Source organism: Nannobrachium achirus, assembly GCF_963921795.1.
Source record: "Nannobrachium achirus genome assembly, chromosome: 8".
NCBI lineage: Eukaryota > Metazoa > Chordata > Actinopteri > Myctophiformes > Myctophidae > Nannobrachium > Nannobrachium achirus.
The window spans coordinates 28,722,163-28,866,341 of NC_137817.1; the positions used below are offsets into that span (position 1 = coordinate 28,722,163).

Below are 144,179 nucleotides of genomic sequence, written 5' to 3' on the forward strand. Positions count from 1 at the left end.
TAGGTCACGCCTGAGGCCTGACACTGTAGTTCCCCTGACACATCACTGTGACATCACAGGTGATATCACAGGTGACATCACCTATGTACAAGTCCATATATGGGTATTCCCCAGAATCCCTTTTTATGCCCATGTATGAAGATCCCTGATGTCAACACTGGCCAGATGGCCAAGACATGGCCCATATCTGTGTGGCTGGTTCAGATAGGGATCTCCATGTATGGGCATAAAAGGTATTGTATGTTCTGATGTCATGGGAACCACTCTAACCGAATCCCTTTTATGCCCATATATGGAGATCCCTGATGTAAGCCCATATCTAACAGGACTTCTTAAGGGAATGCCCATATATGGAGGAAGACAGCCCATATCTGTGTGTGGTTCAGACAGGGATCTCCATGTATGGGCATAAAAGGGATGTACCATACAGTAAGTACATTGATCTCCATATATGGGCACCAGGGGTCTCCATATATGGGTAACTGGTCAGATATACATCACTGGCCAGATGGCCAAGAATTGGTGCGACCTGGTTGCATGTCGCCCTGAGGTGTCTTACTAGTAGTTAGATAGATTAGATGTAAGGGTACAGAGAACTATCATATGTTCTTACAGTAGGCCTCTGATCCCTTGTTACGTGTTTATGGATCTTATGAATCATGCTTGTTCATGAATGCATTCCTGTGTGTGTGTGTGTGTGTGTGTGTGTGTGTGTGTGTGTGTGTGTGTGTGTGTGTGTGTGTGTGTGTGCGTGCGTGCGTGCGTGCGTGCGTGCGTGCGTGCGTGCGTGCGTGCGTGCGTGCGTGCGTGCGTGCGTGCGTGCGTGCGTGCGTGCACGTGCGTGCCTGTGTTTGGCAATTGGTCGAGTCAGGATGTAGTACAGCCCCTTTATGTGTACATGCGCACACACGTGTACTAACATGTCCAAGAACTCGTGCGTGCTGTAATTAAGAATAATCCTCTGAACAGTCCAGTTCATTTCCAGTGCTTTTCAGGAACTGTCTTTCTTAATCCTTGTCACGTTTCTTTCATTATCCCTCCATAGTCTGGGAAGACAATGAGAACAAGCTTTAGCTTTCATGTACAGATGATAACACGTGTGTGTGCGTGTGTGTGCGCATGCATGTGCGTGCATGTTTGCGCGTCCATGTGTGTGCTCATGCTCAATACTAGTTCAGTATTGAATGCACAAATTCAAGATCGTAGCAAAACTATAGCATACGTAAAACGACATAAATAAGCTGTGCAAGTGTGTGTGCCCAGAGGGGAAAAGGCAGGTGTGTGTGACTTAGTTGATGATGTTGTGTCCTTAACAGTGAGAATGACCTATTTAAATCACCTCCTTATATAATTGGCCCGTTTGCACTCATCCATCATCCTCTCAGTAATCTGAGGGGGAAAAAAGGAGAAATTCTCCTCTGAATGTGTGTAGGTGTGCATACCGTAGCTACGGATTTCTGCACACATTGACTGTACTACAGTATCATGTTTTACTACCTAAGCAGCTCAAAGATGGCTTGGTCCTGCACATTGTCTCTCTATGTGTAGTACTACAGTAGTATCCCTCTCAACCTTATTATTGGCCAGTTGTATTGTTTCAATGCTTATGCATTTCTTACAGGATTGGCACTGTACTTCTCCCTTTTAGTTTACATACAGTTTATGTCTAAACCCATGCTCCCACACACAATACACCCATTATAAAACTCAACAGCATCACACAAAAACCTTAAACACACCATAAACCAGGACTGCATTATATAGTCCCCACTCTGGGGTACATTATATAGTCCCCACTTTGGGGTATTTTTGTCGCAGTACATTTGCACATAATGGAATTTGTCCTCTGCATTTAACCTGTCCTATAGGAACAGGGCCACTATACAGCAGTACGAGTGTGTTTGTGATTGGAAAAAAGTAAGCTGCATTCATGCTTTCACCAGTGGTTGGCAGCAGCTTATCTCTCGCAAAACACACGCACACGTGCACACACCCACACACCCACACACCCACAAACAGGAGGCCAATGATACAGTCACTTTTGGCTGGGAAACGAATACATGGTCAAGAATCATGCGATCATTCAATTTATTGTCAGAATAGATTACAAATAACACGTCCCTTCTCATTTGCAAAGGGGACAAAAAATGAAATACACATCCTATTTACAAGTACTGTATGTTAAGGAGGGGTATGGTGCTCAGGCAAGGGTTTATGATGAGTCAACAGCTATACAGTATTTGGTGATCAACTGTAATTCGGTTATAGAAGTCAATGGATTCTTTCTGTATTCAATATAGAAGAGATGTGGAGAAAAAAAGAATGGGATGGGATCCGGGGGAGCAACTTGAAATGGTTATTACTTTGAGGTCCAATTGTTTCCTATCAACTGTGACCCATTTCAGTCCCAAAGCATTGATAATATACTGTATATTTGATCACAAACACACAGAAGAAAATGTCGCTCTAAAATGATGTCGCTCTAAATTTTCTTTTTTTTTTCTCTGTGGTCTCTGCTAGTCATTTCATGTTCAGAGCAGTCACGCTGTAAGAGAGGGAGGGGAAGAAAGATACCAGTAGATATGAGAGACAGCAAGAGAGACAGAGTCTAGGGGGGGGAAAGAGCAGTACAGAGTGAAAGGTCAAGTGTATTAAGTATTGACGGTTCAAGTGGTATAATATATGAAAACACAAATTGATTGTGCTGTCAAATGATGAAACTATATGGAATCTATGAAAGGGTTGTGGGGATCCCTGCTTCATCTCTCTCTCAACTGAGGGGTCCTTGGCCTGAAAACGTTGAAGACCCCTGGGCTATACTGTAGGAGATCTACGTTTTGTAAACAGAAGACCCGTGGCAGACAGCATGTCCACGGTGTGCACATTCCAACGTGTTATTACTGTTTGGCAACATTCACAAGCTTTCTTTATTATATGACTGTTGAAATGAAAAGAAGCCCCATATTTGGCCATGCTTTTCGGAGGTGCTTTTTGAAATGAAACCAGATATAAGAATTTGTTTTGGTCATAAAATACCCTTACCAAAACATATTTGTATCTGTGCATCTGCATTCCTTTTAAGTTTCTATGTTCTACATTATCATAGAGTGCACATTAAGCCAGATTCTTCCTTATATTAATATAAAATGTATATTTAAATTAATTGAATAAAGCTTATGATTATTTTGTGTAATATGCTGGAAATAATCTGGCATGCTTTTGCTTTGCAAACCAATTATTAGACACTAATTTAATGTGAGAAACATGACTTGAACAATCAAGCCCAGTTAGGTTTCAAATCAGTTGATGCAATTGATGAATGTGTCAACTTTAGCCTAATTATATTGCCTTGGAGCAATGTCAGAAGCTGTCAGAAGTAATTTTCTTCTTCAATAAGATTGATATATTCCAAAAACTCCATTTGCGATCGGGAAAAGAAAAATGAAAACCTCATGGTCTCATTGGTATACATGACAAGAAATGGATTTAATGAAGAATAGGGGAAAACCCCAAGGGAAGAATAACAAAAAGAATTTAGCACATAAAACAAGAGAGTTGCACTGTCAGGAATGACCATTGAACGCTTTTTCCTTCTGTTTTACAAGTTCTCCTTGAGCCATCTGACATAGTTGTCCGTCATGCGGCGCGCAATCAGGAAATCAGTGGGCCACACCGTGAACATCAGTGCTCCGTGGAAACCTCTGTCGTAATGTTCGTGTGTCACGTCCACGCCAGCGGCACGGAGACGCGTGACGTACATGATGCCGTCGTCCCGGAGAACGTCATACTCACACGTCAGCACATAGGCCTTGGGCAGAGAGCGTAAAGTGTCATCTGGCACCAGCAGCGGCGAGGCCCGAGGATCGGCAATGGATTGAGATGGCACAATTACACTGGCCGCCTCCCCTCCCGCTTCCTGCGATACAGTAGGAGCACTGTAGTTGTATTTCCCGTGGAAGGCTTCGGGCAGGAAAGCACTCCAGTTGACAAACTTGAGCAGGCGCGCCGACTCTGGGCTGTTGTGGGTGTTGGCCATCATGGCCTTAAAGAGGGCCTTGTCACTGGTGAAGTATTCACTCCAGAAGCGCACCATGAGGGTGCGTGGCAGGAGGGGCATGTCTTGGTTCTGCATGTACGATGGGGTGTAGAGGTCCAATGCCTGGAGTACAGGGTACAGCAGCGCTTGGACTTTCAAGTGAACCTGCTGCCCGGGCTCCTGCTGTAACTGTGGGGACAGAGGAGAAAAGAGAGTTTGGCAGAGAGTATTTAGGATGAGTATGCTAGTATGAACCCAGCTGAAAAATGCATCTGTGGTGCAACGCTCCACCAAGCGTATCTATCAGCATATCATATCTATTCTAAACCTTAGCCCTATACAAACCTACACAAGAGAAAACAGCTTCAGAGCAATTACAGGGGGTATAATTGCGACCGTCAGTTACTATGAAAACCTCCACTGGCTGTCTGTCTGTCTGTCTGTCTGTCTGTCTGTCTGTCTGTCTGTCTGTCTGTCTGTCGGTCTGTTTGTCTGTCTGTCTGTCTGTCTGTCTGTCTGTCTGTCTGTCTGTCTGTCTGTCCGACATGTCACGTCACGTCACGTCACGTCACGTCACACTTTTGGCCCTACTCTTATCTCCGCCACCGTTGCCCCTATCCATGCCAAACTTTTCACACACACTCCTTGGCTGGCAAACCACAACCTCTGCCCCTGATTTCTCACATGCCCCTCTTCTAGCGCTACCATGAGGTTATGCCACTGATAATCTGGTAATTGTTGCTGAAATAACAGGAGCTCTTTAGCTCACAGAAATTCATTTTCAGGTCAAGATACCAATTTCATCATGCCTTTCGGCCTGGCGGAGACAATACATAAATAATTGCTGTTAAAATGAAGAATATACAAGAGTTTGAGTACCTGCTGAGCCACTGCAGCTGCCAGATTCCCCCCAGCGCTGTCCCCAGAAACAGCGATACGTCCTGGGTCTACAGAGTACTGAGCTAGCACACCCTTCTGGAGAAAATGTTTGACCACGCGGTAAACGTCCTCATATGGCACAGGGAAGTGGTGTGCTGGGGCCAGACGGTACCTGACAGAAACGAAAAAGGAGCAATTCACAGGTAAATGTAGGAAATACTACATGAGCATTAAAAACCATTAAACACACAGTTTAATCTAAGCCCATGGAAATGTGCCCTTTGACAGTGATGATGATTGACAGCTTCAGTGCAATGATAAATAATTAATGTATTATAAAGAAACTAATGATCAAATTATTATTATATAGGCATTGTGATCATCACGTGACATGTGACCTGCTCTGGCCTCCACTCTTCACTAACCATCGTAAGGAGTAAAGGTTTGGGCAGAAGCAGGGGTTTGGACCGGCCAATGTCTAAATGCTCAGTGAAAGGAGGTCCCTGCACTTAGGGGCTTGGTGGGGGTGTGAGTGACTGTTAGATTATTTTATAGATTATGTTATCTTAATTTACACAATTTACAACCCATTTAGTTTCTGAGAACATAAACTGACCTCTTTATGAACTCGAGATAAGTGAAAGTATGCACACTGGGAGACCAGACCATCAAGCATGAATATGTCTGGCGCAGGACTATGTGTTAAAACATGTTTTATATTTTTTCTTAAATATTGTATATAGAAACTAGTCTGTGGTCAAGTGGATGTTCATAAAAAGGGTATAGAGGAATAGACACACGAAGAATAAAGAAGTAGTTCAATGTTAGTGTGGTTAGACTGCGAAACAACATTGACATAAAATACAATAAACAATACTGGGTTTCAAAGAAACATCACATGCCCCAAATTATAATGGGATTGGGAAGTAACCCTAACTGCCTGCGGTGGTGTGAGAACCATGGATAAAAGTTCAGGAGTGGGCTGCGCACATCCAGTTTGTTGTAGGTGCTGGACATAGAATAACAACAGTTCAAAAACAATTAAAGTTTGCACAACAGACAACACAATTGATTGTAATGATGTACTTTATTGACTATACACACATACCATACATGAACAACAACATACCGGTGTGCCCAGCTTTGCAGAGTCTGCTGATTGCAATGCATTTAGATGAAAGTCCTTTATAACTTTGCACCATTAAGCCCATAGACAAATACATAGACGCCTCATTGGCCACTGGGGCCATCCCCCCCCCCCCCCCCCCAACCCCTTCACCCCATTTGCTTCACCACTGGAATTAAGAGACTCAAAACCTACTTCTGGTCGCCTAAAGGGATGGTCGGTTACGGGCACCTACACCACACAGAGATAGCCACTCTAGCTTTCCTATCATTTGTCTTTTACCCATGCCGGGCAGCCGATGGCCTCGCACCTTGACAAGTTCACTATCCGAGTTGGAAAGCTGTAATATGGACCGAATAGTTGTGCAACTGTTTTGAAAGTGCACATGCACATAGTGCACGACAATGATGTGCACGCAAGGTTTGCAGGCTACTGTATCTACATAATGAGAATACTGACCTGGGGAATATAGGACCCTGGAAACATAGGTACTGTACGGTCCTGGATGTGTTGCAACAATGTGGTATTGCTGTTGAAATAACATCCAAATATTTAAGCTTTGAGATACGTTTTGTCAACAATGTCACAACAACTGCTCTTCCTTTGCCTTGGCCTCTGACCTGCTGTCGACACGACAAGGATTCAATCTACTTTTGTGGTTCTAGAGAACTAATAGTTCTTTAAACTATTACTCATGCTTGGGTTTCAGAACCTAGGAATATCTGATCAACAGAAACCACAAGCACAATTAATCATTCTTTAACACTCTCCCCTGTTCACTGGAATAGAATGTGTTAACAGTGCATCAACCATTATATAAAGGTCCTTCAGGCGTATTTGCCCTCTCACCTTTTCTTGTTAACGGCAAAAACTAAAGCATTCAGAGAAGGCAAAAGTGGGTTACAGTGTATTGGGAATGAGGGAGTCCAGTGTTGCTTTTACAGGGAAGGCCTGGCTGGCGCGACCCGGCCTAATATAAACCTGTTCATACAGTGAATAATGACGATGGACAGGCGCATGGGGCAACCACAACAACAGAATTATATGCTTTGAGTATGTGTACTTGTGTGTTGGTGGAAAGAGGAAATTTGAGAGAGATCAGTGTACAATCCAACAGGGAAATAGTGTTAATCATCCTTATGCCATGGCCACAGACGATACTCAATTCTGATTAACCAGAGGGTGTGCATTATTTTCAGATAACCGTACGCCTGTGGTCTTAGTTAATATGCAAAGAAAATACATTTGTGCTGAGTTAGATCTGCCTCTGCCTCTAACTTGTTTAGGCTATAACCATAATCAGAGGTGACTGATTCTACACAGTCCTTCCTCTCACAGCCAGTTGTTAAATGTCATGCAAATAAAATAACCACTGGGCCCCAGCAGAACTGAGCAGGTCAATGGAAAAAGAGTGACATACTCACTCTACAGAGAGGACCACCGCGTCGAGTTCCGTCACCATTTTTCTGGCCAGGAGATCATATGGACTCATTCCTGCATGGACACATAATACACAGCAAAATCCGTGCTAGTGTTAATTTAACTGTGAGAGTGTAAAAAGGCCCATATTTACATCCAGAGTCAACACTCTGGATTTGACTGTGTAGCAGCCACACATGTCAAAGTAACTCTTACACACCATTTTGCTGCTGTATTGTGGAAGGAAGGTAGTTTCTGCATTTCAGCCTCTGATAACCATGAGAGTTCAGTGCTTCCAGAATAGGACTGTGGCATAAAGCTGGGAAATACTATTTTTCATTAGAACCTCCTTCTACCCATCTATCCCCAGCCCCACTTCCCAAACTAGACACGTCACTGTAAACTACTAGGCCTATAGAATCATAGACAGAGATTCCTTTTAAAAGCCAAGAAAAGAGTGTGTGTGTGTGTGTGTGTGTGTGTGTGTGTGTGTGTGTGTGTGTGTTATTACCAACAAAAATATAATGTCACAACTATCTGTCCCTGGTTCTATACTGGAGGTGTTAGTTGCGGCCGTAGGTCGCAGTTTAGTATGTGAACGGTCACAGCTTGTCTGCATCTCTGTCCATAACGCCTGACACTGTGGTTCCCCTGACACATCACTGTGACATCACTGTGATGTCAGGGGAACCACTCGAACAGAATGGGTTTGCTGCTCTGACATCACACTCTGACTTCACTGTGATGTCAGGGGAACCAGACTAACGGAATCCCTTTTATGCCCATACATGGAGATCCCTGATGTCATCAATATTAAGCCCATATCTAACAGGACTTCATATGGGAATGCCCATATGAAGGCCACATCGGCCACATACCACACTAACAGAATCCATAGTATATAGCCAAGACCGATGGCCAAGACAGCCCATATCTGTGTGGCTGGTTCTACAGACAGGGATCTCCATGTATGGGCATAAAAGGGATTGTATGTATGATGTCAAATGTCATAGACGGCATAGGACTTTCACATAACGAATAACTGAGTAAGCATGTTTGGGCTCTCACGGAATATCTCCATATACAGTACATGGATCTCCATATATGGGTACCAGGGGTCTCCATATATGGGGACCTTGCCCTTCAGGGCAAGGTCGCATGTCGCCCTGAGGCATCTTACTAGTATTGTTGCTAGCAAACGGCTGATGTAACCCTAAGACATCTCATCTTCTAACCACCATCCATGGTGATGAAACGTATACGCTCTAGTTGTACTAACTGCGCAAAAATAATTGTCCCCTATGAACGTGCCGGTTCATTTAAGGGTCAAGGTTAGTTGGTTTGAGAATGTGCTCACTCTATTCTATTAGTTTTCCTATAAGACCTATAATAAGCATTTTCCACAAATGGTTCAACCATCACAGGTGGATAATATCTTAAAATTTACAAATTATTGATGTAACAGTTTTTTCTTAAAAAGTTAAAACTCTGTCTTCTGATAATAATCATTGCTAGCCTATAGAGTGTTTGTTGTTCTCCCTGTCTCTCCAACTCTTTAATAAAAGAGAAATAGCATTTTCAGGTTTGTTGCCAATTTCAGCCAATCAGAAGAGAGTACCAATTTATCAGCTTAAATTTTATAGTGTTCCAATTTGGTCAACTCGCTTCTTTGTCATCACTTCCAATATCACTTGTTCATTCTATGTCTTGTATGAGTTCTCTCCCTTACTGAACACACACACTCTATAATGATTGTTATCAGAATATATAGAGCTATTCAACAATTAATTTACCAAAACAACGTAACTTTATTCCACATTTAATTTAAACATTTAAGCATTTTCAGGACAAAATGTTTCAGCAATTGTCTCCAGTATCTCAGGTGCTACTTTTACTATGCAGTTTGTACTAGTAATAGTAAATTCAGGTTCTCAGATAAATCACTGCTTATCAATTAATCAATGATCAATTGAGTGAGCCAACTATCGATTAAGATTTTAATCACAAATGTGCATCTCTAGTAGGCATTGTTGAGAATATAATTATAATGCATAGAAAACTTTTGCATGTGTCTATGGAGTTAACATTACTCTAGATAGACCCCCAGGTGTGGTTATCATATGCAAATATATCTTCCTTGTGTATTTCTTCCTGAAAGCTGAAAGCCTCTGAGTCAAAAGGCTTAATTGAAATACACTGATTTAATGACACCATAATATAAGGCTGGCCACCCTCTTGAGGTGCCATCATAGCAGACGGTGCCATATTTCCTCAGGTTACTGAGGCTGTGTGTGTGCGCTCTCTCTCTCTCTCTCTCTGCGTGTGTGTGTGTGTGTGTGTGTGTGTGTGTGTGTGTGTGTGTGTGTGTGTGTGTGTGTGTGTGTGTGTGTGTGTGTGCGTGCTTGCGTCAAGATTTTTCTTTTTTATCAAGGACATCATGACATGAGAGATACTACTGTACTACCGCGTATCAATAGTTCAGTCAGGACCACTAATGGTTTCATGGTTCTGTTCATCCCCCTCCTTATCCTGTAGCACACAGGATAAAGCAGGGGCCTGCAATAAATCCCCACAGGCATAGAGACTGAACTGATACTCAGATACTGTACTTGCCCAGCTGAGACATCAGCTGACTATCTCTTTGAAAGCCACAGGAGCTTGATTATATGCCTGAAGTAACATGATGCTCCTCCTTGCATTTGCCTGCTGGAGGATCACATTAATGCCGGGACACGAGCAACCAGAACACGCTGGTCAGAGAAGCTAGCTCCCTCATAGTGGCTATACCCTTGACGGGGTGCGCATAGCGAGGAAGCAACTTCACATGGAGATCGTGGGACAATTGAGTAGAAAGGGAATGGGAAAGACAATAGGCTAAGACTGCCTTCTGTGCCGGTAGCTATGAAGATTTATAATGAGGCACATGATGGTTGCTCTGATCGTTCTAATTAGCTCTGAAGTTCATTACAGTTCATTACAGTAAGGACAATATCTGACATGGTTACTGAACAATTACTATTTATTTCTATGACTCATTGTTGAGGGTGTACTGTATATAGACCGAAGACGATATTATATTATCATGATTGATTATGTGTGACGTTAGTAACAGTAGATATCATATTATCATGACTGATTATGTCGTGTGACGTTGGCAACAGTAGATTATCAAGCGGCACCTACAGTATGTGTGTGTGCGCTGTGCGGCTGTGCACCGACACCGCAGTTACACATCAGCGTTCACCAAAGGTCTGTACTGTTGCATACCGGTATATTTTTTTATTGGTGGTCTTTAACTGCTGTATCTATTTCTCTTGTATATTATATATGTATATATACTCCAATTCCTTATTGGAAAATATATTTATATCGATTGTGGTTATTAAAGGTTTTTCTTCTTAAATGTATTCAGTCAGTGGCAAAGAAGATGAACCATCCACTCACGGGAGCTGCCCAGACACCATCCTCCTCCGTGCAGATATATGACAGCTCTCCTGAGCTCAGTGGGAGCACCCAGCAGCTTGGGCTGGTACAGCACCACCTCCACCCCGTCAATCTGTTCTTCTGTTACTTGCACATACTCATCAGACACAGGTACCACCCCCTCAGCCAGGGTGATGAAGTACATCACTCCCATGTAGTCCTTCAGTCCAAGTAACTCGCTCAAGTCTGCCTGGAGAGAATGTGAGTGAACGAAAAGAGAGGCAGATAAAGGTCCATAGTCCATTGTATTGTTCAACAAATTCAATACATCTGGTAAACATTAAGAACACAAAGGCATAAGGACACCAGTGGCAGACAGTTCTGATGGCTGACAGTTCAGAGTTCATCTTGAGTTGAGGCAGCTAATTGCACCGGGAAGAACACATAAGCCAGCTTCTTGATGGCCACCATGACTAAGCCCATTCAAAAATCAAAAGAAGCCTTTTAGCTTCAATAAAGGGCTTATGTGTTCAATTGTGTGACTATAATATAACACATCTCTTGGTGAATACAGCATTGTAAAAACATAAACCATATGACTAAAAGCCAACAGAAGTGTATCCCCATTAGAACAAACTCATTCAAAGATCATAAGTGCATGACTGGTCATGTGAAGCAGGCGGTTAGAGGTTGATATACTGTAGTGCACAACGCAGATCAGCTGAACACATAATCCCAGCAAGTTCAGCAGTCATCTGGAAAATCCACTGTCAGGATTCCATATATTATCCTGTAAGTGAGACTAAACTCACTCAATGGGCACAACACCAGAGGAAGCTTCAATGACCTTTCCCCCCTAGATTCGTAATTGGACTTAGATAATTTTATATCCTACCAACTTGCCCCCAGAGAGTCAAACAACACAGTCCCTCAGCAAGCTCCATGTAAGGAGCCCCATTTGCCCTCAACCGATTTTATTATGTAAATACAGGGATTGACACTAACGGGTGCCCGACTGCCCGTGGCAAGTAAAAAAAACATACGGGCAAGTGGAGTTTGCTTTCTGATTGCCCGATGGGCAAGTGCGTTTAAATGGGTAAGCAACTGTCTTCATGAAATATTATTGGTTATTCATGAAAGAACAAATAATGCTACTGTTTTACAAGTAGTAGTTGCGCTCATTCAGATTTTCAAAGTGACTGTCACCATTTTGGTTTACTTTTCAGGCAAGTGGGCATGACCTTTGGGCAAGTAGAACTTGACCTGTACTTGCCCAACGGGCAAGTGGCTCAGAGACTTTTATGTCAAGCCCTGAAATATACCTATTATTGCTTTTAGTGTTGTTGCTGATACGTAATGCATGCATGTATTGATGACTTGATGATGAATTGTACAATGGAAACAATCCACAATCCAATAATAAAGTATTCAATCAAACAAACTTATTTAGTTGAAACCATCTTTAAAGTTCAGCTTCTCCTTTATTTATTTGTTTGGCTTTTATGGTACATTGGTTGAAACACTGAAACATGAGTTACTTTTGTGGTTTGTGCAAGCGTGTGCGTGCGTGCATGGATGTGCTGTTGTGACGCATGAAAGTATGAGCGAGTGAGACAGGCACAGAAAGAGGCCAGAAAAAAACTGTTTATGAATTGAATACATGAATAATATATACAGTAGATGAGAAATAGTGTACATTTTGAATGTTTATAGAGTACATTGAATAACATAATTAGGTTCCCTGAAATGTGGACTCACAATCCATTAAGTGAATTCTACTGTAGGCCTACATCAAACATACTGCTCATAAAAGACTTTATATCCTACCAACTTGCCCCCAGAAAGATTGTTTCACATACTGTACTTGAGTACATTTCATGATGCTTTATATTTGTCCTTTTAATTATGTGCTAAAATTGACATTTTACTTTTGTTCCCCACCATAACATGTCATATCTTTACTCATACTGTTCTCAAGTACAATTGTGATGTAGTAAATACCTTTACTTTAATATCTCCATTTTTATCATTTCGAGGTTCTATTCCACTAGAGTAGATGTCAGAGGCAAATCATTTACTTTTTCAACTACAATTATATGACAGCTGTAGTTGGTTACTTTGCAAATTCATATTATAAATACAAAAAATACATTAACTGATAAATGATGTTGTATTATTTGGCTATAGGCTGTTGAGTGTTGAGCAGTATAGGCCCCATTTCCAGCTAAATTGATAAACACTGCATAATGAGCACATTTACTTTGCTTATAGTGTACATTTTATTTTTAAACCAATACTTTTGCACTTTTACTCAAGTAAAATGCAGGACTATTTCTAATCTTGTGGTATTGTTAACTTTAGGTTACTTAAGTTAATAAATACAATAAAATAGCCTAGTCTACTTCCACCTGCAGTGCTTGCAGATAAGCATGTGACAACACAGTCTAATCTCAGCCATAAACATTTCCTTAATATGCTCTATAATTAGAACAGGTGAGCAGGACTATATAGGCTACAATAGGCTACATGGATTAGTATCTGACATAATCTGGCAGCCTATCTAAATCTACACAGCAACCTCAGCAAAACACGCGTTCAACCTGACTTGACAATGCATTGGACAAGGATAACAAAACTGCCAAGGTGAGCTGAATTATGTCAAGAAAATGTAGACTATAGCTTTACAATAATGTTTCAACTCTATGAATAAGGAAGGCAAAAAAAGGACAAAAAGGTAACACTCGTAGCTATAGCCTTACTTACCAGATGGCTGAGACTTCTGAAGAAAGAGTTGGTCAGCATAAGTTTCCATCTCTCCTCTATCTCCTCGGGAATGGGATCATAAATGTAATAAGCGGTGAAGGAACCCATAAACAGGATTAAAAACACACCCTTCAACCTCATTTTAGCCGCTTACAAGGTGCTGGTGGGATAAATATAGGATGTTATGCTACGCTTGTTAACAAATTCCCTCACACTGTGCGGGCAAAGCTGCAATTGATTGATTCTTTTGGAAACAGGCCACTTGTGAACAGATCATTTATCGGCGAGGAGGAGGAGGAGGATGGCCGGGGCTCTTCATCGTGGTGATCGGTGTCGTCCCGTTATGCATGTCGGTGCCCCCGTGCAGTGCCGTCCTCCTCCGCTCGCACCGATGGCAATGCGGGGTTCATTAATGTACCGGCTGCTGATGATAAGGCAGGCAAGGCGCGCGCCCGCGCACCCCCGGCGGCTCACGAGGCAAGCCGTGTCCGTCCCTCCTTCAGGCTCCTTGGCCCGCGACGCAAATTCCTCAGGTGCCTCTCGGCCGGTCCAGTCAGTACGGGCAGGGCAATCTGGCTCTGACACCACTGCTTCCCAAACAGCGGGTCGGGACCCGTTTCTGGGTCACGGACCAATCTTTATGGGTCACGACGACTTGAGTAAAATCTAAATGTATTTTCCTACATTAAAAATACATTTCAAAAGATAAAATAATTTAAAAAATATAGGCTATATTATATTGGCAACATTTTAAAACAACAAACAAAAAATCGAAGAAATTCCATACATTGAAAAATAATACAAATTAAGAAGAAGTGAAAATAGATGTGAGCTTGTAGATCTGCTCTTTTCACAAGTTTTGGGTCCCGGGCAAACGTCTAGTCTCTCTTTGGGGTCTCGAGCTGAAAAAAGTTTGGGAACCACTGCTGCTTTAAAGACCCCCGCGTGGAGCGAGCAAATATTGTCCTGGCTGAGAGTGAGACTATTCAGTCCTCTGCTCTGCACGAAACTGCTACTGCACTGCACGACGAGCACTGAAAAACATAGCTCTTCCACGCATCTTTATTATTCCCTGTAGTGCAGTCTTTCATTTGAGTTTACTTTAGAATCAGTCCAAATATATCCGCCTGACTGTCCCCAGCAAACAGATACAGGGTGTAGAGAGAGAGAGAGCCATCAGCAATGTTATGCACCTCTATCTGCTGCACGCAGTCGAGTAATAACTAGTCCGTCTCCGTGACGCTTCCATTTCCCTTGGCTATAAATATCCAAGTCACTTTAGGAATACGAGAACCAGAGAACCCCTGCGAATGGCGATGCATAATCGTGTTTCTCTATTAGAGGGAAGTAGCGGAGCGGTTAAGTGCTACGATCTTTCAATTTATGATAAAAGCGTGAAAATTGGCATGAGCAGTCTCCATGGGTCACTTGACAAGAAAATTGGCCGAGGCAATTGAAATTTCAATATGGCGGCCGTTTTTCAAGATGGCCGACACCTTAGTGCAGCATTTAAGTAATATAATGGTTTATTTGGTGATACAAGCATGAAAATTGGCATGAGCAGTCTCTGTGGGTCACTTGACAATAAGCCACCCACAGCTACTTGACATTTCAAGATGGCGGCCATTTTTCAAGATGGCCACCACCTTAGAGGAGCAGTTAAGTGATATACTGGTTTATTTGGTGATACAAGCATGAAAATTGCTATGAGCTATCTGAAAGGCTCATTTGACAAAAAAACGCCACAGCCACTCAAGATGGCGGCCATTTTTCAAGATTGCCACCACCTAAATGGAGCAGTTAAGCAATATAATTGTTTAGTTAAGTGACACAAGCATGCACATTGATATGAGCAGTCTTTATGACAAGAAATCACTTCCAGCCACTTGAAATTTCTATTTTCAAGATGGCCCCCTGGATCCTCAAAAGATACATTTTCTCATAGAATTGTATGTATTTTTCATTAAGGACGATTTGATGTCATTTTAGATTATGTTAAATAACAACTTTTAACACATCAAAATACAACTGTGTTGATCATAGATAGATTAGAAAAGTGTGAATATCTGCACTACCAGGGCACACTGGTGATATATCACTGCTGTTAAACTCAGAATGGGGTTCAATGTCAGCGAATTGAAAGTTAGTATTAGCCTGACACTCAGCCTGAATTGACATTTCGTTTCACTCCATTATTCAGTCTGAACTCGCTTCCACCGAAGGCGATTGCAGGGATGGGCGTTGCCAAAAAAGAGGCAGTCTTCAGAGATTGGTTCACCGTCTGACAACACATGAGTTGTGTTGTTATGTGTGGCTGGCTAGTGGCTAGCCTGTTGCTTGCTAGTGCTACTTGCTAACCAAAGAAACAGGCAGAATAGGAGCACTACAAACTAGTAATCAAACACAACATAACATGCCTGCCACTGGTGTTTCATAGCGAGATCGATACGATCGCATTTTACCACAATTTACCGCATTTTACCGCGATGCGCGGTACGGTACGGCGGAGGCGCTGGTTTACTTGGAAACGCACATGAGTTCTGGGAAACCCCCACCCACGCTGATCACAAGACGCTGATTCACAACGCTGATTCGCCGTACGGATTTTCGAACGAGGAAGGCCTCTTCAATGAGAGCACTTCTAGACCCCTGAATCGCCAAAACAACATTTTTAAGGGGTGTGGCTAGCGATTCAGGGTCTGGAACTAGGCTAAGTTAGTATCCCAAATGCTGTCTAATTTACCCCAAAACAGTTAGATAGCTGCACCTGAACTGACAGGTTGTGCCAGTGCGGGAGAGACAAGCCAAGGTTAATGGGGTTTTAGTTAACCGGATGGTGTACAGATCACACAGGATTTAAATGGCATTGGAAGACCGACTGGACTAAGTGTAGGGTTAAGGCATGAACTTTTGTTGTATCCCATACATCAAAGTGCTTGGTAAAAGGTGGTAAAAGTATAAACCCTAAGCCTCTGCTAAGACATGGCAGAAGCCATCGTAACAGTTGATAAAACTAACTGGGACAGATGTTTCATTTGTCAGCAGGTCACCAAGGAAAAACTAATTCAGCCAAGTTTATTCAGCAGAGAGCACGATTGTACTGGTTATGATCTCATTGCAAGAAATGTTCCATTATTTCATAACAAAATAACATCGCATGGATGCACCTGGGACGTATCCTCAGTGATGTAGCCCCAAGCTCATCAGTGTTTCAGGTCTAGCAATATCATGCCCCTCACTTGTGTGACCCAGCCGGGGTTGATCAAGTCCCAGTAGCTACCCTAATTCACTCCACCGCTCCGGAACTACTCTGCAGAGACTGGGAGAGGCAATCTGGCGCATGGAGGGACTAGGCTGAATGGATTGACTCCTGTCCGAGCCCCTCCTATGTCTCACCAGGTCCAGGACCTGTGCGTTGCACCAGACTCCAGCCCCAGACATTTCACTCAGGAGTGGTAGATTCTTGAGCTGCAGTGGTACTGCAGGCTCCACCTGGCCCAACGGTGGTGCTGCATGCAGGCTCCACTTGCGGCTTGAATGGCCCTCCTAAAGGCCTAACCGTGGGTTTGTTGGCTGGGGCGCTAACCCTACCTGCTCCCAGATGCCGTCTACATTCTGGCTGTCACCCGTCTCTCCGGTGGTCACCAGACTATTCCTGGTTGTCACATAGTCTATTCTATGAGTCACTATAAATAAGATCAATGCTCTGCCTATCTTACTTATCTTAGTCCAACACGACTAGACGAAGGAGATGCCATAGAAAGCACATTGACAAGACACAGGGCAAAATATCATTCAAGCTGTAAACTTAAGTTCAACGACACAGAGCTGGAAAGGGCCCAAAAGAGAGCATCTACTGCTGCTGAGGACACCAAAGATACCAAAGATATCCATGTCAAGAGGCCAAGAAGATCCCAGCCCTCAAAAGCTTTGTGCTTTATCTGTGAAGATGAGAGTGCAAAGTCCCCCTTACAGGACGCAATGACAATGAAACTTAATTAAAGTTAAAATGAATGTGCCAGGAATCTAAGCGACAAGAAGCTCCTTGCAAAGCTTGTCATTGCGTCCTGTAAGGGGGACGTTGCACTCTCATCTTCACAGATGAAGCACAAAGCTTTTGAGGACTGGGATCTTCTTGGCCTCTTGACAAGGATATCTTTGGTATCTTCGGTGTCTTCAGCAGCAGTAGTTTATCCTTTTACCAACTTTTACCAAGCACTTTGATGTATGGGATACAACTAAGTTCATGCCTTAACCCTACACTTGGTCCGATCATTCATCCAATGCCATTTAAATCCTGTCTGATCTGTACACCATCCGGTTTGTGCCCTGGTAGTGCAGATATTCACTCTTTTCTAATCTCTCTATGATCAACACAGTTGTACTTTTGTGTTAAAAGTTGTTCTTTAGCATTTTGATCTTTTGAGGATCCAGGGGGCAGCCATCTTGAAAATAGAAATGTCAAGTGGCTGAAAGTGATTTCTTGTCATAGAGACTGATCATAACAATTTGCATGCTTGTGTCACTAACTAAACAATTGTATTGCTTAATGCTACATTTAGGTGGTGGCAATCTTGAAAAAAATTCCACCATCTTGAAAGTGGTTGTGGGCATTTTCTTGTCAAATGAGCCTTTGAGACAGCTCATGGCAATTTTCATGCTTGTATCACCAAATAAACCATTATATCGCTCCACTAAGGTGGTGGCCATCTTGAAAAATGGCCGCCATCTTGAAATTTCAAGTAGCTGTGGGTGGCTTATTGTCAAGTGACCCACAGAGACTGCTCATGCCAATTTCCATGCTTGTATCATCAAATAAACCCTTATATCACTTAATTGCTTCACTACGGTGTTGGCCATCTTGAAAAATGGCCGCCATCTTGAAATTTCAATTGCCTCGGCCAATTTTCTTGTCAAGTGATCCATGGAGACTGCTCATGCCAATTTTCACACTTTTATCACAAACTGAAAGATTCTGATGAAAAAAAGCAGTTAGCCGCTCCACTAAAGGGGGTTGTGAGGCAACCTACGCTAATTATATGGTGACAGGCAGGCAGATAACTATAGGGGGATGCTGCGAAATGCACCACTTTCCAGTTGGCTACAAATGACACCTGTGCTCTCATACTGTATGTAACATGTTTGAGAAGCAAAGTTAATCTGAAAGCTGTGATAAGAGCTTTTTTTTTACTATCTCATAATTAGACATTAGCAGTCTAATTAGCTGTCTAATTATAAGACATGATGCAACAGAGCAATAATTGCAACCTCACATTGCACCTGTCTTTCTTTACACATGACATCAGTGTTCCTTTCAGTGTTTGTCATATAGGAACACCAAAAACCAAATTCTTTGCTCAAAATTACAACTGACCAAAAATAACAGATCAAACATCATGAGGACATGAGGAATCCCCTGGGAAATGAATTCCATCTTACCATTATTGTGATGTCAAGTGAACTATATGACCAATCCTGTCTGATTGGACATTATATTGTCCAAGATATCTGACCTTATACAACCCAGATAACTTCAGAAAGGTTAAAGAAATAACAGGTTCACTTCAGCTGACAAAAGTTTTCTGACCTAAAACAATAGTGTTTTGCCTATAGCAACGACACAGTCCACACTAACAATTAAGTTCATATTCATTTTTAAACAGCGCCGTTTCAACTTGAGAAATCTTACAAAAATCTAGTTTTGCATATAAAGAAAATCAATTTAAAAAGAGAAACCAACAGGAATACACCAGATTTTCCTTTGATGTTACACATATCGCCTGACTGCCCACTAGCTCACCAGAACCCGATCCAGCTATCACATCACACTAGTCCTATGTGACCTCCACTGGTTCCCAGTCAAGCATGATATCAAAATACTGTGATCACCACCTACAAGGCCCTTAACAACCAGGCTCCCAGCTACCTCTCTGAACTCCTCCAACGCCACACTACCTCCAGCTCCCTCAGGTCAGGTGATGCCAACCTCCTGGACAAAGAAACAAACCTGGCGGGACAGGACCTTCTCGTGGCTGCACCCTCCCTCTGGAACTCACTCCCAGTCCACATCAAAGATGCCCCCACCCTCGCCATGTTTAAAACCACTCTCAAAACCCACCTTTTCAGTCTTGCATTCCCTACCTATTCCTAATCCCCCTTTAATTTTTTTTCTTTTTACCTTTACTCCTTGTAAAGCGACTTTGAGTACCGCAAGGTCATGGGTTCGATTCCGGGCACCGCCAACTCAGCGTATGAGTAGCACGGCTTGACAAGTTGTGCGGCAAGTACTGGGAGCTGATGGTAGGTGTGGCGCTCCACCTCAGCAGTCCATCTCCCAGGGGTCTAGCGCATTGTAACGGGGACAGACTCCCGCGTGTTACCGGCTGATACCGACAATAAGCCACTCCCGACCTACTTGAGTACCTAGAAAAGCGCTGTATAAATTGTATGACTCGATGGCCAAAATGCAAAACCTCCTATCTACACATTTCTTGATTTTAAAGGACATGTTGAACACACATTTTCTTTTTCATTTTCCCAACAAAGTGAATTTCTCAAATAGGAGGTTTTGCGTTTTGGCCATCGATGTATTATTATTATCTGAGCAGTCTTTTGCTTTTGGCTATTCCCTTCAGGGGTCAACACAGCGAATCATCCGCCTCCATCACACCCTGACCTCTGCCTCCTTTTCTCTCACACCAACTAACTTCATGTCCTCTTTCACTACATTCATAATCTCCTCTTTGGTCCATCCTTTTCTCTAGGCCTCCTGCCTGGTAGTTCCAACCACAGCATCCTTCTATCAATTTACTCGCTATCCCTCCTCTGTACACATCCAAACCATCTCAGTCTGGCCTCTCTGGCTTCAACTCCAAAACTTCTAACATGGGCTCTTTCCTGTTCCATCCATGTTACTCCCAGGGAGAACCTCAACATTTTAATCTCTGCCACCTCCAACTCTGCTTCCTGTTTTTTCCTCAGTGCTGATCAGAGCAGTCAGTTATCTTATGCAAATATAGGAGTCTGAGTGTTAAACTAGCAGAAAGTCTGTCTTTGACACTAATCCATGTGAGACGCTCTTGCACTTGTCCTATAGGAACCACCCAGAACTAGTCTGGCAACTGGCAACCAAGCACACACACACACACACACACACACACACACACACACACACACACACACACACACACACACACACACACACACACACACACACACACATACACACACACACACACACACACACACACACACACACACACACACACAAACACACTGTCTGGCTTAAAGTTGTTTGCCTTACACCCCAGGCACTTTCATGATTTGGCACTGAATGTGCCTTTCACAGCGCATGCTTTAACTTGTAAAGCGCCTATGAAAGTTGTATCCATCACACAGATGGACTACATAATTCTCCAGGATCACAATATTTTTCCTGTCGGAGGCAATAACAGGACAGGCCAGGCAGATATTTTACTGTTACCCTTGAAACTTAACTGAGGCATGGTATGGGGTTTGATGTGCTGGGGTAGGGGCCTTGGGAGTATATGTTTCAATAAGACTCAGCTTCTGTGCAGATGAGGGATACCTCCTTAAGTGGTTGTTAAACCTTTACGAGGCTCTCTTCACTCCCTGGGGAAGGCTGTTATCTTTATCTTGCAGCGAATCATGCCGTGCCAAGCCATGCCCTATATCCTACAGTGTGCAGTGTTGGTTTAGGCAGATACAGTATATAAATGTCAGAAGATCTTTTTCATTGAAACGCCCGCTGTGTGTGTGTGTGTGTGTGTGTGTGTGTGTGTGTGTGTGTGTGTGTGTGTGTGTGTGTGTGTGTGTGTGTGTGTGTGTGTGTGCGTGCGCGTGTATACAGGTATGTCTATGTGTGTATGCGTACTGTAGGTTGAAGTGTGTGCATGTACCAGACATCAGATCATCCCGATCAGGGAATTCAAACTTCTACTTTCTGTCTGTAATGATTTGGAGCAGCAAAGTTTGCAAAGTTTTAAATAACGGGGCCCATACTGGATGCTGGATGGGCTGCTGCATGACAGTACACATCTGAGCTGAGAGTAAGCTGTGAGAGGTAATGTCCCATTCATTATCTCCAGATGGATGACACCTTTCAAACCCACAATAATAACAGAATGTTTGGAAACCTCAAACTCTACTAAAGCTACAATAGAGCTGCAATCCGTGGGTTTTATGGTCTATCCCAGGTGTCTTCAACGTTTTTAGGCCAAGGACCCCTTAGTTGAGAGAGAGATGAAGCAGGGACCCCCACAATCATAGATTCCATATGGTTTCATTGTTTGACAGCACGATCATCAGTGTATTTTGGATTCATGTCAATTTGTGTTTTCACAGCATCAATACTTAATAAACCTGACCTTTCACTCTGTACTTGGTCTTTTCCCCCATCTACAAAACCTCTTTGCCGAAAATAGCTGATCTACAAGCTCACGAGCGAGTTATGAGCGAGTTATACTGGAGTAGGAGTAAAAGTATAGAAAATACCCCCCCCCCCCCCCCAAAAAAAAAAAAAAAACATGATAATCAGGTATTGTGATCTTTTCAAAAAAGTGTACAGAACGTGTTAAAATGTGGCCACACCCACCTGTTCATTAGCCTATAACTTGCTAAGGTTTTCAACTTAGCACCACCCACCTGAAGTTAGCCACGCGCACAGCTGTTGTCGGAACACTAAGGGAAGGGGATGATTTTATTGTGTCACTAAAGCAGTGAATTTCGATTGGGCCATTTGTGTTTTAATTCAGAGGCTTCCAGTTTTCAGGAAGAAACCAAAAATACACAGGGAAGACATATTTGCATATTATAACCACACCCGGTCCCGGGGGTCTAGAGTAATGTTAACTCTGTAGACACAAAACAGAAAAAGTACAAAACTATGGCACCACCTCTTTAAAGTGGAATACCACTCATTTTCAACATTGAAGTATGTCATTAATGGCCTATATCTATTGTAGAGTACGGGGGCAAGAGACCAGTCAAAGTTCACAGTTTGAGCCGTTCCAGACGGCGTTTATTTAGAAAAACAAGGGAGAACAGCAGAAATCAAACTTAAATGTTCATTCACAACATAGGATCGAGTGGGCAACAGTCTTTGGGCCGGGGCGGTGCCAGGAGGCACAGGTAGGGGTGTGACGGGGTGTGACTACTCGGATACCTAGGTGAGTCTTTGGTTACTTCAGGCAGGTCACCCGGCCTCCAGGCGGGGCGGTAGGAGCTGCACCAGGTAGGTAATCGGACACTTCGGGAAAGGGGAGTACAGCAGGTAGGTATTGGTACTTTAGCAGGTGGGGCCAGGTGAGTATCCAATCAGGTGAGTAATCGAGTACTTTAGCAGGTAGGGCTAGGTAAGTATCCAATCAGGTGAGTAATCAAGTACTTTAGCAGGTAGGGCCAGGTAAGTATCCAATCAGGTGAGTAATCAAGTACTTTAGCAGGTAGGGCCAGGTAAGTATACAATCAGGTGAGTAATCAAGTACTTTTACTCAGTTCAAGGTTTCTGGAGCCCAGGCAGGCCGTTGCCTTCTCAGCTCATTTAAGGTAAGGGGAGTATTTATACTCAACACAAGTTCTTCCCTTCTTCAGGGGTATTTAAGAGTCCATTCTCATGCCATCATCATCATCATCATTATCTCAAGTAAGCATGCCAGGCCAGGCTCGAGGGTTGGCGCGGGACAGCCCTGCGGCCTGGGAATCAAAGAAACTGACATTACTATTCACGCTTTTCAACAATTAACCATGACTGGAAGGAATAGTGGGGCGAAAGGCTCTTACCGCAAAGCTGTGTTCCCGCAGCACAGGAGGAGGAGAGGAGAGGAGAACTGAAGCCCAGCAGCCCAGGGAGCCTACTTATATGTTTGGGGTAGGGCACTCACAGGTGCCCACTGATCACACTGACGAGCCCAGTTCATTGGCAGGCACCGCCCTACAGTGACACGGCTCCAGTGTGAGTGTGGCTCCTTCTGGGCGCCTCTGTCTCCTCTCCACTTCTCCCCTGTGTAACACAACTTAATACAAGAGCGGTTAGAGACCGAGACGCCACACATCCGCCCCCCAAGCTTGCCGGCACCACCGGAAGCTTCATTTTCATCTCTTTCATATAACCTGGACAATGCATCTGCGTGGGGGATCTTGCGTCCCGGACGGTGTTCCACAGTAAAGTGGTAATCTTGCAACTCTAGGAACCAGCGGGTTACTCTGTCATTAGTGTCCTTGTTTCGGGACATCCACTTTAGGGGGGCATGATCTGTAATGAGAGTGAACGTGCGCCCCCACAAGTAGTAGCGTAGATGGTGTATCGCCCACTTCACCGCTAGACATTCCTTCTCTACGGCTGCATAGTTGCGTTCATGTGCTAATAATTTCCTGCTCACATACAGTATGGGGTGTTCATCTCCGTCGATAACCTGGGCGAGCACGGCTCCCAGCCCGGTTCCAGAGGCGTCTGTTTGGAGGAGAAATGGTTTGTTAAAGTCAGGGGAAATTAAGACAGGCTCCTCACACAGCGCGCTTTTCAAGCGCTCGAAGGCGGCATTTGTTTTGTCCGTCCAGGTCAGCCGCCGGGGGTGCATCTGGCGCGTCATTTCATACAGGGGACCTGCAACAGTAGCAAAGTTTTGTATAAACTTTTGATAGTAAGCGATGAGGCCGAGGTATGACTTAAGCTGTTTTTGTGTGACTGGTCGGGGCCAATTCTTGATTTTTTCCACCTTGCCTTGCTGGGGCTTAACGCAGCCGCGGCCAATTGTGTAGCCTAGGTAGTCTGTTTCGCTCAGACCTACCCGACATTTTTTTGCGTTTGCTGTCAGCCCGGCTCGTCTCAGGGCGCCCAAGACAGCTTCGAGGTGGCACAAGTGGAGCTCCCAGGTGGAGCTGTGAATTACGATATCGTCTAAGTAGGCTGCGGCATACTCACGGTGGGGCCGTAGCACTCTGTCCATCAGCCTTTGGAACGTGGCGGGTGCGCCGTGGACGCCGAAGGGGAGAACGGTGTATTGATACAACCCGTCGGGGGTGGAAAAGGCCGTTTTGGGTTTGGCTCTCTCTGTTAAGGGTACCTGCCAGTAGCCTTTGGTCAGGTCCAGGGTGCTTACAAAGCGTGCGGGGCCGAGTCGTTCTATCAACTCGTCGACCCGGGGCATGGGATACGCATCGAAAGCTGAGATTTCATTTAATTTTCTGAAATCATTACAGAATCTCAGGGAGCCGTCAGGTTTTGGGACTATTACGATGGGACTTGACCAGGGGCTGTGAGACTCTTCAATTACACCAAGTGTTAACATTTCAGTGACTTCCTCTTTGATTGCCACCCTTCGGGCCTCGGGGATACGATACGGCCGCAGTCTGACTATTTTCCCCGGGGTGGTGTGGATATCGTGCGTAATGGCACGGGTGCGTCCGGGCAGCTCGGAGAAAATATCAGTGGATCGGGATAGCAGTTCTTTTAGATCCTGCACTTGGGCAGGGGACAGGTCCTCTCCGGTTGGAACAGGCGGGGACCCTGTGGAAAGTCACATGTTAGTAAGGCGAGGGGAGGTAGTGTCTCAGCGTCACGCTCATGCCAGCGTTTCAGAATGTTCACATGATAGATTTCTTTTCCCTTGCGCCTTCCAGGCTGTTTCACTCGGTAGTTTACCGGTCCTACTTTTTCTTCGACCTCGTAGGGGCCATGCCATTTAGCAAGAAACTTGCACTCACTTGTGGGGAGGAGAACCAACACTTTGTCTCCCACTTTAAACTCCCGGACACGGGCCCCACGGTTATACATGCGCTCCTGCGCTCTCTGCGCTTGTTCCATGTGCTCCCGGACTAGTGGCCACACTTTCCGAGCACGTTCCTGTAACCTTTCAACATAATCGATTACTGATCGATAGGGGGAGGGCTGGCTTTCCCAAGCCTCTTTAGCCACATCCAGCAGACCTCTCGGCCTGCGCCCATACAACAATTCGAATGGTGAGAAGCCCGTGGAGGCTTGGGGCACTTCGCGTATGGCGAACAGCACATACGGCAACAATTGATCCCAATCTTTTCCATCAACATCAATTAATTTCTTCACCATGTGCTTTAAACTTTTATTAAAACGTTCCACGAGGCCGTCCGTCTGGGCATGATAGACAGAAGTATGGATACGTTTTACTTTTAGCCATCGATATAGGTGGTTTAATACGCTGGACATAAAACAGGTGCCCTGGTCCGTTAAGATTTCCTTGGCGATGCCCACTCGGCTAAATAGCATTAGTAACTCGTGCGCTATGGCTTTAGCCGTCGCAGCACGCAGAGGGATCGCTTCTGGGTAGCGAGTGGCATAGTCCAATATCACTAAAATATAGCGATGTCCCCGTGAGGACTTGGGGAGGGGGCCCACTATATCCATGGCTATGCGTGCGAACGGCACGTCAATTATGGGCAGGGGAATGAGTGGGTTTCGTTGGAACGACTTCGGCTGCTGAGCCAACTTTGCGTAATTCGAAACAGGCCCGCCAATTGTTGGCGGGGCAGCTGGCCTGGCATGTACATCCAATTGTGGAATCGTTGGGCACGGGCGGGCATACTGTAGCCCTGGGTGGCGAGAATGGCGGTCTTTAACTTGTTGTAATCTCGAGCGTCTATGGCTGATAGCTCTCTGCACACCTGTTGGGCCTCGCCGGAGAGGAACGGGGCGATGATGGAGCCCCACTCTCCGCCAGGCCAACGTTCACGGACTGCGGTGCGCTCGAATAATTCTAGATATGACTCTAAGTCATCTTCGGGGGTTAGCTTGGCCAAAATTTCAGCAGGGGGCCTACCCTGTGCTGTCTCCCTGTTCATTTTTGTAATTAGTTCCCGAACTGCAGTTTGGAGTTCGGTTTGGCTTTTAAGCAACGCAGTTAAGGCTTGTGCGTGCTCCATGGTGAGGTTTTGACGTGAATCGAGCCTTTACCCGTATTCTCCACCACTTGTAGAGTACGGGGGCAAGAGACCAGTCAAAGTTCACAGTTTGAGCCGTTCCAGACGGCGTTTATTTAGAAAAACAAGGGAGAACAGCAGAAATCAAACTTAAATGTTCATTCACAACATAGGATCGAGTGGGCAACAGTCTTTGGGCCGGGGCGGTGCCAGGAGGCACAGGTAGGGGTGTGACGGGGTGTGACTACTCGGATACCTAGGTGAGTCTTTGGTTACTTCAGGCAGGTCACCCGGCCTCCAGGCGGGGCGGTAGGAGCTGCACCAGGTAGGTAATCGGACACTTCGGGAAAGGGGAGTACAGCAGGTAGGTATTGGTACTTTAGCAGGTGGGGCCAGGTGAGTATCCAATCAGGTGAGTAATCGAGTACTTTAGCAGGTAGGGCTAGGTAAGTATCCAATCAGGTGAGTAATCAAGTACTTTAGCAGGTAGGGCCAGGTAAGTATCCAATCAGGTGAGTAATCAAGTACTTTAGCAGGTAGGGCCAGGTAAGTATACAATCAGGTGAGTAATCAAGTACTTTTACTCAGTTCAAGGTTTCTGGAGCCCAGGCAGGCCGTTGCCTTCTCAGCTCATTTAAGGTAAGGGGAGTATTTATACTCAACACAAGTTCTTCCCTTCTTCAGGGGTATTTAAGAGTCCATTCTCATGCCATCATCATCATCATCATTATCTCAAGTAAGCATGCCAGGCCAGGCTCGAGGGTTGGCGCGGGACAGCCCTGCGGCCTGGGAATCAAAGAAACTGACATTACTATTCACGCTTTTCAACAATTAACCATGACTGGAAGGAATAGTGGGGCGAAAGGCTCTTACCGCAAAGCTGTGTTCCCGCAGCACAGGAGGAGGAGAGGAGAGGAGAACTGAAGCCCAGCAGCCCAGGGAGCCTACTTATATGTTTGGGGTAGGGCACTCACAGGTGCCCACTGATCACACTGACGAGCCCAGTTCATTGGCAGGCACCGCCCTACAGTGACACGGCTCCAGTGTGAGTGTGGCTCCTTCTGGGCGCCTCTGTCTCCTCTCCACTTCTCCCCTGTGTAACACAACTTAATACAAGAGCGGTTAGAGACCGAGACGCCACACTATCTAATGACATAGTTCAATGTTGAAAATGAGTGGTGTTCCCCCTTGTACTTAGTAAATGTACTTACACCACTGCTTGCTTCTACAGGGATGATATTGGAGTGTCAGACAGTTACTTGTCAACGATAATGTTACCTATACCCCGGGTCTACATTTCTCATTGGGCTAGTTATTATTAGTTAGTTAATATTATATTCATTAAAAAAAAGAAAAATTTGTTCAGAATTGCAGTTTGTCAAAGAATTGATTTAAAATGCAACTGTTTATAAAGCATTAAATAGTTAAGGCCAGAATACATCTCAGAACCCAAACCATCCAGGCTTCTCAGGTTGTCTGGGACAGGTCTTACATTTACAAGTAAATGTAAATGTGGAGAAGCAGCATTCAATTTTTATGCACCAAATATCTGGGAGAGAAAATCCCAGAAAAATGCAAGGTCTGCGACTCTAAGTTATTTTAAATCAATACCATTTCTGTTTGCTGCTGACTTTTATTGAGGCTTTTGCAAATTAAGTTATTGTACTGTACTGCACTGCAACTTTATTATTGTATTGGTATCTGTTTTATTTGAGCTTATTCTTATTTTCTCTTATCTCAGCACAATTTCTATTGTATTCAAATGTCATTTCATAATGTGTTTCTTTTGCACTTTGTCTTGATGCTAGTAATGTTTTGTATAAAGCACTTTGAATTGGCTTTTTGTAGAAATGTGCTATACAAATAAACTTGCATTGCCTTGCCTTTTAGGCTGTTGTTTCTGGAGTTTCAATCGCATGATCGAGTTTTATATTTTTAGATGACCTCCATTAAGTGTTCCGGCTAGCTCAACTTTGCAATATCCAAACTATTTTTCCACAAGAAGTTACCTTTATATTGCATAACAAAAAAATAGTCTCTCTCTCTCTCTCTCTCTCTCTCTCTCTCTCTCTCTCTCTCTCTCTCTCTCTTCTCCTTCTCTAACTCACTCACTCGCCCACACACACACGCACACGCGCACACACACACACACACACACACACACACACACACACACACACACACACACACACACACACACACACACACACACACACACACACACACACACACACACGTGTTAACTTTGGCATTCCAGAATCCCTCTGGTTTCCCCAAGAAGCCTTATGCAAGCTGCTAGCCCTGGCCTCATGCCTTTCTGGTGTGTGTGTGTGTGTGTGTGTGTGTGTGTGTGTGTGTGTGTGTGTGTGTGTGTGTGTGTGTGTGTGTGTGTGTGTGTGTGTGTGTGCGCGCGTGCACGCGTACGCGTGTGTGTGCGCGTGCACGCGTGCTCATGTGGTCTACGTGATGGCATATCCATAACAAGCACACAGACACACAATGTTTTCGTCTTTGACTCATTACATCATGGTTAACTGGGAGCAATTGCACAATCAATTTAAATTGACAAGTATTCTTATAAGTCATGGTGTTACACAATAAAGGCAGTAAACACCTCAGGTCTTTTTCAATTGGCTAGTCCTCAAAAGCCTAAAGGCAGGGGTTGACACTAAGGTCTCAGAGGCACTGGCCCATCGGGCAAGTATAGGTCATGTTCTACTTGCCCAAAGGTCATGCCCACTTGCCCGAAAAGTAAAAAAGTAAACCATTATAAAATGATAGGTAAGATTTTAATTACCGTTCAATTTACTTTTACCGCACATTATAGGTAAACGGTGCTTTTATTTTACATTCCACAGACCAGAAGACAGAGCGCTCTGGCCACGTTGAGGTGTTTAGACAGATATCTTGTGTTGTGTTAGACGGTTGCGTCCCCTCTCAAATGAGCACTTAACTGATTGGGCAACCTGAAAGGCAACTGCACCTTCCTGAACGTTTTATTTACCTGCCAGGGGCAGGTGGGCAAGCCTTAGTGTCAATGCCTGCTAAAGGGAAGTGCATGATTGCATATTTGGACTCCAGTTCCTTGTGTGGAGTAGACTTCAACATACCTGACCAATTTTGCCCCATTATCTGCATCAAGAATCAATCAAGACTGAAGAGGGGATTCGGTAACCCTTTACTTTACTTTACAATGTATTTTACATAGTAATTACCTGGTGTTTCCTGGTAATTCCCAGATGTCACTCATTCATCGCTACAATAAGCATCATCCATCGTTGAACACTTGAATTATGTAAGGCCAAGAGTGTGCCATTAATTCTGTCCTGCAATGCTGATGAAGAGCAAAACAGCCTATATATAGATGTTCTCAAAGCTATAGCTTTGAGAACATCCGCAATTCCGCACCCAGGCTTCCTGCGGTGTCACTTGCTTTCAGGTTGCCAAGGACGCAGCCTCAACCTGCCAGGGAGTAATTATGAGCCTGGTAGGGCAGCTTTCCTATTGGGCTCTCCTCCTGCCCGCATCCTTTAACCTTGAAGAAATACTAGTCTGACTGACTTATGCCTGTTATTTTGTCAAAAAGCACACAACGTTTTCTAGTCAATTTGAAAAACGTATTATGAATAAAATAACAGATAATGTTTCGATAGATAAAAATAAACTTTATTTTATTTAATCACAAAAATAATGTTAAACAAAGGTTGATCTACAAGCTCACACCTGGTTGCATTGCAAGCGTGTAGATCAGTTATGTTTGAACTGTTCTCATCTATGATGATATACCCAAAATAGGGATGCCAGGTTGAAAGTGTTTAAAAATTGCAACACAATGCCTGCATAAATGTCGATACCGATGTAATCGAAAAAGTCAAGGCCGATATATTGTCCAGACCAATATATCGGTCAGGTTCTAAAACATGCATTCAGACATACATTTGCTGGTCTCTCATTCTGTCTGTCTGTCTGTCTGTCAAGCTGTGAAGGATCTTGTAGGTGGAGTGTTCTGTAATACACAAGACGTTTGCACACTTTTGATAAATGACACTAATCTTACCACAGGATTATTGCCAAGTGCTGTCTTTTGTCCCTGTAACCCACATGAGCTTGGTGCCAGTTAAATGAGGGTTTTGTGAGAGTGTGTGTGTCCGTGAACACTTTCTCATCCTGTTCTCAACAGGATCCTGTTACATATGGTCTATGCTGTAAGCACCCACTGGGAGTCCACATTCATTATCCACATGACAGATGGGGTGCGCAATGTCTTCTCCGAACTAGTATTCCAATAAAGATTAGCCTTTGATGAGAGTCTTTCTCTCACTTGCTTAAGTGGGATTGAACTCAATAAGTGATAAAGGAGCACAGCAAGAGATTTAATCAACCACTGACCTTCAGAGCGCTGGATGGTAATGAATGAGGCATTGTAAATCATAATGGATCTCTCTGAGGTACAGTGGAATCAAAGGTTTTCTCTTGTTTCAGTCTAGACCACACCTAACTGACTATGGGAAGGAAAGTGAAATAGAGCTGCTTCAATGCCCAGCTTGACAAGTAATTCCTTTTTTACATATAATTTACGCACTCTTTTTTCTAAATAACTTTACTACTTTCCCTATTGCCTTATATGGCCCAATATAGGGCTGGATGAAATCATAATTATAAACTGTGTAGTTTTAGTGACAAAGCCACAATACTATACAATGTTGTAGGCTACCACCTGTGATTAGACTCTGGGTTTACGTTTCTTTGCTTTTGAATATGTTTCCTCACGTGAAGCAAAGAGGCACTTCAGAGCTTGTGGTTTATTCATCAAGGTCATGGGACTGGCTGTAGGAAACACGTACAGTACAGTAGATAAGCTCTTTACCATTAGCCTCATAGTAAAATATTTCTGTCACATGGAATGTTGGCCTCTCACCCCATTCCACAAGACTTTCCTCTAAGATAGCACCATTCACCACCTATGCTCACCACACCCAGGTATAGCTGATAAAAAGCCAGATGTTTGCATGGATTCACACATTGAGACAAAGACATCAATACATTATTAAGATAATTTGTGCCAAAACATTATACAAAATGCAATCATCAAGGCCTTATTATTTTCCAACCAACATAAACTTTAATTTTTCAAGGCCTGGTGATGCATAGTCAGTATTTGCCGTGTTTTAACACCAGATGGCAGTATCAACCAATTCATTTGAATAACATCCAAGGTCTATGAATGTTGTTCAGTTTAACAGTCCTTACTTATGAATATGCCTCCCTCTTCTGGTCAAATTGTCTTTAAGAGCACCTCAGTTGAAGGACTGGCTTTCTGTGATGAATGCACACACCACTCTCACCACCATTGTGCAGATGCTGACCCAGAGTAGTTCAAGTTTTCCGATTGTCTTAAATTATTATGTATTTATCTATCTTAAAACAGAAGTAGTGCACTTCACAAAGATAAAACATGAAGAATGCAGGAAAACATATAAGAAGGAGGAAGACACATTAAATGGAATAAATAAATGGCTCAAAGCAAAATGTATCAAAAATGGGAGAAAGGAAAGCTCTTTAAAACGCTCTTGGATATTTAATTTCATTATGGTCTTTTGCTTGAACCTGCAAGAGAGCAAACAGGGCCTGCAGATCATAGGGGGCAGACCTGTGTTTTAAACAGGATATGTAAAATATGATTCAATTTTGGTACTGCACACGACACATTGCGGAATCTTCCTTGCTGCTAAAGTTATAATAACATCTATTTTATTATAAATGTTAGGCTGATGACAAGCTAATGTTCACTGCCATGTTTCATATCATATCCTGCTTGGAGAGGCTGAGTAACTGCAATTGATGTCAGTATTCTGCTGAGGACATTGATGGTCAGCTACAACAAGTCCTGAAAGTTTAATGTTGAGTCAGCAATGAGGTCATGTAAACAGATATTTCTACTGAGAATTCAGTGAGGTTTAAAGGATGAAACTTTAAAACGGATGGCGATCCCTTTCTTCGTGATAATGATCCCCAAGTGAGAAGATCTCATATGTGAGGACAAAGCCAGTGCAGAGACTATGCTTGATGAGTCCTAGGTCACTGAGCTTGGTGTCTAGTATGGATCGAGGGGGTGGTGTTGAATTCTAAACAGTTATCTTCGAACAACATTGTAGAGTCCCTTTTCTCCACTTGGGTGAAGGCTGTGTGGAGTGTGGCTATGGCATCGTCTGTATATCTTCTTTGCCTGTCAGCAAATTGGTAAAGGTGCACTGTGGGCGGTAACATGCTAAATAAATGCTTTGACTATGTCCTCTGTTTATTTTGTCTTTTCTTATTTTCATCTTTTGTGTCTTTGTGCTGATTAACTTTTCTATGACTGACATTCGCCAACGTTTCAGACATAATATTAAACACAGATTTCTGATTATTGTTCTCCCTCACTTCTGAATAAAACAGAGGCCAATTGTTTTGCTGACCCATGGGGGTGAAAGTTCAGGGGTCTATTTTAAACCCACCTCAAACAGTGTGGCTCATGTCTGACTCATGGTTGACGTGCTGCCATCACTTTAAACTCTCCACCTACACACACACGCGCACACACACACACGCACGCACGCACGCACACACACACACACACACACACACACACACACACACACAAAGGTCTCGGAGATGCCCCCATGTAGTAGGTCAGGGGGTTGCAAGGTTATGTTATGGTAGTCTGTGGTTGACATGGCTCATGCATGGACTAAAGCATTCCACCTTTCCTTCCAGATTTACCACCTAAATAGTGTTGCTTGATTTAAGTATGGATGTATGCTGAGTTTGATTTGTAAATGGTGAGAATAGTCTATGAGCTTGTAGATCTACTTATTTTGAAATTATTGAGAAATCCTTTTGAAAACGACAGGGTTAACAATTTCTTGAGCGGTGCCAGCCACTCCAACACTTGACCGAGTGTGTCTGTCTGTCTGTCTGTCTGTCTGTCTGTCTGTCTGTCTGTCTGTCCATATACCGGTATCTGTCTGTCTGTGGGTTGGTCTGTAACAGTACAGCCTCAGCTGCAATAGCGCTGGGTGACCAACCTTGACCAACACTTTTTGTTTGGCACTGCATTGATTAGTTGTGCTTTAAGTATTGCTATTTGTGTTGTGATGTGACTCTTATGACTGCTCTTTGACACTTTATGTACAGCAGATTCTTCTCTTTTGTGCCTGCTCTTTTCACTGTACACAACAGTACTTTCTTTCTCTTCATACTTCTCTGTAACTTTGTAATAAACTGCTATTTCATACCTATAAACTGCTATCCCCTTGGGATAATAAAGGTATCCATCTACAGTATCTACTATGGTATGTTATAGTCTAAGGCACAACTCACTCCCACTGGGTGGGACTTTTAATTAAATTGTGATATTATGAACATACAGGTATATACATACATACAGTACAGGTAAACACAATATCAAACATACTTTTTGAACAAATCATACTGCAGCAGACAAGCTACATTTAATTCCGAAGAGGAAATACATTAGGGGAGAGCATATCGCCGCCTGCAATTTGCTGAGTTCCTGAGATGGAAGTGGTGAGATGACTTGATTCATTCATTCGGTCATTGAACCCTATAGTGTGAAATAAACCTCAACATAGATCATCCACAAATGATTGATGAATCATCAACTAGGCCTACACCCCTCCTCCTCTGGAAAACAGATGTGGCATGGTATGAGAGTGATGCAGTGACCCAACACTGAGAATGACCCCACTTCAAACCAGGTTGGCCCCATCAATAACTACCATGTACGCTACACAAACAGGTGGCTTTTTTCTTCCTTCTGTCATGCGTAGCATGTCATTTTTTGCTTCTGTTGCAACAACCTACACACAGTCTGTGGTTTTTGGTTTGAGTAAGGCTGCAGATGGAAAGAAGAGAGTCAATGCTCTGTTAAGAGCAGAGACAAATTGGAACAGACTCTCACGTGTAATATACCCTACTTCAACAGTTCAAACAGCAACCATGTTGTGATAACTGCTCCTTCAACCCCAAATATTTATAGGGAAGAATTACAGGCTGATTTGTTGCATGTATCAATCTGCTCTGAGTAGATACTTTTGCCGTAGTGCATGTCAGGCACCTGCACACATACCGGTAGACATCAAAGGGGGCTTGAGCCCCTGCCCTATTATCCGTCTGTAAAAACTGCCCTCTCCAGACCATGAATGAAGCTTTTACTATGTTGAAAGAAATGCAAATGCCATCTTTCCATACCATACCTGAAGGCAGCATTCAAGAGAAATTGCCTTGTCCACACTCTCCTGAACTTGAATGCAGCAACTTATGTTGAAAGAATTGCCCTCTCTGAGTAGAAATCCATGCCGCCATATCTTGATTATGCTTATAGTTCAGTGTGGTATCAAGCACCGAAAATAGCCGACCTCCAAGCTCACTGCAACATTTTGTGGGCTTGGAGGTCTGCCACAAAGGTCTGCTTGGAGGTCTGCTATTTTCAATATTTTCAACAAAAGGCCCTTTTAGAAATGTCAGCCTCTCCAACATTCTCTGCACGTCCCTGGTGCATGTACACATGGAGAATGATCCATTTCAAGGAAGTGACTTAACACTACTAACCCCCTGGCTGGTACCCGCTTTTAGGGGAAATAATTAAATACATTACATTCACTGGTGAATGTGATCAGGTGGCAGAGTCACAGCTGCCGTTGCTCATTTATTATAAGATGGAGAAGATGACACTGGGATGAGTAAGAAGATATAATCACCCCACTGGGACAAACTCCTATCCATCTTCTTTGTGAGGTGGAATAGCCTGGAAACATTCCCCTCAGAGCATGATCATCTTCTAATCCATGCTTCCTGCTGTTGGCCATGAATCACCATAGTGGACTTCATAGTATTTTAATGAAAGGAAAACGGATCATTAATAGCTCTCTAAAAATTAAGTCAGTGTTTTGAGAAGTAATAACTAATAATTCAGGCCAAATAATAGTTTTTGCTAATTTCTTTCATTTCACATGTCAGTGTATTTCTCAGATTGAGGCCCCATATTGACAAAGTTGAAAAACCCTGGAGTGAGTGAATACAATAATTCAATTGAACAGTTTCTTTCTTTAACAGAGATCATCTCCGTTAACTGACAGTTTGCATCTGAAAATATAGCAGAAGGAGCCCAATGCGGCAGCTCAGGTGATCAGTATTGAGAAACTGCTTATGTTACTACTGTAATCGTTGGATTATAATGCCTATGTATAATTAATTTGTTGTAAACGACTCACACACTACCTCCACACATATTGGAGTCTTTGTCCCTTTCTGCTGCTGTGGGTGGAAATGTGGGAGTGGCGTGTAGGCTGCAGTGGCTGTTCACCAGGGGCGTCACAAGGGGTAGGAAAGTGGGACTGAGTTACTAGGGCCCAAGGTGTTGGAGGGGTCTTAATTATTTTATACTTTAGCTATTGAAAAATAGCAGACATACAAGCTCACAGCGCGGCACCGAGTGCCGCGCTGCGAGCTTGTAGATCTGCTATTTTTGAAAAGTCGTGAAAATGTGTGCAAATCTTTGAATACATGTGTTTTTTAAGCAAACATTTGTAACTCAAATTTTGCTTCTGGGGGGTCCCTGGAACTAAATATTTTGAGATGGGGGTCCGTGGCCAAATACATACCATTTTGGGGGTCCTGCACATGAAAAGGTTTGAGCTCCACTGACATCGAAACATAGGTATTTTAAAAAAAAACTTAGAAGGATTTGAAATATTCAAAGATTTTCATGATGTATATCTGCTATTTTTCAATAGTTAAAGCACAGGGGCCCCACAGTGAATCCTTGTACCCAGGGCCCAGAATTTGGTGCGACACCCCTGCTGTTCACTGCCGTGTTTCATATCATATCCTTCTTGGAGAGCTACTGTGGTTGATGTCAGCTCTCCTGCTGAGGACGTTGATGCAGCGTCTCCTGAAAGTTTAATGTGGAGGCAAAAAATGAGGTCATGATAGTGGATGTTTCTACTGAGAATTCAGTGAGGTTTAAGCCATGGAACATTAAAGCGGAGGGTGACCCCTTTCTTCATGCTCTAATGACCCCTAAGTGAGAGGGTCTTATTGGCAGGATAAAGCGAGTGTGGCCTCCCACAACACTAATCATTGTCAGGCTTTACAGCCATAGCAGGTAGCTAAGGGACTGTCTTGTCTATGTCATCTCTTTTAGTCTCTTGTGCCTCTTAAACTAATGCAATCTCTGGAAAAGTGATAGAACCCACCTTGTAATGCACTCAGAACTTTTTCTGTGCCATTAATCATGGCCAACAGTTATAGGCTCATAGATACATCAGAATGCTTGGAGCGAGTAAGGTCAGGTAGATTTTAACATACAGTAGGGAAACAATTAGGAAATAGAACATTTGCTCATGATTAAAACCAGCCTTAATAATTTACTGCCTAAGAGCCGTCTATATTGTACTCCGATATTATCCACCATACACCTGCTAATGGTATTATTTACCATTTAAACTGCCTCTTAACCATAGCTCCATGGTTAGTGTGTATTGTTAAAAGGTTTAAGGCCTGATTATACTTTCTTGCATGCAACACTGACATGCAACTAAGTATAACTCAGGCTTAGCTCCTATACAGTAAAACAAAAACATCCATATATCCAATATCTGCACCATATATATATATATATAATTTATATTTGGCAGAACCTTATCTTTTACAGCCAAGTTATCTCCTAATACATGTTACTTATTTTTTTTCTTTAATGTATGCCTTATTGCAAAGATTAACAAGTGCTTACAAGTTATGTAGTAACAGTTCCTGGCTCATTAGTGGTTTGTTTCCATGTTGCATCTGTTAATCAAGGGTCCTAATTTCATGTGACTGACTGGTTTTCATTACTGACACCGTTCTCGCCTGAAGGAAATGATGCATGTGTGCTCAATGTGGTAGGAGGAGTGAAAGTATGGAGAAGATGAAAGTGAATGCAGACCAGAGGAGGGGGAGACTCTGAATTACCAGCAGGTCCATGATAGCCTCTATGCTTCTAATGGGAGGTGATGGTTTTATTGACCATTAGGACCCGACAGACGGCTATGGATGGAAAGAGGGTGGGAAGGAGGGAGGTGTGGGGAGGGTTCTTCTCCAATGTTCTAGGTCATCGCTCTCATTTTGAGGGGTGATGTGATCAGAGACACATGTCGTGTGCGGTCCAGAGCTTCCTTCAAATTCATTTGGTGACCTTTCAGAGCTTTAAGACCTCTGGCCCCTGGAATAACTAGAAGTCAGAGCCGCTAATCCTGACAGAGAGCTTCAGACACAGTGGCATGCTGGGATCGGCTACTGTCGTTCAGTCCACTCTGCCCCGACAAATGGAGGGAGGTTTGTTGGTGGTGTTGAAGTGAAGTGACTGGCCCGGGTGGCTAGACAATAAATCCTGAGTTATAATTGGGTGCAAATCACGTTGTACACAGAAAATAGCTGATCTAAAAGCTGACAACGTGTTGTAGTGTGACACATTGTGAGCTTGTTGTGAGCTTGGTTATTTTCTGTGTGCGACACCGGTGGCAGTTCATGCTTACAGTAAGCCACCCCGCCAGACTCTAACCACCCTAAAGGGGGGCTAGAGTCTGTAATAGTCTATCCTGTGGCAAAAAGGTACCAGGATTGATCTCTGTAGCAGCCCAAGTATCCAGCCCTGTTCAAGTGTTCTTTTCAAAACATTAGGCCCTATTTGCTCATTCTACTGGTGTCAAGACACCAGTTAAAAGCTGAAAGGAATGTAGGATGTATAGATAGATAGCTGCATGTAGTGCCAAGTCCCTTATTACCTGAGAATCCAATACAACAATTCCACACAATCTCTCCCGCTCTCCTCTCAGATATCAGTGTGAGTAAAACACAATGGAAAGGAGAGTTTTGAGCAAGCAGTAGTAAGACAAGCTTGGAATATCTTATCTGACCCTTTGCATGTATTGAACCGCGAGTACAACCTACTGCCATCTGGCAGGAGATACCTTATTAGACCCCAGGATGCAAGTATAATAGACGTAAGCACTCATTTGTTCCTTTGTCAATCAACATGCTTAATCAAATGGCAAATGACAGTAAATACAATTGACTAGATACACTATATCACAGGGGTGTGTGTGCAATAATGTTTTTGTGTTTCTTGGTGTTTTTCTTTTTTTAAGTGTTTATATGTATGCAGCTGTGGCCATATCTCCAAGACAAATTTCTCCTAAGGGAGACAAATAAAGAAAACCTTGACCTTGAGAGATAATGGGTATAAGAGACAACAGGCAGACGGATTAAAGGGATCTGCATTCTTGCTCCTACTATAACAATGTCTTGCAGATGATCAGAAACGTGACTCATCAGTTCCATGCGGCAGTTAAAGAGAGAGGGATGAAGGGTGAAACATGGAAAAAGGGGAAGGGAATGAACTAATAGTTTACTATGTGACTGGTGCCGGGGGTTTTGATCTGTGCAACTACTTCATTGTGTCCCACTGGGCTCTGCAGAGCGTGTACGATAAAGACAAGCGGGCTGAAGGGAAACCCATGTTCAACTGGAGCATTATTTATTAGCTAGCTAGATTCATAGCAGACATGCACACATGATGCATGCACCCTAAAATACATCCAGAGCAGTGGAAGGATGCTGACAACAAAACACACCCAGACAGTAAGCACATACTGTAATTTTACCATCTGATATATTGTGTTATCAAAAATCATATGATCATTGAGCCATGTTAAAGGAGGACTTCACCACTTTTCAACCTATCTTCATATAATTGGTCCTCACTAAAAAATAGTTTTGGGGGGGGGGGGGGGGGGGGTGATGATGTCACAAGACGATGGATTCTGAACTTCCCTCATCTCTCCTAGGAGACTTGGACCGAGTAGAAAAAAATTGCGCTATTTTATTATGAACATTAGTGAGGACCTATTTTATGAAGATAGATTGAAAAGTGGTGAAGTCCTCCTTTAACCAACATGAACAAGGAAACCTACTGGCATACACCACCAGTACAATCTGAGAACAGAGACATACAAAGAGAACAGTGAGGAAAACATACAATTGTTTGACAGCACATCACTTCAGGACTCAGAACTAATCATTTGTCTTAGAAAACCTTGTCTCTCTTCTGTAATTTACTGTACCCTACTTACTGTACTCTCTGCCTTTCTCTCTGTAATTCTCTTGTTTTGCTCGTAGTAGTGGGAGGGTTTAGGCCAGCGGCTGTCTCTCGGCTGAGCAGCTCTGTATGAAACCAAACAGGACAGTTTTAGAGCTAACAAGTGTTACCTGAATGTTGCAAAGTCACCAAGACCATGAAAGGTGGGACACAGGCAAAAAGAAAGACAGAGGAATTCATACCTCTCCAGAGAACTATAGATTTAGATGTTGGATGGGCTCCAGTTCAGCCAGATTTATGGTGTCTGCAGTGATGTATCGGATTACGTTATAAGGATGAAATGGAAAAAGCTGGTATGAAAATTGTCAACATTGTGTTATCAAATACGTTAAGGGCTGTATAATGTAGGTCCACCATAGATAGTCCTTTGATGTCTCTTTGGGTTCACAGTTCACTCATCATCCTTGAAAGCTGAGTAACACACTCACTTGAGACTGAGGATGTACAAGTTTAGCTGGTTGCCATGAACTACAGCCAATTGGGTGAAATATATTGTTTATGTTCTGCTAAATGTATTTTAAACTAGGGGGCAATACCACATTTCAGGAAACCATGCCAGGAAAAAGAATAGCCTTCTGAAAGTTTGAGAAATTGCTGATTCAGTGTTTTGACCATTTTCCCAGCTGGAATGCTAGAAGATAAATGGTTCATTGTTAGGGGCCATTTAGAATTTGCATTGATACAGGCCACGCTGGAAACCACAATATTTAACTTGGCCGTTGTGCTCTTGTGCTTTTGTTCTGATATTGATCCCATCTCTGCTCAAATAGGAAATCGCTGTGGTTTAGTGAAAATGGATTTTCAGAAATAAGTGATGTTGTTTAATCTTGCTTGGTTGGTTTATATAATAATTCTTTCTCCTAGTAAATGGTAAATGGTAAATGGTGCATTTATATAGCGCTTTTAATCCAAAGCGCTTTACATAGATTGTGCATTACATTCACCCATTCACACACACATTCATACACCGGTGGCGGAGGAAGCCATGCAAGGCACCAACCTACTCACCGGAGGCAATTAGGGGTTCAGAGTCTTGCCCAAGGACCCTTTGACATTAACTCAGGGGGAGCCCGGATTCGAACTGGGAACCCTTCGGGATTTATACCCTTCGTGCTCTAATACCAGTTTCTCTACCCCTGAGCTATGCCGCTCCTAGTGACGTTTGCCTCCTAACTCGCTGTGATTGATTGATGGAATCCATATGGGATTGGGTCCAATCTCTTTTATGGATGGAATTCTGGAACTCCCAGCTTCTAGTTGGAACACATTGTGACTCAACCATAAACCACAAGCGAGTGAATACGAGGAGTGCATGTGTTCTGAACACGCACACACACACACACGCACGCAAGCAAGCACGCACGCACACACATCTGACTCTGCTTTATTTCACACACAAAAACACTGTTCAACTTTTCCACTTCCTTTGGTAGAAACATAGACATTGTGATTTCCCATGGGTAGCTGTTTGTTGTCTCCATAACATTCTCTATGTGATACTATTACCATCATAAATAACATCTAAGGGAAATGGCGGAGCCAGTGCAGACCCTCACTAGCAATCAGCTGGATCATTGCAGCTCCAAGGACACGTTCTGAGCTGGTAGATCTACTTTTGCTGTTTGAAAAAATATATAGTATACAGTATATATGTTTTTTATTCTACAGGAGCTAAATAAACAGGATCCTGACTCAGGATTTTTCTGTGTACATGATACAGTAGAAAAGCAGATGTTATTAGTGTGCAAATGCACACCATATGGAATTTGAGCGAGAGACATTAGCAGTATGACAAATCACTGACCGGGTTCAGCGGAGTTCAGCGGAACACCAACTCATAATTCACCTCCTCGCTGTGTAACGAGGGTCCTCTGGATATCTGGAAAACACGGAGGCAAAAGGTGATGACCTCCGAACAGAATCGCTGAGGCAGATGAAGTCCGTCAGACATCACATCACTGCCAAAGAGACTTCATCCAAGAGCATGTAAATGGAGATTAAACTCCATTGTCTCTTCCCCTAAATAGTTTTTCTATTCTGTGCTCTGAAACGTTTTCATTGTAGTGTCAAGACCCCAAGCATCTGGTTTTGTTTGGACTTTGAGTGAGGAATGGGATCTAGCACAGGCTCTTGAGCGCTCACATTACAGTCATTACAACTACAAGAGCCTGCCGACCTCAGAGCTGAAAAACACAGATCCATCAAAAACTCTTCGGGCCTGTGTCTAGCATGCACTCACCTTCTTGCTTCTAGTGCCCTAGTTGTAGCCAAAACTCCTCTCACCATCACACTGATTTACATGGCCTGGACGCATATGACAGGATCAGTGACATGTTTATGAATCATCTTTGGCAGGTCATAACCAAAGCATCACATGGATATTGATGACTGGAGTTATATTTTCTAAGTACAAAATAAATCACTGAACATCTCAGTTCCACCAATAGCACAGTGGCAATTTCTCCTTAATCTTAAACACTTACACCCTATTTTATATTCCATGGTATAAAATGAAGTCTCATGGCAATTGCTGATCAACAAGCTCACAATGTGACGTGTTGTGAGCTTGTAAATCTGCTATTTCGCTACTTACTGTATGTTGTCCCCAAAATAAGGTCACCAGATTGGAAATGGCTGTAGCTTGACCTTTAGCTCTCCGAGAGATTTACTGAACAGGACCTCAGTTGATTCTCAGGAAGTGTAAAGAAACAAGAATCACGCTTCTTAGGTGAAGAAAACCCTACGTTAAAGGTATGATGTAGGAATGGATGCATTCAAACTGGATGGATAGGAAAGATCTGAATGAATTAAATAATTAATTTCCGACATTGGGAAAGCTCCTGTGGATTTGGTCTTGTTCTCACGTACCTCAAAATGCAAACAGAGTGAGTTGCTTTGCCAAACACTTGGAACGTGTTTGACACTTCAAAGTCAAATTCACTGAATGTCTTTGGCCTAGAATCAAAGGCACAAAAACGTACCGGTATGCACACACACACACACACACACACACACACACACACACACACACACACACACACACACACACACACACACACACACACACACACACACACACACACACACACACATATATACACATACACATACACAAATACTTTATATAGATAAGTGTAATTTTCTGTCCGGAGATTTGCCCTGTTCTCACTGAGGCTCCTTGAGGTGTTAATGCACGTGCATGGTCAGTGCTCACACTCATCAGAGGCTGTCTGTTAGTCGTGCATGTGCATGCTAAAACACATCATAGGCTGCCTATTAGTGGTGATGGTGGTTAGCGCAGAGCGACCCAGATAATGCCTTTTGATTTGAGACAGGCAAATTTGCAAACAACAAATTTATAGCAGATTTCTATTAGCCATGGAATTCACATGTGAATCGTATTACATGCTATTTATTTATTCAATCACTTACCTATTCCTTTTATTTGATCTTAAATTCTTCTAGTAACCAAGCTAATACTGTGCAGATGCATATTCTTACAAGACACTTAAAGAGCCTCTATTATTCTATTGAAACTGCTTATTATCCAGCTTTACTTTGTTTATAAATGTAACTCATCCATAGTCACCACCCCCCCAATATCAACAGAATACCTTGGCTACACGAATAAACACATGGTGCCATAAAATCTGAACTCACGAGGGAATAGAGGCCAAAGCTCTCCAACAGAAGGCCAATGTCCTATATCCAGAAATACAGGCTGGGGTGACAGGGTGGCCCTGGCTGAGATACATGAACAACTACATAACCAATGGGTTGCTGGTTCAAACCCTGGCCTGGACAGGTGTATGCATTTCATTGTGTTCGTGTGCAGGTTTGCGTGCGTGTGTGCGTGTGAGAGGGAGAGAGATTGAGAGAGTGTGCATCAAGGTAAAGTTCATTCGAACACCATCTTTTCTTTTCTTTTTTTAAAGCTATTCTTCTGGACTTTTCGGGCTTTATTTATAGGTTACTGTAGAGACAGGCAGGAAACAGGGAGAGAGAGATGGGGTCAGACATGCTGCAAAGATCGTCGGGGACGGTCGAAAGATCGTCGAACCTATAGGCTACACTTCAGCCAAGATGCCTGGACCGCTGGACCACGGTCCTGCAGGCCCAACAGCATCTTTTCAATCTTGAATCTTAATCTTGGTTCACAATGACAGAAAGTCTAAAGGTCAGAGCAGACCCACACGAGTGACAGCTGTTAAAATGCGTGACTAATGTCACGCTGATCAGAGGTGGAGGAGGAAGTCAGGTCTTGGTGAAACCTGAGTCAGTGTCTATACAGAGAGTCAGTCACAGAGCTGGATTCCAGGGACATTATCCTCTTCTATGCAATCACAAGCATGCACACACATACACACTAGCCTCAGCCCAGGTGCGTCACAAGGGGGAAAAGTGGGACTGAGACAGGGACCAAGGTGGGAGGGCCTTCGATATTTTATACTTAGGCTATTTGATACTTAGAGGACCTCAGAAGAGACTGTGGACCCGAGTCACATGACTATGTCAACACAGCTGTCTGAAATGAGTGATCACATTGAGTGCTTCTGATTGGGTGTTTGTACCTGAAGAAATGCTTTTAGTGTTTTGTCAGCCACAACTGAATTTAGCTTGAGGAAGGTCTACCGACCGAAACGTTGCTTTTAATAAATTTATACTTGGAACTTGCAAGTGGCAGTGTGCGGGTGTATTTTCTTCATTGAAGATTCATTCATTCAACTACTTAGTGACCGACGCACCTGCTTGAGAGGAGCTACTGGGTGTGCGACAGTCTTCTCTTTACAAATACTTAGGCTATTGAAAAATAGCAGATCTTCAAGCTTGCAGCGCAGCACTCGGTGCCACTCTGTGAGCTTGTATAGCTTGTATTTTTGAAAAGTCGTGAATTTTTTAAGCATACCGGCACATTTTTAACTCAAATTTTGCTTCTGTGGGTCCCTGGAACTAAATATTTTGAGATGGGGGTCCGTGGCCAATTACATGTAATTTTGGGGGTCCTTGACATGAAAAAGTTTGAGCACCATTGACATAGAAACATAGGTTTTTCAAAAAACTCGAAAGATTTGAAATATTCAAAGACTTTTCACGATTTTACAAAATTAGGAGATCTGCCAGCTCGCAGCGCGGCACTCGGTGCCGCGCTGTGAGCTTGTATATCTGCTATTTTTCAATAGTTAAAACACAAAAATAATGTGTTCCCAGTCTAAATGGGTTAAGAAGAACATTCATGGGGGGCCCGCAATGAATCCTTGTAGCCAGGGCGCGGAATTTGGTGCGACACCACTGTATGCAATCACAAGCATGCACACACACACACACACACACACACACACACACACACACACTCTAGCCTCAGCCAGGCTGACATACATTGACAAGAAACATAAACACGCTCATTTATAGTTTACAGTGTAATCAAGTGCTATCGTCTCAATTGAGCCGAAGGAAGCTCCACAGGACTCAATGATGATTTCTGACCACAATATGCTTCTGTCACTATGGGCTAAAGCCACAATGCAGTGCTCCAAAGTTCCATCGCTCTCAGGTTACTAACAGGGGAAAACAGTGGATTTAGTGGTTCTATTAGTGTGTAGAGGAAGGACAAAAGGAGAATTAAAATATGCTGTCAGTGGGGAGATCTGTGTGCCAGTGGAATGAGGATAAACAGATCAAATGAATTAAAAATATAACCATGTTATCCGGGAAGAGGCAGGCTTATTTATAAGCAGTTTACATGTAATATCATGGTGTTACTGCTACTGCCAATTCAACATTGAATCATTCTGGCAGAGCACACCTAACCTGGTTTTAAGACAGTAATACCAAAAGAGCAAATGTCATGAAATACTCCATCACACTAGAACAAACCTGTGCACCTAACTACTCAAATTAGGGTGTGTTTGTTTTAATAGTCAAGGGGAAATTATGAGGTATAGCACACTAAGCTAATTCATGTCATATGTTAAGATAATATTGTGATCCATTCGATGATAAATCAATAACCTAAATTCCAGCGAGCCATGTGTTTAAACAGGAACATTAATAAACACAGGGGCTATTATTAAAGCGCTGGTGTGAAACATTAGCACATAAACTACGCAGAATGATTTTGTGGGGGAACTCCGCATGTAAGGAAAAACATGTCAAGGACCTTGAAAGAGGTGTTGTCTCATGTAAGATGATATTTCTATTCCTTGCTCTGCCCCTCCCCTGGTGGTGGGCCCCTGGTATTAACCTAGTGGTGAGTGTAAAGACCTAAGGCCAATACTGTATGTGCCTAGAGATTCCTCAGAGCCTACCAGCCAGCTGTGACTTTTAACAGTCGCAGTGCCCTTCCACACCCCTCCGTCCACCACAGAGTAAAGACGGAAAAAAGAGAGAGGAATTACTGTAGGCCACGTTTCCTGTCGTCAGCCAATTCCCTTAAACATTCACTACGGGTATCACAAGATGGTGCGACTACGTTTTTGATGAAAGGGGCAATAAAGACTTTGATGACTCATTGGACATGGTAGCTTAGTGATGTGTTGCTCAGACATTCCAAAATCCGATTTCTCTCCAGAGGATTTGTGTGTTACAGAAAGAAGAATCATAATTCAACCGTTTGAAGTAAGTCTATGTCATCATCTGGACTACATTACAGCCAAAAGCTAGCCAGCTCCTGCCTCCAGATATAGACTGAGCCAGACTCGACCTTGTGTTCAACAGAATCACAAGCAACAGATCAAGTGTTATTTACTTCGCTATAAGCAGAACACACACACCTACACACACACGCACGCACGCACGCACGCACGCACGCACGCACGCACGCACGCACGCACGCACGCACACACACACACACACACACACACACACACACACGCACACACACACACACACACACACACACAATATGTTTCATCATGACACTCATGACTACTCATCCTCATCTCTATCACTTCCCTCTAAGCCGCTTATCAATCCCTGTTTCGCTCTTTAAGAAGGGGCTTAATTCTTTATTAGGATGATTTCAATCGAGGTGTAATTAGCTCCTTTATATGCATTTCTGTGGGGACAATCCAACTCTTTTACCAGATTGAATCCAGTTTGATTGGGGCTTATAAGGTAGGTACGGTAGGTACTTTATTCATCCCAGAATGAATTGAACATGAATCACTCAATAATTTAATTCAGCCATGATTGGATAAAGAGCACACTGGCGAGATAACCATTAGCATATAGATATGTAAGGGACAATAAAAGAGTGTTGTTTGAAGACAGGAAATATGTTTTTGCTTATTATGAATTATGATCTGCTTCTGGATTCAATGAATCAAATGCATGGCAGTCAGTCAACAGGCCTGAGAGAAACGTAATGACTAATAGGCTACCTAGCTCTTCATCAAAAGATTGGGTCACTTGCCATGAATAACTTCAGTTGACAATTACCAGTAGTTACTTTTGGCACATGATCTAGTATACAGAAGATTCTCAACCTTTAAAATTTCAAGTTCGTTCAATTTAATACACATTAGGCCACAGACCCACATTTAATAATATTTTTATTTCTAGACTTGAATTGGTCCCATACTGTATAGTCCGTAATTTGTCCCAGAATTCCTTTGTGTACTGTAGGTATAGATATACCTTTATTGATCCAGCGGGGGGTAATCAGTCACTCATTCTTGTATTCATTGTAATAATATGGTGAGGATTATCTATCAATTATTTAGCCAGGGGGTCCCTTTCAACCTCCTCAGAGACCCCTGGGGTTTCCCTGGGAACCATGTAGAGAACTTCTATACAGTAATAGCATAGAAGAGCTTAGCTCGTGAGTGGTATATAAAATATGGATGGTATAAAAAATATGGATGCAGTTAGACAGGTATCCCACAGTGGTAACTAGCACCACTGTATTTCTCTTCATTTGAAACAACACCAGCGAGACAAAATTAGAGTTCACTTATGCTTTTGTGTGAGGAAAACATGTCCAGTCTTGAAGCAATTAACCATTAGGTGATTCCAGCACTGGCGAGGATGTGTCTCAAGTAAACTTTTCACAGTGCCAATTAGTCGGCAGGCTGTCAATGAGACAGTGGACACCATAGAGATCTGATGTCGACAAGGGATGTGGTGACCAGATGTTTGGTTAAAAGGTAAACAAGGTATCCATCCAGGGACACAATCACACAAGCTGGCTTTGTTTGTATGCTCTGTCACAAAACCAAAGGGGGAAAATGGAGGGAACTATTGCATTCCATGCAAGTTGTCCATCCACGGCCACAATGGAGTAATTACAACTCTTACCATGTTTGTGTGTGCAGGGACATAAAAGCTGAAAAGACTTGTCTTGTTGTATTTCTTGTCTCTGTGCATGCGCGCATGTGTGTGTGTAGTTTATATCACCAGTGATGTGCTGAGCCAGCAGCTTTATAAGGGAACATATTAGTTGTGAAGCTGATACACACATGGTTTGACTTTAAGCGCGTTTGAGCTTTGTGAGCTTTGTGTTCCTGCGGGTTCTGGGTATTGTTTTCTTGTGTCTTCCTCAGGCATTCAAGCTAGAGACAGATATCCTATGTCTCCCACAATAATGACTATGAGACAGTGACACACACATTTTTATTTAAGTGGTAAGTTGGAGATATAGTTATCAGCTCCCATTTTCCATTTCACAATAAATATACACTATTTGTGGATGAGTGTGTTAACTTGGAGAGAATTTATCCTAAACCCTTACCTAAGGGCTCTGTCTGAGATATATCCCAATATCACACTGTATAAGTACAAGTAGTGTAGCCTACTAAGTTGCAAAAGGGAAAGAGGAAGACAGATATTTGTTTAATAGCCTAGACAGAGAGTGCAAAGTATAACTTTTGGCTGCTGCAGCAGGTGTGATGCAGTCTTGGCATTTATTTACACAAACAAAACTATTAACCAATGTCAATTAGCCTATAATAAACTATTGGGGTATCATGATTCTATCACACAGATAGCCTAATGGAAACCATACAGTAAGTTCAAGAGATATTTGAAACAACTGAAGTAGCCTATATTGCAAATGTCTTTGTATAATTCTATCAGCTAAACCAGTGGTTTTCAACCAGTGGTCCGGGGACCACCAGTAGGCCTAGTAGTGGTCCTTGAGGGGGTTCCAGGTGGTCTCCAGCTAAATGATGGACAGCTGGTAACCAAATGGACCCGTACAGATCTTTAACTCTCCAGAGTGTAAAATGAAACAAATTGGACCCTTTTGTGTCCATTTGGTTTCATTTTACACTCTCAAGAATTAAATGATGTTCTTTAGCCTAGGCTATAAGAAGTATAATTGTTATTTTGATCAACTTTGCCTGTTATGTCTCCTATATGGTAACAACAATACAGCATGAAAACTGAATTAGACTATGTAGCAAATGTCTTTGTATAGCTGTCTGTAACTCTATCAGCTGAACTGCATGCATGCATGGGGTTTGAGCGGCGCGGCAGACAGAAGCTGTAGGTGGGCGGAGGAGTCACAAATTTTGAGCGCTCAGCCACGAGCGCTCCTGCAAAGATCAGTGCTCTGTGCTCCGGGCAGGCACAACTCCTCACAGCCTCTCTATGACCGTAACTCTCAATGTGGACCTGTTCCCTTCCCCAGGACTTTCACAACAGCTGGTTTCATTTTTGATATTTTCTACTGAAGCCCGGTAAGACCAATTTATTCAACCGGTATTTTGATTGATTGATTGATTAATTGATTGATTGATTGATTAGGTTAAATTAATGTCAAGTAGGACACATTGATGTTTATAGTTTTTTGGACACATTGTGTGCATTGTTAGTTAATTGATTACTTTCCACCTTTATTATAGCCTGCCCTACACCCTGCTGTTTTTTTATTTATTTATTTTATAATTATTATTATTTGTAATTATACATAGGCCTTTATAAGCTAGGCCATCAAATAAATAAATTATAGCCCATAGGCCTGGTGGAAGTTGTAGGCATTTTCACACTTCCCAGTATAATAGGCTACAATTTGCACTGATTTATAGGCCTATATTTGATGATTTCAAGTAATTTCCGGTGTGTTCTCATTAACAATCATTCTTCATGTCTCTTATGTCCCATATCTCTCTCCCGATTCAGGCAATTTTATTACATTATAGGCTATCACATTTTCATACCCAATGAAACAGCCAAATACGCTGTCCAACTCCGCAGGAGGTTCTCATTAATTCCACCGTTAGTTGCCCAGTCGTAGTGCCTCCTTAAACCTGAAGCCACAGTGACCATGTGTGCTTACGGGCCGTCATACCTGTGGCTGCGGTGCTGGCTATTGAAGACTGCGTTTGTCTTGGCCGCCTTGCTGCCGGGAAGTAACGGCTGCCCCAAATCCTGCGCGTGCTATGTTCCTACTGAAGTGCACTGCACCTTCAGATACCTGACCGCAATACCTGACAAGATCCAGCCAGCTGTGGAACGAATTAACCTAGGGTGAGTGAGTCGTTCTCATTCTCTCTCTCTCTCTCTCTCTCTCTCTCTCTCTCTCTCTCTCTCTCTCTCTCTCTCTCTCTCTCTCTCTCTCTCTCCCCCCCCCCCACACACATTCTCCCTCTCTGATTCAGATTTATATCAGAAAACATTGCTTTGAATTAAGATGCCCTTTTTACTGGTTGGACCACTACATTTATAGGCCTACAAATAGGCTAATAATAACTAGAAAGATGCAATTGGAAATTGCAAGTGCCATGAGCAAGTCATACTTGCAAATTCATTCAGATTACCAATTTTCCCCATTCAAGTCAATGGAGAAAATTAATTCACTAATAAATTAATGGCCATATATGGAGATCTCTGTGTCAGTCCTTGTCCCTTTTATGCCCATAATATGATCCCTGATGGCTGATATTATAAGCCCATATCTTGGAATGCCCATATGGACATACTGTTTCAGTCTCATGTGATCCCTATCAGTCATCTCCATCTCAATGGAGAAAATTAATTCAAAACTATATAACGTATCTCTTAGCAAAACTTCAGGGAAATTACATGGCAGAAGTCCCACCTTTATAACCACTAAGACTCCCTAATCAGGAGATAAGTGACCGTCACGTCACATACACAAACTTTAGAAGGCAATCATGGCCAATCAGGAAGGAATATGGGAAATCCATTGTTGATGACATGACTTTAGAGATACTGTGTACCACTTAGGGCAAAAGGAGCAGTGTTCAAAAATGTGTTTTGCAAAAAACGGCCTGATGGTGTCGCTAGAAGAGGGGCATGTGAGAAATCAGGGGCGGAGGTTGTGATTTGCCATCCAATTTGCTTGATTTTAGGCCCAAATCTGTATAGGAGCAGTGTTCAAAAATGTGTTTTGCTAAATTCGGCCTGATGGTGGCGTTAGAAGAGGAGCATGTGAGAAATGAGGGGAGGTTGTGGTTTGGCAGCCAAGGAGTGTGTGTGTGTGTGTGTGTGTGTGTGTGTGTGTGTGGCATGGATCGGGGCAACGGTGCCGGAGATATGAGTAGGGCAAAAGTGTGACGTGATGTGTGACGGACAGATTGACTGACAGACTGACAGACAGACTGACTGACAGCTGGTGGAGGTTTTGATCTCGGTGTCAGTCCTTGCCCCCTTTATGCCCATATATGGAGATCCCTGATGTCATCAATATTAAGCCCATATCTTGGAATGCCCATATATGGACATACTGTGTCACTCTCATGTGGTCTATGATGTCAGACATCTATAATGTCTGGTTGCCCAGTGAGGACAACCACATTAATAATGGAAATTCTCGCTCTCTCCCCTTTCTCTCTCCCACTTTCTCCGCTACAGTAGTAAATACTGAGTGTTGATTAAGGAGTGTAAAAATGAACGGGGTCCATATTTAACAGTCTGTTTACAGTCTGTTTACTGCATCTGTTTTCACCCTGTCTCCTCCAACATGATAAGTAGTGCAGGTAATATAGACTTCATGCAGGCTATGTTTCTTCTCTGTGTCTTCAGGTACAACAGTATAACCATCCTGGGAGATAACGATCTCTCAGGACTGGAACATCTGGAGTTACTGATGGTACACAGCAACACCATCCACAGCATTGAGGACAGGGCCTTTCTCGACCTCAAGTCCTTACAGGTAGAATACAATACTTCGTATAGGCTACTGTAAGTGTTGTGCTGTGAAAATAGCCAATCTACAAGCTCACAACACCGCAACGTGTGAGCTTGTTTTTTGCAAAAAGAAAAATTAAAAAGCCTGAATCATTTAAGCTCTTTTTCCAAATATTTGGATCTTGTTTATAACTGTTTGCATTGCAATGATGTTTGTTTGCCCTAAAGGCCCTAAAGGGTTCACGCAGAGATGGGAATTTAATATATCACAAAATAATGTATATACATTACAGTACATGCACAGTACTTCACAGCAATGCACATTGCAGCCCCCAGTTAGTACAGCCAAGACCCAGGCTCAGCCCTTTTGGCCGCGATAGGTTGTGCGTCGGTCTGGCGACTGGGAGCCTCGGGTTCAATCCCAGCTCATCGCAAATCACTACAACAGCAAAGATAATTGCCCTTATTTTTGTCCTTTGCAAACTCCACTGCGCCTGCTGAGAAGGCTAGGTCTGACCGTCTGCACACATACACAAATAAGGATATTATTTTGATTTATTATTTTAAGTACCTTTCCCGGTAAATGATTTCTGGATGTTTTCCCAGATGGGATCACTTCAATAACCTGCTGCTTTTATGAGTGAAAAGACTGTTCTTAATAATGATGTGCCTTAAATAGCTACATTTATTGTTCAATAGACCAATTATTTGTTTACAAACATTGAGACTGAATGCACAGCTGACTGTATCATGTAATCAATTCCCAACAGATCCCCAAACCTGTTGTTTTGGGGAGCACTGGTTATTCAACCTCCTCTTGTGTGCTAGTGAGGTGCTCCCATGGGTGCGCCCTTATCGAGACATATACTTCATTGCGCAACGGTGTTCCACGTCAACCGAGTAGCTGATATACAAACTCACATCGCGTCACCAATGCAACCCTTCTGAGCTTGGAGGTCTGCACTGCGCGTGACACCGTCGCATGACGGAGCATAATTAGGCTTCATGGACTGCAGCTGGGCGAGCAGTAGACGCTCTGGTGATCCAGTGGATCGGGTGGGTGATCATGAGGAGCGCTCCCTCTGTTCTGATGACGGTGAATAGAGGTGGGGTTTGAAGGACAACTGTTTTGAATCGCTATTATTGTTTACAATCAACAGAAACTAAGGATTATATATTTCAAGAGTGAGAATTTACAGTAAAAATCCTAAGCATTCTTCCTCCACACTGGGAGAAAAACGGCATCTGAAAGTTTGATGGAATGCATTTTTAAACACGAGTGCCATCCATTGCATCCTATGAACGGTGGGGTTCATTTGGTGCCGACCGGCGTGCGCATACTGGTTTATATCAATGTGACGTGGACCATTAAGGCATCTATTGTAATGTCAACAAACCATCAGTCTCCATGTCTAATAACTCTAATACACACAGGTGCTGAAGATGTCCTACAACCAAGTGAAGGAAATCAGGAAAGAGACGTTCAAAGGGCTGGAAGGCCTGCTCAGGCTCCACATGGACCACAACCGCATTGAGTTCATCCACCCTGAGGCCTTCTACGGCTTGACCAACCTCCAGTTGGTCCACCTGGAGGGCAACCAGCTGCAGCAGCTTCACCCAGACACCTTCATCACACTGAGACACAGCCAGGTGTTCAAGGTGTCTTCAGTGAGGAACATCCACCTGTCAGACAACCTCCTCACCAGTCTGCCCGCTGACATCCTGTCTGGCTGCTCCCAGCTGGAGAACCTTTTCCTGCATGGCAACCCGTGGTCATGTGACTGTCGGATGGCATGGTTCCCAGAGTGGTCACAGACGCACACAGGTGGGGAACTGAAAAATGCGGAACTCTGTAACAATTCAAGCCGTTCTGAACAACTATTAAACAGGCCTCCCTATTTTGGGCATGTTATTATATTTGTAGGAGAAAGTTGCCTAAAATTTCCCCCCAATGACAAAACTTTGTAGATCGGCTATTGTCACTATTTTAAAATAAGTATACAACTACATATCACAGCATCATGGTGTCATACACCAGTGGTTCTCAACCTGTGGGTCGGGACCCCCAGGGGGGTCCTCACATCTTTTCGAGGGTCCCCACATGATTAACTTAATGGGCAACATTGTTTTCTCAGTAAACAAACCAACATAAAGTTTAGGTTTATAGAGGGTTTATGCACATTTATATAGTGTTGTGAGCATGTAGATCTGCTATTTTCACAATAGAGCCATGTTATACAAAATGTAATGCCTCAACTCTTTAGTGCTCGTCAGGGTGGGGGGGGGGGGGGGTCCTCAGTTAACATTATTTTGGGGGTCACGGCCTGAAAAGGTTGAGAACCACTGTCATACACAAAGACAATTCAAATTCATCTTTCTGCAACAAACAGTTACTTTTGTAGCATTTAGGCTACACCCTGGTTTAGTTTCCCTTCAATGTGTGATAAAAAGTTGGGGTTGATCCGACAATGTAGCCATGATTTTCGTAATCTTTTGTAAAATAGGCCTTCCGGCCTGGTGGAGATAATTATTAATTACACTTCATCTAGGCACAATGTTGACCGTTTTGCTCTACATTCAAGTGCCTTAAACTAGCAGTGCCACGTCTGGTGGAATTTCTACATGCTGTAGAACTTTATTAGCATGTTTTACTTTAAAACAGATAAGTCAAGAGAAACAGATACAATCTTGCTGACACTTTATTGGAAGCCCAGTTACTTCAGGATCCTCTCTTAATCTACAAAAAGATAGGACAAAAAATAACAAAAAGTAATATATGGTTTCATAAATTATGACTTGGCTATCAAAGTAATGGTTCAATAAATTATGACTTGGCTAGCATAAAAGTAATGTCATAAAACATTACAATTTTGTATGATGATATTTTCATCTTGCGCGGAAAGCACGCTCCACAGAAAGCAAGGTCAACTCCAACTATTTTTAAATGTGCTTGCATGACTTGACTTGACTTTCATGGGTCACTTTGGTTTATAAATCAACTGTCAGTGTCCCCCATTAATGATATAATATGGGCTGTATAAATGTCCCATTCCTATAGTTCCTATAGTAAACCACTAGATTATTCTTTATATGATTGATATAATATTATACAAAATATATCTTCCAGGTGTGTTGAAATGCAAGAGAGACAAGAAGTATCCCAGAGGTCTTTGCCCTGTGTGTGAGAATCCTGCTCTGTCCCACAGAAGATCCCTACTCCAGCTCCACAGTGACGCCTTCATCTGCACCAAGCCATGGATTAAACCCCACCTGAAGCAGAAGAACATCAGTCTGGATGAGGGGGACTTCACCCCTGTCTCCCCAAGGGACTTCATTGCACCAATTGGCTCCTTGCAAATGAATCTGACGGACCAATTCCACAATGACGCTAGCCTCTCCTGCACTGTCCAGAGACCCTCTGCCATGGAGAACCTGACCCTGACCTTGGAAGAGGAAGGGGTCAATAATGTCACCATGCTTACTGCTGGAATAACCACCTCTCTTGTGTGTAACATTGACTATGAGCATATACAGCAACTGTGGCGCATACTGGCTACCTATAGTGACACTCCTATGAGGCTGGAGAGAGGCCTAATGCTGGCCAGGAGCCCGGAGATGATATACAGGTACAGTCAGATCAGACCAGAGGATGGGCAAGAGGAGATTCACACAGGCACTGAGGCTGAGATTAAAGCGTCTCCTGGATGGCTGATGCAAGGAGAGGTTCATTTCCAGCTAGACCGGACCACTACCACATTCTCCACTCTGCATATAATATACAAGTCTGTGGTCAACCTACGTGTGGAAAACAGAGCCTTCAAGAGAGAGCGCTACAGCTGGGCCATGATCAGACGAGACAACCAGACCAAGACTGAGCACTCTGTACTCACAGGTGGGTGTCACAGATTAGTGGTGAATAACTTAGCTATTATAGACAATGTGACTCCACAGATCCACACATCTAACCACAAATTAGGTAAAACCACAGCTATTCACATCTGCTAACCACTTATGGGCCCCCTTTCCATCCGTCCGTGCGTATGTGAATCTGTCCATCTGTCAAACAGCTAATCTCTGACGCCGTTGGCCCGGTTCCTATGCCAAACTGTGCACACACAATCTATGGGTGCCAATCCACCGTTTGTCAGCCTTCTGATTGGTCCCTGAGACTCCCTGACTGGCCAACCAGAAAAAACCATTCACTTTTTGCTATCGGGGGTGGGGTTTGTGCAGTGGAGAATGTTGCTTCAGGCTTTCAAGAACGGTCCGCACTGCGCGACACGGCATGCGTCTAGTACGGCCGCGCGAGGTGATCGCGATTTCGCTCAATATAATGAATAAGCTTCAACAAACTAGTTCACATGGACCTTATCAATGTAACTAAGAGTTACGATTGGGTACATATATTTTAAATGGGCAGAATTACCAAAGCCAGCCTATTATGTGAGGAGAACTATAATCTGGCTGTCATCTTCATACCCAAGATGCACTGCGCTTTCTCTTTCTATTTCTATTCTCTCTCTGATCCAGAGGATTAAACGAATTAAAACATATATTTTCGGGGGAAAACTACTGTTTTGCTATGTAATTACTGTACCTTTTTCTTCCCTTTTTATTAATATCACGTAGATGTGTTTTTTTTGGGTACTTTATATAGCTGTAATGAGGCTATGAAAAAAAGAAAAATCCCATCCACTTCCACTATAAAAGAATCTGCAATGGTGATTCTGTCCCACTGGGATTAAACAAATTAAAACATATATTTTCGGGGAAACCCCCTGTTTTGCAATGTAACTACTGTACCTTTGTCTTCCCTTTTTATTAATATCACCTAGATGTTTTTCCTTTGGTACTTTAAATTGCAATAATGAGGCAATGAAAATACCCTCTCCCCCCATCCACTGCCACTATAAAAACAATCTGCCCAGGGTCATCTGTACCACCATAGTAACAGGGCAGAATGGGGCGGGATTTGCAAAGGGGAGAATTCAGAGCCTCTTCCCCACATCTTTCCCATGGGCCTGTTTCATCGCCACCATGAGACTGATTTGCTAAACTTATTTTTGCTGTGGGTGCTGGGGGCGTGTTCCTCCACCCGCGTCATCAGCACCCACACCCTAGGTGGGGTTGGCAATAGGGCCTTTCTGTGGTGAGTTTGCATGTTCTCCCCGTGTCTCCTTGGGCATAGGCCCTCACACAAAAAAACATGCAGTAGTCCTGGTTTCTATACTACCTCCCCCTAGCCAGCTGGGTGCTCCCCAATGTCCCCTGGCGCGGCAGGGGGAGAGCAGAAACCAGGACTACAGGTTAGGTAGTCACCGGGTGAAAAGAATGGGTTGCAAAAACCGTGGGATAAAAAAAAAAAAACATAAAAAAAAAAATATATATATATTTTTGACAGTAAAAATCACTCATGGTGGCGGCCAATTTGTGTTTTTACCTATAACATTTTTCACCTCTGCCTTTTATAGCACCACCAGGAGGCTGACTTATGTAAAACACATTCTTTGATATTACTCCTTCAGATTTTGTCCAAAAATCACGCAAGTCAGTACACAGTATTAGTATTAGTATTAGTAGTAGTAGTGATGGCTAACATTGGATTCCAAAGTTTGCAGGACTGGTGCGTTTTGAACAAAATGCCTCAAATTCTGAACGCCGCTTGCGATTTGCATGAAATTTTGCACACACATTCCCACTAGGTCAAGGAACAAATGCCACCCGTTTCACATTGGCCTGTTATAGCGCCACTGGCAGGTCAACTTTTGCAAAACACATTTTTGGAACAAAATGGCTCAAATCATGCATGCACTGTCCGATTGCTGTGCAAGGCCCAAAAACATATGGCACACCTTTCACAATATAGCGCCACCAGGAGGCCACAATAACCTACCTGACCTGGCGGAGACCTGTGCTCGGAAGAGCACTGCTTCTAGTTTAAAATGTATCCTATGCGGTGCAGTGAGAGAATTGTAATGTCATATGCATTTTTCCCATAATTCCCGTAATCCTATATCATATTCTACCACATCATATCATATCATATCATATCATATCATATCATATCATATCATATCATATCATATCATATCATATCATCTCCTAACAGGTGGTGTAGCAGAGTTGCAGTGCCAGGCGATGGGCGAACCAAAGCCATCAGTGGAGTGGATCTTAGCAGACGGCACTAAGGTTCGGGCACCTTACTCCAGCGAGGACAGGAGGATCATCATCACAGCTGAGGGGAAGCTCACTTTACGAGGAGCAGACACCACAGACACAGGTCTCTACCGGTGCATTGTCACCAACTACCTGGATGCCGATGTGCTCAGCTTCCGGGTGACAGTCCTGTCCCCGGACGTGGAAGAAACCGAAGTGAACGGAGTCCAACTCTCTCGACCACTGGGCCAAAACCTGGTTCTGGACTGTGGATCCACAGGCAGTCCTGAGGCCTCAGTACAATGGCTACTGCCTGACCAGTCAATGGTGGACAAGTCTTACAGGAACAGAAATGTGTATAAGAATGGAACCCTGGGCATTCGTGGGCTCACTGCAAGGGACAGAGGATTCTACCGGTGCATAGCCAGTAACCATCTCGGGGTTGACCTGTTGGTGTCACAGGTGACAGTGACTGGACAAGGGTCAGATGAGAAGCCAGAGTTAGACATAGAGGGGTCTGGAATGGGGGCAGAAGAGGTCAAGGTGGACCCCAGTCTGATGGACAATGAAGTTGTTATCAGTGAGGTACCCTCGTCCAGCCCCTCTGAAAGAACCAGCCAGGAGTCCAGGACCATTACTTCAGACCGCCCTTACCCCAGACTCGGGCCACAGGCCAGAGGTGGCTCTGCGGGTCGATTGGGACAGAGGAGGAGGGGTCCACTTAGTAGTAGACGTATGTGGAGCAATAGGAGAACATTTGATAATACACACAGGAAAGTGGACCCAGAAAAATTTGCTGAGTTAATGAAAAAAGCCCAAGGTGGTTCAGCAGGAAAAACAAAGGGCGAAAAAGAGAAATTTAACTTTGAAGAAAACATTCTCTCTGGAGACGGTGAAATTGGTTCGGGCGAAGGTCAAAATGAAAGGCGATTGTTTGCAGGTATAGTGCAGCCATCAACAGACATGCCACAAGAAAGTAGAACCAGCATAACTACAAACCAAGGGAACTACAACAGTCACACTGCAGCCATGGCCACCACAGAGAACATGAATATCATGACAACAACAGACAACACTCAGTCCAATGCAAAGCAGAACACAGAGACCCCTGACAGCAGTCAGATTAGTTTCATGGCAGTAACAGAAAAAATTAACACATTAACTACAGAGTCGTACAGACAGTCAGATAGTACACCAATCAAATCCACATATACAGATAGTCCAGAAAGAGTTAGTGAAGGTCAGAGTGATGAAGTCACTCCATATACATCGGTTCCAGACCATACAGGGTCCTACGCTCTAGAGAGGACCTCCAAGCTGCCCTCAAACAGACATCCGGTCACCCTTCGTCTCACCATCACAGACGCTTCAGAAGAAACCCGGCTCCAGTTCTCAGGAGACGCGGATGCTGAGCCAGAGACATCCACCAGGGCAGTGCTCACCTTTGTCACTGACCCCAATGTTACACCAATGATGGACGGACCGGGTCCGGTTGACCCAATAATCCACACCTCCACTGACCCAGAAAGCGAAACCACGTTCACAGCCGTCACCACCACTGAGAGACAGAAAGATGAAATTACCTTCCACACCACCCAGAGGATCAAGTCCCCTCGCCTGCCGGCTGGATCGACCATCATCTCCCGTCAGCAGATCCATATCATCCCGCCCAAGAAGGGCCGAGGAGGGGGTCACAGGAGGACGTTTCAAGGCCGTCGGAGGATTGTCAAACCCAACAGGATCACTGACATTCAGTCTTTCATCAATAAACTCAAACAACCCACAGTGAGAAAGGAAGGGAATACCACAGTGCCATATACAATGGAGTTGACTACAGGTAGGCAATAAATCGTTTGATCGATCAATCAATCTGTCTGTCTATCTGTCTGTCTATGTCCATCTGTCTGTCTGTCTGTCTGTCTGTCTGTCTGACTGCCTGTCTGTCCATCCGTCTGTCTGCCTGTCCATCCGTCCGTCCGTCCGTCCGTCCGTCCGTCCGTCCGTCCGTCCGTCCGTCTGTCTATCTTTAACTTATGACAGTTGTCATATTGTAGATGTTCATATTATTTTTTCTTACAGACTGTGACTGTGATGAAGATGGGAAGAAGAAAACAACTAACGATCTGAGGTCTGAAAAACCAACATCCTACCCCAGTTCCGTTTTAACTAGAATAGTAGAACAGTCTACTACTCAAGATGCTGTAACCACCACCACTGACTACGACTTTACTTCAAAGATCCCCCCCAGCAGCAGTACCCAGTCCAGGCTGGAGTTGTCCAGTAGCTATATCACCTCTGCTGATGCCCCTGAACCAGACACTACTCCTGATCCACATACGACCACGACTGTAGAGCCAATGATCTCAATCACCACCACTATGGCCACCCCCAAGGTCACCAGGGAGAAAATCCAATGGGACAGACTGTTCGGCGGCAGGGCGACGCAGAGGGAGATACTGGAGAGGCTGCGGAAGCCGTCAACTACCACAAAAGCTTCCACTACGGCTGAAACGACTACCACCGCCCCAACCACAGCTCCCACTTGGCCCACAGCGGACTCTCTGACTGAACCTGAGACGGTGTCTCCACCCAGATATGATGAGAACATCGAGAGCTCTACAGATGACGACTATGGAGATTCATCCTCCACTGACCCTGAGCCTACAACATCCCAGCCGAGTTCGCACCACAGGACCTCCAGCGCTGTGTCCTACTACGTCAGCTCCACAACCACCCCAGCCACAACCACCCCTGCCACAACCCCCGCTACGACGCCACAAGACACCCAGACTATTGCTTTACCAACCACAGTTAAACCACCATCCAGGACCAACCTTGACGAGGTCTTGTCATCTGGGTCTGGGGGCTCTCCTGGTCGTTGGTTTGATCGCAAACCGAGGCCTGGAGGTGCAGGGGGGCGCCTGGAACGGAGGAGGAGGCCTTTCAGGGGCAGGAAACCCTTCAGGAAACCTACAACGACGACTGAATCTCCCACCACCACAGCAGAAGTTACAACTACAATGGAAACAACCGTAGAGACCACAACGCTAGCCCAGTGGACCGTCTCTGTCTCCAAGCCCCTGTACTTTCCATCCAGGGAGACGGAGAGATCCGTAGTGACCGTCTCCACTGATAAGAACTCAGTGGAAGAGATAGACTCGTATGAAGTGGTTGACTGGACTACACCTACACCCACCACTAGAAGACCACAAGTCTACACTGTGACCAGCAGACCCTGGACCACCTCAACTACCCCTACAACAACATTCAGGACAGCCACCACAGACAGGCCTAAAACCACATCTCAAAGCAGAGTCCACAGCAATATACGGCCATCGTCAGAGAGGAAAAGCGCTCACCGCACACAGAGACCAACAGCTAGCACAATTAGACCCACAACACAAAGTAGTAGAGCCAGAGGCAGACCAGAAAAGGCCTTCACCTTTGACACAGTGACTGTTCTGACAGCAGAGCAAGGCTACACTAACACTCCTGCCCCGTATAGCAACCAGGATATAGATAAAGCCATCTCCAGTGCCTACAATCACATCACTGGCTATGAGACTACTACAGGTAATATAGTAGGATTCGAGGCCACCACCAAGGACCTGAGCAATAAGCCCAAGATAGTGGGGGGGAATGTGGCCAGCTTCACTGTGCTCGCCAACTCCGATGCCTTCATGCCATGTGAGGCTTCTGGAAACCCTCAGCCCAGAATCAGCTGGAAGCGGTTCTCTTCAAGCTCAGGTAAACAAAGAGAAGTTCTAGTTTTGAACATAAATTGTAATAATAAGCATTTCGTTTCCAAAAATGTCTATTGCAGCATAATTTCACATCTCCCGTTATTTGAGTGTGTGTGGTTTTTGAGTGTGTACGGGCGTTCGTGCACATGGATGTGTGATGGTTAAGTGATTTTCTATTTGATTAAAAGCATTAGAAATTCTGTCATAATATTAATAATATCAGTGTGTGCATTTGACAGTAGGCTACTATAACGTGGACCCTATTTTCATCCGTGCCTTACCCTTCATCCCTAAACGTCTTTGCCTTTTTTTTTTACTATTTAGATTTTTTTTAAATAGTTCAAATAGACGATCTACAAGCTCACAACGTGTCGATGTAGATCAGCGATTTGAAGTATTTTAAAATGTTTTTCAAAATATCAAAAAAGGCCAAGAAGTTGAGGGATAAGCGGTAAGGAACGAACGAAAATACTGTAGGGCCCTGTAAGCCTACAATAATGGGATTTCAAGAAGTGACTTGAATGTGAGAGTGCAAATCTCACACCAGTGTGTAGACTACTGAACACAGTTGGAACTGCAGTTGACTATTCCACTTGTGAGGGGCATCCGCATGACATTAAAAGCACCCTTTCTCTCTTTCTGTCTTCAGGTACACTTACCATCAAGGGAAGGATGGGGAAGTTTGAGGTGTTTGACAATGGCACATTGTCCATCCAGAATGCCAATGTAAAGGATCGAGGACAATACCTATGTCTGGCTGAAAATGATCACGGTTCGGACAAACTGCTGATTACCCTCACTGTCGTAGCCTACCCCTCGCGCATCCTGGAGCCAAAGTTGCGCGAAATCAAGTCCTATGCGGGGAGGACTGTGGAAATGAAATGTAAGGCAGAGGGCCGACCCACACCTATGATATCCTGGATCCTAGCCAATCGGACCCAGGTTAGGGGTGACAACCTGGACAAGGGCAGGGTATCGGTGACCTCTGAGGGGACCCTGGTCATTAAGCAGGTGTCTGTCTATGACAGAGGCCATTATAAGTGCATCGCTAGTAACCAAGCAGGGGCTGACACTGCTACAGCTCGACTGCAGGTGGTCGCAGCGCCCCCTGGCATCCTGGAAGAGAAACGGCAGCAAGTGAAAGTAGGCAGGAGGCAAGACCTTTGGCTGCCCTGTACTGGACAGGGCAGCCCTCTGCCATCTGTTCACTGGGTGCTCTTCGATGGCTCAACCGTCCAACACAACAGGCCTGCGTTTGACCCCAGGATATCAGTGTATGAGAATGGAACCCTCTATGTAAAGGATGTTACTCCAACAGACAATGGGAAATATGAATGTATCGCTACCAGTTCTACCGGGTCCGAGCGGAGGGTGGTGACTCTGGCGGTAGAGAATCGCGAGTCTCCGCCGCGGATACTTGCAATGTCCCAGCGTGTGACAGAGCTATTCTATGGGGACCAGCTCAATCTGAACTGTTCGGCCACAGGAGAGCCCAAACCCAGGATCATGTGGAGGTTGCCCTCTAAAGCTGTGGTGGACCAGTGGCACAGGTAAAAAGTGTCTGATTTAAGCAATATTACACATGAGGGTGTGCTTTAACGTGGTTATTGGCACGACAGCGTTGCGGCAGGAACAATGCGGAGCCGTTCCATAAGCAGCGCTGAGGTGCCTATAATCACATTAAAGCACACACTTGAGTTTAATGTTGCGATTATACAACAAACAAACAAACAAAAAAATACGTCAATTCCATTTCGTTGTAATTAAGATATTCAATAGAATTTTATATTTTTAAATGCTAGATTTAGCTACTATGTCCCTGAACTTAGCATAGTGCTGGGACAGGACCCGGCACAGCTGATTTTCTTTTTGATTAGACCAGTGCCATCATGCTGATGTAGATACGGGTAGATAGCTATTTCAACCAATCAGATTGCTTTGTCAGAACTACCTGTTGTATAATACACAATAAAGCATTTAGAAGCACAGGATTGCACTTACAATTATAATGTATTGAATTTGTCAAAAAGAAACATTTTGAACATTTTGGTTGCTCTCTGAAAAACAGAAGACATGATGCAATTGTAATCTAACACATATACAGTAGTAGCTGTAGCTTTGCCTCTCATATTAGAACACATAGCTCACAGTTCTCAGTGGAGAGACTGCTGTTGTGGATCAGCAAACATAATAGTAATGACAAGGCCCCATTCATGCATCGGGCACCTACAGCCAAAAACATTTATACATCTTGGTTTTGAAATATAGTACTACAAAAATAGAGAGCCCTTTGCTGCAGAAAAGTAGAACATCTCCAGGCATCATTGTATCTGTGTAGTGGAAATATTTCTGTTTTCATTTTTAAGTTTCCATCTCAGGTTTCCATATTTCCTATTTTTCGTTTCCAGCACTGAACCTTTGGGTGATCTCTTAGGTAAGAGAAAAAGTGTGTGTCTGTTTCAGTGTGAAGGCTAGTCAATTCCTTATACTTTGAAATAAGAGAATCTGCTTATTGAGCATCCTGGTCCAAGGCTTTATCAAATCCAGGTCAGTCCTTGTGGAAACAGTGGAGAGGAATTTTAGTGAGAGAGTTGAATGCTATTGCCGAATGATGAAAAACAGGGATGTCAAAGAGTTCTGATACACGCACGATGAGGATCTCTGGGGATGATGGATCTCTCCTCAAATTATATGTGGTCCCATTTATGAAAAACCCACAGTCTTCGTTGAAACTTTACCAAATAATACCAATGTTTTCCTGAAGCAGGGCAAAACATGTATCAATGAGAACTGACAATGGAGCGTTTATTTTTTATTTTTTATTCAAATAACAAAAGTAAGAACAGGAGAGTTGTCTAATTTATTTTTATTTAAAGTCAGAACACAATTAAAACCATAACAGAAACTTGGAAGTCACAATCTCTGGATTCTAAACTGAGACCTTGATTGCTGTAAATAATTTGGGAAAGTTTGCCAGGTTGCATCTCTGCATGCAATGAGGAAGAAAGCTGAGGTTAGTTATCATCACTGTCAGTATATATTTTCAAAATGATCTGTCAACACAATGCTGTGAAATCTGCAATTTATAGTTTTTCTGCAGCTGGTAGAGCTAGCCATTTGATTTATAACACAACTGCAATGTAAAAGACAAACTCCAGGTGTAATATAACTAAAGTTATCCTCTCCGGCCCTGTCAGGGTTTTAAAAATATCCAAATGTATTTAAGCTTCATTGAGACAAATGGCAGTATAGAGTCACACAACCACATTTCAGCTTCCCGTAAGGAAAACTCATTACAACTTCCAAATTGACTGCTAGCTTTGCAGAATTATTAAGGAAAGTTCATCCATTTTCCTCTTGCCACAGATGTGATATATTGGCTAATCAACGAAGCTGGCCTTTAGGGTTAAGCACACTAATGATCTCCTTCCCTTTATAATAACGCATCCACATTTTGTCATTTATCTACTGTATGTCTCCAGGATGGGCAGAAGAATCCAGGTCCTGGACAATGGAACTCTCACTGTTAACTCTGTGAGTGACAAAGACGCTGGGGACTATCTCTGTGTGGCACGCAGCAACATCGGTGATGACCTCCAGCTCATGAAGGTCACTGTGTCTATGAAGCCGGCCAAGATCGAGACTAAAGCGCATGGCAAGAAGCAAGTGCCCTTCGGGAACGACCTGAAGGTGGACTGTAAGGCGTCGGGGGCCCCGCAGCCCGAGATCTCCTGGGGTCTCCCAGATGGCACGGTGGTCAACAGCGCCCTGCAGTCTGACGGCAGCAGTGGGGGAGGACGCTCCAGACGCTACATCTTGTTTGACAATGGAACACTTTATCTAAACAAGGTAGTGTACTGTAGTGGCTGGAATAGATATTCTGCATCTAGCTTATGGCTTAACTCAAATCTTTGCTTCTGGGGGTCCCTGGAACTAAATATTTTGAGATGGGGGTCCGAGGCCAAATACATATCAATTTGGGGGTCCTTGACCTAACAAAGTTTGAAAACCAGTGATATAGGAACATACGTTTTTTCAGAAAACTGTTAGGATTTAGAAGACATTTGTAGAATCGGCCTGTATCAGTGGTTCTCAAACTTTGTCATGACAAGGACCCCCAAAATTATATATATTTGGCTGTAGACCCCCATCTCAAAATACGTTGTTCCAGGGATACCCAGAAACAAAGATTTTAGTTGACTTAAGCTAGATGCAGAATAGATACATGCCGCTCAGACCTGTTGGCAAATGAAAGGTCGCAGCAACTACTATATGCACAGCAGCCATATTTGAGAGAAGTTCCCACTTCATTCAAAGGTGTTACAAATGATACTAATGAAGGCTCTGTTCCATTTCATGTAGCACAGTGGTTCTCAAACCTTTTATTTTAAGGTCCCCCATAACTCTCACTAAAGGTGTGCATTGGCACTGCCCTCACGATTCGACTTGATTACGATTAACAACGTAACAATTTGATTTTACGATGCATTGCGAGGCATACCCTCCCCACATTTTTCTATATTATTGCACAATATGGCATTTTTTTCATCAGTCAATACAAGCAGTCAGATATACTCAATACAATATTTATGCCAAACATCTAAATAGCTATGAATTTATGGATTCCCACTTGTTATTTTTTATTTGTACCAACAGTCAAAAAAGCACATAGGCCAACAGTGCTGTAATTTTACATTCTACAGACCATAAGACTATTACTTTCCCATAACTCGACAAAGAACTCTTATTTTGAAGTCCTCCAACCGGACACCAAGGGTTTACTTATGTCTGCTGACGCTCAGCTCAAACTCCATCTGCCTGTATGTTGTATTTACCTGCACGGGCAGCCAGTGTCAACCCCTGTTTATGTATGGCTCTAATAATCGATTATGTCACGTTGCTGAATCGATTCAGAATCGTGCATGCCTGAATTGCGATGCATCGCTGAATCGATTATTGTTGGCACTATTACTAATGTACACTCTCAGAGTTACACCTTTTAAGGGGTCATCTGAAAGCCCATGAAGGTCCCTGGACCACACTTTGACATCCACACAATATCGGCACCCTGACTCTGTTTGACTAGAATGGAACAGAGCCTTCATTAGTATTATTGGTAACACCTGTGAAGGAAGTGAGAAGAGACCCTAGGATTAATAAGAGAAGGATATCACACTGGGCGTGTCCCAGCGTGGTACCGGGGTATGGCACATGCGCAGTGTTAACAGGAACTGCCATGGTGGAGTGTTCCAGCAGAGGCACTAGATAAAAAAGATCATGATCCGTTCTCAGTAGAGCGAGGTGTGTGTTTGTTTGTTGTGTTCTCTCTCCACTCATCACCTAAACAGCTGCAGGTTTTCTTATATTTTCTGTATAGTGCTGTGTTTTATTTTTTTTAAAGGACCCCAATTGAAACAAGCCCAAGGCTCTTTGGAGGTGTTTATCCTTTTAGTTGACCTTGTACCAGCCGTTATGAAACTACCTTGGCTTTTCCTATGCAAACTTCTAATAAAGTTTTAAATCAATCAATTGTGGGAAATAATTGGTCTTCAGAGGGATGCTTTTATATAATCCTGTACTTTGAAGCATATGTCTTAACTTGTACTGCGTGCCGTACTTGTATTGTGCAAAAAAATCAACAGACCGCACAATTTAATTTATTTATAAGCACTTACACAAAATATCAGTAAAACAGCAGTAGATGAGAATACGATGGATTTCTATAACTTATATTCATTCAGGATATGCAACACATAGTTGTGCCTATTAGGGCACCAAATAAGCCTACTTGTTTTGTGGCATAAGAACATTTAATTTGAGCAAAGAGCAAGTCCCCAGCAGGCACTTAAAGTAGGACAAAACAAACACTACCATTTAATGTTTACACGCCGCCATCTACTGAGCCACAGTGTAGGTGCAGGCCAGATTGTACTGCGCATGTGCCATACCCCGGTACCACGGCTGGGACACGCCCAGTGTGATATCCTTCTCTTATTAATCCTAGAAGAGACCCAACTTCTCTCCAAAATGGCTGCTGTGCATATAGCCTATTCGTCATCTTTCTCGCTAAGGCTGCACAAATCTTTAAAGAAATGTTATGTTAATGTTTTGTTTCCCTAGGTTGGCATATCAGAGGAAGGAGATTACACATGCTATGCCGAAAACCAGTTGGGCAAAGACGAGATGCATGTTCATATCACCGTGGTGACGGCAGCCCCCATCATACGTGCGCCCAGCCATACCTATGCAAAGGTCCCACCTGGAGGGAACGTCCGCTTTGACTGTGAAGCAGTCGGAGAGCCCAAACCTAAGATTCTGTGGATGCTGCCAACCAACGACGTAATTGCAGCATCTAATGAGCGCTACCTGATGCACGTGAATGGCTCTCTGGATATCAGGGATGTGAAACTGAACGATGCTGGAGAGTATGTGTGCATGGCTCGCAACCGCGCTGGGGAAAACAGCAAAATCTACAAGTTGGATATAGATGGGAACCCGCCAGTGATCAATGGTTTTTACCAGAACCGGACTGTGATTAAAGATACCGCAGCTAAATACTCCAGGAAATTCATAGATTGTAAAGCCGAGGGAGATCCGGCCCCCACGATCACGTGGATTATGCCCGACAACATTTTCCTGACAGCGCCATATTTTGGCAGTAGGATTAACGTCCACCATAATGGGACGCTGGAGATCCGGAATGTGCGTCCGACGGATACAGCAGAGTTCATTTGCATGGCGAGGAATGACCAGGGAGAGGCAGTGATGGTGGTGCAGCTGGAGGTGACCAGCATGCTACGAAGGCCCATCTTCAAGAACCCCTTCAACGAGCGCATCGTGGCCAGGATGGGAAAAACGGTGGTTCTCAACTGCTCTGCCGACGGACACCCGAAACCAGAAATCATCTGGACCATGCCCAACGGGAGTCGCTTTACTGGCGGGTCAGACCGCGGGTCCCGCCACCACCTGGGAAATGACGGGAGTTTCGTCATCTACAACCCTGGTAGGCAGGATGCTGGGAAGTATCGCTGCGCTGCAAAGAACTCCATGGGCTACATAGAGAAGTTACTTATCTTGGACGTGGGGCAGAAGCCGTACATCCTCACGCGGCCAAGGGGCGTCATACGCAGCGTCTCAGGGGACCCTCTCTACCTTCACTGCCTGGCCGATGGGAGCCCCAGACCCAACATCTACTGGACTGTTCCAGGGGGCCACACTCTCACCCGACCCCAGGTCCACGGACGCTTTCAGCTGCTAGAGAATGGGACCCTCGTTGTGCAGGACACAACACTCCGCGACCGCGGGAACTATGTGTGCAGGGCGAGGAGTGAGGCTGGCGATGCCATTCTGACGGTCCCGGTGGTAATAATCGCCTACCCTCCCCGGATCACTACTGCTCCACCTTCCAGTGTGAGGGCGCTGTCCGGGGCACCTCTCCAGCTCAACTGTGTTGCCATTGGGATCCCAAAGCCAGAGATCGCCTGGGAGCTGCCCGATCATTCCATTCTGTCCACGGCGGGGCAGGGTCGGCCAGCAGGCAGTGAGCTGCTTCACCCCCAGGGTACACTTGTCATTCAGAGGCCCACCGTGTCAGACTCTGGGACGTACAAGTGCCTGGCCAAAAACCACCTGGGCACGGATTCAAAGGTCACATATGTACGTGTGCTGTGAGAAACGCACACACAGCAAAATCATCAGTGTCCTTGTTACACTCTCAGAGTTAAATGAACACTGAGCGTGTTACTGTGTATTATTAAGAGATGAGAGTAATATATCAGAAATAAACTCTTAATAGACATACAGTAGAGTACCGCCGGACTGTGGTGGAGACTTCTGAGCGTGGATTTTCGGAAGGTCACGTTGCATTGGACTCGGTACCGAAAATATCACTGTAATCAAACAAAATAGCTGGGTTAACAAGGCAGCCGAAGAAGAGAACGACCAGAGAGCATCACAGACTTTAAAAGAAGATACTCTGTTCGTGGCCAGGGAAGAGAAGTCTGGGAATAGAGAGGTGATATTCTTAACATTGGTCAAGGGGGTTTGGGAACATGTCACTGCTTCTCATTTGGGTTATTTAAACAAACAAAACAAAGGCCAGTGAGCCTGAGAGAACCAATCCAAACAGCAAAGCTGAGAGTGACAGTTTCAACAAGGCATGGCAGCAAATTAGTATATTATTACAACCCAGGGTGCAAGAAAGAGAAACCTTTTCTGTGAGTTTTGGTTCTCTACAGACATTGGCCAAATGTTTGTGTTCTTTTGTGACATGTTTTTCTGTTATTGACCGGCAGGTAGAGACAACATAACTGCAAATCTCATGTAGTGCAGTATCGTTAATGGGCACAGTATTTACATTTCAAAGTTGGTGAGACATTTCTTTTGCAGGCTCATTTTTACACTGGATAGACTGATCTGCATGTATCCTATCTGATTGCTTTATTGATGCTTTAAGTTTAAGGACACGACATGAACCATGGAAAGACCTTTCCATTTAAATCTGTACACAAGGACCTACAGTATAACGTTATACATTATGCTATTTTGAAAGAATAAAGTATACTGTAGACGTCTTTTGTTGCATCTACTTAATCAAAATATACATTTTTAACATGGGAAGAAAATGGAATCAAAGCTGAAATAGGTTTAATGTCTTTCTTACAGTTATTATTATACCAGCTGAGCTTAAGAGAGCCAATGAAGTGGAAATTAGACGATAGAATTACATTTTGAGTGGAGCACAATACCTGAAGTGTATCTTTTACAAACAAGGATAGGTTCTTAAAGGATCATTCAGCCATCAATAAAGGTCATTGTTGTCTATTTGCAGCTTTGGCTCTAATTGTATTTAAACTGACCATTTTGCTGTTCATAGCTTTATTTTTTTATTCTGTGTTTGTTTGCATTTTCTCCATAGTCATTAAAATGTTACCAAACTTTACCTGAATAATTGAGTCAATGTGGCTAAACATGACTGTATGGAAGAAGTCACATGTGTTCATAATAAATCAGTCTTGTCTCCAGGGCCTATTTTTGGTATTCTCTGTACTACTAGCCTTCACAGTTATGTCTGAGGGAAGTCCAAGGCAACTATGCCAGGAAGGTTAAGCCTCAGGTTCAGGGACGTGCTGGGCCCCTGATTCAGCCCGGGAAAAAGAGTTGTAGAGGCCCTCATTGCGCGCTATAGAGAGAGAGAGATCTCTCTCCATAGCGCTGCTGCTACTCAAAGATTTGCCATTTCAGATCATGACAAGTGACAAGCCAGTGGGCCAATTACATGAGTTATATTTTGTCATCAGGTGGAAACCTTGTAGGTCCAAAACCGTTTGTTTTGTATTTATCATTTAAAAAATTAAACTAGTGAAAACAGCCGATCTACAAGCCGATCTACAAGCGGTGCGAGGCGTTGTGTGCTTGTAGATCTGCTGTTTTCACTACTTTTGTGCGACGGCCTTGTATGATGAAGCAGTGCTTTGCTTTGCGAAAGAATGTACACATATGAAACTTGGAGATACGAGGTTTCTGCCCGACAGTGACGATTTACTTTGTTGGCAGCCCAGCCCCCAAAATGGAAAGACATTTTATTTTTTTCCGGGAATGAACCGGCCATTCGGGAGTTGTCCCGCTTTTCCCAATGGCCAGCACGTCCCTGCACAGGTTCTATAGCCTTGTCCTAGTTGAGATCATTAAGATCAGCTATACCTCTCTGCACTGCAGTAGAAGTATGCTCCTGTGGCTCTTTGGCTCCAGGACAGGCCTTCTGGAGCCATGCTGTTTACACCCTCCAGCTGTGAAAATAACTTGTGAGTCAGCTCTGGTGGTATGTGTGAAATCCATAGGGGGACCATTCATTTAGCTGGTGAATGAGTGGTGATTTTACTGGCTTTCTTTGAAATAGGCGCAATAATAGAAGAGTGTCAAAGTGAAGACGGCAACAAGAAAGGGAACCGGACATGGAGAGAAAAGGCACGTGAAGATGGGTAAAGCTATGTGGAAAGGGACAACAAGAAAATAAATCTAACCATGTGGATCTCGGGATCCACATCGAAACAGCAGGGATCAAATGAGGACAAACTTAAGATGTTAGTCGTCTAAATTTCAAGTATAAAACATGAAAAATACAACAAAATAGTTAAGGTACTCTGTGGCCTTACTGGCAGTGTGCACAAGAACTTTGGCTCTGGTCGGTCCAAGGGTTTGCCACATTAGCTCCAGACACACATACGCAGTAACTGATACTAGAAAAAGACATGCACTGCCAGTCAGTGCCAGAATGTAATGCAAATGCAAAATGGTGTGACATATGGGAGACCATACAGTGACTTGAACTCTCTAAATATACACTTATCTCACTATTTTTATGGTGGGGCTCTGCAAGAGGTTATCCGCTCGCGTGCGTGCATATTACGTGTTGTGTGTGTGGCTGTCTGGAGCTAATCTTGTAAACCACTGGACCGATCAGCACCACAATTTGTATGCACGCTACCAGTTGCACACTAGGGTTTAGGCTAGCTTCACATTAATACTTTTTTAAATATGCCCAAACTTCATTCTGTATTAGTCACACTGTAGGCCTACATGACAAATACATCATAGATTAGACGACTGGTGTCATAAATAACCTGATGTCACAGGTTGGTCACATGAGCCATGCCATTTCTACGTGGATCCCAAGATCCACATAATTTCTTCTTTTTCTAATAGAGGAATGGGTCCAGCGATTACTTTTAAAAGGCAGTCATTAAGACAAATTCCATCTGTGCTAAAGCCAACAAATGGAAACAATTTCACAGTAAATTGCGGCAATTACAGATCACTTATAATGATGCACATTTACAATAGGCAGTAAAACATACAGGCTCCTAATACTCCTTTTGACTGCAGCTTGACCGCATCACTAATGCTGTCACTATGGCTAAAGACAAAGTCGAACCCGGGCGTAGTCAATTATTTTGTAGATCAGACTCAAATCAACATGGCGTGCTTTCATATGAGTACCATAGTATTTTGTCTATGAAAGTGACATTTTGGGGTTTTCATACAGTAGATACAATACAATAGATTTATTTCACTGCTAAATTAAACTGTATTGAGGATGATATCAGTATTGTAAGAGCATAGACAAAACAGAGACCACTGTACCTGGCCAAGTACCTCCTTCCGGTGTTGATTTTGTCGACTAAGACTACAATATGACGAACCCTTTTTCACAGACGAAAACTAAATAAAAACAATATAAAAACTAAGCTATGATTACTAAAACTAAGACTAAATATATGGACAATTTCGTCAACAAATAAAAACTAGACTAAAATGTTAGGGAGGGACTAGTGTAGAAGAGATTAGTAGAACAATACAAGTAATTTTATGTTTGGTTGCACTCGTGGTGTTGCGCTCTGAAAATAGAGGATCTACAATCTCACAATGCGTTGCAGAGCGGCACGTTGTGAGCTTGTAGATCGGCTATTTTCAGCATGGAACCAGGTGTAAAATCTGCCATTACGACGGCATCAAGGCCTGCCAAAATACATTTTAGTCGACAAAACCTACAGTTGATATTGATCAAACTCAAAATCTTATGATATTTAGTCGACTAAAACTAAAACATTTCAGATGACTAAAACATGCCTAAAACTAAATGGAATTTTATTCAAAAGACTATGACTAAAGCTAAAAAAAGAGAGAGAATTGCTTGTCAAAATCAACACTACCTCCTCCAACAGATTTACTGAGCCGTGGAATACATCTGTCTCACTCAGCTCTGCTCCACAGGACATCATTAATTCACAGTGACTCTCGGCTCTTGAATTATTTTAACAGCTCCAAAGGAGATCACTGGTTAGTTCACAGTTGGTGTGTGGACATTCAATCAGATATCCTTGTTTTGGATCTTCTTTTTAGAAAAGAAAAAATGTTTTTCCAGAGACAGGAGCCAAAGGAGTGTGACTTGTCCCAGGCTTGTATTGGGAACAAGGGAATTCTCCTCCATAAACCGTGGAATGTAGGCTACTGGTCTGTGAATTCAGAGAAAACTGCTTGCATGTGTGCGCTTTAAGGACAATCACACACAATTAACTTAGAGTTAGTTAGATGACATCTTTAAGGAATACCAGACATGTGGTGTGTGTGGTTCTTATAATGTACGAGCCAATTTCATAATTTAAACCGATCCCCACGGGGAACGGGCGAACGTTTGTGTATTTGTTCAGTGCTGGCTTTAGGTTCATGTTTGGGGAATTGTAGTGTTCACCTTCCATGGACACTGAAATTTATGACGGACATAAATGTGAATTTCCTTATTCCCTTTTAAAAATACTTTTCTAACTCACTTAAAGCAGTTATCTGCCACGCCAAAAGTGGCATGTGTGTGTGTGTGTGTGTGTGTGTGTGTGTGTGTGTGTGTGTGTGTGTGTGTGTGTGTGTGTGTGTGTGTGTGTGTGTGTGTGTGTGTGTGTGTGTATGTGTGTGTGTGTGTGTGTGAGTGTGCACACAATTAGCACATGCTTGCATATGAACACTGCAGTGTGTGAGTATATGTGAGTATTGTGCAGTAAGAGATTGTAGTTAAACTATTACTTTCCAAGACTGTACTGTACCACCATTGAACTCCATTTCTTGGTAATCTCTCTGCAGTGGAGTCACAGTACAAGAAACTAGTTTGCTTTTACACTTGATGAGGTCTATGTATGATATCACTGTCCTCTTTTGGCCACCTTTGAGAGTGGAAAAACAACTACCCCTCTGCAGATCATCAAACAACTTTTCACTGAGATCTCTGTCATCATGACCTCATCACACCATGGGACCCTACACAACACGCAGTCTGCTGGAGCGTATTTTGGAGTATATTCAAACAATTACTTATCCCTGCTTTGTATCTGGATATGGGGCCGACAGCATGCTGAGTTCTCAACATATGACCAGCAGTCCAGGATACAGAATACATTAGACAATGGAGCCTTTGTTTAGCCGCTACCTTCCCAATGCACTGTTCTCTTATATCCAGACATCTCCACCTGGAGTGAGGTTCATCTTCAGTCTAGGAGCCAGTGTGAGGTCATCGTTCCAGAGCCAGCCAATCACTGGCTTGGGAAAGATCATGGAAGGGACTGAAACTGAATACTGTCTGACTCAGTGTGTGTCTATAATATTATGATTAAAACATATATAGGCATATATTCTGTTCATTTGTTGCCTATTAACCATCATTATTGGACACTATTCCTCACTCTCCTGCCAAATAAGTCCTCGTCTTTGTAACTCCAGCATGATGTCACTCACAGTCCCCAACTTGACCTGTTGTAATAATGAATATGACCGATGTTTCTGGTTGACATTGGCACATTTCACTCAGGTTTTTTCATCTCACTCATGTCACTTATCTGCTGACCTTACTCAGCAACGAAATATATATAATATAAATACTGACACACATCTACTCACATGTGTGCACCTACTGTACATACACATGTTCATAGATTGGTGTCTGTCTGGGGATCTGTGGTGATGTTGGAATTTCACGTTGGCATTCTACAATCCACACCTCCACCTTCCAGGCACAAGGCAAAGATTCATCTTCCCGCTTCCCGTCCCAGTGGGGCAACTTCAACTTTGGATATCTCAAAGGTTCTCAGATCACTGCTTCTCTGGCCCGTTATGGAAAACCTGAATAGTTGCCCACTGAAGCCATGACAGCTTATAAATACAGCTTTTGCATGGTTTTCATTCCCTGTTCCTATTAAAACATTTATGCCATCATCAATTGAAACTTCCGCTTCTGATGCCACGTTGGCACTTCTAAAGACCTCAAGCTCTAAATCTCAGCTCTGTTTAAAGCAGTGTCAAGTTTTAAGCATTGATTAATACTGTCCTATAAGTGCAGCACTAGAGCTAACAAGATCTGTGGCACAAACGTAAATCAACCTGCAACCATAACAGGGCCGAACCACAGAGTAAGCAAATAAAATGGCCATTAATGGTAATAATTAGTAGAACACCTGAGGCGATCAGACAAAGTCAATGTATTTAGATTTTAATAGGGCCATATCTCTCAGACTCTATTCCAGGGGCAATGGAAGTACTTTAATGGTGGGGCTCTCTGACCTGATTGGCTACAGATGTGGCCCTGGTCCTTTGAAAACAACCTGTTGGATTGGTGAACCATCACTGTATATACATCACCTGAATGTCTAGTCGCCCCAAACAACAACGTTAAGACATCAAAGCAGCTCACGGTTATTGAACCCCAAAGGGGAACACATTTAAACGCAGCCTAGCACCTCTAATTATGTACAACAACACCGTGGCAATGCTACTTCATGGCAGAGGCTGATGTTTGTCTTTGACAGGTCTAGGTTTTCCAGAGAGGTTTAGCAGCTCAGCGGTGATTAGGGAACAGATCGAGTTTCACCAGAGCCACATGGACACAGACTACTCTGGTCCAGGAGGTCCACAACATGTTTTGTATAAGTCTGTAGTGAAGATTGCTTCATCGGAATGCTACGTTGCCATGGGAAGTTCATCATGGAACCGTCTGCATGGAGGATCGGGTTAACCCACAAATAGATTTGTGCAGGGGTCTTCAACAGGGGGTCCGGGACCCCTAGGGGGTCCTCAGAGTTACTACAGGGGTTCTCCAAATCTTTGTGTGATAGAAACCTTTCCTGAGAACTTAAGTATTGACAGTATTGACGGTTCAAGCGGTTAAATATCTGCAAACACAAATTGACATGAATCCAAAATACACTGACGATTGTGCTGTCAAACAATGAAACTACTGTATATGGAATCTATGAAAAGGTTGTGGGGTTCCCGCTCTCTCTCAACTAAGGGGTCCTTGGCCTGAAAACGTTGAAGACCCCTGGATTAGTGTCTTGCATGTGTGACACTATGACAGATGACAGATGACCTCAGTTGCGTTGCAAAACCTCCTCTCACATTATGTAGGTCATCATTTCAATTGTCATTCTTTGAAGGTGACTGTTCTGCTTAGGCTTAATTATAAGCAGTTAAATCCAGGTAGTAAATTTAACTGTAGTCTAAAAATAAGCCCTTATGGGTCAGGTTAAATGAACGCTATGGATTCTTCTGCGTTTAACAACCAATGATAACTTGAAACATGCTATATTAAATCTTACTCAGTAACTGTTTGTTTGAATATATAATGCATGTGAATGTTTTGGCTGATTATTGACCTAACATGCCTCTGAGTTGGTGTGAGGCATTCTTGTTTGATGTAGGCCTACTGTTCTCAAATTCATAATTGCAATGATAAAACAAGTTTTACATCGCCAAAGCAAGCATACATACGGTATAAGTTGTAACAAGTCATATAACAACATCACATAAACAGTATACAATGAATTCTAAAGAGACAACAAGTGAATAACAAACCTAACAATAAAACGAATAACAAGCAATGAAACAGATATGGAGCAGTTACTTTTGAGCAGTGAGTTTGTTCAGGCAGATGTGCTCGGCTCTTGTGACCACTGGCTGTTCCTCAGTTGATGACAACTCATAACAACACATACAACACATAATTTATTGAAGTGATTATTTTCAAATGATGGTTACAAATTCTTCGTATTTGTCTTTTAGGGAAGGATAATGCTGTAATTTCATTATCTCTCTGTCCTCCTGTCTGCCTGTCAGGTGACTGAGGAGTAAAGGCCTGCTGTGTTCATTAGAAATATTCCAGGACACATCCCCAGTATGCCTTCCAAAGGGCTTTGGAACAACAACAAAAAGCTCTTCCATATCAGTGTGGCCAACAATGACATCCCATAATAAGAAATGTCTACCTACCGGTATGATACGTACAGTATATATTCTGGGCATATGAAACACCAGTTAAGGAACTTGATAATGCTTTTAACATAGAATCTCAGGCTTCATATAGTTGGGAGTGCTACTAAAATAAAATGTATTTAGATCAGATCAGAACAAATTAAGGTGCAATAATCCTCTGTAGTCTGTAGTCATAAGACGGAAGACGCCACACAAAATATGGCCCCCACTGTTATCCCATCAGATAACAAACTTTGGGGTCTCCAATCAACATTATGGTGTATAGATTTCATTTCAACATTAGTTCATTATGCCAAAACAGATATATTTTTTAAACGTTTCCCCGATTTCTCCAAGACATAAAGATGCTAAGGTAGCAGCCATGCACGAGGCATTAGTCTGACATTGAGTAAGTGGTAACGCTGTTATTGGACTTGCCAACCTTGTAAAAAGCCTCACAAGCTTGGTTTTACACTGAGTGCCACTCTTAAATCATTACATGACATCACTTAGACCACCTGTTCGCCCCTGTCAGACGCACATAAATGACCTCATTGTGCCTAGCAACCTCAGTAGACCCTCGCGACATCACAGGAAAAACACACCCTCATGTGGCTGCAACTACCAAACACATAAAAGACACTTTCTGCCAGGGTGTTATCACATCAATGCATGTTATATTTCTTCAAATCAGACAGGTTTACTTTGGGAATGGGTTTTGGTCTCAACAAAGATGATAAATCTGAACTGTCTGTATCTGAATTCCTCTGCAATCACCTGCTGTGAGCTTTTTCCCCCCTACAACATAATCATCGGGTATTATGATTATACTTTTTTTTCTTTCAAAAAAGTGTACATAATGTGTTAAAATTATGTTCTTACTGTATGTGGCCACACCTACCTGCTCAGTAAGTATGCTTGGTTGTCAGTTGGGTGTGGTGACCGAGCTGAAGTTAGCCACATCAACAGCGTTGTTGAATAGTAAAAAGGGGAGGGGATGATATTATGATGTCATTTTATCAGTGTATTTCAATTAGGCCTTTTGACTCAGAGGCTTTCAGCTTTCAGGAAGTAACCAAAACTACACAGGGAAGACATATTTGCATATTATAACCACACCTGGGGGTCTATTAGAGTTATGTTAACTCCATAGACACATACAAAACAGATAAAGTACAAAACTATGGTACCACCTCTTTAAAACTTCTCACGCTGTGTTTAAGTACACAGTTCAACCATATGCTGTATTTACTTGATTTATCCATTGTGTTGTGACACCAGTGCACAGCTAAATATAAATCAGTCCAGATTGTAGGCTACTTCAAGTATGTGAGTACAGGTGTGTGACGGATGCACACGCACACTTGTGCTGTAGATGCCATTGACCTTTGTTGTGCATGCTGCCCTGTTAGCTCCCATTAGTCGCTATGGGTTGCGGGTCAAGGTTTGGCCTCATCATCTGCCACTCAGGAGCTACAGTATGCTAACGTGACTCCTTTCCTCCCTGGCTCTTGGCTTACCTGGTGCCCTGCATGTGTGTACAGGTCTCTGCAGAGCATACAGAGAGCCCGTGTCAAATATGCCCGGTATCCCGGGCTTGGCCGGCCTCTCAAAGAGGGCTGTTGTCTCTCTCTTTCCAATACACCGCTCCAGACCAATCTCTTCATCCTTCCTAATATTATGTCCTCTCTCAGCAGACACACATCAACGCAGAGGAGAAGAATTTGAAAGGGCAATGTCACCGGCGCTGACAGGTGTCTGGAGCACTCGGCGGAAAAGTTGGATCAACAGTTTGTGATCACTAGGTGTGGGCAGGGACGTGCTGGCCATTGGGAAAAGCGGGACAACTCCCGAACGGCCAGTTCATTCCCGGCCGGTCCAGGCCGGCCATTGGGAAAAAATGTAAAATAAAATGTCGGCCGATCTACAAGCACAGCAGATCTAGCGTTGTGTGCTTGTAGATCGGCTGTTTTCACTAGTTTAAATCATTTTTTAAATGATAAATACAAAACAAACGGTTTTGGACATACAAGGTTTCCACCCGACAACGACGAAATATAACTCATGTAATTGGCCCACTGGCTTGTCACTTTGTCCCAAATCTTTGAGTAGCAGCAGCGCTATAGAGAGAGATCTCTCTCTATAGCGCGCAATGAGGGCCTCTCCAACTCTTTTTCCCGGGCTGAATCAGGGGCCCAGCACGTCCCTGGGATCAACAGTTTGTGATCACTAGGTGTGGGTGTGTGTTTGTTTGACTTGATCATATCCTCGCTGTCGGGTGGAAACAGTGTAGGTCCAAAATCGTTACTTTTCAGTAAATTAATTGTTAATTTTAACAAATGTTAATGGAAGGGGATTATTTTTAAACAACGACTAGCCGTCTGCCGAGAGCAACACGGTCGTCTCCGAGAACAAGGAAGTCATGATCAAATACAATCAATTTTCGGTTACTGCATCATCTATTCAAAAACACTCTTTAGAACAATGTTTAGTTGTTAATGACATTGTTTGTTTACATGGCTGCCATGCTGGATACATCATAAACATCAAGCAGCACAGCCAGGAGCTGTGTCTTTGATTAGACAGAGAGGTCTGTTATTGAGCTGATTGGTCATGATCCAGAAATAACACACAGCTGAATCCAGCGATTGACCAATCAGAATCAAGCATTCAACTGTGTAATAAATATTGATAAATGCCACAGACAGACTTAAATGGTAAAGAATGGTGCATTTATATAGCGCCTTTATCCAAGGTGCTTTACAGAGATTGTGCATTACATTCACCCATTCACACACACATTCATACAACAATGGCGAAGGAAACCATGCAAGGCACCAACCAATCGGGAGCAACTAGGGGTTCAGAGTCTTGCTCAAGGACACTTCGATACTAACCCGGCTTGTGCAACACAGCCATACAACCAGGCTCTTAACAGGTGTGGGCCCGCCGGCCGTTTGTTGACAAACAATCACGTTTAGACAAGCCTCTGTGTTACTTGCATTGCCAAGCTGTATACCATTTTAAAGCTAAGATTCTTGTGATTCCGAATCCGCAAACCATTTGATTATAGCGAAACTCACGCCGCTAACAACGCAGAAGTCCGACATAAACAAACAAACAAATATTCATAAATCTGCTGCTACTCACGTTTAGAGTTGGATTGTACTCCAACAACATCATATTTCCACAACAATGATGTTCTTGTGTAGAGGAAGGGTAAACATGATAAAATCCATTGTTTGTACAAAGTCCAAACCACATTTTCTGCCAAGAAACCTCTGTACAACTATAGTCATGGATACAAGCGTGATGTCAGAGTATGACAATCTTTCATGTGTTTTTGCTTCTAACTCCAGTTCAGGTTTTCAGTTTTACAACTGAATACTATTAAAATAGCCTCCAAGCTCCACACAATGATTGACACTTCATTTCACCCAATTGGAGCTTCTAGTCCTGTCTCAGTCGTCTCCCAGTCGCCCAATAGCAACCAATAGTATGTTCTCAGAGGAGGTCCATGACTCCGTTTCCTGGCTCATATATTCAGCCAATGGCAGCAGGTTGTTCTGATGACTGGCACTTCTTATAGCCAATGAAATTCTCCACAAAATGTGTCTACTTTATTTTGGCTGAAGTGAACTACAATACCCAAAAAACCCTGCGTAACAGCTCTACTGGACGTGCGTAAATACGCAGCAGCGGCGCCGAATGTCAGACCAAGAGTGTTATAAATTAAATAATAATAATAATAAATAAATTTAAATAATAAAATTAAAAAAAATCCAGTCTATTAGCCCTTTTTTGGCCTTTTTATATGATATATGCAAATGTCTCCAAATGAAAACGCATAAACATACACTTAGTAAAACGTGTCAAATATTCATATTCTGTAGTTTTATCATGTCCTTTGAAATTGGGCTAGGTAAGGCTTCAAAATGTGTCCACATTGTGTTTTTCAGCTCCTATATGATAATAACAGTGTTATGCAGGCATCTATTTACTGAAAATATTTAGGCGAGGATTAAAAACCTGCTATTCCAGTAAGTTAAAACTTGCATTACTCAATGTCAGTTGCACACAGAGTGATTATTTATTTCTGGGTAAAACTTCAAAATGTTTCCTTCAAAATGAGACCATGCCCAATGCATTACTCCAAATGGTTTTAAAACTACAATCAATTTACTTTGGGTACGCTGTGTATAGCCGTTTTTTGCAAATTATACAGGATTGTTAACAGGTTTTAATTCCTTGGGAAACTAGAGAAAAGTGCCCCTTGGAGGAATGTGCGTGCAATGTTTCACGGCAATCGAGCTCTGCATTCATGATTTGAGGCAATTTCTTCAAAACGTACCACTCCTGCAAACTTTGGAACATAATCTTAGCCAATCAGGATGGCATGTGAAGAATCGGACAGATCCATCTTGATCACATGACTCTAGAGATAAATGTGTAGGCCGACTTGCGTGATGTATGGACAACATCTGTAGACGTAATATAAAATAACGTGCTTTGCGATCAGCCTCCTGGTGGTGCTATAACAGGCCGATGTGAAAAATTTGGGGCAGAGGTTCTGCTCTGGCCTCCAGGGAGTGTGCGTGTACTGTTCACGCACCGCACATAGCTGTACACAGACGGACGGAAACAGACGGATGGACGGACGCACACACACACACACACACACACACACACACACACACACACACACACACACACACACACACACACACACACACACACACAGGGGCGAAAACATCTTATCTTACGTCTTAGATTCAGCAGCAGCTAGCTTATATAATAGCACACATACACTACACTACACTATACAGTGCATACTATTTGGACGATTAAAACCTTTTCACAAACACACAGCTGATCCATAAAGAAAGGCTAAAGGCCATGTACCAGTGGAGCATTTAGCTGGAACAAAGCCATACATCATGTGCTCCATGACGAACATGAAAGGAAAATGTCCCAGAGACTATGTACAATATGTTTGTTTGCATATGCAAGCCGAAGCCTTTACTCATGGGTCAGATTACAAGCCGAATAAAGTTTATAACCTGAAAGCAGGTCTTTCCACTGTTTAAGAGAAATGGGATCTCTCTTGTGCTGTCTTGAAAAGATGGGTTAGTGTAAGCTATAGGTAGCACGTTGTGCTGCTTACTCGCTGATGTTCATGCCAGACCTAACAGATGAGCAATAACTGGTCTCCCACCAAACAAAAGCAGTTGCTATGGACTTGTGCTTTATGTGTGCAACAACCTGGAGCCCAGGATGGAATCAACGACATCATTCACCGGTGGGGAGGAAAACCAGGGAGCCAATTTGTGCATGCATCTGTGCATGTGTGCGTGCTTGTGTGTGTGTGTGTGTGTGTGTGTGTGTGTGTGTGTGTGTGTGTGTGTGTGTGTGTGTGTGTGTGTGTGTGTGTGTGTGTGTGTGTGTGTGTGTGTGTGTGCGTGCGTGTGCGCGTGCGTGCGTGCGTGCATGCGTGTGTGTGTGTGTGTATAAAGCTGTTTATCCATTTCTGAGGCAGACGTTCGTCCATATTGGACACATGGGGCTTGTGAGAAGTGCAAGAATGTGCCATAGTCAGCCGTTGCACTTTCACAACCCCCACGCCCCTAATAAGACTACATGCATATTTTGATGAATGAACCTTTTCAATATGGTTCATGAACATAATGAAGTAACATTTTCTCACCAAAGGTGTACAAGAGTTATTACAGTTCTGTCCCCCATTAAAGTCTAGATTTATTATACTGTGCACTGCTTTTTTCAGACTTTATGTCCTACATAGTGGTTCTCAAACATTTTCATGTCAAGAACCCCAAAATTGATAGGTATTAAGCCACAGACTCCCTCATTAGAAAATATTTAGTGCCAGGGACCCTCATAAGAAAAGATTTGTCGACCTTTAAAAAATAAAGCTTGCTATTTTCCACTAACCTAAATATAAAATAGGACTTAAGTGGTTGAACTGTTAGTTTCTTTGCTGGGTAGCAGCCCCCCCACTTTGAGAAACAGTGCTCCATATGGGGTTGTGAGTGTGGAGGCCATATGGGAATCAGGCGGATACTGGAACCTACACTGAACCATGTGCCAGCCACAGTAGCTAAAGAAACCTTAGACAGTCCAAACAAACCGTGGCCCACACCTTCAAACTGTGTGTCTGGGTTCTGGTTTGACAGCCTGCCATATAGGAAATGTACACCCCTAAGCACGCGCGCACACACACACACACACACACACACACACACACACACACACACACACACACACACACACACACACACACACACACACACACACACACACACACACACACACACACACACACACACACACACACACACACACACACACAAAGAAACAGGCACAGATGCAAGCTCACCACCCACAAACACACACAAAAACAGAGCAGCACCCGCAAGTGTGTGAGAGAGAGAGAGAGATAGGAAGAGAGCATACACACATTCACACACAAGGACCACCCTGAAATGTTGTTTCCCCCTCTGTGTATTTAAGAAGTTGTTTTAGTCCCATTCATCCTTCTCTACCTGTCACAGCGCTGAGATGATTGAGCCCCCGACTCCTCACCAAGGGCCGGAGTTCGCAGTTCAAAACTCATCGTGCCCTTAGATCCCCCCCAGCTTCTCTCATCACAACCCTGTTACACACACACACACACACACACACACACACACACACACACACACACACACACACACACACACACACACACACACACACACACACACACACACACACACACACACTGTATCACATCATATCACTGTGTTCAAAATGCTTGCGTCATCATCACAGGAAAGACCTGCGAGATTAAGAATCAGACAGGTCGTCACCCACACACAGACACATGATTTCATCCACGTGCTGCAGCTCCATTCCTCTCCTTTATTCCCATGCTTTCTTTTTTTGTGCCTTCCTCCCCCAGGCACCACAACACATGAGTGAGCAAAGACGGACCGTATAGTGCCGCTGGCAGGGCTGCTGAAAGCACTATAAGCTAAGAGCAGAGAGAGGAGCTGAAGTTTGTCTTCCTCCACTTTCCAGCAGAGGCGTCAATTGGGTATGGCAGAGGTATGCAGCTGCCATACCCTGGGTCCAGGGGGGAAAATAAGTTACTTTTAAATATAAATCCATGATTTGTCTCTTTGTCTATCTGTGCTGGTTATTATCTATCTATAAATGCGACAAATCTCTGTCTGTTTGTAATCCGCGTATCTCGAGAACCGTTCGCCCCACCGGCTTCAGATTCGGCACGCGCATTCCCCGCCGCCGCGCGGAGTGCAGTGCCGGGCCTCGACCCGACCCGACTCGCGGTTTTCCGAAACCGGCGCAAAACGTTCGGAATCTCCTTATGCGGAGCTGATTGTTGACATCAGGCTGTTCCGGAGGAAATCGGCGCAAGCGCTGACTCATTGTGACATCACATCTGAGATCACGTACGCCACATGAGTCAACAAAAAATGCCATGGTTATGTATTCTGATGTTCCTATATGGGCATAAAAGGACACAGGCAAACATATGGTCAAAACGGCTCTTATGACAACAGGTATAATGGGGTTTGCATTAAAGGGTGGGGCATTCATTCCCTATTTCAAATTCGGCACGCGTGTTCCCCACCGCAGCAGGTAGTGCAGTGCCTGGCCTCGATCCGATACGATACGCGATTTTCTGGAACCAGCACGAAAGGTTCGGATTCTGATGTCTGACATCAGGGTTTTCCGGAACCGGCACTGTGTCTGCATAGATCTCCATTTATGGGCATAAAATGGATGCAGACAGACAGATACGGATATCTCCATATATGAGCATAAATGGACACAGGCAAGCAGATGGTCAAAGATCTCCATATATGGGCATAAAATGGACGCAAAAAGACAGATACAGATATCTCCATATATGGTCATAAATGGACACAGGTAAACAGATGGTCAAAACGGGTCCTATGACAACAGGTATAATGGGGTTTGCATTAAAGGGGGAACCAGCACTGTGTCTGCAACACAGTCGGAGGCACAGACAGATACAGAGATCTCCATAATGGGCATAAAGGGACTCAGACAAACAGATACAGAGATCTCCATATATGGGCATGAATTGGATGCAGACAGACAGATACAGATATCTCCATATATGAGCATAAATGGACACAGGCAAACAGATGGTCAATACAGGTCCTACAGAGATCTCCATATATGGGCATAAAATGGACGCAGAAAGACAGATAACTCCATATATGGGCATAAATGGACACAGGCAAACAGATGGTCAAAACGGGTCCTACAGCGATCTCCATATATGGACATAAAATGGACGTAGACAGACAGATATCCCCATATATGGGCATAAATGGACACACGCAAACAGATGGTCAAAACAGATCCTATGACAACAGGTATAATGGGGTTTGCATTAAAGGGCGGGGCATTCATCCCCTATTTACATTGTTCCCGAGTTGGCCAGGGCGCCGACTAGACGCTCGTCCGCCCGAAGGGCGGCCGAGCTTCTAGTGTTGTTAAATTACAGTAAAATAACTACAAATGCCAAATTTAACAAAATGGTATCTTTAACAAGGTATATTATAATTATATCCTTCACACTTTTATTCTCCCCATCTTGACAAAATGGTATATTCCCAGGTTTCGCAGGTCAGCTGCACAGGTGCAATGCATTATTGTTAATTGTGGCACGTTTACTAACATGGCAAGTTTAGCTGCACTTGAACAACCATTCCAGGCTGCCAAATCCAGCCCAAGAAAGGGGGGGGGGGGGGGGAAGAAAATGTACTTCTTAAAATAAATGTATATGCCTGTTGCTAAGGTATGGCAACCAACATGACTGGTGTCTTGCACACGCGCCAAGACACCAGTCATGTTGCCATACCTTAGCTTTTGCTGAACTGACGCCACCGCTTTCCAGCTGCTTCCCCTTCATCATCGCCACAGGAGCAAGGCTGTGTACCTTGGCTCTGCCGAGGAGACGGCAGCTCTCTGTGACGGTGGGTCTGTGGTTGTGAAGTCGTGGAAAGGAGCTGCAGTTGGAAGGGCTCTGAGGCGAGGAGGGGGAATGGAGTGGGGCGGGGGGCGGGAGAGCGATTGCGGGAGGTTTTAAATGGAAATACAGGTCTAGTGTTGAATTCCTTTATTTCCCCTTCCCATCACCCCCTTCCTGTCTGTCTGAGAGGTCTGACAAGTACCGTTTTGTGTGTGAGCACCCTGTGTGTGCGTGTGTGTGTTGATGAACTAGATATTGGGAAGTGGAACTTGTAGAAGACTCCCAAAGGTCCAGTGTGGTCTTGGGTTTTGTGGGCATATTGTTCACTCATTCATGTTAGCCTTTTACATGAGAGTGATGTGAAGAACTATAATGCATGTGATACACCATCCATCCATAGTATATTCATAGAAAAAAGGAGACCAGAATTGTAACAACCCAAATCCCCTCTCCCGTGGAGTGATAACACCAATCATAAAATGTCAAACAAATTTACATCATATCTGAGGTTGTGACCTTGGTTGCAAGACAGGCAGGTGGATCCACAGACAGAAAGTTATCCCTTTGTGAATCAAAAATGCAACTATAAAAACACAGCCTTAAGCCCGATTTATACTTTGTCGTATGACGATGTCACACACTAAACAGCCATGAGCTCACAACTCGTCACAGATGTGCAGATGTGAACTTGAAGATCAGCTACTGTATTTCGATTGTCACTTTTATTATTTGTTTTTCCTGTACAGCACTTGGTAACTTGTTTTTTAAAGGTGCGATAGAAAAATAGTCATTACTATTATTAGTGTGCAGTCTTGGGCATTACGCAGACAGTGTTAAACTGTTAAAACGGCAATAGTCTGGTGTATTTAAAGAGAGTCTAATGTGGTGCTGATGAAATCCAGATGCTGAACCACTGTTAGACCTGCATGCTTGTCTCTATGACATGCATGTACATGTACAGTATGGAGGACTGGGATGTCTACTATTGTCACTGATCCACTGCATGTATTTGTTTAGTACTGTAACAATATGTCAACATGGGCACACATGTGGTGCACACATGCATTCTCACAAACAAGCAAACACTCATTTTGCAGGGGAGAAACGTTCAGGAAGTAAATACTGCTAACATTGCCAGTTCTGTCTCAGACACAGGAACTGACTAAAGTGCTATAGGAGCCAGGGAGCCAGGGTCATTCATCGTGAACAGAGCATGTACTGTGAGAGGTCACGCAACTGTCTGGCATCATCATGGACATGTACCTGTGCAACCATTCTCCCTTTCAAAGGGAACTGTCCTGGGTGCTCCAAAAAAAGCAAGGTAACAGATTTAAAAGACAGGCCTTGCATGCCAAGGAGGTAATCAGTAGCAGGTTAATGCCCACCCTGGACGGTGGGGCCAAGTTGCTCACTGGCAAAAACAGTTTTAGACTACAGCTCAGCATTCTACCACTCTCCACATCCCTCCAGACCAAGAGGCCTACAGTAGGACTCAATCCCAACCTGTGCAGCTGGTTTGAACTTTCCTTTTGATCAATGCCGGGTACTGAGGCTGGGCTCCATCACCTCTGCCCTATTGACCTTAATAGAGGAGCCCTTCAGGGCTGTGTTCTGGACCCTTCCTCTTCGTTTATAAAATTTAAGTTAATGAAAAAATGAGAGGCACTGCCTGCTGGTAGTGTGTGCATATTTTTTTTTTAGAAATTAGCTCTGGATAAGCACGCACACACACACACCGGGAAATCTCGCTTTTGCGAACGCCCATCATTTCGACCGGAGGGTTAGAGACTCACTCCACGGAGGTTAAGGTTAGGGTGAGGGCGACACGCTCCCCGCGCGCGCGCACACGCACGCACACACACACACACACACACACACACACACACACACACACACACACACACACACACACACACACACACACACACACACACACACACACACACACACACACACACACACACACACACACACACACACACACACACTCACTCACACACACACACACACACACACACACACACACACACACACACACACACACACAATGGTGTGACACCCTCCCTCTTATACTTTAGACAGCTAGCCTCCTGCAGAGCCATGCAGTAAAAACACTGATTATGCAATAAAAGCTAAGAGGATGAAGCCTCTTTTCCTGTTAATCTGGATCCGGACGACCAGACTTTCTACATTACAGGAAGTAGTGGAGAAAGCAGAAGAGAAAAAAAGAAACATCCTTTAACACAGATCACACCTCCCGCTATAAATGATAACAGCCACAGATTAGACAGACATATTCAGATTTGCAAATAGCACACAAGACAGTTGGACGAAGTGCCATAAGAAGAAACTGCTCAACTCAGCTGGAACTTGATGGTGAATATAGAATATTTGGCTTATCTTTTTAAAAAATGGTATCTTGTATTGTTTTGTAAATCTCACCCATTTTGAGTTTTATGTACATTACTACACGAAATAGACCCAACTGATCCTGAGGAAAATAAAGTTTGCACTAGTGACTAAAAGTCAGTGTGTAGCTGCATACAATGCAAGCATGATCAAAAAACAATACCCAAAGAATGAAGTAAATCTTTGACTGCTGTTGGCATAGGCTACTCATCCCATTAACTTCTAAATTGTCATGATATGCACCTGTCTATTTCTCTCTCTCTCTGTCTCTGCCAGCTTGTCTTTCTACTCCGGCCACACCCACATGACCGTCTCACCTCATTCCCAGTTACACACCTGCTGTCTCCAGTTACACATCTCCATTCTCTCATGAGCCCTGCAATTGCCTGACAATAACTCACCTGTTCCCATTTCACTAATCAACTTGCAGCCTATAAAACTGGACTCATTCTTTTCGCTTTTCGTCAGATCCTAGTTGATGTAATATGTCTTTGCTGCCCTGCTTTTGCCTGCGTCAAGTGATGTAAGCCTGCATGTTCTTTGTTCATTAAAGTATTACTGGACTTGATCTTTTTGTCATCTGCTTCTGGGTCTTGACCTGATACATCGTGACCCTAATTTATTCTGCTTGTAATTTTTCAATTTCAGTTTAACTGTATATTACATTTTCTTGTCTTATGTATCCTATAATGTAATATTTTTGTAATTGTTTATGTTGCTTGATTTTCTGTGTAAAGCACATTGAATTGCCCTGCTGTTGAAATGTGCCATACAAATAAAATTGCCTGCCTGCCTATCCACAATTTTCCCAAGGAACTTCCTGGGGAAAAGGTATGGAGATAGTTTCTTGCAACATTTGTGAGCGAATAGATTTGATTTGAGGACTTGTAATATGCCATCCGAACAGTTGTAGGTCGGCATGTGCAACTGTACGGATCACTTTTTACACATACTGTAAGTCCTCAAATCAAATCTATTTGCTCATGAATTTCACAACATATCTAGAACAGGAAGTGATACCCAACTTTCATACAAGAGCTCTGGAAACTTGTGGATGGTACCAAACTTTTCTCAAGACACTTGAAATAAAGCAGAGAGCCTTCCCCTTTAATGGGAAGAACCCTTGAGCAGAACGCTTGAATCAAAACAGCAACATGGGTGAGGCTCGTTCTTGTAAAGGAGAGCTTGTTTTTGGTGATGACGACGGAGGTGTGCCTTCTCAGGCGACCTTGAACCACGTGAGACACTGCGAGTGAGCGGTAGCGACCGAGTCGCCGTGTCGAGTGTTGCGAAGGTCGCATGAGCTGACTCAGCGCCGTCCGAGTTATGTCACGATATGGACAGAATAGTAGATCTTCGTCCTCCCTGACTTTCGGCACCTCCGCGTGGTCCAAGTGAACACAACGGAACGCTTCCTACCTCCGTTTCAGCCAATCACAAACATGGCAATCCCATGTTGTGCTTTTGATACCAAGGCCCCCAGAACGGCTTGTAAATATTGAAGGCCAAAGGTGGAACTGCAGGCGGGGTGAAAAATACATGCACGAGCATAAGGGGTAAGGGCGCGCCACTGCGGTCTGCCATGGGGTTCAATGGACGTTGTTTGACGTCGGTGACAGTCTCAACGTGCAAGCCCAATTTCCCCCACAATGCACCTGGATTCAGCTAACTTCCACATGCTTCAAAACGCCACTGAGCAACTTGCATTGAAATGAATAGCTGGGGGCGGTTAAAGTGTGGTTCCTGTGGAAATAAGCCTCGGCTTTCTAGGATCTCCTTTTAGTTGACCTTGTACCAGTGATTTGTACTGTCATGAAACTGTACTTTTTTCTATTGCAAACTTCTAATAAATTCTTCAATCAATCAATCAAAAATCCGTTCTCTATTATATATGTTTGATACACGCAAGCAGAACCAAGCTAAGGGTGGGTGGCTATCTGCCTGAAACGTCTCTGTGGTAAAAGTGAGGAGAGGGGCAAATGGGGAAACACAAATAAGATGGACAGCAACAGTAATATTTGCATTTACAGTTTCAAAACTATATTTCACATCTGAATTGGCAATATTTATCAATTAACCAATGCCGCATTGATCCAAATCAATATTTCAAAATGTGACATTGGGAGAATGAATACAGAACCAACTTTCTGTGATTTTCCTTTGCAGACAACTTGCAGAATGGACAGAAATGCAAGCCTCCCCTTCTTCCCTGGCTATCAGAACCATACCAACAGCAGCAACATGTGCTCCCGTGACAATGTGCTGAAGACTGTAGTGTTTCCTGTTCTCTACTCTCTCCTTTTCCTGTTTGGCCTGTCACTCAATGGCCTGGCTGTGTGGGTGTTTCTACGAATCCCCTCACGGTCCCACTTCGTCATATACCTGAAGAATATTGTTGTGGCTGATGTCCTCATGACCTTCACTTTTCCCTTCAAGGTAACAAAAAAACACAATTTATATGGCACCAATGTGGAATAAGAGTTTAACAGTACAATTGTAAAAAATAAATAATGCTGTGTGCTTCCAGATATTGTCCGACTCCAACATGGCGTCCATTGGGCTGCGTGTATTTGTATGTCGAGTCTCCTCTGTGCTGTTCTATCTCACCATGTACATCAGCATCCTCTTCTTTGGCCTCATCAGCATCGACCGCTGCAGAAAGACTCTCTGGCCCTTCAGGGGAACCAACACAGCCCGGCTGACCCGAAGAAAGCTCCTTTCTGGGGTCATCTGGGGCTTTCTGCTGGTTCTGTGTCTGCCCAATGTGATCCTAACAAGTCGTACCCCCACCTCGCCATACTTCAAGTGCAGCGAGCTGAAGACAGAGGCTGGGCTTTTCTGGCACGAGGTGGTTAATCATGTCTGTCAGGTTATCTTCTGGGGGAATCTGGTGACTGTGATCATCTGTTACGTCCTCATAACCAAAGAACTGTATTCCCGCACTAAGGCCCGCCGCTCTGGCACAGTGGTACGCAAGGCCACAAGAGGAGGGCCACGTCAACCAAGGAAGAAAAGCGTGAGTGCAAATGTATTCCTGGTTCTAGCTGTGTTCTTCATCTGCTTCGTGCCTTTTCATTTCGCCCGTGTGCCGTACACCCTGAGCCAGACGCAAGGGCGTCGCTTTGATTGCCAGCTCAAACTGTTCTTCTTTCAGTTAAAAGAGAGTACTCTCTGGCTGTCATCTCTGAACTCCCTCCTGGACCCTCTCATCTACTTCTTCCTCTGTAAGTCCTTCAGGATCACGCTGTTCAAGACCCTGCAGTTACCTCCTGACACTTGCAGCTGCCTCACAGGAAGAGCGTCAGAAGACAGCTCGGCTGGCACCCCACAGCAGGCAGAGTCTACTCTATGTACTTAATGAGAGAGACAGTGGATTCATGTGCAAGACTATACTGCCCTGCTGTGGAGAGTCAGCGGAAATGTAAATTCAGCTTAGGCTAAACAAGAGTGCACCGGTACTGTAGTGTAGATCAATGATGTATTGTCAGTCTTAAAATAAATGTTGATTAGGAATGTTGTCTTTGCAACAGAAACTAACAAAGAATCAAACTCTGCCCAGAGACGGTTACTACCTGGGTATGTGGGTAGTGAGCTCTGTTTTGACTTTTCTTTGTTGCAATGCAGGAGACAACAACAGATACATATACTCTGCATGACACGCACGCTCAGGCATCAAAGTCTGCCGCAATGAAAGTGAAATTATGTTTTTTTTTTGTTTTTTTTTATGGGTTGTCTTTTATGGCTTTTTAACTGAACCTGATATTTTGAGGTATTCATGTTTGCTTGCCTTCTCAAAGGTCAAACAGCATAATTATGCATTTAAATATAACCGCAATATTGTCAAACTAGTGTCCTGTTTTTCTGTTTATCCTAATTGAGTTTATTCGTTAGAATAATTGCATTCCTGCATATTTTCATTTCAAGCCATAACGGCCAAGTGGTCGAGTGATGTCTGATCTGCCATAAGACATCCTGCTACAGAAGAGATGACAGTAAAAACAAACCATATTACTTATAAATGGACTAACAACTAATATTGAACACTGAAATACTGGCTATAAAATGACCTTAGTTGAGCACAGACGTGTCAAGGTGAGAGGCGGTTTACTCTACAGTATAAGATGTTATTGGTGCTTCTGACACCATGCCCCCTCATCGCCGATACAACCAGTTAAAATGTTCTTCCTAAAATACCTTTATCATCCAGTATTGTGGTATGTCAATCTGTTCAGAAGTTATATGCATTCTTGTGACAGGGCATGCTCACTATAGAGCAGGGGTCTTCAACGTTCTCAGGCCAAGGACCCCTTAACTTAGAGGGAGACGAAGCCGGGACCCCCACAACCTTATCATAGATTCCATATAGTTTCATCATTTGACAGCACAATCATCAGTGTATTTTGGATTCAGGGCAATTTGTGTTTTCAGATATGAAACTACTTGAACCGTCAATACTTAATAATGTTGACATTTCACTCTGTACTTAGTCTGCTCTTTTTCCCCTCTACACCAAACCTCTTTGCCAAAAATTGCCGATCTACAAGCTCACAATGCCTTGTGCTAGATCTGCTATTTTTGGCTAAGGTTCTCAGAATAAGGACACTAGGGTTCAAGTGGTTAATATAAAAAAGGAGAAAAAGGTTTCTATCACACAAAGATTTTGGAGGACCCCCTATAGTAACTCTGAGGACCCCCTAGGGGTCCCGGACCCCCTGTTGAAGACTCTTGCTATAGAGAATATAATGAGCAAGTATATGTCCCCTCTGCAAATCGGCACACAAACTGTACAAGTTCATAATTGGCCCAACACCTACCTTTCCATGACGTTTTATGAAAATCCGTTCATGTATAATTAAAAATAATGGTGATATAATAAATAAAAGTAAAAATGTATCATACTGTAATACAGTATGTTACGCAATATGGCAGGGGTGTCAGTTTCAGTTGCCAGGATGCATTCAAATCCGCAGGTGATGAAAACAAATTTCCAAAATGAACAATGCAAATCAAGTTCAACTGGACCAGAAGGCCATGTATTTAAATGATTTCCACAGTTTTGCCTTCTCTTTCACAAAAACAAAATAATATATACTGTAGTCTGTAGTGTAGAGTATCAATACATTTATTAGGCTTAGTATGTAGTAACTATTAAGCATAGTACTAAACTTAGATTTCTGTTTGAATACCAGATTATATAATGACACCTAGCAACACATCACCAGCTCGCTGCTCTGAATGCCCTCCATTCAACTTTGACACTGTTAACATGGCTGTCTCTGCCTCCACTTCCCGATGTTCCCCAGCATTGCTATATTTCAGGGGGGACGACCATAAGGTTGAATAAGCTTTATTGACAAGAATGGCAGCACTCATACAGCAGTGACAGCACAATATGAATAAGCAGCATACTACAGCAGCATATGAAATGACATGAGCAGGAAAGCATGAAATGATGCTGCATCTCTATACTACAAGCGGAACCTTAGAGTGGCTATGGATTCTGCCCTCGGACATGTACCGTGGCCACGATAAATGTCACGCTATATCGTGATTTAAGCTCTCCGCGGTCACATGATCCGAGACCCCCAGCGGGGATAAGCCTAATCCAAGAGGTGGAGTTGGGGACGGAGGTGGGGCAGCAGCGAGTTTAGCAACTGATCTATGCAAAGGTTACTCTCCTAAAGTATTCTGGGTAAGGGGGGCCGGGGGTGCTTGCCCCTGCCCCCCTGGGGCGCGCTGACAACCCCTAGCTCCTCCCCCCTGAACTGGCTACGTCATAACTTCCTGCGCTAAATACAATATATTATACAGTATACATATATTGCTTTGATGGCACTCCGAGGGACTCCTGTTCTTCAAAATTAACCAACTATTCTAACTGACCAGGATACTGGCATTAAGTCATTTTAGGGACATGTATGTCTCTAAAATGTCTGAATGGTCTGCATTTTTCACAAGGGAGTCATGATGTTTTATTAGATTCTTTCCTGGTCTGCCAGTAACAAAAGATCAAACTATGTGTTCTTTGTTCTCCTGACAACTGTATATTGACAATATTCTGTTTCCAAAGGTATACAACAGAACATATTTATTGATCTATCGAGAGTTGTCAGATTTCTGAATTTGAGGTGAAATGTTGATCTTCTAAAAAATAAAAAATAAACTCCTTTCACAACTCAATCATGTTGGACTCTTTAATAACTAAATGCCACTAAATCGGTGTGAATAAAATCCTACAATTACAATGTTTTGTTTTTCTGTGGTGGGCTACTCTTCTGTTTACATTCAGATGCAATACAAGTGCTTAACACATGTGGGTGGCATTGGCTAAGGGCCAGTCATTTTTCCTATTTTTGCATTTTCCGGATGAAGTGACCAACTGGTCACAGATGAAATATTGTATTGCACATTAGGAAAATGTGAGGTTTGTTCTACAGTAGGCCTAACACAGTGTTGTGTGAGTTAGTTTTCAGTTGAGGTCGTGTCCAAGAGGGCAAGCAAGGTTTCAGTACCAAGGCTACCACCTGCACAGTAAGTTGTTGAAAATATCATTTTGAATCCTCTCTCAAGTGAACTTGCATATTTACTCTTCAGTTTAAAATACTAAATGAACAGGCGTAAAGATGTTTGTCTTTTGCTAGATTGATTTGCAGGTTTTGATATGAAATTATGAAGAAACAAATATTTGAACTATTTCCAGTGTCTTATTCTCAATTCAAACAACAAACTATACTAATCATACTAAATGTCTTTGATCTCTGTCTTAATACCAGATTTTATCATGGCATCTAACAACACATCATCTTCCTCCATTGACAACACATCATCTCCCTCCACTGAATGCCCTCCAGTCAACTATGACACAGTTGACGTGGCTGTCGCATGCCTGTACTTCCTGATCTTCCCCATAGCATTGCTGCTGAATGGAGTCGCAGCCTGGATCTGCGTGCAGCTCCGCTCCACCTCTACCTTCATTGTGTACCTGAAGAACCTAGTAGCTGCTGACCTTCTCATGACGCTGACAGTCCCTGTAATATCAGCCAGCTCACTCCCGGGAGCTCAAATCGAGTTGAAAGTGCTTGTCTGTCGTTATTTTTACGTCATTTTCTTTTGCTGTTTATACATAAATATTACTTTGATGGCACTCATCAGCCTAGACCGCTTCTTCAAAATTGTCAGACCCTGTGGCAAGCTGCTGGGTCAAAGCCTGGTCTTTAGCTATGTGACGACCACCTTGACTTGGTTAGTGATATTTGGTTTCACAGGTCTCCCGACCATGATTCTAACTGACCAGGACCCTGGCAAACCAACGAAAGACTTCTGTATGTCCCTAAAAGGTCCGAATGGTCTGAGTCTTCACAAGGGTGTTGTCATATTTTGTGACGTTCTTTTCTGGTCTGCCAGCACGGTGATTATGGTTTGTTACGTCTGCATCACCAACACGGTCATCCAATCCTTCAGAAGCTCTGGGAGCAACAACAGCCAAGGGAAAGAGAAGACCAAGCTGCGAGTGTTCTTGGTTCTCCTGGTGTTCTTTGTGTGTTTTGTTCCGCTCCACATAGTGAGGATTCCATTCACACTTCATGAAGTGCAGGAGGACCATGTCTGTTCTGAAGAGTGGCTACATATTACAAATTATCTGACCATTTGGCTCTCAACAACTAATATCTGCCTTGACCCCCTTATCTACCTCTACTTGTGCAGAGAGTTCAAAGACAAACTAGTTGATCTTGTAAAAGCTATCAGAGCTGCATCAAATTCAAACGTAACATAAAACACAGTCTGGATTCACTTTAAGAAGATTGTGTGTGTGTGTGTGTGTGTGTGTGTGTGTGTGTGTGTGTGTGTGTGTGTGTGTGTGTGTGTGTGTGTGTGTGTGTGTGTGTGTGTGTGTGTGTGTGTTTCATGCTTCAGTGGACTTGCTTCAGTGGAATTTTAGATGCTTATCTAAATCTAATCTGTGTTAGATAGATATGTACTTAAGTATTTCGTTACTTTATAGTACTGTATATTTGTTGTACTTTATACAGTATACTTTATTGTTTTGACATTTATTTAGTTAATTATCCATCCATGTACATGTCTAACTATAGTATCTAACTGGCTATTTACAAAGTAGCTACTGTAATACTGTAGATACCTACTGTAAATGCACTTTGAAAAGGATTTCTGGCAATGGACAGGCAATCAACTCCTTTCACAACTTAAAAGTGATGTTGAACTTTTATTTGTGTATAGTCTATATGTTGTGTAACTAATTTTGACAGTAGTGTGAATAAAATCCTCAAGATTCAATATTCTGTTGGGCTACTCTTCTGTTAACATTAAGATACAGTACAAAAGCTTAGGCCAGTCATTTTCCCTATTTGCATCTTCCCAGATGCAAAATTCTGGGAGGTGTGCCCAGCTGTGACCACTCCATCACAGATAAAATATTGTATTTCACATAAGGAAAATTAAAGTTGTTTGTTCTACAATAATACATCTGCTGTGCTTTGGCCACATCTTCCACTTCGTCTAGTCTCCAGCAATACTGTAGCATCCATTATGTAAATGGCCTTCTCCCTCTAGTTGAACAAGGAAGTCTCCAGAAGAGTAAATCAGAGTTGACCTGGGTGTTATCTCTGTGTTATCTCTGTCTGTAGCAAAAAACAGCACAGAGGCGTCATTTGGCCAAGGGGGATTCCCTCTTGACCTATAGTAAATGTTTTGTCCCCCCTGCAGGACACCTGGGTTCAAATCTTGGGTGTTACATGATCAGCACAGTGTTGATTTCGTGCCACTGCAACCACACTTGCAAATTATTGTCAGTAGTTTTAGTCCTCATAGCTTTGTTTTTATTTCGTTTTCGTCAGTGAAAAAAGGTAGTCGACGAACATTTTCCGCCATAGTCTTAGTTGACGTAATCAACACTGCATCAGCATGGTGATTATGCTCCAACAACATACCAACTTTGCCAACACACCAAGGCTGCATGGTCGTCAAGGCTAGGTCACGCCGCGCGCCACAGGCTAAGGTTGAGTCTGACCTTGTCCTCCAAATCTTTGTGTGATAGAAACCTTTTTCTCCTTTTTTATATTAACCACTTGAACCCTAGCGTCCATATTCTGTGAAGAATTGCAGATCTACAAGCTCACAAGCTATTTTCTGCAAATAGCTTTGGTGTGGGGGGGGGAAAGAGCAGACTAAGTACAGAGTAAAAGGTCAAGTTTTTTAAGTATTGACGGTGGTTAAATAATTACCTGAAAACTGAAATTGACATGAATCCAACAACCGTCAAACAATGAAACTATACAGAATCTATGAACAGGTTGTAGGGGACCCTGCTTCATCTATTTCTCAGCTAAGGGGTCCTTGGCCTGAAAACGTTGAAGACCCCTGGTTTACACTTATTGATATAGTATTAGTGATAGGCTTAGTTCTGCAGTATTTCTGCATTTTTAGGGTGCTTCCTCTTTCACTTCTCTCCACTACCTGTCACCCCATTTTATTTCTGAGGTGTCAGTTGAGCAGCCTTCATGAGGTCCAATGGACTGCTGTCTGACTGTGTGAACGTGTTGTTCGCACGGATTGATATTTCTGTCCTAGTTCCACCTGTGAACTCTCAGAAGCATCGAGAGGATTGTTCTTTGAAGTAGGACTATTTCTGCATTTTTAGGGTGCTTCCTCTTTCACTATATTTCTCACCCGATATTATTTCTGAGGTGTAGCTGAGCTGTGGTCAAATGGACTTCATTCCTGTCTGAGTAAAACACTGGAAGGGTGGTTGTCACTGACGTTTAGGAGTTCAGGTAGGATTCAATATTACAATTCCTTCATCCTGGAAAATATACTGTTCATTGTGACTTTTCTGTGGTATATCTTTTGTAATACGTGATGTCCTTTCTATGTTAAAGAGCTGAATCAGTTTTTACTTCTAGCTCTTGACATTCTTGTGTGTATAAGCTATACTGTAAGTTAAGTGTATCCAGGTCTTTGGTGCCTCAATTTCCCCAGCAGGATCAATAAAGGTTTTGTCTTACAGTATATCTTAGATCTCGTAATTCACTGCCGTTCATATTGAAACACTTTGGGAAAAACACAAGCCACAATGTAATCAAAAACAACTATAGTGTTACCCTAGTACAAGCCATTCAAAATCGCAAATTTATATCAAAAGCTTTGTGGTGTTCCCTCTCCTGATTGGATGACCCACCTAAAATGAATTTCTATTTACTTTATATTGTATATTGCTTTTGGCTAAAATAAGTGTTAGCAGTTGTTGCTATAGACTATAGAGTAAGGAAAAAAGCTGCAGGTAAATTCTGTAACATTTATAGAATACAAGCTGACAATGTGATACGTTATGAAAACGAACTTGCCTGGCATTGTTAGGGTTATTGTTCTTTTATTGCAGCATGTTCAGAGGAATGTCTCTTCATTTTTTGTGTGTTATTTATAATAAATGTATTTATTTCAATATATATGACATCCCCTGGACTGAAAAACAAACAAAACAACAACAAATAACTACACCCTCCTTTACAAAAAAAAAGGAAAAAAAGGAAGACAGACAGACAGACAGACAGACAGACAGACAGACAGACAGACAGACAGACAGATAGACAGACAGACAGTAAAGCAGTTATGAAACACTTTCTTGGTGAAAGCTGAGGTGTTAGTGGACCACTTGAGGTCATCAGCAATATGCACCCCCAGGAACTTAACTTAACTGGTTAAGTGCCAATCCCGAACTAGTTCTGGATTTCGGAACCAGGCTGTGGTGTGCTGATCCTGAAGAGGTTCGGGATTTCGTTTTATATTATATAACATTAGCGAGCAGTCAAAGGGACACGCAGGTGAAAGCAGACTCACTGTGCTGTGTTCCATTGGGCGATGACGCAATCATGAAGCGTATAATCCTCATAGACTCCTATTCATTGCGCTGCAAAGAAACGACTTTATCTCCCCAAAACGATTAGATCGCCGAGAACCGCTTTTGTTCACGGCGACACTGGGCCGCAACGGTCGGCCGTGGTTAGAATTTTTCTTCTGCGTGTAAAAGTAAACAATCTGGTCAACATCAGGGATTAGTGAATTTCCACAACATGGACACGATCGTGGCTTCCGGCTCTTCAAAATAAAACACAGTGAATAGCGGAAAATGGTGACAGACTGTGGCACACTGCTTTTGGATTATTACAAAAAATAAAAGCACTAAAATGTTAATGGTACACATGGGGGTTAGGAATATGGTGTGAAAGAGTATGAAAGGGTAAACATTAACTTGATGACGGTTAATGAAGTGAAACAGTCTGAATGGAGAAGTTCGACCGAGTTCTCTATGACCTTTTGAGAGTTCATGCAGCTTCATTTGAAGGTTTACAGTTGAATGTCCAACATTTTTACATCTTGTTCAGTTCTTGTAAATTAATCCCAAATTACAATGATATGGGACAAGTCTGTCCACATGATGATGCTATCGTCCTTTAAAGGGAGACACGTGGAATATAGATGTAGAATCGAATAGAGTTATATATATCAAATAAAAGGTTACAGATGTACTGTAACTGTTTTACTGTTGTATCATCTTTAGATCATCAATGCTGAACAGTGTTGTCACCAGCCAGTGTCCACAGCAGAATTACTCCACCAAAGGTACCTGACAGCTGACCCTGAAGACAGCCATGATGCTACAGACAGGAAGCTGCCATTGTTTTCCCTTCTTATTTCTGTTATTCACACTTCAGCTTAGTCCCATACTGGCTTACTTCCTGAAAGACTGTACTATTCTTTACTCTGACAATGTCTCTGCTGGTGTTTCAGTGGATTGTAAAATCCGTCACCTCCTTAGCATACCAGACGACATTCCCAGAGACGTTATATCACTAAATGTATGGGGAAATAAGATCCAAAAGATACACAGGACAGATTTTTACCATCTGTCAAATCTCAGAGATTTGGATCTGAGTGGTAATTCAATTAGTCATGTAGATGACTGGGCTTTTGTCCCTTTGGTGCAACTTAAAGTACTCCTTATGGACAATAACAAACTGACAACACTGACAGACAATATGTTCCAGGGACTGTCTTACCTCTTGATACTGACCTTGGATGATAATAATATTACATCCATCAACCCTGCTGCCTTCCAGTCACTCACCAGCTTACAGGAACTAAGTCTGATGTCTAATCAGATTGCAGATATCATCACCATCTTAAAACTACCAAGCTTACAGGTGCTGAACATCACAATTGATGAGTTAGAGTCTTTTCAGTCAAAAGATCTGCCATTAAACATGTCCTCTGAAGTCAGGGAGTTAAGAGTGATGTCACATTCATTACAAATGTTTAGCATCACAACAGCTGTATTTCCACGTCTTAAGTCAATCGATCTGGTTTTCCAGGGTAATGATAATGGATGGGAGTGGGACATACCAGACAAGTATTTTCTAAGGAATATAACTACTGTGTCTTTGTGGGGTTATTACATGTCTTATAACTCCACCAGAAAGGCTCTACAGTGCCTTGATTCACTTGAGAACCTAGAGCTGGGATTTGAGGATGTGTGGACAGACAGAGCTCTCTTAAATAATATCTGCAAAATACCCACACTGAGGACACTCAGTGTGCATGGTATCATTAATGACAGCCTTAGTGAAACACTGTCCCCTTGTACTCAACTAACCAACCTGGATCTATCAGGTAATTCCCTGACTGAACTGTCTAAGGATTCAATAAAACAAATGAAACAACTGAGTCACCTGAACCTTGCTGTCAACCAGCTTTCCAAAGTGCCAGACGATATTAAGAATCTCCTCATACTTCAAATCCTCGACCTGAGTTCCAATATTATTAATGATTTAAGCTGCTCAGACTTCTTAAATGTAATCAGACTCACACACCTTTATCTAGATTACAACAACATCCCTGCACTCAGTGTGTTTTTCAACATCTTAATGAGTTAAAGGTTCTAACTCTGAATCACAATTCAATTCAGACGTGCAGCAAAGGGGAATTCATGAGTTTGAAATCACTCAAGCAATTAGACATGGAATATTATGGATGGCATATATGGAACAACATTTATTTGGAAGGACTAGATGAACTTGAAACACTTAGTCTACATTTTATTAATAACCCCTTAAAATCTTCACCTCTCCATGAATTACAATGGCAAAACTATAATACCACTTTACTGCAGAGCCTGAAGAGCTTAACAATACAATTCAATCCAGAATACTCTGATCCATTTCATATCCATATCGTAGGGGACATGCTCTCAGATACGAAACATTTGGAATGCATGTATGTTGTCCATATTGAACAACCAGAACAAATCTCATTTAAACATGTACCAGAGCTGAAGACTCTTTCCTTAATAAACTGTAATGTGATGTCCCTGGATTTCCTGGCACAAGCCAATCTGACTAGACTCTCCTGGCTGGACCTGAGACAGAATGAGTTGACGGTGATCAATGTCTCTGTGCTCAGTTTTCTCCCTGCTCTCAGGTATATTAACATGGCTGACAACCCTTTAGCTTGTGATTGTTCTAATGCTGACTTTCTGCAGTGGGTGCAGAACAACCACCAAACATTGGTAGTTGACGCTCACCGCATAACTTGTGGCTTTCCTCTGGTTAAAGAGGGAACCAGGTTTCTGGACTTTGACTATCATTCCTGTTGGGTGGACACTAGCTTCATCTGCTTCATTTCCTTCACTTGCGCCATTGTGCTAACTCTGCTCACATCCTTCACCTACCACTTCCTGAGGCTGCATCTTCTCTATGCCTACTACCTCTTCCTGGCCTTCCTTTATGATGCCATGGAAAGAAAGAGGGGGTCTCCTCAGCGCTACGATGCCTTCATCTCCTACAACGTTCACGATGAGCTCTGGGTTTGCAGAGAAATGCTTCCAGTGCTGGAGGGAGAGCAGGGCTGGAGACTCTGTCTGCACCACCGAGACTTCCTACCAGGTACAAACCTCTCTGTCTCTAAGGCCTATTTATCTATCTGAACCTCTCTCTGTCTGAAAAACCTTTTGTCTTTAAAGGTATTATTATAGTATGTAGGCTAATAATATCCTTTTATCTGTCTCTCAGTGACACAGTTTTAAACGTGGTGTGAATAATGTCTGTGTTTTGTTTCCAGGTAAACCCATCATAGAGAACATCACAGATGCCATCTATGGCAGCAGAAAGACCATTTGTGTGATCAGCCATCATTACCTGGAGAGTGAATGGTGCTCTAGAGAGATCCAGATAGCCAGGTGGGGGCGCCATTTCTCTGATGTTTCACTGTAAAATTCCATGAAAAAGATATGAGGGCCACACATGAAAGGGCCAGCACAATTTGTGTATTATGCAGAAGTGACTTAAAATTGTATTTGTTTGTTTTTTGTTTGTTTGTTGGTTTGTTTTATGGCATGGCAGGAAATAAACTATACCCTTTATGTGACAGTATCACACTATAAACTTTATTTAATGTAAATAAAGCATTAATCAATACATTAATAGAGTATTAATAAAGCATTGATTAATAAAGTAAATGTTTTTTGTTCTTTGTTTTTAAATGCAAGTAGTAGTTTGTCACACTGTAGATAAAGTGTTACTTAGTGTAAATGAAACTTGACTGAGTGTAAATATCCTATGGTCTCCAGCTACCGTCTGTTTGATGAACAGAAGGACATATTGATCCTGGTGTTTCTGGAGGACATTCCAGCCCATCAGTTGTCTCCCTACTATCACATGAGGAGGCTGGTGAAGAAACACACCTACCTGAGCTGGTCCCAGGCTGGACGGCACCCTGGACTGTTCTGGCAGAAACTACGCAGAGCTCTGGACACACCTCACACTGATCTGGCTTTGAATGAATAATCTATGTAATGTATACATGCATGCATTGTTATACAAATGATGGACTATGTGGCAAATGACCCAAATAGTACTGATAAGAAACTCAGAGGTTCAGTGTCCAGATGTCAGACCATAGATATGTATGCGTTAGGCCCAGTGTGATGTAGGTAGGCCAATCACAGGCAGGTAGGGGCCGGTCTTTTCGTAACCCAGGTTGCGTTCGGATATAGGAACTGAGTGCAATGGTGTAGACTTTGGTCGTTCGTTTATTCGAACGCACCCTATTCTGACAAGTCCCGCAAAAGACGCACGGTGATTGGCCAGTAGTCACTTTGAGTAGCAGCGTGCCTTTCGGACATCCGCCCTCCCGTTTTTTACAGGTTGCTAAACTTCCTCCAATGAACTGCAGTGGCGAATTAGGTATCTAGCTTTTTATATCTATGTGTCAATTTGAAGCAATTTTACAAGTATTAGGCCTTAGATACTTTATTTTTTTTTACATTTAGGAAAATATAGCCAACTACCAGTCTTTGTACGGTATGTTTTTCCTCATCACACCATACAGAATTTCATTCACTCTTTAGAAAGTCCAGGATGAGCGCAGCACCTGCCCTGAATTGTGGCTATAGAATACAGTCACCATTTGGATCTCAAAGACTAATGTCTGTCTGGATCCTCTTCTCTATCTCTACTTGTGCAGAGAGTTCAAAAACTGACAGTTCACTCACTGGTTAAAGATAGAGCTATCTGTCCTACATCAAATTCAGACAAGTACTATATAAAAACATCCTCCTTTGATTTTAACTAATAAAATAAGTACATTAGATTGTGTGTGTGTGTGTGTGTGTGTGTGTGTGTGTGTGTGTGTGTGTGTGTGTGTGTGTGTGTGTGTGTGTGTGTGTGTGTGTGTGTGTGTGTGTGTGTGACTCCCTGACTGGCCAACCAGAAAAATACATTCACTTTTTGCAAGCGGGGGTGGAGTTCTGCAGTCGGAGAAAGTGGCAGCCGTCTTTCACCGGCTGTCCGCACTGCGGAGCACGGCCAGGCCGCTCGCGACCATAGCGTTTGCGATCATTGTAATGAATAAGCTTCAACAGACTAGTTCACATGGACCTTATCAATGTAACTAAGAGTTACGATTGGGTACATATATTTTAAATGGGCAGAATTACGAAAAGCCAGCCTATTATGTGAGGAGAACTATAATCTGGCTGTCCTCTTCCTCTTCCTACCCAAGATGCACTGCGCTTTTTCTTTCTATTTCTATTCTCTCTCTGATCCAGAGGATTAAACTAATTAAAACATATATTTTCGGGGGAAAACTACTGTTTTGCTATGTAATTACTGTACCTTTTTCTTCCCTTTTTATTAATATCACGTAGATGTGTTTTTTGGGGTACTTTATATAGCTGTAATGAGGCTATGAAAAAATAAAAAAATCCCATTCACTGCCACTATAAAAGAAACTGCAATGGGTGATTCTGTCCCACTGGGATTAAACAAATTAAAACATATATTTTCGGGGAAACCCCCTGTTTTGCAATGTAACTACTGTACCTTTGTCTTCCCTTTTTATTAATATCACCTAGATGTTTTTCCTTTGGTACTTTATATAGCTGTAATGAGGCTATGAAAAAATAAAAAATCACACCCGTGTGAAGTGGAGCTGTGTGTGTGTGTGTGTGTGTGTGTGTGTGTGTGTGTGTGTGTGTGTGTGTGTGTGTGTGTGTGTGTGTGTGTGTGGATCATGTGTACCGATTTTTGTGACATTTGAAGAAAATATGTAGGAAAAGGAGCAAAAAGTGTGTTTTGGAGAAAATTCAAGATGGCGGAAAATCTAGCATGGCGCAAATGGGCGTGGCCTATATGGGGAGATGCGTCATGACCCAAGGAATCCAGGGAAAAAATATTTTTAATTTTTCGACCTACGGTTCAAGAGTTACAGGCCAAAACGTAAAGTGGGGTGTTATAGCGCCACCATGAGGCCAAATGACACAATTATTTTTTATTTAATCCTTGAAATCATTATGAACCTCCTCTCCAAGTCTTGAAACTGTAGCCCCTGTGGTTTGCGAGAGACAAATAATTGAATGTGAGTTTTTGCGATTCCCATTCTAAGTCAATGGGGAAAATTAATTCACTAATAAATTAATATCAATTAAACTATAGAACCTTTCTCTTAGAAAAGTAATAGCCCACGATTCCCGAGTAAGCCGGTCGATTTGACATATGGCGCGAGTGTGTGGTGGCAAAACTGTGGGACTAGTGGCGTGCCGAAGTTTAGGAAGTTCAGGCTACATACAGACAGACACACACACACACACACACACACACACACACAGACACACAGACCCACACAGCCACGTATAGGGAGCCTGTGCTTCACACAGCTCCAAAAAATCCCATTCACTGCCACTATAAAAACAATCTGCCCAGGGTTAATGTCCCACCATAGTAACAGGGCAGAATGTGGCGGGATTTGCAAAAGCCTGAATTATAGCAAAATCTGCTTCAGTGGACTTGTGTTCCACAAACTTGACTTGTAGTGCCCTCTATTGATCTTAAAAGGATATAGACACTGCATGTATGAAATCCTTTATAGTAAAATAAGAACCCAATCTCATGGGACTGTGCTTGTTGTTATTAAGTAATCAAGTATTTATTTACAGTACTATACTATATTATCTATTATAATATACATTATTTTGCCATGTATTTGTTTATCCATGAGTCTACAACTAGAGTAGTCTATCTAACTCTCTTGCTATTTAGATAATACAATAGCTTCCTAATGTATACAGTACATACACTGGAGAGATTTCATACTTTAAGCTGATAACGTGTAGCTGCATATATTGAAAACAAAAAATATATTTCCACAGGTTAAAATTTGGTATACATAACACATAAAACTGGTATACATTGTCATGTGGATCCACTCTTCTGTTTCATTCAGATACAGTATTAGGGCTTTATTGTGGCATTGGCTAAGGGCCAGAATATGTTTCCTATTTTGCATCCTCCCGGACGAAGTGGTCACAGATGAAATATCGTATTGCACATTAGGAAAATGAAAGGTGTTTGTTCTACAGTGATACATCTGCTGTGTGATTTCATTGTTAGTTCTCAGTTGAGGTCCTGCTCAAGAAGGTGAACAAAGTTCCAGGACCACCTGTAAGTTTTTGAAAAATTATATTTTTAATCTCATTATAGAAAAAGTTATGTTTTGCAAGGTGTTTCTGGGTTTTGATTGTAAATGTATGAAAGACCATAGTGTCTTTCACCAGTCTTTCCATTACTTTCTATCTACATTATAAATTGCTATAACTGCTGAATAGCTGAAGCCAAAATGCATTGCTTCCTTTCTCAGAATCACTGGCAAAATTGAATTGTAAACAAATTCACAAGTATTTCATTACCACATTGTAATTTATATTTCTCCCCTTTTTCTCAGGTGCAGCGATGACATCTAATCTTACATATCATGTTCCTGTGGTGGAGTGTGCCACTTTCAACCCCAACTACATTGTCATCACAATCTTCTACTTCTTGATATTCCCTATAGCTTTGATTACCAATGGAGTAGCAGCCTGGGTCTCCCTGCAGCTCCACTCCACCTCTACCTTCATGGTGTACCTGAAGAACCTAGTAGTCGCTGACCTTCTCATGACGCTGACATTCATAATCAAAGCTGTTAATGATCTTTCAGGGGAAGCGCACCAGCTGCACATATTTGTCTGCCGTTATTCTGATGTGGTTTTCTACACATGCATGTATATAAGCATCACTCTAATGGGCCTTGTCAGCCTGGACCGCTTCTTCAAGATCATCAGGCCTTTGCGGAAGATTGTTGGGCCAGAACCTTATCTTCGGCAAACTGATGTCAGCCCTGGTCTGGTTGGTACTGTTTGGAAGTACGGCTGTACCGAATATGATTCTAACTGACCGACCTGCCAATCACACTGGCGAAATCACATGTATGTCTCTAAAAAGACCAGCCGGAATTCATTACCATAAAAGTGTAATCATTGCCATGAATGCTTTATTCTGGTGTGTCAGTGTACTGGTTGTGGCGTGTTACATCTGTATAGCTAAAAAGGTTATCCAGTCCTTCAGAAACTCTGGGAGCACCAACAGCCAGGGACAGAAGAAGACCAAATTGCGAGTTTTTCTGGTTCTTGTTTTATTTTTTGTGTGTTTCGGACCATACCACATAGTGAGGATACCATACACTCTCCAACAGACTGAAGGACAGAAGGGCTGCCCTCGAGTTGGGGCCAGGTTTGCTAAGGCACTTACGCAATGGCTATCTGCTACAAATGTATGCCTGGACCCACTTCTCTATTTCTTCCTGTGTAGAGAGTTCAGGGAAAAACTTATGTCTATGATGAACAATATGGGGATCAGATCCCCATGAGTAGCAGAACAGAGAACATTGGACCATAAAGAGGGTGGTGATTGAGGTTATATACCTGTAGTGGTATATATTGATGTTCCACATAGTTAGCTCAAGTGTGCCTTTATTAATGTAAACGTAAAGAAATCTAAATAAAATCAAGAGCAAAGTCCAATTTATAGGCCAGTTTAAAAACAACACGTTCTCCAGGGCCAGTGTTGTATAGCGGTGTTCTACTTTGGCTATTTGCTATTATTTTTGAGCGGTGGTCACAACGCTCCTATACGTGGCCGTGTGTGTGGGTATGTCTGTCTGTCTCCGTGTCTGTCTGTCTGTCTGTCTGTCTGTCTGTAGCCTGCAGTAACCTTTTCTGACCACACATGTTAAGGGAGGGGCGCTGTTGTTCAGGCCAGGCCAGACCAGGCACACACACACACACACACACACGCACACGCACACACACACACACACACACACACACACACACACACACAGGGGGGAAGGGGGGGGGGGGACCACCGCTCAGTTCACACGGGTGTGATTTTACTGTAAGATTGTATAATTCTGAAAGACCAACCAAGCAGAATTCAGACACTTCTCACGTAAACATCATAATGTTATTGGCTGTTTTTAATAGAACATTTGCATTTACTCACAAGTACTCTTAAAGATAATTTTAAATATTCAGAAAGAAGTGGGTTAGTGGATATATCTTCATCATACACCACTGTTGAGGGCCTTCTCTCTTACGTTTACATTGTGCTTTGTTCCTTCCACAACATCATGGTCCAGGGCCTTTTCGGATATTTACATTGTGCTTTGCATTGCAATATCTTTTCCAAACAAAGGAAAACTTGTGCCATATGGTATTTCATGGAAGTGTGTCATACATGAAGAGACTAAAGATTGAGATAAAACACTGACATGAAATACAAGGAGAATATATGAATTAAGATAAGTTGGTAAACCTTTCTTAATATTTAATACTTACTTAGGAATCTGGGATACAGGTTTGTACGACGATGTCTTTAAATGAAATTGATATTTTCACCCACTGTTAGTCTGCCGACACAGAATTTGGAATGGTGTGGTTACTGGATCTTGTGGCCTAAGACTCCATCAAGAAACTTTGATCCATTAAATTCCATTAAATACAAATACTTTGGAACCCCTGACACCATTAAAGAGTCAATGGGAGGGAGATTTGGGGACACATTTTCCTGATGAATTTTGGATGGAAGCCTTAGAAAGAATACATCTAGGGCTGTCACGATTATGACATTGTATATGACGGTCACTCAAATAATTACAAATTAATTGTGTTTTTGTCGTTTACAATTACATTTCTGTTTGGCTTGTAGGCTTTGATGTTGCACATGGCAGATATGACACATAACCTAAATATACAAAGAAATGACTGACATATTTGACAACTTCTTACTTAAAAAAAGAACAAGTGGAAATAGCCGATCTACTCACAACACGTCTTATCACGATGTGTTGTGACTGTGAGCTTGTAGATCTGCTATTTCTACTATTTATGAAAATGTTTGAAAATATATGAACATTTTTCAACAATGATTATGACGATTATGACAAAATAATTGTGATTATGTCAAATAAGCGATTTTATTTAATAATTTTAACAGGCCTATACATCCTTCTGCATCTTCAATTATCCATCAGTTTAAGGTTGTGTATTGTCTTCACTAGTCCAAATTAGCTAAGTTTGCGCCTAATATCAATCCCATATACAGTACATGACCGTTGCAGGCAAGCTCCAGCCACCCTTTCACATCCATTCTGGTTGTATTTCTACAAAGTTAAACAACTGAAGTGTTGGACATGCCCATAGAACCTTGTGTTAGCATTGCAGTGTTTGGAGTAGCTCCACAAGATATTATGCACATTAGTCATCAGGCACAGTCTACAGAATATGATAGTACTTGCATCTGTTTTGGCTAGACCTCCGAGGAAGCTTCAGTTATGGTTTAGTGATCATTTGGAGAAAATCGAGAGGGGGTGCTTATAAATTCTACGCTATTTGGCAATTCTTTTTTAAATTGAGAGAATGAATGTTGCTGATGTTACCATCTCATAATTTTCCCCCATTGAACTTTCTTTACAAGACATTTTACAATGTGTTTAAAAGTGTACATAAAAAAGGTTGTGGCTCTGTCTGAAAGGTATCTTTGGATGGGTGATATATTGTTTATTGTCCCATTGCTTTGTGTTTAATAAAATATACCAATAAAATACATCTTATTATCTATCCGTGTGTGTGTTTGTGTGTGTGTGTGTGTGTGTGTGTGTGTGTGTGTGTGTGTGTGTGTGTGTGTGTGTGTGTGTGTGTGTGTGTGTGTGTGTGTGTGTGTGTTGTGTGTGCGCACAGCACTGCACACGTGTGTGAACACGCATAAAGCAAGTGCAACACAGCATCAGTACTGCATCATGTGTAATACACTGTACATTGGTCCTTCAGCATGCCTTGTGTTCAAGAAAAGACCAAGACCTTTGTATTTCCATATTCAACGACGCCACGACCTGTGAAAAAACCCAAAGTGGGTTGCAAATGTAGTCCATCAAAACAATCTTTAACACAGAACAAGGACACTACAGTATTTGTTTAGGTTGATGTTTTGCATTGAGTTCATTTCATATACGTTACCTATTAGTACAGTAGGTCATTGCTTCAGTGTCTGCATGTAGTGTACATTTAGCAAACAGAACTATTTCAGTGATTACTCCAAAAGTTTGGTTTAAACCATAAATTCACTAGGACTGCACCATCAACAAGATGTGTTTATTTGTTGCAGAATGCATAGTGGCATAATTGATGAGTATGTCAAGAACATGCATATATTTAAAAACATTAAAGGGGAAGACCACCCATTTTCAATATTGAACTATGTCATTAAAATAACTTAGAGGAGTGGTGCGGAAATAGAAAAAAAGTTCCCCCCCTTCTGTGTTGCCTAGAACTTGAAGATTGATTTTGGGTTTTGTATTGTAAAGTACAATGGTGTGATCAAGTTGTACAATACAAACCCCAAAATCAATCCTCCAGTTCTAGGCAACACAGAAGGGGGGGAACATTTTTTCTATTTCCACATAACTCCTCTAAGGTATATTAATGACATAGTTCAATATTGAAAATGGGTGGTCTTCCCCTTTAAATACTTTTAAATCAAGTATTTGTTTCACTGGTGATGGGGGGGGGGGGGGGGTCCCTGATTTTCATCTCTGGGAGTTCCAGCTAGAACTTCAAGCCACTTTCTCCAATGGTTTTGGGGGGCGCGCCTGGATGACGAATTTCTGCTTTTATGTAGATCAGGGGTCTTCAAGCCCCCCATACTATTCTTCTTTCTTATGAATGCTTTCCATTCTGTCATACAGAAACGTGAATGGCGCTTGCACTGTAGCCTTGCATAGAACATTAACATTCTGTGCAGCTCACAACCCAAACATCTCCTGACTAGACACATAACTTAAAGATGCGTGACAATGTGAAATCCATCAAACCTGAGAATGGAAGTACAACAGGGCGGTCTTCACAGCCTCTTCACAGCTTTCATGACATCTAACAATTCAGCACTAATTTATTTGGCAACGAGTGACTCCCTACTCCCTGTGTAGCATGCAGTTTAACCTGTGACCTGTGTAGCATGTATTGCCTCCATCAGGTGCACATACGGTAGGAGCCAACCAGGGCTCGAGAAATTGCCCTTGTTTATTGTTTATTTAATGGATCCCCATTAAATAAACCCCATAATAAACCCCATAATCTCCCTGGGCTCCATATACATACAAATAAAAAAACATTGTAAATAATTACAATGCATAATAAAAAGATAATATCAGTCTTGCCGAACCACAGTTGCTCCCCACCCTGCTCTCATATCAATAGTGTCTGTAGGTTGTCACTTTGTTTTCTCTTCCTGATAAGTCTAAAAAATGTTTTAGTTGAGCAAGGCCGTCTCCATGTTTCTTAAAAATAGTATAAAAGGCACGAAAATATCAAATTAAGTTGTCAGCACTTGCTATGCAACACTTTAAAAAACAGACAGCAGAAGGACATTTTAACGTTTCTCAGACATGGGTGTGAAGTGTTGTACATTATAGGATATTATGCAAGTAATACTCAAAAGTGTGAACTTGCTACTGTGGGAAAGTTCACAAATTTAGTTCAGTTTACAGTTCAGTTCAGTTTCAGTTTTATTTTTATTAAGTGTGCCTATGCATAGCATGGGCAGACTTATTAAGTGTGCCTATGCATAGCATGGGGACACTTATTGTTCTCGCTCATATTTATTTAAGTCTGTCCATGCAATTCCCCAAAAGTTTGGCACGCTACTCCTCCCACAGTTTTTGCACCACACACTCGCGCCATATGTCAAATCGACCGGCTTACGCGGGAATCGTGTGCTATCAACTTGCTAAGAGAAAGGTACTATAGTTTAATTGATATTAATTTATTAGTTAATTAATTTTCCCCATTGGCTTATAATGGGAATCGCGTTCAATTATTTTTTTCTCGCAAACCATAGGGGCTACAGTTTCAAGACTTGGAGAGGAGGTTCATAATGATTGTAAGAATTAATCAAAAAATAATGACATCACTCGGCCTCATGGTGGCGCTATAACGGCCAACTTTACCTTTTGCCCCGTAACTCTTGAACCGTAGGTCGGAAAATGAAAATTATTTTTTCCCTGGATTCCTTGGGTCATGACGCATCTCCCCATATAGGCCACGCCCATTTGCGCCAGGATAGATTTTCCGCCATCTTGAATTTTGTCCAAAACACACTTTTTGCTCCTTTTCCTACATATTTTCTTCAAATGTCTTAAAAACCGGTACACATGATCTATGAAGCCACGCGATAAACATAGTCAAAGGATATTTCGATAGTTCGTACCGTTCGTTCGTAACGCGCTTCCAAAGTTAGCGGGAGGGGCCCGTATGGCAAAAAATTGCCCTAACTCACAAACAATAGGTCGAGTCAACACTGAATTTCAGCCACAGGTCGGGGGTGGCATACTCAACCAATCCCCAAAAGCATTTCCACTTCGACCCCTAGGGGGCGTCACAAACGCGTAAAACGTAACCGTTTCGTGCCGGAACACGTTTTTCACGGGGACGGACCCTCTCACAACGAAACACAGACAACTTGGCGGATGGTCTCACCGTCCAAACCGCTACACAAGGTCGTGCATTGCAGGCACACTTGTCAAAATTGACTCTGTCAATTCTAGTTAAGTGTGCCTATGCATAGCATGGGCAGACTTATTGTTATCGCTCATATTTACTTACTTAAGTCTGTCCATACTTTTCCCCAAAGTTTGGCACGCTACTCCTCCCACAGTTTTTGCACCACACACTCGCGCCATATGTCAAATCGACCGGCTTACTCGGGAATGGTGTGCTATCAAGTTGCTAAGAGAAAGGTTCTATAGTTTAATTGATATTAATTTATTAGTGAATTAATTTTCCCCATTGACTTATAATGGGAATCGCATTCAATTATTTTTCTCTCGCAAACCATAGGGGCTACAGTTTCAAGACTTGGAGAGGAGGTTCATAATGATTGTAAGAATTAATCAAAAAATAATGACATCACTCGGCCTCATGGTGGCGCTATAACGGCCAACTTTACGTTTTGCCCCGTAACTCTTGAACCGTAGGTCGGAATATTAAAATTAGCTTTTCCCTGGATTCCTTGGGTCCAGACGCATCTCCCGATATAGGCCACGCCCATTTGCGTATGGGTAGATTTTCCGCCATCTTGAATTTTCTCCAAAACACACTTTTTGCTCCTTTTCCTACATATTTTCTTCAAATGTCTCAAAAACCGGTACACATGATCTATGAAGCCACGCGATAAACATAGTCAAAGGATATGTCGATAGTCCGTACCGTTCGTTCGTAACGCGCTTCCAAAGTTAGCGGGAGTGGCACGTTTCGCAAACGATAGCCATAAATCACAAACAATAGGTCGAGTTGACACTGAATTTCAACCACAGGTCGGGGGTGGCATACTCAACGGATCCCCAAAAGCATTTCCACTTCGACCCCTAGGGGGCGTCACAAACGCGCGAAACGTAACCGTTTCGTGCCAGAACGCGTTTTTCACGGGGACCGACCCTCTCACGACGAAACGCAGACGACTCGGCGGACGGTCTCACAGTCCGAACCTTCGCACAAGGTCGCGCATTTAGCGAGCTGCAGGCACACTTGTCAAAATTGACTCTGTCAATTCTAGTTAAGTGTGCCTATGCATAGCATGGGGACACTTATTGTTCTCTCTCATATTTATTTATTAAGTGTGCCTATGCATAGCATGGGCAGACTTATTGTTATCGCTCATATTTATTTATTTATTTACTTACTTAAGTCTGTCCATACTTTTCCCCAAAGTTTGGCACGCTACTCCTCCCACAGTTTTTGCACCACACACTCGCGCCATATGTCAAATCGACCGGCTTACTCGGGAATGGTGTGCTATCAAGTTGCTAAGAGAAAGGTTCTATAGTTTAATTGATATTAATTTATTAGTGAATTAATTTTCCCCATTGACTTATAATGGGAATCGCATTCAATTATTTTTCTCTCGCAAACCATAGGGGCTACAGTTTCAAGACTTGGAGAGGAGGTTCATAATGATTGTAAGAATTAATCAAAAAATAATGACATCACTCGGCCTCATGGTGGCGCTATAACGGCCAACTTTACTTTTTGCCCCGTAACTCTTGAACCGTAGGTCGGAAAATGAAAATTATTTTTTCCCTGGATTCCTTGGGTCATGACGCATCTCCCCATATAGGCCACGCCCATTTGCGTATGGATAGATTTTCCGCCATCTTGAATTTTGTCCAAAACACACTTTTTGCTCCTTTTCCTACATATTTTCTTCAAATGTCTTAAAAACCGGTACACATGATCTATGAAGCCACGCGATAAACATAGTCAAAGGATATTTCGATAGTCCATACCGTTTGTTCGTAACGCGCTTCCAAAGTTAGCGGGAGGGGCCCGTTTCACAAACGATAGCCATAAATCACAAACAATAAGTCGAGTCACCACCGAATTTCAACCACAGGTCGGGGGTGGCATACTCAACGAATCCCCAAAAGCATTTCCACTTCGACCCCTAGGGGGCGTCACAAACGCGCCAAACGTAACCGTTTCGTGGCAGAACGCGTTTCAGACACAGGCATTGCGATTGAGCTGTGCTGTACTTTACTGCACTGTATTGTACTGTACCGTACCGTACTGTATTGTACTCTGTCTTCTGTACTGTACTGTACTGTACTGTACTGTACTGTACTGTACTGTACTGTACTGTACCTTACTCTGCTGTAGTGTACTGTACCCAGGGGAGGCCTTAGCTATGTTTCACCAGTTTCAATTGAAACGGGCCTCAGCTACCAGGGGGCCTCCAAGAGCTAGCCAGCAAGCCTCGTTCAACTTGCAACACACATAACACTTTTTAATAATCATATAACCTTGTTAATATAACGCCATTTAGGTCAATGCTATAACATTATGTAGTGATATAATAATAATATATAAATAGCAGCCAGTCATTGACTATAAGTCAACTTCTGTGTGCGATTGTTGTGCGTCTACTGTGGCCTCGGTGCGCCGGCGGTGGCGCGAGGGGGGCCTCATCAATAGCTCTTGAAACGGGCCTCCAGATTACTAAGGCCGCCCCTGACTGTACCTTACTGTATTGTAGTGTACTGTATCTTCTGTACTGTCTGTGCTGTAGCTTACTTACGTGATCTATAAAGCCACGCGATAAACATAGTCAAAGGATATTTCGATAGTCCATACCGTTCGTAACGCGCTTCCAAAGTTAGCGGGAGGGGCCCGTTTGGCAAAAAATTGCCCTAACTCACAAACAAAAGGTCGAGTCGACACTAAATTTCAACCACAGGTTGCGGGTGGCATACTCAACGGATCCCCAAAAGCATTTCCACTTCGACCCCTAGGGGGCGTCACAAACGCGCGAAACGTAACCGTTTCATGCCAGAACGCGTTTTTCACGGGGACCGACCCTCTCACGACGAAACGCAGACGACTCGGCGGACGGTCTCACAGTCCAAACCGCCGCACAAGGTCGCGCATTTAGCGAGCTGCAGGCACACTTGTCAAAATTGACTCTGTCAATTCTAGTTTAAGTCTGTCCATGCAATTCCCCAAAAGTTTGGCACGCTACTCCTCCCACAGTTTTTGCACCACACACTCCCGCCATATGTCAAATTGATCGGCTTGCTCGGGAATGGTGTGCTATCAAGTTGCTAAGAGAAAGGTTCTATAGTTTAATTGATATTAATTTATTAGTGAATTAATTTCCCCCATTGACTTATAATGGGAATCGCATTCAATTATTTTTTTCTCGCAAACCATAGGGGCTACAGTTTCAAGACTTGGAGAGGAGGTTCATAATGATTGTAAGAATTAATCAAAAAATAATTACATCACTCGGCCTCATGGTGGCGCTATAACGGCCAACTTTACGTTTTGCCTTGTAACTCATGAACCGTAGGTCGGAAAATTTAAATAATTTTTTCCCTGGATTCCTTGGGTCAAGACGCATCTCCCCATATAGGCCACGCCCATTTGCGTATGGGTCGATTTTCCGCCATCTTGAATTTTCTCCAAAACACACTTTTTGCTCCTTTTCCTACATATTTTTTTCAAATGTCTTAAAAACCGGTACACATGATCTATGAAGCCACGCGATAAACATAGTCAAAGGATATTTCGATAGTTCGTACCGTTCGTTCGTAACGCGCTTCCAAAGTTAGCGGGAGGGACCTGTTTGCCACAAAAATGCCATAAATCACAGACAAAAGGTCGAGTCAACACTAAATTTCAACCACAGGTCGCGGGTGGCATACTCAACAGATCCCCAAAAGCATTCCCGCTTCGACCCCTAGGGGGCGTCACAAACGCGCCAAACGTAACCGTTTCGTGCCAGAACGCGTTTTTCACGGGGACCGACCCTCTCACGACGAAACGCGGACGACTCGGCGGACGGTCTCACGGTCCGAACCGCCGCACGAGGTCGCGCGTTTAGCGAGCTGCAGGCACACTTGTCAAAATTGACTCTGTCAATTCTAGTTAAGTGTGCCTATGCATAGCATTGGCAGACTTATTGCAATCGCTCATATTTATTTACTTATGTCCATGCTTTTCCCCAAAGTTTGACACGCTACTCCTCCCACAGTTTTCGCACCACACACTCGCGCCATATGTGAAATCGACCGGCTTACTCGGGAATCGTGTGCTAGTAACTTGCTAAGAGAAAGGTTCTATAGTTTAATTGATATTAATTTATTAGTGAATTAATTTCCCCCCATTGACTTATAATGGGAATGGCAAAAACTCAAATTCAATTATTTGTCTCTCGCAAACCATAGGGGCTAGAGTTTCAAGACTTGGAGAGGAGGTTCATAATGATTTCAAGGATTAAATAAAAAATAATAGTGTCATTTGGCCTCATGGTGGCGCTGTAACAGCCCACTTTACGTTTTGGCCTGTAACTCTTGAACCGTAGATCGGAAAATTAAAATTCTTTTTTCCCTGGATTCCTTGGGTCATGACGCATCTCGCCATATAGGCCACGCCCATTTGCGCCAGGATAGATTTTCCGCCATCTTGAATTTTCTCCAAAACACACTTTTTGCTCATTTTCCTAAATTTTTTCTTCAAATGTCACGAAAAGTGGTATACCTGACCTATGAAGCCATGCAATGAACATACTCAAGGGATATTTTGATCGTCCGTACCGGTCGTTCGTAACGCGCTTCTAAAGTTAGCGGGATGGGCTTGTTTGGCAAACAATAGCCATAAATCACCAACAAAAGGTCCAGTCAACACTGAATTTCAACCACAGGTCGGGGGTGGAAAACTCAACGAATCCCCAAAAGCATTTCACTTGGCCACATGGTGGCGCTATAACGGACCACTTGCCTCGTAACTCTTGAACCGTAGGTCGGAGAATTAAAATTATTTTTTCCCTGGATTCCTTGGATCACGACGCATCTCTCCATATAGGCCACGCAAATTCGAACACTGCGAGATTTTTCACCATTTTGAATTTTCTCCAAAACACACTTTTTGCTCCTTTTCCTACATATTTTCTTCACATGTCACGAAAATGGGTACACATGATCTATGAACCCATGCAATGAACATAGTCAAGGGATATTTTGATAGTCCATACCGTTTGTTCGTAACGGGCTTGCAAAGTTAGCGGGCGGGGCCCGTTTTGCAAACAATAGCCAGAAATCACAAACAAAACGTCGAGTCAACACTGAATTTCTACCATAGGTTGCGGGTGGCTTACTCAACGAATCCCCAAAAGCATTTCCAATTTGACCCGTAGGGGGCGTCACAAACGCGCAAAACGTAACCGTTTTGTGCCAAAACACGTTTTTCAGAGGGAACGACCCTCTCAAACAGAAACGCAGACGACTTGGCGGATGATCTCACGGTCCAAACCGCTGCACGAGGTCGCGCATTTAGCGAGCTGCACTGCAGGCACACTTGTCAAAATTGACTCTGTCAATTCTAGTTAAGTGTGCCTATGCATAGCATGGGCAGACTTATTGTTATCACTCATACTTAAGCCAGACACCCACACACACATGGATTTCCCCAAAGTTTGGCACGCTACTCCTCCCACAGTTTTTGCACCACACACTCGCGCCATATGTCAAATCGACCGGCTTACGCGGGAATCGTGTGCTATCAACTTGCTAAGAGAAAGGTTCTATAGTTTAATTGATATGAATTTATTAGTGAATTAATTAACCCTTACCTGTCCCCATTGACTTATAATGGGAATCGCATTCAATTATTTTTCTCTCGCAAACCATAGGGGCTACAGTTTCAAGACTCGGAGAGGAGGTTCATAATGATTACAAGGAATAAATAAAAAATAATAGCGTCATTTGGCCTCATGGTGGCGCTATAACAGCCCAGTGTACGTTTTGGCCTGTAACTGTTGAACCGTAGGTCGGAAAATTAAACTTATTTTTTCCCCGGATTCCTTGGGCCAAGACGCATCTCCCCATATAGGCCACGCCCATTTGCGCCAGGATAGATTTTCCGCCATCTTGAATTTTCTCCGAAACACACTTTTTGCTCCTTTTCCTACATATTTTCTTCAAATGTCTTAAAAACCGGTACACGTGATCTATGAAGCCACGCGATAAACATAGTCAAAGGATATTTCGATAGTCTATACCGTTCGTTCGTAACGCGCTTCCAAAGTTAGCGGGAGGGGCCCGTTTCGCAAACAAAAGCCATAAATCACAAACAATAGGTCGAGTCAACACTGAATTTCAACCACAGGTCGGGGGTGGCATACTCAACGAATGCCCAAAAGCATTTCCACTTCGACCCCTAGGGGGCGTCACAAACGCACGAAACGTAACCGCTTCGTGCCAGAACGCGTTTTTCACGGGGACCGACCCTCTCACAACGAAACGCAGACGACTCGGAGGATAGTCTCACAGTTTGAACCGCTTGCTTCCTTACTGTAGTGTACTGTACTGTACTGTACCTTAGTGTGCTGTACTGTACTTTACTGTACTGTACTGTATGTTATTGTACTGTGCTATACCTTACTGTGCTGTACCTTACTGCACTGTGCTGTACTTTACCTTACTGTGCTGTACTTTACTGCACTGTATTGTACTGTACCGTACCTGCACTGTATTGCACTGTACCGTATCTTACTGTATTGTACTGTATCTTCTGTACTGTACTGTACTGTACCGTACCGTACCGTACCTTACTGTGCTGTAGTGTACAGTACCTTACTGTATTGTAGTGTACTGTATCTTCTGTACGGTTCTGTGCTGTACCTTACTGTGCCGTAGTGTACTGTACCTTATTGTACTGTATTGTGCTGTACCTTACTGTACCGTAGTGTACTGTATCTTCTGTAATGAACTGGATGGTAGTGTACTGTACTTTATGGTACTGTTCTGTGCCTTACTGTAGTGAACTGTAATACTGTACTGTACCTTAGTGTGCTGTACTGTACCTTACTGTACTGTACTGTACTGTATGTTATTGTACTGTGCTATACCTTACTGTAGCTTACTGTGCTGTACCTTACTGCACTGTACTGTACTTTACCTTACTGTGCTGTACTTTACTGCACTGTATTGTACTGTACCGTACCTGCACTGTATTGTACTGTACCGTACCATACTGTATTGTATTGTATCTTCTGTACTGTACTGTACTGTACTGTACTGTACTGTACCTTACTGTGCTGTAGTGTACTGTATCTTCTGTACTGTTCTGTGCTGTACCTTACTGTGCTGTAGTGTACTGTACCTTATTGTACTGTATTGTGCTGTACCTTACTGTACCGTAGTGTACTGTATCTTCTGTAATGAACTGGATGGTAGTGTACTGTACTTTATGGTACTGTTCTGTGCCTTACTGTAGTGAACTGTAAAATTGTTATGTAAATTCCAGATATTATTATTTTTACCCTTATTATTATTATTATTCCAAGATTCCAATCTTTATATTATGTATCCGTCTATGTATCCAGAAATAGCAAGTCTAGGCCCTGGCCCCTAAGCAGACAGTTGTTTGTCAGTTGTGGAACCGTCTGTGATGGAAGTATAAAACATTTGGACTATATTCGGCTCAACAGCAGCAGTTCCGCCCACGTCAGTGACTTTTTCTGATGGTCCGTGCAGTTATATAATCTGTAGCCTATGCCTTTCAAGTTTCAATTGGTACAGTGTCTAGCCTAATTAATCGACCATGCTTTTTTACCTGTTGTGTGAGGTGATGGTGTGAGTGAGTGGATAATATTAATGTGTTTGTTGGCAATTCTGATATAGTAATGAACTGGATGGTAGTGTACTGTACTTTATGGTACTGTTCTGTGCCTTACTGTAGTGAACTGTAAAAGTGTTATGTAAATTCCAGATATTATTATTTTTACCCGTATTATTATTATTATTCAAAGTTTCCAATCTTTATATTATGTATTTGTCTATGTATCCAGAAAGAGCAAGTCTAGGCCCTGGCCCATAAGCAGACAGTTGTTTGTCAGTTGTGGAACTGTTTGTGGTGGAAGTATAAAACATTTGGACTATATTTGGCTCAACAGCAGCAGTTCCGCCCACGTCAGTGACTTTTTCTAATGGTTTGTGCAGTTATGTAATCTGTAGGCTATGCCTTTCAAGTTTCAATTGGTACAGTGTCTAGCCTAATTAATGGACCATGCTTTTTTACCTGTTGTGTGAGGCGATGGTGTGAGAGAGTGGATAACATTAATGTGTTTGTTGGCGGTTCTGATATACTAGAAGTTTGCGGCCCTTCGGGCTGCTCAAGTCTAGAGTCCACGCCCGCACGAGGTCGCGCGTTTAGCGAGCTGCAGGCACACTTGTCAAAATTGACTCTGTCAATTCTAGTTAAGTGTGCCTATGCATAGCATTGGCAACTTATTGCAATCGCTCATATTTATGTATGTATGTATGTATGTCCATGCTTTTCCCCAAAGTTTGGCACGCTACTCCTCCCACAGTTTTCGCACCACACACTCGCGCCATATGTCAAATCGACCGGCTTACTCGGGAATGGTGTGCTAGTAACTTGCTAAGAGAAAGGTTCTATAGTTTAATTGATATGAATTTATTAGTGAATTAATTTCCCCCATTGACTTATAATGGGAATTGCCAAAACTCACATTCAATTATTTTTCGCTCGCAAACCATAGGGGCTACAGTTTCAAGACTTGGAGAGGAGGTTCATAATGATTTCAAGGATTAAATAAAAAATAATAGTGTCGTTTGGCCTCATGGTGGCGCTATAACAGCCCACTTTACCTTTTGGCCTGTAACTGTTGAACCGTAGGTCGGAAAATTAAAATTCTTTTTTCCCTGGATTCCTTGGGTCAAGACGCATCTCCCCATATAGGCCACGCCCATTTGCGCCAGGATAGATTTTCCGCCATCTTGAATTTTCTCCAAAACACACTTTTTGCTCCTTTTCCTACATATTTTCTTCAAATTGCACAAAAAACGGTACACATGATCTATGAACCCATGCAATGAACATACTCAAGGGATATTGCGATAGTCCATTACGTTCGTTCGTAACGCGCTTCCAAAGTTAGCGGGAGGGGCCCGTTTTGCAAACAATAGCCATAAATCACAAACAAAAGGTCCAGTCAACACTGAATTTCAACCACAGGTCGGGGGTGGCATACTCAACGATCCCCAAAAGCATTTCCAATTGGCCACATGGTGGCGCTATAACGGACCACTTGCCTCGTAACTCTTGAACCATAGGTCGGAGAATTAAAATTCTTTTTTCCCTGGATTCCTTGGGTCACGACGCATCTCTCCATATAGGACACGCCAATTTGCACATGGGAAGATTTTTCACCATTTCAAATTTTCTCCAAAACACACTTTTTGCATTTTTTCCTACATATTTTCTTCAAATGTCACAAAAATGGGTACACATGATCTACTAACCCATGCAATGAACATAGTCAAGGGATATGTCTATAGTCCATACCATTCGTTCGTAACGGGCTTCCAGAGTTAGCGGGAGGGGCCCGTTTTGCAAATAATAGCCATAAATCACAAACAAAACGTTGAGTCAGCAATGAATTTCAACCACAGGCTGCGGGTGGCTTACTCAAGGAATCCCCAAAAGCGTTTCCAATTCGACCCGTAGGGGGCGTCACAAACGCGCAAAACGTAATTGTCCCCATTGACTTATAATGGGAGAAAGCAGAAATTCACATTCAAGTATTTTTCTTTCGCAAAGCATAGGGGCTACAGTTTCAAACCTTGCAGAGGAGATTCATAATGATTTTAAGAATAAATCAAAAAATAATTACATCACTCATCCTCATGGTGGCGCTATAACGGCCCACTTTACGTTTTGCCCCGTAACTCTTGAACCGTAGATCGGAAAATTAAAATTATTTTTTCCCTGGATTCCTTGGGTCAAGACGCATCTCTCGATATAGGCCACGCCCATTTGCGTAGGGATAGATTTTCCGCCATCTTGAATTTTCTCCAAAACACACTTTTTGCTCCTTTTCCTACATATTTTCTTCAAATGTCTTAAAAACCGGTACACTTGATCTATGAAGCCACGCGATAAACATAGTCAAAGGATATTTCGATAGTCCGTACCGTTCGTTCGTAACGCGCTTCCAAACTTAGCGGGAGGGGCACGTTTCGCAAACAATAGCCATAAATCACAAACAATAGGTCGAGTCAACACCGAATTTCAACCACAGGTCGGGGGTGGCATACTCAACGGATCCCCAAAAGCATTTCCACTTCGACCCCTAGGGGGCGTCACAAACGCGCGAAACGTAACCGTTTCGTGCCGGAACGCGTTTTTCACGGGGACCGACCCTCTCACAACGAAACGCGGACGACTCGGCGGACGGTCTCGCGGTCCGAACCGCTGCACGAGGTCGCGCATTTATGGAGCTGCACTGCAGGCACACTTGTCAAAATTGACTCTGTCAATTCTAGTTAAGTGTGCCTATGCATAGCATGGGCAGACTTATTGTTATCACTCATACTTAAGCCAGACATGGAGACACACATGTATTTCCCCAAAGTTTGGCACGCTACTCCTCCCACAGTTTTTGCACCACACACTTGCGCCATATGTCAAATCGACCGGCTTACGCGGGAATCGTGTGCTATCAACTTGCTAAGAGAAAGGTTCTATAGTTTAATTGATATGAATTTATTAAGAAATTAATTAACCCTTACCTGTCCCCATTGACTTATAATGGGAATCGCATTCAATAATTTTTCTCTCGCAAACCATAGGGGCTACAGTTTCAAGACTCAGAGAGGAGGTTCATAATGATTACAAGGAATAAATAAAAAATAATAGCGTCATTTGGCCTCATGGTGGCGCTATAACAGCCCAGTGTACGTTTTGGCCTGTAACTGTTGAACCGTAGGTCGGAAAATTAAACTTATTTTTTCCCCGGATTCCTTGGGCCAAGACGCATCTCCCCATATAGGCCACGCCCATTTGCGCCAGGATAGATTTTCCGCCATCTTGAATTTTCTCCAAAACACACTTTTTGCTCATTTTCCTAATTTTTTTCTTCAAATGTCACGAAAAGCGGTACACATGATCTATGAAGCCACGCGATGAACATAGTCAAAGGATATTTCGATAGTCCGTACCGTTCATTCGTAACGCGCTTCCAAAGTTAGCGGGAGGGGCACGTTTCGCAAACGATAGACATAAATCACAAACAATAGGTCGAGTCAACACTGAATTTCAACCACAGGTCGGGGGAGGCATACTCAACGAATCCCCAAAAGCATTTCCACTTCGACCCCTAGGGGGCGTCACAAACGCGCAAAACGTAAAAGTTTCGTGCCAGAACGCGTTTCTCACGGGGACCGACCCTCTCACAACGAAGCGCAGACAACTTGGCGGATGGTCTCACAGTCCAAACGGCTACACAAGGTCGCGCACTGCAGGCACACTTGTCAAAATTGACTCTGTCAATTCTAGTTAAGTGTGCCTATGCATAGCATGGGCAGACTTATTGTTATCGCTCATATTTATTTATTTACTTACTTAAGTCTGTCCATACTTTTCCCCAAAGTTTGGCACGCTACTCCTCCCACAGTTTTTGCACCACACACTCGCGCCATATGTCAAATCGACCGGCTTACTCGGGAATGGTGTGCTATCAACTTGCTAAGAGAAAGGTTCTATAGTTTAATTTATATTAATTTATTAGTGAATTAATTTTCCCCATTGACTTATAATGGGAATCGCAAAACTTATTTTTCTCTCGCAAACCATAGGGGCTACAGTTTCAAGACTCGGAGAGGAGGTTCATAATGATTTCAAGGATTAAATAATAAATAATAGTGTCATTTGGCCTCATGGTGGCGCTATAACAGCCCAGTTTACGTTTTGGCCTGTAACTGTTGAACCGTAGGTCGGAAAATGAAAATTATTTTTTCCCTGGATTCCTTGGGTCAAGACGCATCTCCCCATATAGGCCACGCCCATTTGCGTATGGGTAGATTTTCCGCCATCTTGAATTTTGTCCAAAACACACTTTTTGCTCCTTTTCCTACATATTTTCTTCAAATGTCTCAAAAACCGGTACACATGATCTATGAAGCCACGCGATAAACATAGTCAAAGGATATTTCGATAGTCCGTACCGTTCGTTCGTAACGCGCTTCCAAAGTTAGCGGGAGGGGCACGTTTCGCAAACGATAGCCATAAATCACAAACAATAGGTCGAGTCAACACTGAATTTCAACCACAGGTCGGGGGTGGCATACTCAACGGATCCCCAAAAGCATTTCCACTTCGACCCCTAGGGGGCGTCACAAACGCGCGAAACGAAACCGTTTCGTGCCAGAACGCGTTTTTCGAGGGGACCGACCCTCTCACAACGAAACGCGGACGACTCGGCGGACGGTCTCACGGTCCGAACCGCCGCACGAGGTCGCGCATTTATCGCGCTGCAGGCACACTTGTCAAAATTGACTCTGTCAATTCTAGTTAAGTGTGCCTATGCATAGCATGGGCAGACTTATTGTTATCGCTCATATTTACTTACTTAAGTCTGTCCATACTTTTCCCCAAAGTTTGGCACGCTACTCCTCCCACAGTTTTTGCACCACACACTCGCGCCATATGTCAAATCGACCGGCTTACTCGGGAATGGTGTGCTATCAAGTTGCTAAGAGAAAGGTTCTATAGTTTAATTGATATTAATTTATTAGTGAATTAATTTTCCCCATTGACTTATAATGGGAATCGCATTCAATTATTTTTCTCTCGCAAACCATAGGGGCTACAGTTTCAAGACTTGGAGAGGAGGTTCATAATGATTGTAAGAATTAATCAAAAAATAATGACATCACTCGGCCTCATGGTGGCGCTATAACGGCCAACTTTACGTTTTGCCCCGTAACTCTTGAACCGTAGGTCGGAATATTAAAATTAGTTTTTCCCTGGATTCCTTGGGTCCAGACGCATCTCCCGATATAGGCCACGCCCATTTGCGTATGGGTAGATTTTCCGCCATCTTGAATTTTCTCCAAAACACACTTTTTGCTCCTTTTCCTACATATTTTCTTCAAATGTCTCAAAAACCGGTACACATGATCTATGAAGCCACGCGATAAACATAGTCAAAGGATATGTCGATAGTCCGTACCGTTCGTTCGTAACGCGCTTCCAAAGTTAGCGGGAGTGGCACGTTTCGCAAACGATAGCCATAAATCACAAACAATAGGTCGAGTTGACACTGAATTTCAACCACAGGTCGGGGGTGGCATACTCAACGGATCCCCAAAAGCATTTCCACTTCGACCCCTAGGGGGCGTCACAAACGCGCGAAACGTAACCGTTTCGTGCCAGAACGCGTTTTTCACGGGGACCGACCCTCTCACGACGAAACGCAGACGACTCGGCGGACGGTCTCACAGTCCGAACCTTCGCACAAGGTCGCGCATTTAGCGAGCTGCAGGCACACTTGTCAAAATTGACTCTGTCAATTCTAGTGTTGAATCTACAAGCACACTTTCCCAAAGTTTGGCACGCTACTCCTCCCACAGTTTTTGCACCACACACTCGCGCCATATGTCAAATCGACCGGCTTACTCGGGAATCGTGTGCTAGTAACTTGCTAAGAGAAAGGTTCTATAGTTTAATTGATATGAATTTATTAGTGAATTAATTTTCCCCATTGACTTATAATGGGAATGGCAAAAACTCACATTCAATTATTTTCCTCTCGCAAACCATAGAGGCTACAGTTTCAAGACTTGGAGAGGAGGTTCATAATGATTTCAAGGATTAAATAAAAAATAATAGTGTCACTTGGCCTCATGGTGGCGCTATAACAGCCCAGTTTACGTTTTGGCCTGTAACTGTTGAACCGTAGGTCGGAAAATTAAAATTCTTTTTTGCCTGGATTCCTTGGGTCAAGACGCATCTCTCGATATAGGCCCCGCCCATTTGCGTAGGGATAGATTTTCCGCCATCTTGAATTTTCTCCAAAACACACTTTTTGCTCCTTTTCCTACATATTTTCTTCAAATGTCTTAAAAACCGGTACACATGATCTATGAAGCCACGCGATAAACACAGTCAAAGGATATTTCGATAGTCCCTACCGTTCGTTCGTAACGCGCTTCCAAAGTTAGCGGGAGGGGCACGTTTCGCAAACGATAGCCATAAATCACAAACGATAAGTCGAGTCAACACTGAATTTCAACCACAGGTGGGGGGTGGCATACTCAACGAATCCCCAAAAGCATTTCCACTTCGACCCCTAGGGGGCGTCACAAACGCGCGAAACGTAACCGTTTCGTGCCGGAACGCGTTTTTCACGGGGACCGACCCTCTCACAACGAAACGCGGACGACTCGGCGGACGGTCTCGCGGTCCAAACCGCCGCACGAGGTCGCGCATTTATGGAGCTGCACTGCAGGCACACTTGTCAAAATTGACTCTGTCAATTCTAGTTAAGTGTGCCTATGCATAGCATGGGCAGACTTATTGTTATCACTCATACTTAAGCCAGACATGGAGACACACATGTATTTCCCCAAAGTTTGGCACGCTACTCCTCCCACAGTTTTTGCACCACACACTTGCGCCATATGTCAAATCGACCGGCTTACGCGGGAATCGTGTGCTATCAACTTGCTAAGAGAAAGGTTCTATAGTTTAATTGATATGAATTTATTAAGAAATTAATTAACCCTTACCTGTCCCCATTGACTTATAATGGGAATCGCATTCAATAATTTTTCTCTCGGAAACCATAGGGGCTACAGTTTCAAGACTCAGAGAGGAGGTTCATAATGATTACAAGGAATAAATAAAAAATAATAGCGTCATTTGGCCTCATGGTGGCGCTATAACAGCCCAGTGTACGTTTTGGCCTGTAACTGTTGAACCGTAGGTCGGAAAATTAAACTTATTTTTTCCCCGGATTCCTTGGGCCAAGACGCATCTCCCCATATAGGCCACGCCCATTTGCGCCAGGATAGATTTTCCGCCATCTTGAATTTTCTCCGAAACACACTTTTTGCTCCTTTTCCTACATATTTTCTTCAAATGTCTTAAAAACCGGTACACGTGATCTATGAAGCCACGCGATAAACATAGTCAAAGGATATTTCGATAGTCTATACCGTTCATTCGTAACGTGCTTCCAAAGTTAGCGGGAGGGGCCCGTTTTGCAAACAATAGCCATAAATCACAAACAAAAGGTCCATTCAACACTGAATTTCAACCACAGTTCGGGGGTGGCATACTCAACGAATCCCAAAAAGCATTTCCACTTGGCCACATGGTGGCGCTATAACGGACCGCTTGCCTCGTAACTCTTGAACCGTAGGTCACAGAATTACAATTCTTTTTTCCCTGGATTCCTTGGGTCACGACGCATCTCTCCATATAGGATACGCCAATTTGCACATGGGAAGATTTTCCGCCATCTTGAATTTTCTCCTAAACACACTTTTTACTCCTTTTGCTACAAATTTTCTTCAAATGTCTTAAAAACCGGTACACATGATCTTTAAAGCCATGCGATAAACATAGTCAAAGGATATCTCGATAATCCGTACCGTTCGTTCGTAACACGCTTCCAAAGTTAGCGGGAGGGGCCCGTTTCGCAAACGATAGCCATAAATCACAAACAATAGGTCGAGTCAACACTGAATTTCAACCACAGGTCGGGGGTGGCATACTCAACGGATCCCCAAAAGCATTTCCACTTCGACCCCTAGGGGGCGTCACAAACGCGCGAAACGTTACCGTTTCGTGCCGGAACGCGTTTTTCACGGGGACCGAACCTCTCACAACAAAACGCAGACGACTCGGCGGACGGTCTCACGGTCAAAAACGCTGCACGAGGTCGCGCATTTATGGAGCTGCACTGCAGGCACACTTGTCAAAATTGACCATGTCAATTCTAGTATTGACTTTACAACCGCACTCTCTAAACTTCGGCACGCTACTCCTCCCACAGTTTTTGCACCACACACTCGCGCCATATGTCAAAACGACCGGCTTACTCGGGAATCGTGTGCTAGTAACTTGCTAAGAGAAAGGTTCTATAGTTTAATTGATATTAATTTATTAGTGAATTAATTTTTCCCCATTGACTTATAATGGGACAATGCAAAAAGTCACATTCAAGTATTTTTCTCTCGCAAACCATAGGGGCTACAGTTTCAAACCTCGGAGAGGAGATTCATAATGATTTTAAGAATAAATCGAAAAATAATTACACCACTCATCCTCATGGTGGCGCTATAACGGCTCACTTTACGTTTTGCCCCGTAACTCTTGAACCGTAGATCGGAAAATGAAAATTGTTTTTTCCCTGGATTCCTTGGGTCAAGACGCATCTCCCCATATAGGCCACGCCCATTTGCGTATGGGTAGATTTTCCGCCATCTTGAATTTTCTCCAAAACACACTTTTTGCTCCTTTTCCCACATATTTTCTTCAAATGTCTTAAAAACCGGTACACATGATCTATGCAGCCACGCGATAAACATAGTCAAAGGATATTTTGATAGTCCGTACCGTTCGTTCGTAACGCGCTTCCAAAGTTAGCGGGAGGGGCCCGTTTCGCAAACGATAGCCATAAATCACAAACAATAGGTCGAGTCAACACTGAATTTCAACCACAGGTCGGGGGTGGCATACTCAACGAATCCCCAAAAGCATTTCCACTTCGACCCCTAGGGGGCGTCACAAACGCGCCAAACGAAACCGTTTCGTGCCAGAACGCGTTTTTCGAGGGGACCGACCCTCTCACAACGAAACGCGGACGACTCGGCGGACGGTCTCGCGGTCCGAACCGCCGCACGGGGTCGCGCATTTAGCGCGCTGCAGGCACACTTGTCAAAATTGACTCTGTCAATTCTAGTTAAGTGTGCCTATGCATAGCATGGGCAGACTTATTGTTATCGCTCATATTTATTTACTTAAGTCTGTCCATACTTTTCCCCAAAGTTTGGCACGCTACTCCTCCCACAGTTTTCGCACCACACACTCGCGCCATATGTCAAATCGACCGGCTTACTCGGGAATGGTGTGCTATCAAGTTGCTAAGAGAAAGGTTCTATAGTTTAATTGATATTAATTTATTAGTGAATTAATTTTCCCCATTGACTTATAATGGGAATCGCATTCAATTATTTTTCTCTCGCAAACCATAGGGGCTACAGTTTCAAGACTTGGAGAGGAGGTTCAAAATGATTTCAAGGATTAAATAAAAAATAATAGTGTAATTTGGCCTCATGGTGGCGCTATAACAGCCCACTTTACGTTTTGGCCCGTAACTGTTGAACCGTAGGTCGAAAAATTAAAATTATTTTTTCCCTGGATTCCTTGGGTCAAGACGCATCTCCCCATATAGGCCACGCCCATTTGCGCCAGGATAGATTTTCCGCCATCTTGAATTTTCTCCAAAACACACTTTTTGCTCCTTTTCCTACATATTTTCTTCAAATGTCTTAAAAACCGGTACACATGATCTATGAAGCCACGCGATGAACATAGTCAAAGGATATTTTGATAGTCCGTACCGTTCGTTCGTAACGCGCTTCCAAAGTTAGCGGAATGGGCACGTTTCGCAAACGATAGCCATAAATCACAAACAATAGGTCGAGTCAACACTGAATTTCAACCACAGGTCGGGGGTGGCAGACTCAACAGATCCCCAAAAGCATTTCCACTTCGACCCATAGGGGGCGTCACAAACGTGCGAAACGTAACCGTTTCGTGCCAGAACGCGTTTTTCACGGAAACCGACCCTCTCACAACGAAACACGGGCGACTTGGCGGATTGTCTCACCGTCCAAACCACTGCACAAGGTCGCGCACTGCAGGCACACTTGTCAAAATTGACTCTGTCAATTCTAGTTAAGTGTGCCTATGCATAGCATGGGCAGACTTATTGTTATCACTCATACTTAAGCCAGACATGGACACACACACACACACATGTATTTCCCCAAAGTTTGGCACGCTACTCCTCCCACAATTTTTGCACCACACACTCGCGCCATATGTCAAATCGACCGGCTTACGCGGGAATCGTGTGCTATCAACTTGCTAAGAGAAAGGTTCTATAGTTTAATTGATATGAATTTATTAAGAAATTAATTAACCCTTACCTGTCCCCATTGACTTATAATGGGAATCGCATTCAATAATTTTTCTCTCGCAAACCATAGGGGCTACAGTTTCAAGACTCAGAGAGGAGGTTCATAATGATTACAAGGAATAAATAAAAAATAATAGCGTCATTTGGCCTCATGGTGGCGCTATAACAGCCCAGTGTACGTTTTGGCCTGTAACTGTTGAACCGTAGGTCGGAAAATTAAACTTATTTTTTCCCCGGATTCCTTGGGCCAAGACGCATCTCCCCATATAGGCCACGCCCATTTGCGCCAGGATAGATTTTCCGCCATCTTGAATTTTCTCCGAAACACACTTTTTGCTCCTTTTCCTACATATTTTCTTCAAATGTCTTAAAAACCGGTACACGTGATCTATGAAGCCACGCGATAAACATAGTCAAAGGATATTTCGATAGTCTATACCGTTCATTCGTAACGTGCTTCCAAAGTTAGCGGGAGGGGCACGTTTGGCAAACGATAGCCATAAATCACAAACAATAGGTCGAGTCGACACCGAATTTCAACCACAGGTCGGGGGTGGCATACTCAACGGATCCCCAAAAGCATTTCCACTTCGACCCCTAGGGGGCGTCACAAACGCGCGAAACGTAACCGTTTCGTGCCAGAACGCGTTTTTCAGGGGGACCGACCCTCTCAAAACGAAACGCAGACGACTCGGCGGACGGTCTCGCGGTCCAAACCGCCGCACGAGGTCGTGCATTTAGCGAGCTGCAGGCACACTTGTCAAAATTGACTCTGTCAATTCTAGTGTTGACTTTACAAGCACACTCTCAAAACTTCGGCACGCTACTAGTGCCGCACCATTTACGCCACCCGCGCAATATATACATCAAAACGTGCGGCTCGGCCGGGAATGGTGTGCTAGTAACTTTCTTTCCGATCCGCGTTACCATGGCCACGTAATTGGCAAAAAACTACGCTTAATTTTCCCCATTGACTTATAATGGGACAATGCAAAAAGTCACATTCAAGTATTTTTCTCTCGCAAACCATAGGGGCTACAGTTTCAAACCTCGGAGAGGAGATTCATAATGATTTTAAGAATATATCGAAAAATAATTACATCACTCATCCTCATGGTGGCGCTATAACGGCCCACTTTACGTTTTGCCCCGTAACTCTTGAACCGCAGATCGGAAAATTAAAATTATTTTTTCCCTGGATTCCTTGGGTCAAGACGCATCTCCCCATATAGGCCACGCCCATTTGCGTAGGGATAGATTTTCCGCCATCTTGAATTTTCTCCAAAACACACTTTTTGCTCCTTTTCCTACATATTTTCTTCAAATGTCTTAAAAACCGGTACACATGATCTATGAAGCCACGCAATAAACATAGTCAAAGGATATTTTGATAGTCCATACCGTTCGTTCGTAACGCGCTTCCAAAGTTAGCGGGAGGGGCCCGTTTGGCAAAAAATTGCCCTAACTCACAAACAAAAGGTCGCGTCGACACTAAATTTCAACCACAGGTTGCGGGTGGCATACTCAACAGATCCCCAAAAGCATTTCCACTTCGACTCATAGGGGGCGTCACAAACGCGCGAAACGTAACCGTTACGTGCCAGAACGCGTTTTTCAGGGGGAACGACCCTCTCAAGGGCACAAAGTATCAATGAAGTATTAAAAGTAAATGTACTCATTAAGAATATAAAAGTACTCATTATGAAGTAAAACATATTTGAGTAAAAGTACTCAAAAATACCAAACAGTAAAAGTATTGTTAAAGTATCAAAAGTAATCATTGTGAAGTAAAAGTATATTTGAGTAAATGTACTCAAAATACCAAAGAGTATAAGTAAAAATGCCAAAGAGTAAAAGTATTGTTAGTATTAAAATGTATTCATCATCTGATCCACAAGCCCACATGCAGCCTTGTAGATCGGCTGTTTTTATTGTTTTATTTTTTAAATTGTTTCCCCCTGACTTAGTCTTTTCTAGGATCACCTTTTAGTTGAGCTTGTACCAGTGACTGTACTGTCAATGACACTGTATACCTATGACAGTCATATATCAATAATTAGTTCATTCGTGAATGACTTCCCTGTGGAAATAAGCCAAAAACATTACTAGGATCTCCTTTTAGATGAGCTTGTACCAAATCATGTTTATTACGTATCTATCTATCTATCTTCCTAAGTCACATGCATTCACATTGCACTGAACGAACGAACGAACGCACGCACGCACGCACGCTGCGCAGGTCAGCTCAGCAGCTGGCCTTTTTTTTGTTTTGTTTTTTTGTAAAGCTCCAGCCAGAGTCAGGCGCCGAGGTGGCGGGACGGCACCAAGCCGGACTTGCGTGCTCAGGCAGCGGCCGAAGGCCGCTGCCCCCTCCCACCCCCTGGAAGTGCGGTAGGCTGGAAGCCTCTAGAACCTATCTGTAGGTCCCCATCCATAGACGGCGCTGTAGCCAAGAAATTCTCCCCCACTCACTCACCTGACACACCAGGAAGTGCTGCTGCTGCTGCCTCACTCATCTATATACAGTATGTGTGTTCAAACTCACATTCAATTATTTTTCTCTCGCAAACCATAGGGGCTACAGTTTCAAGACTTGGAGAGGAGGTTCATAATGATTTCAAGGATTAAATAAAAAATAATAGTGTCATTTGGCCTCATGGTGGCGCTATAACAGCCCACTTTACGTTTTGGCCTGTAACTGTTGAACCGTAGGTCGGAAAATTAAAATTATTTTTTCCCTGGATTCCTTGGGTCATGACGCATCTCCCCATATAGGCCACGCCCATTTGCGTATGGGTAGATTTTCCGCCATCTTGAATTTTCTCCAAAACACACTTTTTGCTCCTTTTCCTACATATTTTCTTCAAATGTCTTAAAAACCGGTACACATGATCTATGAAGCCACGCGATAAACATAGTCAAAGGATATGTCGATAGTCAGTACCGTTCGTTCGTAACGCGCTTCCAAAGTTAGCGGGAGGGGCACGTTTCGCAAACGATAGCCATAAATCACAAACAATAGGTCGAGTCGACACTGAATTTCAACCACAGGTCGGGGGTGGCATACTCAACGGATCCCCAAAAGCATTTCCACTTCGACCCCTAGGGGGCGTCACAAACGCGCGAAACGTAACCGTTTCATGCCAGAACGCGTTTTTCACGGGGACCGACCCTCTCACGACGAAACGCAGACGACAATTATTTTTCTCTCGCAAACCATAGGGGCTACAGTTTCAAGACTTGGAGAGGAGGTTCAAAATGATTTCAAGGATTAAATAAAAAATAATAGTGTCATTTGGCCTCATGGTGGCGCTATAACAGCCCAGGTTACGTTTTGGCCTGTAACTGTTGAACCGTAGGTCGGAAAATGAAAATTCTTTTTTCCTTGGATTCCTTGGGTCATGACGCATCTCCCCATACAGAACGCATTTTTCACGGGGACCGACCCTCTCATGACGAAACGCGGACGACTCGGCAAACGGTCTCACGGTCCGAACCGCCGCGCGAGGTCGCGCGTTTAGTGCGCTGCAGGCACACTTGTCAAAATTGACTCTGTCAATTCTAGTATTGACTTTACAAGCGCACTCTCTAAACTTCGGCACGCTACTCCTCCCACAGTTTTTGCACCACACACTCGCGCCATATGTCAAAACGACCGGCTTACTCGGGAATCGTGTGCTAGTAACTTGCTAAGAGAAAGGTTCTATAGTTTAATTGATATTAATTTATTAGTGAATTAATTTTTCCCCATTGACTTATAATGGGACAATGCAAAAAGTCACATTCAAGTATTTTTCTCTCGCAAACCATAGGGGCTACAGTTTCAAACCTCGGAGAGGAGATTCATAATGATTTTAAGAATAAATGGAAAAATAATTATGCCACTCATCCTCATGGTGGCGCTATAACGGCTCACTTTACCTTTTGCCCCGTAACTCTTGAACCGTAGATCGGAAAATGAAAATTCTTTTTTCCCTGGATTCCTTGGGTCAAGACGCATCTCCCCATATAGGCCACGCCCATTTGCGTAGGGATAGATTTTCCGCCATCTTGAATTTTCTCCAAAACACACTTTTTGCTCCTTTTCCTACATATTTTCTTCAAATGTCTTAAAAACCGGTACACATGATCTATGAAGCCATGCGATAAACATAGTCAAAGGATATTTCGATAGTCCATACCGTTCGTTCGTAACGCGCTTCCAAAGTTAGCGGGAGGGGCCCGTTTCGCAAACGATAGCCATAAATCACAAACAAAAGGTCAAGTCAACACAGATTTTTAACCACAAGTTGCGGGTGGCATACTCAACAAATCCCCAAAAGCATTTCCACTTCGACCCCTAGGGGGCGTCACAAACGTGCGAAACGTAACCGTTTCGTGCCAGAACGCGTTTTTCACGGGGACCGACCCTCTCACAACGCAACGCAGACAACTCGGCGGACGGTCTCACGGTCCAAACCGCTACACAAGGTCGCGCATTTAGCGCGCTGCAGGCCACTTGTCAAAATTGACTCTGTCAATTCTAGTTAAGTGTGCCTATGCATAGCATTGGCAGACTTATTGCAATCGCTCATATTTATTAAGTGTGCCTATGCATAGCATGGGGACACTTATTGTTCTCGCTCATATTTATTTATTTAAGTCTGTCCATGCAATTCCCCAAAAGTTTGGCACGCTACTCCTCCCACAGTTTTTGCACCACACACTCGCGCCATATGTCAAATCGACCGGCTTACTCGGGAATGGTGTGCTAGTAACTTGCTAAGAGAAAGGTTCTATAGTTTAATTGATACTAATTTATTAGTGAATTAATTTTCCCCATTGACTTATAATGGGAATCGCATTCAATTATTTTTCTCTCGCAAACCATAGGGGCTACAGTTTCAAGACTTGGAGAGGAGGTTTATAATGATTGTAAGAATTAATCAAAAAATAATTACATCACTCGGCCTCATGGTGGCGCTATAACGGCCAACTTTACGTTTTGCCCCGTAACTCTTGAACCGTAGGTCGGAAAATTAAAATTATTTTTTCCCTGGATTCCTTGGGTCAAGACGCATCTCCCGATATAGGCCACGCCCATTTGCGTATGGGTAGATTTTCCGCCATCTTGAATTTTCTCCAAAATACACTTTTTGCTCCTTTTCCTACATATTTTCTTCAAATGTCTTAAAAACCCGTACACATGATCTATGAAGCCACGCGATAAACATAGTCAAAGGATATTTCGATAGTTCGTACCGTTCGTTCGTAACGCGCTTCCAAAGTTAGCGGGAGGGGCCCGTTTGGCAAAAAATTGCCCTAACTCACAAACAATAGGTCGAGTCAACACTGAATTTCAACCACAGGTCGGGGGTGGCATACTCAACAGATCCCCAAAAGCATTTCCACTTCGACCCCTAGGGGGCGTCACAAACGCGCAAAAGGTAACCGTTTAGTGCCAGAACGCGTTTTTCACGGGGACCGACCCTCTCACAACGAAACGCGGACGACTCGGCGGACGGTCTCACGGTCCGAACCGCCGCACGGGGTCGCGCATTTAGCGCGCTGCAGGCACACTTGTCAAAATTGACTCTGTCAATTCTAGTATTGACTTTACAAGCGCACTCTCTAAACTTCGGCACGCTACTCCTCCCACAGTTTTTGCACCACACACTCGCGCCATATGTCAAAACGACCGGCTTACTCGGGAATCATGTGCTAGTAACTTGCTAAGAGAAAGGTTCTATAGTTTAATTGATATTAATTTATTAGTGAATTAATTTTTCCCCATTGACTTATAATGGGACAATGCAAAAAGTCACATTCAAGTATTTTTCTCTCGCAAACCATAGGGGCTACAGTTTCAAACCTCGGAGAGGAGATTCATAATGATTTTAAGAATAAATCGAAAAATAACTACACCACTCATCCTCATGGTGGCGCTATAACGGCTCACTTTACGTTTTGCCCCGTAACTCTTGAACCGTAGATCGGAAAAAAAAAAATATTTTTTCCCTGGATTCCTTGGGTCATGACGCATCTCCCCATATAGGCCACGCCCATTTGCGTAGGGATAGATTTTCCGCCATCTTGAATTTTCTCCAAAACACACTTTTTGCTCCTTTTCCTACATATTTTCTTCAAATGTCTTAAAAACCGGTACACATGATCTATGAAGCCATGCGATAAACATAGTCAAAGGATATTTCGATAGTCTATACCGTTCGTTCGTAACGGCCTTCCAAAGTTAGCGGGAGGGGCCCGTTTCGCAAACGAGAGCCATAAATCACAAACAAAAGGTCGAGTCAACACTGAATTTTAACCACAGGTCGCGGGTGGCATACTCAACGTTTCCCCAAAAGCATTTCCACTTCGACCCATAGGGGGCGTCACAAATGCGCGAAACGTAACCGCTTCGTGCCAGAACGCGTTTTTCACGGGGACCGACCCTCTCACAACGAAACACGGGCGACTCGGCGGATTGTCTCACCGTCCAAACCGCTGCACAAGGTCGCGCACTGCAGGCACACTTGTCAAAATTGACTCTGTCAATTCTAGTATTGACTTTACAAGCGCACTCTCTAAACTTCGGCACGCTACTCCTCCCACAGTTTTTGCACCACACACTCGCGCCATATGTCAAAACGACCGGCTTACTCGGGAATGGTGTGCTAGTAACTTGCTAAGAGAAAGGTTCTATAGTTTAATTGATATTAATTTATTAGTGAATTAATTTTTCCCCATCGACTTATAATGGGACAATGCAAAAAGTCACATTCAAGTATTTTTCTCTCGCAAACCATAGGGGCTACAGTTTCAAACCTCGGAGAGGAGATTCATAATGATTTTAAGAATAAATTGAAAAATAATTACACCACTCATCCTCATGGTGGCGCTATAACGGCTCACTTTACGTTTTGCCCCGTAACTCTTGAACCGTAGATCGAAAAATTTAAATTCTTTTTTCCCTGGATTCCTTGGGTCGAGACGCATCTCCCCATATAGGCCCCGCCCATATGCGTCAGGATAGATTTTCCGCCATCTTGAATTTTCTCCAAAACACACTTTTTGCTCCTTTTCCTACATATTTTCTTCAAATGTCTTAAAAACCGGTACACTTGATCTATGAAACCACGCGATAAACATAGTCAAAGGATATTTCGATAGTCCATACCGTTCGTTCGTAATGCGCTTCCAAACTTAGCGGGAGGGGCAAGTTTTGCAAACAATAGCCATAAATCACAAACAATAGGTCGAGTCAACACCGAATTTCAACCACAGGTCGGGGGTGGCATACTCAACGGATCCCCAAAAGCATTTCCACTTCGACCCCTAGGGGGCGTCACAAACGCGCGAAACGTAACCGTTTCGTGCCAGAACGCGTTTTTCACGGGGACCGACCCTCTCGCAACGAAACGCAGACGACTCGGCGGACGGTCTCACCGTCCGAACCGCCGCACGAGGTCGCGCGTTTAGCGCGCTGCAGGCACACTTGTCAAAATTGACTCTGTCAATTCTAGTTAAGTGTGCCTATGCATAGCATGGGCAGACTTATTGTTATCACTCATACTTAAGCCAGACACACACACATGTATTTCCCCAAAGTTTGGCACGCTACTCCTCCCACAGTTTTTGCACCACACACTCGCGCCATATGTCAAATCGATGGGCTTACGCGGGAATCGTGTGCTATCAACTTGCTAAGAGAAAGGTTCTATAGTTTAATTGATATGAATTTATTAGTGAATTAATTAACCCTTACCTGTCCCCATTGAGTTATAATGGGAATCGCATTCAATTATTTTTCTCTCGCAAACCATAGGGGCTACAGTTTCAAGACTCGGAGAGGAGGTTCATAATGATTACAAGGAATAAATAAAAAATAATAGCGTCATTTGACCTCATGGTGGCGCTATAACAGCCCAGTGTACGTTTTGGCCTGTAACTGTTGAACCGTAGGTCGGAAACTTAAACTTATTTTTTCCCCGGATTCCTTGGGCCAAGACGCATCTCCCCATATAGGCCACGCCCATTTGCGCCAGGATAGATTTTCCGCCATCTTGAATTTTCTCCGAAACACACTTTTTGCTCCTTTTCCTACATATTTTCTTCAAATGTCTTAAAAACCGGTACACGTGATCTATGAAGCCACGCGATAAACATAGTCAAAGGATATTTTGATAGTCAATACCCTTCGTTCGTAACGCGCTTCCAAAGTTAGCGGGAGGGGCCCGTTTCGCAAACAAAAGCCATAAATCACAAACAATAGGTCGAGTCAACACTGAATTTCAACCACAGGTTGGGGGTGGCATACTCAACGAATGCCCAAAAGCATTTCCACTTCGACCCCTAGGGGGCGTCACAAACGCGAGAAACGTAACCGCTTCGTGCCAGAACGCGTTTTTCACGGGGACCGACCCTCTCACAACGAAACACAGACGACTCGGAGGATGGTCTCACAGTTTGAACTGCTTGCTTCCTTACTGTAGTGTACTGTACTGTACTGTACCTTAGTGTGCTGTACTGTACTTTACTGTACTGTACTGTACTGTATGTTATTGTACTGTGCTATACCTTACTGTGCTGTACCTTACTGCACTGTACTGTACTTAACCTTACTGTGCTGTACTTTACTGCACTGTATTGTACTGTACCGTACCTGCACTGTATTGCACTGTACCGTACCTTACTGTATTGTCAGTGTTGTACCCGAACGCGTTCAAAGAACGATCGTTCATGAACACGTTCATATTTTGGGCGAACGTGAACTGAACGTAATTGTTTTCGCTTGATGAACGATATTGTCGAACGCGGTCATTCTGACGCCCGTGAACGACGTTCGTCGGCGTTCGTCGGCCGTTCATGCGGCGGTCCGCGCCTCCGCGGTCGTCTGTCCTCTGCTCCTCTCGTCTCTCTTTTCATTCACGTGCTCCAATAGTAGGCACTGCACGCAGCAGTGCCTCGTGAACGTTCGTCGGAGGCTCCGTTGATATGCAGTGCTGTCTACTCTGCACTCTGCTCCTGCACTGTGTGTGTGTGTGTGTGTGTGTGTGTGTGTGTGTGTGTGTGTGTGTGTGTGTGTGTGTGTGTGTGTGTGTGTGTGTGTGTGTGAATCTCCTCCTCGTCTCGCAAGCCTGACTGACTATACTTTGTCCTATGTGTGTTGCACGGCGAGAATATCTGATCTGCAAGCTCACAACGCGTCGCATCCACGAGACAACGTGAGCTTGTAGATCAGCTATTTTAACCAACGCGGATCATGCTGTGCACGGTTTAGAAACGTCTGCCTTCTAGTGGGGTTCCTTGTACATGTAACTTTTTGTTTTTTTCTAGTGGGGTTCCCTGTACATGTAATTTTTTGTTTTCATTTCAAATGTGTGTTAAAGTTTCTTTCACTTCCAATTTGTAGATTATGGTCTATAGCACAATTTTGGTTAGAGTATCAAGACAGTAGATTGAAGAAAAATATATTTTTTGCCCTATTACCAAAATCGGAATTGTGTTTTTTGAACAATGTCTTAGTTTTCCCACAACTGCTGTGTAATATATATATTATTTTGTATTGCTATATCAAGTCAATACTGTGTGGGGAATCAATTGGAGTCAAATATTTGTTTTTGAATATTATGATATTTCACACAATGAGACAATAACATGGTTATTACATGCAGTCCTTCACAATAAGGGTGCAGGAAGACTGATGTTGTGGGCACCTCAATGTTAAGTTGGATGAAATTATTGCTGTGTGTGTTTCTATATAATATGGGTTGAGTCAATAATTTTGACAAATAATAGCATGCAGAAACGTCTAAACATTTATATAATATATAAATGTTTAGGTCTATATATATAATATATATATATATAGACCTTTATATATTTTTTCCCCTTTTTTTTGAATTGCCAAAAGTATAAAAAAAAAATATGGTTAAAAAAAGAACTAAAAAAGAACTATGTAGTTCATTTTGGGGAACCATGAACTTTAGTTCATAATGGGGAATTATGAACTAAAAATGAACTAGTTCATTTTAGAAGTTCTGAACTTGAACTTGAACTAGTTCATTTTTAAAGTGAACTTTCCCAACACTGTGTATTGTACTGTATCTTCTGTACTGTACTGTACTGTACTGTACCGTACCTTACTGTGCTGTAGTGTACAGTACCTTACTGTATTGTAGTGTACTGTATCTTCTGTACTGTTCTGTGCTGTACCTTACTGTGCCGTAGTGTACTGTACCTTGACTTGGCGGATTGTCTCACCGTCCAAACCGCTGCACAAGGTCGCGCACTGCAGGCACACTTGTCAAAATTGACTCTGTCAATTCTAGTTAAGTGTGCCTATGCATAGCATGGGCAGACTTATTGTTATCACTCATACTTAAGCCAGACATGGACACACACATGTATTTCCCCAAAGTTTGGCACGCTACTCCTCCCACAGTTTTTGCACCACACACTTGCGCCATATGTCAAATCGACCGGCTTACGCGGGAATCGTGTGCTATCAACTTGCTAAGAGAAAGGTTCTATAGTTTAATTGATATGAATTTATTAAGAAATTAATTAACCCTTACCTGTCCCCATTGACTTATAATGGGAATCGCATTCAATAATTTTTCTCTCGCAAACCATAGGGGCTACAGTTTCAAGACTCAGAGAGGAGGTTCATAATGATTACAAGGAATAAATAAAAAATAATAGCGTCATTTGGCCTCATGGTGGCGCTATAACAGCCCAGTGTACGTTTTGGCCTGTAACTGTTGAACCGTAGGTCGGAAAATTAAACTTATTTTTTCCCCGGATTCCTTGGGCCAAGACGCATCTCCCCATATAGGCCACGCCCATTTGCGCCAGGATAGATTTTCCGCCATCTTGAATTTTCTCCGAAACACACTTTTTGCTCCTTTTCCTACATATTTTCTTCAAATGTTTTAAAAACCGGTACACATGATCTATGAAGGCATGCAATAAACATAGTCAAAGGATATTTCGATAGTCCCTACCGTTCGTTCGTAACGGCCTTCCAAAGTTAGCGGGAGGGGCCCGTTTCGCAAACGAGAGCCATAAATCACAAACAAAAGGTCAAGTCAACACTGAATTTTAACCACGGGTCGCGGGTGGCATACTCAACGTTTCCCCAAAAGCATTTCCACTTCGACCCATAGGGGGCGTCACAAACGCGCGAAACGTAACCGTTTCGTGCCAGAACGCATTTTTCACGGGGACCGACCCTCTCACAACGAAACACGGGCTTGGCGGATTGTCTCACCGTCCAAACCGCTGCACAAGGTCGCGCACTGCAGGCACACTTGTCAAAATTGACTCTGTCAATTCTAGTTAAGTGTGCCTATGCATAGCATGGGCAGACTTATTGTTATCACTCATACTTAAGCCAGACATGGACACACACATGTATTTCCCCAAAGTTTGGCACGCTACTCCTCCCACAGTTTTTGCACCACACACTTGCGCCATATGTCAAATCGACCGGCTTACGCGGGAATCGTGTGCTATCAACTTGCTAAGAGAAAGGTTCTATAGTTTAATTGATATGAATTTATTAAGAAATTAATTAACCCTTACCTGTCCCCATTGACTTATAATGGGAATCGCATTCAATAATTTTTCTCTCGCAAACCATAGGGGCTACAGTTTCAAGACTCAGAGAGGAGGTTCATAATGATTACAAGGAATAAATAAAAAATAATAGCGTCATTTGGCCTCATGGTGGCGCTATAACAGCCCAGTGTACGTTTTGGCCTGTAACTGTTGAACCGTAGGTCGGAAAATTAAACTTATTTTTTCCCGGATTCCTTGGGCCAAGACGCATCTCCCCATATAGGCCACGCCCATTTGCGCCAGGATAGATTTTCCGCCATCTTGAATTTTCTCCGAAACACACTTTTTGCTCCTTTTCCTACATATTTTCTTCAAATGTCTTAAAAACCGGTACACGTGATCTATGAAGCCACGCAATAAACATAGTCAAAGGATATTTTGATAGTCCATACCGTTCGTTCGTAACGCGCTTCCAAAGTTAGCGGGAGGGGCCCGTTTGGCAAAAAATTGCCCTAACTCACAAACAATAGGTCGAGTCACCACTGAATTTCAACCACAGGTCGGGGGTGGCATACTCAACGGATCCCCAAAAGCATTTCCACTTCGACCCCTAGGGGGCGTCACAAACGCGCCAAACGAAACCGTTTCGTGCCAGAACGCGTTTTTCGAGGGGACCGACCCTCTCACGACGAAACGCGGACGACTCGGCGGACGGTCTCGCGGTCCGAACCGCCGCACGAGGTCGCGCATTTAGCGCGCTGCAGGCACACTTGTCAAAATTGACTCTGTCAATTCTAGTTAAGTGTGCCTATGCATAGCATGGGCAGACTTATTGTTATCGCTCATATTTACTTACTTAAGTCTGTCCATACTTTTCCCCAAAGTTTGGCACGCTACTCCTCCCACAGTTTTTCCACCACACACTCGCGCCATATGTCAAATCGACCGGCTTACTCGGGAATGGTGTGCTATCAAGTTGCTAAGAGAAAGGTTCTATAGTTTAATTGATATTAATTTATTAGTGAATTAATTTTCCCCATTGACTTATAATGGGAATCGCATTCAATTGTTTTTCTCTCGCAAACCATAGGGGCTACAGTTTCAAGACTTGGAGAGGAGGTTCATAATGATTGTAAGAATTAATCAAAAAATAATGACATCACTCGGCCTCATGGTGGCGCTATAATGGCCAACTTTACGTTTTGCCCCGTAACTCTTGAACCG

The 144,179-nt window shown here is 43.2% G+C and overlaps 4 protein-coding genes and 1 pseudogene across 5 annotated transcripts; 4 read left to right on the forward strand and 1 right to left on the reverse strand.

The window, feature by feature from the left end:
- Positions 1 to 3,598: 3,598 nt before the first annotated feature.
- aadac (arylacetamide deacetylase) lies at positions 3,599 to 13,787 on the reverse strand (the record flags this gene model as incomplete). The annotated part of the gene is made up of 5 exons (XM_080730933.1): positions 3,599 to 4,225; positions 4,916 to 5,087; positions 7,466 to 7,535; positions 10,905 to 11,133; positions 13,647 to 13,787. 5 exons carry the CDS (start codon positions 13,785 to 13,787, stop codon positions 3,599 to 3,601), a joined length of 1,239 nt encoding a protein of 412 aa, XP_080587059.1.
- A 36,233-nt stretch (positions 13,788 to 50,020) lies between these two features.
- Positions 50,021 to 69,416, forward strand: igsf10 (immunoglobulin superfamily, member 10; the record flags this gene model as incomplete). Its single annotated transcript, XM_080731809.1, has 9 exons — positions 50,021 to 50,223; positions 51,742 to 51,871; positions 53,281 to 53,671; positions 54,974 to 55,738; positions 57,956 to 59,839; positions 60,082 to 61,749; positions 62,395 to 63,295; positions 65,228 to 65,594; positions 67,866 to 69,416. 9 exons carry the CDS (start codon positions 50,021 to 50,023, stop codon positions 69,414 to 69,416), a joined length of 7,860 nt encoding a protein of 2,619 aa, XP_080587935.1.
- Positions 69,417 to 91,146: 21,730 nt separating this feature from the next.
- On the forward strand, positions 91,147 to 92,326 carry LOC308290033 (P2Y purinoceptor 12-like; the record flags this gene model as incomplete). Its single annotated transcript, XM_080731810.1, has 2 exons — positions 91,147 to 91,404; positions 91,496 to 92,326. The coding sequence occupies 2 exons, from the start codon at positions 91,147 to 91,149 to the stop codon at positions 92,324 to 92,326; spliced, it is 1,089 nt and encodes a 362-aa protein (XP_080587936.1).
- Positions 92,327 to 95,749: 3,423 nt separating this feature from the next.
- LOC308290034 (P2Y purinoceptor 13-like) lies at positions 95,750 to 103,113 on the forward strand (the record flags this gene model as incomplete). The annotated part of the gene is made up of 3 exons (XM_080731811.1): positions 95,750 to 96,210; positions 96,373 to 96,700; positions 103,099 to 103,113. 3 exons carry the CDS (start codon positions 95,750 to 95,752, stop codon positions 103,111 to 103,113), a joined length of 804 nt encoding a protein of 267 aa, XP_080587937.1.
- A 4,151-nt stretch (positions 103,114 to 107,264) lies between these two features.
- On the forward strand, positions 107,265 to 108,219 carry LOC308290035 (P2Y purinoceptor 13-like; annotated as a pseudogene). Its single transcript has one exon. The product of its transcript is annotated as a P2Y purinoceptor 13-like (transcript).
- The last annotated feature ends 35,960 nt before the right edge of the window (positions 108,220 to 144,179 follow it).